The following is a 144,179-nucleotide window of genomic DNA, read 5'->3' as shown; positions in this document are numbered from 1 at the left end:
CTTTGCCTTAGAGAGAGTTCCGATGCTGATCCCTCAGCAACTCACTGTTGATATCTTGGGTCCTCGGGAGCCAAAGCTGGTACGATGGGTTGCGGTGATGGCCCGGCATCCTGACGAGGGCGCGGCAGTTGTTCGATTTTCTGATAGTTACTTTCACTGGTTAGAGGACCAGGTTTTCTTGATCCAGGACTTTCCGTATGCCGGAGTAGATTTTCGAGGTGATCCGGACATGGTTCTTCCACAGGGAGAACAATGGGATGACAGAGGTACTTTATTTTTCACAAGTTTTCAAATTATGTATTTTTTTTTGTTTTTTATATATATCGTCTCAAAACTGACAGTAAAATTTTCAAAATGCAGATGTTGGTCCACAGCGCCCAGCCAACCTCCGGCCTTTTGAGAGGAGACATCCAGTTGCACCGGTACCGGCCCCACAGGACGCGGCGGCTGCAGAGGTACTAGCTGAGTTGGAGCATGATCTAGAGCGTCTGACGGCGGATATGCCTGAGACTACTATGGATGATATTCCTATCAGACTTCAGCGCTATGTAGTCGCGGTCCCTGGACCGTTTAGGAGATTTTTGCGTAAGGTAGCCCGTGCAGTGGTGTCGTATAGGGAGCACCACCAGTGATTGGCTAGTCACTTTGTAGACACATGTGACATTTTTGACTTTTTGTACTCTATCATTTTTGCCGATCATAAGGTGTTTTTCAACCTATGATCGAAGACGATGTATATTTTTTGACACACTCCTATCTATATATATATCACTATTACCGGCTTATCTTGTTTAACATGTATGATGAAATGTTTTTAAATTTACTTGCATGATTATCGTAAATGTCTGTCCAACACTCGAGAAGCAATTGCATCTGCTAATGTATTTAAAGACCTTGGAATATGCTGATATTCAATGTAATCAAATTCACGTTCCAAGAGACGCACTCTCAAAAACAACCTTAATAACACAGGATTTCTAATGGCATAAACTCTATTAAGCTGTAATACAACAAGTTCAGAATCTAACCTCACTATCAAACGTCGAATTCCAAATGAAATAGATTCGGATAATAATTCAACCACTGCACTGTATTCTGCAATGTTGTTCGTTGTTTGACCGAGGCTTACCCCATGCATAGAAACTAACTCGTCAGAGGGTGAATAGATAACCCAAGCTGCGGAAGAGATATTCCGTGTACTACGACAAGCACCATCAGCAAATCCAATGTATGTTTGGAGAGGCGTCGACATCTGCAATATCAAGAGTAAAACCAAGATAAGCCAGAATAACGACGAAAAAACACACTCGCTAAGCTAAGCACACTGACTAACTAACAAACATACTAGCTAGAAAGAAAACCTAACCTAACTAAAAATTCTCCATACCCACCATTTAAGCATAATACCTCTTTAGGTAAAGTCCATTTCTGGGTTTACCCAAAGAGTCCCCATCAAAATCTACCAGCTCATAAGCCCCTTTTGCTAGCTTTCGCTTTACAATATAGGGTCCATGCCACATAGGAACGAATTTTCCAGCACCTAGCTTATCGTTAGCTTGATCATATAAAAGCACTAGGTCTCCCTCCGAAAAACTTCGAGGGGTCACATTTCTATCATACTGAGCTTTCATTCGCTTCGCGTGAGTCTCGATTGCCAATGCAGCGTCACGTCGAGTCTCATCTAATTTAGCTAAGTACAATAAACGTTTCTCCTCTTCGGAAGTAGCTGGGAGTAATTCGACAGCCATTTGAAGTGATGGGATTTCGCATTCAATGGGTAACACAGCTTCCAAGCCATAAACTAGCTGGAAAGGAGTGAACCCTGTTGAGGTTTTCACTGAGGTTCGGTATGCCCATAGCGCCGAAAATAACATGTTGTGCCAATTCGACCGATGAATACCAATGGTTCGTCGGATCATGATAACCAGAACTTTGTTGATAGACTCAACCAAACCGTTGGCTTGCGGATAATAAGGAGTAGAGCTATCGTGGCGCAAACCAAGCTGGCTTGTAAGCTCAGTCATCATGATGTTTCGAAAATGGCTCCCATGGTCAGTAATGATTGCTTGTGGGACACCAAACCTAGTTATAATATGATTGAATACGAAAACTGCAGCTGTTTTGCCGCTTGCGTCGAATGTAGGCATCGCCTCGGCCCATTTAGTGAAATAATCAACCGCGAGGATGATATACGCATGCCCCCCGGCCGAGTGAGGGTTACAAGTAATAAAGTCGATACCCCATTTGGCGAATGGACCAACGGCAATTATAGGGTGGAGAGGAGCAGGTGGTGCGCGCATCTTTCGATCAAACACTTGGCAGTTGTGGCACTTCCGGACTGCAATGATACAATCTTTAAACATAGATGGCCAGAAGTAACCAGCGCGCAACACCTTCTGAGCTGTGGCATACCCAGACATATGACCGCCACATGCTCCAGAGTGACAATCATTCAAAACCCTCTCAGCCTCTTCGTGAGTTAAACAACGTCGAAAAACTAAGTCTGCCCCCCGGCGATAAAGTGTATCTCCAATAATTTTGTATTGCTGGGATTGAAACCGAATTTTTCGACGTTCCGCCTTTGAAGCTTCAGGCCGAAAGGTTTGGGTTTGGAGATAGATGATTATATCCCCGTACCACGGATCTAAAGTACTGATAAGAAACAAAGATTCGTCCGCAATGGACTCCTCTGCCACAGTCTCTGTGTCAGTACGCGGGAAATCACACATCAATTCCGCAAAAACTAAGGATTTCTTAGACTTGGACTTCTCGAACTCCAAGTCGAACTCTTGCAGGATAACGATCCATTTAGAGTACTTGCCCCCTAGCAGTTGTTTTGTCAAAATGTAAATCATAGGGTTGCAATCCGAAATAACTGTAGTTTTACGGAGAAGAATGTAGTGACGAAAACGCTGGACAGCTTGAACGGCTGCCAGGGCCAATTTCTCCACATGCGAATATTTTAGCTCAGTGGGATTTAAGGTCCTACTGAGATAATATATCACATGCTCCGCTCCGAATTCATCTTCTTGAACTAACACCATTCCAATGGTGGAATGCGAAGCTGCGAGGTATAAGAAGTAGTCCTGGTTGTAGTTGGGAGGATGCAACAACGGTGCATGGGTCAACGCGTGTTTAAGTGCATCAAAAGATTGTTGGGCAATCTCGTCCCAAAAGAATTGAACGTTCTGTTTCAACAACCGTGTAAAACCTTTAGTGACCTCGGCGTAGTTTGGGATGAATCGGCGTAAAAAGTTCGCTTTCCCTTGCAAACTTTGGAGTTGGCGCAAACTCGAAGGAGGAGGCAATTTGATGATAGCCTCGACTTTCGAGGGATCGACGCGAATGCCGGCTTTTGAAACAACAAATCCCAGCAATCGACCTGTTTCTATACAGAAAACACACTTGTGGGGATTCAACCGAATTCGATAATGCCTACACCTCATAAAGATTGCTCGTAGGTGGACAAGGTGATCAGCTCGATGTAAAGAATGAGCAGGCAAATCATCGAGATACGGTTGCACAATGTGCTTGATGTCATGAAATGCGTAAGACATCGCCCGTTGAAAAGTGGCCCCGGCATTCTTAAGCCCAAAAGGTAATTTGCAATAAGCAAATGTCCCCCATGGACAAATGAATGCCGTTTTTGGTTGGTCGGCAGGTAGAATATTGATTTGATTATAGCCCGAAAAACCATCCATGAAGGAAAACATTTCACTTCCGGCACAATCATCAATAATTTGATCGATATAAGGCGTAGGATAGTTGTCTTTTGGACAAGCTCGATTGATATCCCTATAGTCGATACAGATTCTTATTGTTCCTTGTTTCTTATTGACCGGAACAATATTCGATACCCAATCCGTTAACGGGATCGGATAAATGAAACCTGCTTTCAACAGCTTTTCGACTTCTGCTTTAATCGCAGCCGCTTTTCGAGGGTGAATCTGACGCAACCGTTGCCGGACGGGTTTAGCATCCGGGTAGGTTTTTATTTCATGAACAACAATGGCAGGATCGATTCCCGGCATTTCCTCGTAAGACCAGGCAAACACATCGCGGAATTCTTGGAATAGGGCCTTGTAAGTTTGGATTTCATCTTCTGTACATGCGGCACCTATATGAATGTTCTCCTCAATTCCGGGCTTCACTGAAATATCAATGGGAATAGTACGAGAAATATTCCCTAAATTCAACTCTGAATCAGAATGTTTCGTTGGATCCTGAGCGTCTTTGACATATTCAGCGGTAAAGATAGATGAAAAATCATTTTCAAATGCATCATCCTTAGGTAAAAACGAAGATCTGTGATGGAGATCCTCCCATGGTAGATCGTCTACACTTAGGATTTCGCGAAGTTGTTCGTCAGATGACACGACTTCGGGAAACGCTATCCGTTCTAAGGTTGAGGTGAAAAGTGATTCTTCACTGACCACATTCATTTGGTCGATCTTGGTTGAATGAGAGTCGGTAAAAGACATGAGAGCTTCATAAGCAATTTCATATGGACTCAAGGGCATAGCATCACCGAATGAGTCTATCTCAGAGTCAGATGGGACAATCCAAGGATCATCATAAATAATGTTTTCTGATGTAATCATATGAATTGTTGCAAATGAAGGTTCTACGCTGAGTGGAGGGAGAGGAAAAGTTCCCAGTAAACCGGAATCTTTAACTAAACCTACACCAACGTCCCTATAAGGGATTGTCGTCTTACCGACATGCTGGATACTCTCTGAAGAGGCTGGGTCGGATGAAAAGTATGTCAGCTGATCAATAGTCACGATCTTACCGTTATGTGGAAACTTAATTACTCTGAAGACCGATGAAACGACCGCTGTCATAGCATATGACCAACTTCGACCCAAAAGAAGGTTGTAGTCTAGAGGGGCATCAACCACTTCCACATCCAGACTAACGGTTTTACCTTCTACCCCTATAGGCAATTCCTGTAGAATACCAAACGGACGGAACCCACGGCCATCAAAGGCCTTAAGGATGGTGGGGGATTGGTTCAACGAAGGAGAACCAAGGGATCTCCAACATTGAATCGACATAATACACGTAGAAGCTCCCTCATCAATCACAGTCCGATGAATAGGCCTGTTTTTTACTATCACTGGAATTTGGAAAGCCATTTGATGGGGGAGACGCGGTGTACTATTTTCTAGATCGAAGATCATTAGATTCGGGTCCTGAACATCAACAGCTCCTATAGCCGACAAAAGCAATTTTCGTTGTGCTGGGCATGATTGCAGCACTTCTAACGCCGACATTGCTGAGGGTGAAACAGCTAAGTCCTCAACAATGTTGTAATTCTGGGCCGCTCTCGCATGTGGATTGAAAGCAGACCTTCGAAGTACACCCTTGGCGGGCGGTTTAATTACTAAGTCCGGGTTAGGTTTCTCGATCTGTAGTGGATCGGAACCAGGAGCTGAGGTTGATGGGTTAGAGTGAGAAGATTCTGCTTCCTTACCATCAACAGGATTCTTACTACCATAATCTTGCGATCGAGTCGCAATCCTCACATGAGACATCATCAAAATGGGTTCTTCACTGGCATTCGAGGAAGAACCTATCATCTTATTCTCCTGCTCCGGAAATGGATTTTTTAACACAGCAGGAGTGGGAGAACCTTTGACTATTTTCACTACCTCGGCCCGATGAGGGCAATCTCTCGTAAAATGATCCTCTTCACAAATAAGACAAGGATATCGAGGTTTGCGCTTTTCGTCATTGGTTTCCGACTTTTCGGTTTTCTCCTTCGGAGCCTTGTCTGCTTTAGCCTTCTTCTTTCCTTTCTTCTTTCCACCGTTTTTTGATTTGGCCGTAGATGACTCTACAGCGTGAATATCGGCGGTAAGTTCAGGAGAAGACTCTCCTGTCGGGGAATCGGGCAAAGTGATAATAGGAGTAGTTGAAGCCTTGGAAGACTTCTTCTTGCTCTTTGTATTCACGATACCAATCATACCATCAGCGGCATGAGATCCCGAAGGAGCAGCAGCGATTTGATTCGACTTTGGAAGATCCGGAATCTTCTCGTGTAATGTACCCGACTGAGTGTAAACTAAGTCAAGGTATTGCGCCTGAGCAATGACTTGCTCCTCAGTAACTACTCCGGCCTTAGCTACATCTTCAGTAATCCTTGGTAATAATGATTTAACAAACCATTCAGCTAAGATTTGGTCCGGGATAAAAACTTTCACTAGCCTTCTTCGACGTCTCCACTCATGAATGTGATCAGAAATATACGTGGAGGTTGATTGTTTTAGTGAAGTTAATAACTCCGTGCCGTTATCGTATCTGACCGGCAACTGAAAGTGAGTTAAGAACGAGGTAGCTAACTGGCTAAAATTGTAAAAAGAGGCCCGTGGTAACTCAATGTACCACTTGGCCGCGAGACCAATGAGTGTACGCTGGAAAAGACGTAAGCGGATCGAATCATCCGAGATAGAATTTGAAGCACACCAGAGGTGGTAAGTCATCACGTGATTGGACGGATCCTCTCCAGACTTACCTTCGAACTTGGGTATATCGCTGGGCAACTTATTTGGCATTGGCGGCCAGAACGGAAGATATTGAATTGGATCGTTCGTTAGGCGCGTCAAGTCTGGTAAATCCAAAGTTGCGATAAACGGTAACTGCCGGTTAGGATCTCTAAAACTCTGGGTCACAATACCGGCCCCAGGAGGAGGATATCCAGGATAACTAGGAACAGGAGTCGCATTTGGGATATTATATCCTCCTGGAAAACCAGGATTAACCGGACCGTACTGGGGTTGCTGAGGTTGTTGATAAGTGTACCCAGGATACGGTTGATACTGGTAAACCGGTTGTTGGACAGCTTGCCCAGGTTGGTACTGTCCCTGGTACGGAGGTTGAACAAATTGAGGTTGAGTAGTGACAACCGTACTTATACCAGGCTGGCCTACAGGCATCTGGACCGTGGTTTGAATCGTAGATCCAGACAACGGTAAAGATGTCTGAGGAGTGGTTACAGAGACAGTAGAAACCGGAGCCGTCGATACTCCAGAAGTAAGTATGGTAGATGTGGCGGTAGTTGCAGCAGCCGTTTGAGATGGAGTACTAGGTGCAATTGGCGGCTGAGTAACTACCGAAGTTACAGAAGTTTGAACACTTGACTGGACAGGTTGCGGTTGCTGGGGTGGACCAGAAACTACGGGTTGTCCAGCTTGAGGTACCGAATGTATACTTGGCTGCAACACCTGTTGACCCTGTGACGGATCCCACACTAACATTCCAGGGTATTGACCCGTAACAGGTTGAGGATACTGAGATCCATAGCCGGATTGAGGATAGGATTGATAATTGTAAGGTGCAGTTCCCATACTTTGACCATATGATTGACCTTGAGGTGGTTGATAACCTTGACCTGAGTATTGACCTTGAGGTTGATAACCTTGAGGTAAATACGGGTACTGGGGTTGACCTTGACCTTGAGGTTGGTACCCTTGAGGTTGATACCCTTGGGGTTGCCATCCTTGAGGTTGCCATCCTTGAGGTTGATATTGATACTGAGGTTGACCTTGGGGTACATATTGAGGCTGGGGTTGACCTTGAGGTATGTATTGCCCCATAGGAGCGTACTGACCTTGAGGTTGCCCCCCAGACACGAATGAAGTACCTTGAGGTTGCCCCCCAGGCATTAACTGAGGCTGCCCCCCAGGCGGTAATTGGCCACCTTGAGGTTGGGAAACGGGAACTGAACCTGACATCATGTAAATGTCTCCTACACCCAATGGTACATTACCACTGTTTCCAACTAATAACCCATGATCAACGGGTTGAGGAGATGCCCCGCAAAGGTACCAGAAAGAGATTGATACCCAGTGGGAACAGAAGGACCGCCATGTAAAAAAGATTCAGGACTTTGTGTAAACACGGACGACTGACCAGACATATTTACAGGAGTATGAATACCTCCAGGTGGAAAAGGAGTACGAGGTGTAGAAAAACCTAGCCCAAAGTTGTCTAAATAATTGGTTAACGAAAGGTACCAAGTAGTACTTCTAGGAGGACTGTAAAAGATAGATTCACGCTCCCTTAGATCAAGGGTAAGTTGATCTTCAGGATTAGAGACGCCTATTTCTTCCTCTGGAACAAGTTCTTCAATAGCAATCAAACCAATAGGAAGATTTTCGGTGATAATTCTTTCTATTCTCGGTGAATCAGGAACACTAGAAGTCGGAGTAACAGGTTCAGATATTTCTGGTTCTTCGCCTGTATCACTAGCAGACGAAAAACTACCAACAAGCTCAGAAACTGTAACAGCTTCGGGATTATAACCTGTCTCTAAACTTTGGTAATCTGGATGGACCACCAAGGAAGATTCTCCTTCTTCAGGTGAACCTACTCTACTGCCACTAGGAGGAGTTACAAGGACCTTTAAACCTTCTAGATTACCTGGATCGTCTCGAGGAGGTGATACCCTAAGTCTACGGGATCTTCTCAACAATTCAGCCACAGAAACAACTTCAGGAGACTGGCCCCGAAGTCTACGGGACTGTCTCGGTAATTCCGCCACAGCTAAAAACTTTTAACTACTACACACGAAAACAAAATAAAATTTCAAATCAAACCACCTAAAGTCTCTAAAGAACCAAACAAATTTGAATCACACGCCTAAAGAATCTAGGGCGTCAAACCAAACACAAACAGTAGCCTTCCAGACCGAAAGCGCTAGTTGGTGATGAAACCCAACCTCGCTGGATTCAGTACAGAAGTGGCGGGTGGAACAGTTACCCCGGCAACCTGCTTAATGAATAGACTGGACCAAGTTCCTCCACTTTAACCGTCTCGAGTGAAGTGAACCCCCCAGAAAATCCAAGTGAGTCTAGCCGACGTCTGCTCCAGGTACAGTGGGATCTTCCCTCCACCGTCACCTCGGTAGAATCCTAAAGATAATGGTCACTAAGGTTACCAACCGCAACAAATGCACCTGGGGGAACAGTCTAAACTCCGACAGCACGCAAGGGCAGAGTAGCAAGCTCAATCCCCTTGCCGGCTCCTTGACAATAATCCAAGGTTTACCGACAAGTGACCCCTGGCTCCTCGACAATGGTTAATCCGAGGTTTACCGTTTGTAATACGTGCGTGTCTGGCGTCGTTCCCAACGAGGGGGGATTGATCCCCTCACTGGTTCGGACACGAGCTCGTGCTTCTCCTTTAAGAGGAGCTTTCCCAGAGTACAAGTGAGACAATTGGATTTATTCTATCACAAGATAAGCTACTTGTTTGGTTTTGTTGTCTTGGAGAGTTAATTACTCACCTACTCCAAGACACTAGCCTGATCTAAATTGGTGTTTCAGAGCCCTAGTAAATAAAAGTTACTACTTCGATTTTACTTTAAGTGTTACTTTTATGGTTTTTCTTTAAAGACAAAAGGTAGTGGAAGTGAAACCAATGGTGTGTAGACTCGTCTCAAACCACTAAAAAGATGCACCTAAGATGATTTATGCTACTTTGCTTTTTCAATGAAATTCTTAACTAAGAGAGTTGAGAGAATGCAAATTTTAGAGAAAACAACTTCCTTAGAAAAGACAATCAAAGAAACAATTCTCTTTTTCTTTTCAGGCATGCAAATATGACCACTCTTTACGTGCACGAAAAAAAACTCTTTTTCTTTCAAAATTTTCAAAGCTACTTGAAACAAAACTTTTCAAAGGAGATGTTTTTGTATTTTCTCTTTTTAATAAAGCATATAAACCTATCTTAACAAAAAACAATTTCAAAAGCTACAAAATCTATGAAAACTTGACTTACAAGTAAATCAAAAGAGAAATTACTCTAATCAAACCTAACAAGGCAAAAGCTCACAAAGATGATTCTAGGTTGTTTTACTTGATCAAAATCAAATCAAGGACCAGCCAATGCAGAATCAAAAGACTAGTCAAAACAAAACTCAAATCTTTTTGTTCTTTTTGTAAAATGGAATTCAAGACTTAAACAACAAGCACTTCGAAATTGGCCCAAGAGACAACTCAATGGTAAGTTGTTCTCACAGGTAGACTTTATGACAGGTCTGACTTCTTAGAATGTTGACAAAACCAGAGAGATCTTGACAACTTCTACCGCCAAAGTCACTACAAGACCTACTCAAAATCAAACCATAGGGCTTACACTTCGATGAAATCCACTAAAACACTCAATGCTATCGAAACAAGTTCAGGTGAAGATCTTTGACAAGGGACTAATGAATCTGGGCAGTAAAAACTAAGAAAAAACAAAATCTAAGAGCAAAAAATGCAAAAAATGGAATTTTCTCAAATTTTAGCAGGGGACGCAGGCAACCCGTTAGCACAGGTGCGGGCCCGCTCTGTGCACACAGCAAAAGTGCGTCTAGGGACGCACTGTGCAGCACTCAGAGGGTGCGTCCTACTGAAAAACTCAAGAAAAAACAAAATAAAACTAATCCTAAGCTAACCCACCCAAAGACAAAGTCACAGAGCCAAAACCAGAAAAATAAACCAATTTTCTCAAAGCAAAGTTCACACAAAGGAAAAGACTTTTCTCATCAATGGAATCCCCAGCGGAGTCGCCAATTTGTCACACGGAGTCAGTCAAAAGTGCGGGCACAACCGACCTTCCTAGAAGTCTAAGACATTCTAATGACAAACAAAACAAACCAGAGCTATCCTTCTCTAAACATGCATTATGATATGAGAAATCAAGTGTTTCGTTCTTACCTTTGTCCAAACGCTGTTGTAGAAGTCCAAGCTTTGTTGATCTGGATGAGCTCCTCCTTTTCTCCAAAACCTGCAATCACCAACAGTCAAACAATTAAATAGCACCTGATTATAACATAAAACAAAGCATATTCAACATATAGACCAAGGAGTACATGAAATAACTCACAAACAACAAGTTATTGAGAAGAATGGACAAATTTGCATTAAAGGTAATCAAAAGGAACCATTACAACCTGAGCCTTGGTGTTGTGCAAGCTCCTTCCAGGGTCCACAAGAGTCTTCCTTTACTTTGACAAAGCTCACCCACTTCCAAATAGAACAAGCAAAGATGGCAATCTCTCCTCACAAGCTTCTAAATGGGAGTCCTAATTCCTGCAGCATTTACCCTTAGAAATGTATAGCTTTCAACCTCCCTCCTTCTGGCCCAATGCCCGTATTTATAGTGCTCAAGAGGAAGTTAATCAGGTCCACCATCAATGGGATAGTCCCCTCTTTGGATGGGATAGCTCCCTTATTGATGGGATAAGTTCCTCTTTGGTAGGAGTGCATGAACCATCTGGAGGCGCTCAATACACGTCGAACAACCTTCTAGAATGCTCTAGAAATAACCACAAGTGACTTTTTAAAGATGAAACTTGCGCATTTTAACCTTTTCAGGGGGACGCACCTGCACCTTTACATACAGAGCGTCCAAAGACGCAGCTTTTGTGAACATTGGGTGCGTCCCCGCAGGTAAGGTTGAGAGAACCTGCGTCCCCAGAGATAAATACATTTAGAAAGACTTTCTCTCTTTTTTGGAGTTTGACATGGAGAGCAGAGGCATAAGACTTGCCTAAGAGGGTAGTATGACTGTTGATAGAGTCATCCTAACTGTAAATAGTCATGGTGACATTTTTTAGTGTAACAGTATTGGTTGGAGTTTTTATGGCAACTCTTGCTGCAATTTTATGAGCTTTGATGCTATGTTGTTGTAGTGCTCATGTTGAGCAAGTTTTCAGAGTCCAGTTTGAAAATAGATGAAAGGAGGCCCACATGGAGGTAGTGAAGGCATGGAGGCTTGTTGGCTTGAGGGGGTCTGACCCAGGTTAAATGTTAATTAGCCAAACAAATCCCTACACTACTGGCCCTTTTGGAATTAGCCTGCGGAGCGCGGACTGAAGTATCACCCGAAGTAATATGGGGGGATGCTGGAACCAAGTTTTCGCACCCTGAGATGGTCATGATGTCGGTTTAGTCCTATTATTTCTGCCTTCACGCAAGTCGCTTAGCTCTAGGGCTTACCAGACGAGCCCTCTATTCCACCCTTCAATACCTCTGTGAAAGGGTAGGATCGACCTTCGCACAACCCTAACCTGCAGCTCAGGTACTTTCGTGCTACTATGGTAGCGTACCGTGCAAATTCCCAAATTAGTCTAAGTGTTTTACTTATCTTATTAGATAATCACTGTTAGTACCGTGTAAACATATATCCTTAATTGTGTTTAGTTATCCAATGTAATTTCATTCATTCGCGCATCATATAAGTAAGATAAAGGAAATTCATACATAAAATGTCAAGATGCATTAACTAGAACAAAGGCACAGGAATTGTAGAATATTTCTCTTTATTGATATCTTCCAAGTGATTACAGACTCTATCCACCCCGCGCACACAGCTGCAGGGGTCCGCACACTTAGCTGTTGAGTTCTACCTTAGGCCTCTGCGCACTCAGCTGTAGAACCTCTACCTACGCTACGACTTGAAACTTAGAATTATTACCTCATAGATATGACTCTGTAAGACTTATCTCAACTCCATGACTCCAAAACTACTTAGAGCTTAGCTCTTTTTATACAATCCCATGGTCCACGGACCATGGGTAGATCTCTTAAAGCTGACTTTACTTTACAAAACTAAGGGCCGACTACCCTTTATGACACATGACACCTTCACGCTTCGCGACCACAAAATGTGGAGTCTTTATAATTTTATTACAAAATTTGACCAAAACATGGGCTTTTAGCCCCAAAACTGTCCTTGGGGGATCTCGTTCCCAACAGGCCCCCAACACAAACCTCATGACTCGCCCTTGAGTCACTCAGTAGGTGCAGAGATATTTGTGCAAAGCCCTTTCGGCTCAACGCGTATGACCACAACCTCAGTCGTGCACTGTGTCACTTGATTCACGTCTTCCACTGTCTGCTCCATCACTGCTCCTACGATGTCGGCCGGAAGCTTTTGCTACGTTGCTTGTAGAGTCACAAGCTTGCCTTCAATAGATCCTGTCATTATGTAAGCCTCCTCCAGCTAGGGCTTTAGTCTTGCCTTCAACATTGCTTCCTTGTGCAGCGCAGCGTCCACCTATTCCTTCAGTTGCTTGGCCTCTTGCAACTTGGATAGTCTCTATGTTAGCACGACGGTTCACACTCTGCCCTTAACCTCATCATAGCACTATTGTAACTCACGCGCTTCCATCTCTAGCCTCTATATATTGGGGTCCTCCTGTAAGCTTTTCAGGACCTAAAGAAACTGCTCAAACAACTGCGTGCAGTCTGGTACCGCACTATCCACCGCTTCCACTACTTCTCTGACAGTGGTCGCCTGTTGTTCCTTCACTTCTTGTGGATTTGAAGGCTGGGCCTTCAACAGTAACTTTGTAATTTGCAGGTTCAACTCCAACTGAACCTGCACCATCTCAGTCTGAGTGTCGCACACCCCTGTGGCCAGCTTACGGATGCGTACCTCGACTGGCTCCTCCTCCAGAATGGCCAACTCTGGGACCATTCGACATGCCTCCTCAACGACCTGCATAATCTGCTTGCTTTGATTGGTCACCTCAGTCTTAGCGGCGATGGAAACATTTCTCTGTAGGGACATCTTCTCATTGTTGATCCATTATTCACTGATCACCTGGAGGGCGCGGTGCTCTCGGTCCCTCAGTTCTGCAATTACTCCATCCTGCAAGAGGTGGAGTGCTTCACATGGGAGCGCTGCTAGGTTCAACCTTACTCCCTTTATGGCACTGACAATGGGCTTGTCAGCCTCATTATCTATGGTCAGTGCTCCATCTGGTAGCACTATCGCACTGGAAGCCTTCGTGCGCAGTATATCAACAACCTTTGAAGTGTTGATAGCCAAGCTGGTAGACACTGTGCCAGCCTACGATGTGCGGGTTTACAGCTCCTGCAACCCTGTCTGGATAGCCCCCAGGATAATCTATTGCTGCTATTCAAATTGTTGCAGGGCCTCCGCGATGACATCCCTGACTGTGTCACCGATATTATGTAAATCACCCTCTGTTAATGTTATGGGGTCTAACAAGGTCTTGGTCACCTTTAGTTTCTTCCTGGACCCTCCCTTCTCCAGCTCCCTTGGGTGCTTGATGTGGGTGGACGTCTCCTAAGGGTCCACGTTGTGATGTTCTATCTCCTCTTCTGTCTCAAGTGAGGGTGACCTCGCACCTTTGTCAGAGCCTCGCTCTATCCCACCTGTCTGCTGTGTAGCCTCGCGCTCCGCCTGGGCCTTATCAGCAGCCTCTTTCTTCCACTTCTCGACCAGCTGTGCCATCTTAAGCTTGGCCTCCTCCTTCTTCTTCTGCATGGTAGACTTGCTCTCGCCGACCACCAAGTCTATGGTAGTGCGCCACTCTTCTGACCATTGATCAAGCACCGCATCATTGGCATCATCTATTGCCAGATAAGGCAAGTCGTAGCATTTCTGTACAGGGTCCTTCTGTGCCTTGATGGATACTCAATGGAAGTCAGTTTTGAATTTGGAATAGCCTTGCAAGTTGGCATACAACTTTGAAAAAAATTGCAGCTTGCGATTGATAGCCATCCAGATGTTCATCTCCATCAAGAACCAAAAGATCTTGTTGTCCCTGACTCGTTGCGCATCTTTGGTCGTCCACAACGAAGCGTACTTTGCTGCTTCTGGGAGGTCTGGTGCAACTAAAGGGAACTGGTTGTCCTCTGGCAGCTCCCACACTACCAAAACAATTGAAAACAAGAGCCATGCATAGTGGAACGTCTTGTTGAGCTCTTGTGCTTTGCGATAGTTCACCCGGAACTCTCCGCGAAGGTAGTACGACCAATTGAACTAGACTCCTTCAGCGCACTATGCCGCGAGCACGATGATAGGTGCCAACACCTCATCAGCGTGACACTTCCTCATCACTTTCCTTGCAAGGATCTGCGTGGCTACCTTCACAGCAGGGTCGCAGATGCTGGATATAGCATACCCGTGCGACTTATTTACTAGTTTAAAATTTTCCTTCATGGATTCAACGAGAGCCTACTCACCACCATTTCTCCCAAAGATCATGAACGAATTCTCTCCTGTATATGGAAATCGTGTTATCTGGTGAATCAATCAGTCCGTGATGGGTATCGGCTCCTCTAGCCATAGACACCCCTCATGCACCAAGCACAACAACTGCTTGATGACCAAAACTTTTACCGGGGTGCGGTTGTAGTGCGACACCGGAGCAGGCTGAGCAACCTTTCCTTTTCTACTCCCTTGATCCACCTGTATTTGTATCAATAATGCGGCACATCAGCTACTCAGTTGTGAGGTGTGGGAACTTCTCGTGATCCACCAAGTCCCAGTCTTCAAGTTTTAGCAACGAAACTTGTGCCAAGCACGATCTGTCGAAAACAATTTTATCCAAAAGCAGAGGGGTTTGCAGGGGAGTCTTACTCTCATCGATGTCCTTTGGTATCTTGGTCTTAGTCTTGTGTGAAGGGACATACTTCGACAACCGAGTAATAGGGTCCACCCCCTATGCTTCAACCTCCTTGACTTCAACTCCGACATCCTCATCGTCCATCGGGATGTCTTCAATCCTCCTCTGGTTCTAAGTTTATGGCCTTGCCTTTCTCCTGTGTAGTGGGCTTTGGCGGGTTTCTCCTTGGTGATGCATGCATCGGTATGGTAGGATACTTACCCTTCTTGTCCTTCATGGGTTCCTTGGTTGGGGTCGGCTTTGGTCTTGGTGTTCTCGGTGAGTTAGGGACCTCTGCCAATACTTCAGCCACTTCCAGAGTAGCTACTTCTGCCTCTATTTCCATTTCCTGTGTCGACTCCTCTACTACTATCTTGGTATTTATAATTGCTGCGGGTGCCGACATAACGCTTTCTAACAGTGCTCATGACATCTCTTGCAAGTTTTCAAATGTGGGAGTCTCTTTGAAAGCCTCGAAGAATTCTCGGTTCATGGGCGCCTGAGAGCTCAACAACTCAATTCTCAAAATTCCAAGTGTTGTTCGCTGGACAACCATTTGAAATTTATAGGGCATTTTGAATTCAAATCTGGCAGTTCCCCCCAAATTCAGTTCATTAATGTCATATTGGCAGCAAATTTTCAAGGATCCGAGCCACAAATTTCGTCTTAAATATCGTTTGCCCGCTCCATTTGGCTACACTTCTGCCATCAAATCATGAACAATGAATTTAATGGTCACTTTACTTCCGACCTGCATGATTTATCCCTAGGTAGCGCAACTCCCTCCACACTGCCGCAGACCCTGTGACACTTCCTTGCTTTGTACAAACCTCAAATCGCACAGCTCCCAAACCCAAGCAGTGTAGTTTATAGTCCCGCACCTCCTTTCAGTTCCCTGGAGTGCTAAGAGTGTGCTACCTTCATCTAGTCACATGGCCGAACCGCCGGTGTATGGCTTCAAGCGATTGCCATTCACCTTTCCTGGGAAGGATTCTCCATTCAATTTGACCAACTGTACTGCTCCTCCATTAGTAATTTCCTTAATGACATAGGGTCCTAACCTGTGCATTCTGAATTTCCCTAGAAATTGATCAAACTTACTGTCATATAACAAAACCAGGTCATTTACCTTAAAGGTGCGCAACTTAATGTGTTGATCATGCCATGCCTTTTCGCGTTGATTTTGGACCTATTGGTGAAAACTAGCTAGAAATCTTTCTTCCTCAAGCTCATCCAACTGTGCAAGCCTTTCCACCAGGGTTTCGTGATCTGTCATACCTATGAGGGATGTTATACGTAGACTAGGCACAATATATTCCATAGGCATCACTGCTTCAACCCCATAGACAAGCCTAAAGGGGGTTTGTCGAGTCAACTTCTTGCAAGTCGTTCGAAAAGCCCATAGTACCGCAGGTATGCGTATGTCCTAATCACTTCGCTGAGCATTGAAAACCTTGGTTAACACATTCTCTAGCACTTTATTGAATGCTTCCACCATCCCGTTAGCCTGTGGGTGATAAGGCATGCTCTTCTGGTGATATACCTGAAATTCCTCCGTCAGCGCGCTAATCGTCTCATTCAGAAAGTGCATACTGCGATCACTCATCAAGATATTTGGACATCCAAATCGCGTCAGTACATACTCAAAGAGGAAATTTGCAGCAGTTGTGCCTGTGCAATCCTTCACAGGCTGTGCTTCCACCCAACCAGTCAAATAATATGTCGCGGTGATAATGTACCTCACTCCAATCTTTCCTTGGGGTTGGATGGTTCCCAAAAAATATATCGCCCATTTCTCAAAGGGTTGCAACGACATCTGTGGATTCAAAGGCATCTCATCCCTCCGTGATGGCCTTCCAGTCCTTTGACATACATCACATGTCTTGCAATATGCTTTTGAGTCCTAATGGAGGGTTGGCCACCACAACCCTACATGTAGAATCTTCTATGCAGTTTCCCTTCTTGCATAATGTCCTCCCGCGACACCCCCATGAGCGTCCGTGAGGATGCTTCTTCTTTCAAACTTGGGTACATATCATCGCAATATGTCATCAGACCCCATTTTGTATATATGTCTAGCAATGACATAGAAATATGTCGCGTGCACCATTAATTCCTTCTTCTGCTGGACAATGTATCCTTCTGGGGCAGTTCCTTTCGTTAGGAAGTGCATTATATCCTCAAAATGACCATCCGCGATGCACACTTCAAGTAGTTGCACGTCAGGCAATCCTTCCTCCAAATTAGTGGGATCTTCCCCTGTTTCGATGCATGACAGATGGTTTGGTCCCGTGTTCAGTTGTCCAGGCTTCGCATTAACTTCAAAATCATACTCTTGGAACAATAAGAGCCACCTGAAGATTCTCCCCCCCAACACAGGCTTATTGACCAAGTACTTCAGCGTGGAGTGATCTGTATACATTTTAAAATGGCCACCCAACAAGTAGTGCCTAAACTTCTGGAGCACATACACCATGGCTAACCCTTCATGCTCAGTGGTGGAATAGTTCTTCTTTGCCTTGGATAACTTTTTGCTTGCAAATGCGATAGGATGGTCCAAGTCTTCTCCGCTAGCCTGTGTTAGTACTGCTCCCAGCGCTATGCATGACGCGTCGACATGTACATGAAACTCCTTCCAATCTGGGAAGACTAGAATCGGCATGATGATCATATTTTTTTCAATATATCCAAGCTCTTCTTACATTTGTCGTTCCAGTAGAATGTGGCATCCTTTTTCAACAATTTCTCCATAGGCGCGGTGATTTGGGCATAGTCCTTGATAAACTTTCTGTAATATCCCGTGTGTCCTAAGGTAGTGCGTAGCTGCTTCACACTCCTTGGTGCTTCCTAGTTCAGTATCACCATGATCTTCATGGGATCTACCATCAGTCACTATCTGCAAACCACATGCCCCAACAGGGTCCAAAAAGGAACACAAAATAGACACTTCTTTAGGTTGAGTGTAATCTGGTATCTTCAACAAGTATCCAACATCAGGCACAAGCTTGTTACATGGTGTTTTACCAGCCCAAACACAATCTAGTCATCAAAGTATACCTCTAGGAACTTATGAATAAATTCCTTGAATGTCGCAATGACTACGTGTGAGAAGATCACATGCGCATTATTCAATCCAAATGGCATTACAGTGTACTGAAAGAAACCCCACTCAGTTGAAAAGGTTGTTTTGCTCCTATCCTCTGGTGTGATTTTGATCTGGTGGTACCCAGAGAACCCATCAATGAAGGAATATGCTTCCCGGTCACCTACATTGTCCAACACTTCATCAGTGAATAGAGTCGGGAAAGGATCATGTATGCAAGCATCATTCAACTTTCTGAGATCCATGCATATCCTTATTTCATCCTTCTACTTCTTCTCCTATACCACCATTAGGCTTACCCAGTCAAATTCTTCTACATGTTCAATGATTCCTGTTGCAATCATCTTATCTAGATCTACAGAGACCTTCTCCTTATACTTTGGATTGAGATGGTAAGGTCTTTGCTTAACCAGCTTTGCGTCTAGTTTTAATGTGATTTTCATAACAATGAGGTCCCTGATTATCCCCTTCAGATCTGTAAACTTGGTAGGGAATAAATATTGGTACTCGTAGAGAAATTTAGCGACCTTATCCACCGTTGCATCGTCTCAGTAATCTCCAGTCTTTTAAAATTTGGGTTCTGCCTCCGTACCAATGTTTACTTGTTTCATTTTCAGTGGTGCAGTTAAATCAGGGTTCTCAATCCGCGGTCCTTCAACCTCATAGTGACCCTTTGTTTCCAAAATGTTAATCTTTCATGGATCCCCATCTTCTTCTTCAATGGTCATGTTATAGCATTCCAACGCGTGACTCAGCTGAGTAGCCCACTCAGGCTGAATCAGGTCCAAAGGATCCTATGGTATCCTAAAGATTGCTTCTTTCACCTCTTGTAGTGCCTCATCAATATAGTCAAACCCATCCTCAAAACTGAATTTCATTATGAATCCTTCACGCAGGATATCCTATTCACCTATACCATGGTGAAGCTCTGTCTCTACGTACCAATTAATCGGTACAACATCCAGGGTGTGACAGAACAAGTGCACCCATTTAGGTTGAGGCTTTTCTCCATAACACTGAGGCCATTTTTCCAAGTGTGCACTCGAATCATCCTGCCCATCATACTTGTCTGTCATTCACATATTCGATTTCCCAAAGCATGTTCTCATCATTCTCCTACATTCGTGCCAATCATCAAATCTTCCCTTATGCGTACCCCACCATCTTGTGAGCATAGCGTGCAGTGCCTAGTCCAATGCCCAAAAGTGTTGCTTTTATAGTACCTCCCTTTAAAATGCATCCAGAAAGATATCTACCTCATTTATGCCATTATAAGTAGGCAAATTTCTTACCTCTGAGGACACACAGTGCAACGACTGAGTCATCATGTTGCAGTTCAACGTAGTTACTTCATGTAACCGATTCTGCTAGCACTCTAACTCTTCATCAGAGTCTAAGGTGCAGGAACTCTCGTGATCCCATGTAATTCGTCCATCCACAGTGGGATTCACCTAATCTTGGTCTCGCACTATTATCTTATAGATGCAGTCTAGATCGTCATCATTCTCATAATCGCGGACTGGTTCAGTATAGCGCAATCCTTCAACAAGATATAGGGGTACTATTACGCGTAGAAATTTCTTCTCAAATATCATCTTTTGTTTCTTTATATTGATAACCCCATTCATGTTAGTAGCCCAGTCAATTCCCAAGAGCGCAGGATAGGGGTTGCTGTCATCCACTATCTTTATTACTTCAAAGTTAGCCAGCGCGCTCGCACCATCAATATCCATAGTTACCCCCTGCAACTGCCCCATGGGGATGATCTTTTGCTGATTTTCCATTCTTAGTTGAATCGGAGACCATTGTAGCGCGGGTCTCCCCATCCATTCCCAAGTCTGCTTCGGTAGGATGTTTGCATCTGACCCCAGGTCCAAAATAACCTGATCCTTTTCATACACTCCCATCTATGCGGTCAGTCTCATCTTGCATCTCGTCCTTGTTTTATGATTACCAATCTTTCGTACTACGAGCGGCTCACCTGTAGCATTTAAAGTGCATCTATTTATGAGCTCTTATAACCCCTTCACAACCTTACTATTGCGCAATAACTTCATACATGTCTCTAGGAAGGTCGTGAGCATAGAAGGGTCCATTTCCTGCTCAGGATTATCCTTTCTCCCTGAGGTGGAGGCCTCAACGAAGCTCTTCTTAGCTTCCATGAATGCTTCCCATGCGCGCTCTAAATCGAACTCAACCTCCTTCACCAGAGCTTTGCGAACCCATGTACTATCTTGTGGCTATTTCCCCTTGTCATCTCCTATTGCGATTCCACTTCTGAGCACTATATTTACATTTGGATCCTCTTTGCATGACTTAGACCTCATCGTCTATAGGTTCTGAGTCAGCGGAGGTGGTAGAGCCCCTTTGTCACGTATCCTTGCTATCACCATAGGATAGTCTTCCGTTTCATGATCAAACAACATGAAATACTTGCATGACGAATGTGTTGGGTTAGTGTAATCGCGGGCATAGTGTCCTGGTCCTCCACAATTATAGCAGATCAACTGTCCCCGACCTCTGCCAGGTCCTCCTCCGCCTCGACCTCGTCCGCGCCCCTGAAATCCTATCCATGCCATCCTCGCGTCCTAGTCTGGGGGCCACATTTTTGCCTGAACCCTATAGGTGAGAGTTCTATCCATAATCAATTCATAACTCCTGCAATTATGCTTATCATGCCCTACCGAACTACAAAATTTGCAGAATAGTTGTTGCAGCGTCCGTACAAACTTCTGTAGCAAATGATAGTTATCTATGGCATGTTTTCCTGCTACCTAGCATATAACACACCACAATGCAGGCCCCGCGCTTGGTCCTGCTTGAGCTTCCGGCCTCAAAGGCATCAATCCTCCTCCTGTAATGTAGTTCACAAAAACTGGGAAATGGTCTTTGTCATGTCCCTGACTCTTGTATTTCAGGCACCATACCTCTCTGCGCACCTCGGGTCAAACCGTTCTATCCTGCTTCAAACTTTGCATCTCAAGGCACAAATTCTTCAACTGTGCATGGATCTTCTAAACCCCCAGTTTTGGATCTTGCATCGGTGTTTCATGCAGTCTCATGGCAATCTCCAAGGCCTCCACCCTAGTCGTTATCTTCTGTTGTGACAACGCAACCCTTAAGTGTGGTAGTAGCGAAGCCACAAACCACTCATGATGCTGCACATCTATCAAGTTCATATTAGCTTCACAGATCTTACATTTCAACCTTTTATCTAATTCCCACAGTGTCTCACCTGGTTGCATCGCGATTTCCTTGAAGCCCACAATCGACTGTGCGTCAGATTTTGGTCCGCTGAATTCTCTATTTAGTGATATCTAGATTTCTTCCACTCCGACATTCAGGTTATCATTAGAGTACTTGATATACCAGGTTAGCGCACGATCTTGCAGAGCACTAACCAATGTTGCCTTCTTTATGTGATCATTTGTAATGCCCTGAGCTTCCCATACAACTCTTACGATGAACCAAAATTTGTCCAGGTCCTCATTCCCTAAGCCTTTGAACAAAGGCAGCTTCACTGAATTTTCCATACTGAACTGCGGTGGAGGTGGAGGTGGTATGGGTGAAGTTGCAGGTGATGGTGGTGAAGTCGGAGGTGGTGTGGGTGGAGGTGGTATTCGTGGGAATCCTTGTCTTATTAAGTGAATATCACTTCGCAAAGAGACCTGTGCTATCCCTTCTTTGTCACATCGCAGAGGTGAGATCAACGGACTATATTCAGGGCCCTTTTTTCCTTCATTCCTGTAAATTTTTCCTATTCACGTAGCTCTGAAAATCAAGGTAGCTGCATAACCCGTTTTTCACACAATAGAATTTTAATCCAGGCATTCAAAGATTTCACGTACTTACCTCGTGGTCCTTTGAAAAAGTGTCGCTCTACCTTGCTGTAGCTCACTGAGGTGTCAATCGCAAATTCTGTCACAAATCCTCCTATGACGTGATCGAGTCAATGATCGACAACACGGGCGATATTGTATTCAGATGCTTCCAATTTATGTACTAGCTCCGTGGTTCAAAAAATAGGACCGTTAAGTTTCCACCTTCCTTGGCTATTTTCTAGCTACGCGATCCACTCACATAGCTCAACCGGAAAGGAGCAAAAAAATATTTCGTGGATCTCTGTATATAGGTATCTGTCCAACCACTGTTCCTTGGTCAGTCACAGGTTTCTGTTCTCCTGTGCCACGAATTCGTGGATCTTCCTATCCAACCAGTCTATGATCTCTTTCTTAGTTGGATTCCAGTGATACGACATCACACATCTCTTATGCAGATTCCGGTCCCGACAATGGAATCATTTGTTAGCTTGAGCGGGCCTGGCCCAAGTTTAGCATTAATTAGCCAAACAAATCCATACACTGCTAGTCCTTTCAGCATCAGCCTGCGGAGCACGGATTGAAGTTTCACCCGAAGAAGTATGGGGGGATGCTGGAACCAAGTTTCCGCACCCTGAGATGGTCATGCTGTCGGTATATTCCTCTTATTTCTGCCTTCATGTAGGTCGCTTAGCTCTAGTGCTTGCCAGATGAGCCCTCTATTCCGCCCTTCAATACCTCTGCAAAAGGGTATGATTGACCTTCGCGTAGCCCTAACCTGCGGTTCAGGTACTTTCATGCTGCTATGGTAGTGTACCATGCAGAATCCCAAATTAGTCTAAGTGTTTTACTTATCTTCTTAGATAATCAATGTTAGTACTGCGTAAACAAATATCCTTAATTGTGTTTAGTTATCCAATGTAATTTCATTCATTCGCGCATCATATAAGAAAGATAAAGGAAATTCATACATAAAATGGCAAGATGCATTAACCAGAACAAAGACACATGAATTGTAGAATATTTCTCTTTATTGATATCTTCCAAGTGATTACAGGCTCTATCTACCCTACGCACACAACTACAGGGGTTTGCATACTCAGTTGCAGACTTCTACCCTAGACCTTTGCGCACTTAGCTTCAGAGCCTCTACCTACGATATGACCTGAAACTTAGACTTCTTACCTCAGAGCTATGACTCTCTAAGACTTATCTCAACTCCATGACTCCAAAACTACTTAGATCTTAGCTCTTTTTATACAATCCCATGGTCCACGGACCATGGGTAGATCTATTACAACTGACTTTACTTTACAAAACTAAGGGAGGACTACCCTTTATGACACATGACACCTTCGTGCTCTGTGACCACAAAATGTAGTCTTTATAATTTTATTACAAAATTTGACCAAAACATGGGCTTTTAGCCCCAAAACTGTCCTTGGGGGATCCCGTTCCCAACACGGCTTTAAGTAGATTGGGACTTGGTGGATTCAATAGAAGGAAGAGTTTTCTCCATCTAATAGGAGTTGGATAGTCCCATTGGAGTGGAGCGAGGATCGAGTGATCGTGGTGGCCTTCAGCAGATGGTAGTCCAAATATCCGAGAGAGAAACAGGTTTCTGTCTGAAAGGACCATAATACTGTGAAAGAAGCAAGTCTTCAAGGCTCATTGGAGTGAGCTTATCCATGTATAATTTTTTCAGATATTAATAATAGAATTGAGTAGTGCAACAGTAACAGGGTGGTTTTTTCCCCAGGATGGGTTTTCCACTAGAAACACTTGTGTCATTGTGTTGATTGATTTTGTGGTTGCATGTTTATTTGTGTTGCACTAATCTCTGATTATATGTTTTAGTTTATGCATGCTAAAGATTAAATAATTGGAGAAAAAGTTTATAAGTGCCCTCACTATTGATTTACTCCCCCCTCTCAATAGTGAATATATTTCCAACAATTGGTACTATAGTAGGGCTCTTGGTTGCAGCTTGGTTGTTGGAGAGTAGATCAGGGGTTTGTTGGTGGAAATTGATTGTTTTTAGAATGGTTGTCCTTAGTGCTGCAAATTACAAGGTATAGCACAAAAATGTAAAATGTAAAATCTTATCTTGTGGATCTAACATTTGGGAAGTAGTGTGTGAAGGTTGTGGCAAAGATCCAATTCCGGATGAAGTTTTGCAGTAGGATGCACAAGCATAGTGTATAATGTATGAGAATCTTCATAATGATGATATGAAGAGACTAATGGGTTTGAAACATGCCAAAGATACGTGGGACATGCTAGAATCCATATTTGGAGATGGTACCAACAACAATTTTGAAAATGATAAGAAGAGAAACATGAATAAGAACAAGAAGAAGAACAAAAATAAGAAAAAAAATAAGCGCTTCCAGAAACAAGAATCTCATTCTTCTAGTGCACATGATTCAATAGATGATGAGAAGGAACTAGAAATTCATGCTCCTAAAGGTATAAATCTTGATGATTTTATGTTAAGTTATAATCTTGATGATTCTAATTTAGATCATGCTAAAGCACATAGTGAATATGAGAATGTTATTAAAAGTATTAGATTTACGATTTCTAGACTAACAATTGCATGCAAGGATTAAGCGAAACTTTTGCAGATTTTTGATGGCAAGGAGACCAAGATCAAGGAAGAGGTTGTGAGCTTGAAAGTTAAATTGGAAGAGTTTGAAAGAGTTGAGGAAGGAATGAGGAAACAATATCATGTAAATGTAGAAGAGGTTGACAAATTAGAATTTGAAATTGTTTCCTTGAGAAAGCAACCGAAGATGGAGAAGAATACCATGGCCTTGGATAATTTGCTTGAAATCCAAATATCACCATTGGATAAATCCGGTCTTGGATTTCAAAAGGGTGAATTTAGTTTGCATGTAGGTAAGAACATCAAATAAGAACCTAAGAAACTTGTTGCAAATAATACGAGCAACAAAAATGAGAACCAAGGAACCAAGAAGCAGATCCAACAATGAGTTAGCAAATAAAAGAACCAACAATAGAAAAATAAGCAGAACCAGTAGTAGAGTAGAAAAGATCAAGGAGAATCGACATTCACAAGATCCTTTGCTCTCAGATATGTTCGTGGAATATCCATTAGATTTCAAAGGAATAAAAGTCCTTTCATTCCTTTGACGCATGAGATACAATGCTACAACTGTCACAAGTTCGGGCATATTGCAACAAATTTTTGGAGCAAAACGTATAGACCATATCAGTAGAGTTTCCAACAATATCAGTAGCCAAGGAGAATGACCAACAGGTATACTTGTGATTTTTATCATGATTGTAACTCATGTCACTTGTTTGGCCATAATGAAATAGATTGCAGGTCTAACTGTTGGAGGAGGGACATATTTCAGGCATGGTTTAGATTTGGCATGAGCAGAAGAAGAGTTGATCCTCTTTGCTATGTGGAGTGCTATATTTGCCATATATTTGGCCATATGGAAAGAGATTGTTTGCTGCCCTGTTACTCAAGGAAAAATCGTCCAAATAAGAAAAAATAAAGAGGATCTAGCACAAAACCAGTAAAGGAAGAAAGGAAGCAACCCAAGACCATGTGGAAGAAGAAGGAGCTTTAGCTCTTCAACAAGTGAAGAGCATTATCTCCTATAGTCCATGGTTATTTCATGCATACTTATTAAGGACTGTAGATTATGAGAGGTGCATAAGCTTAGGGGGAGCGTATTATGGATTTTTCAACAACATATGATGAGTTCATTTCAACCTCATGCACATTTAGGTCCACAGGATCAACCTTTCTTATTGGAGGTGAAGTGTATTTTTATGTCTGATTTATTTTCTTCCAATTTATTTATCATTGGATCAACTATGTTGTTACTAATGGTTTTTGGAGCAACTGCATCTTGGAGTGTTTATGATGTGTTTGTTGATATGTCAGCCATATAGTTACTCTATGTGCCTTCTCTAGGTGTGATGAGGGATCATACATTCAGGCAGAGTATTTGTGTTTCCAAATGAATTTGGAATGTGTTGGCATTATTTTTTGGGAAGATTTTTGTTGCTGCTACCACACATTGCATGTTGGATGAGCTAGTATGGTTGCATGGTGAATTTGGTATTGATTTTGTTGCTAGATGATATTATGCCATCTGTATGTTGCTGTCATGGAGATTTGTTGGCCCATCTAGATTGTGCACTTTAGTGCTCATGTTTTTATCTATATGCATTATGCATGTTGCTGCTCATGTATTTTGCATGGATGAGAGATGATGATATATGTTGCTGCTCATATATGGAGTATACTTGCATTGTTTCTCACTGATTTGCTGCTTATGCCTCATTAATGATATATTTCTCACCTTTGATGAGGATAAATATTTGTTGTTGCTTATGATGTGTTGGGATGGGGTCCCCTAGGTTCGTTTGGGGTTAAGATAACCCAAATTTTGGTACAATTTTGTAAATAATGTAAAGTCTCCATGATTTGTGGATGCAAAGTGCATAGATGATTAGGAGTCAAAGGGGCTTAGCCCCTTGTTTTGAATAAGTTTTGAGTCGGTTTTTGAGATTCACCCATGGTTCACGGACCATGGAATTGTATGAAAAAAGTCTATAAATAGTGAGTCTTAGCGAAAGGAAGAAGTAACTAAGTAGAAATAAGATAAGGAAAATGATTGATTAAAGGAGCTAAGGCAGGAAGGCTATGCTTCCTATGCTTAGATAGAGAAAGAAAGGCTATGTACCTGTGCGCGAAGGTCTAGGTAGAGTCTGCAAACCCTTGCAACTATGTGCGCAAAGGTCTAGGTAGAGTCTGTAGAAATCTGCAACCATGTGCGCAGGGAATTTGAGTCTGTAATATATGAATTGAGATCAATAAAGACAAGTTTCTAAAGAATTATTGGGTATTTATGTTCATGTATATTTATGTTATATGCCGCTAATGGATGACTTTTTTTATGAAATATTGATTGAATGATACAAAATTCCCTTGAATAAGTCTTAATAATGTACACAATGCATGTTTAAATACTTTCGTGAAGACTTTGGAGATTCGTCTTATGTTTATTAATGACTTAAGTAGATTTGTGTGAAAACCAATTTAGGATTGTTTTCTGATGCGCGCAAGTAGGTAAATCGACTGTTAAAGGTACGCAAGGGCTGATCGTAGACCTTTGCGAAGGTCTAAAGGCTATTTTAACAAAGTTCCAATATCATGCTCTAAGAGTTTATCGATCTGCACAAATGCAGATCCAAGGCACTGGAAGACATCACACTAGTCTCTGGATGCAGAAACTTGGTTCTTGTATCCCCTTATACTGCTTCGAGTGAGACTGCAACCTGCGTTATGCGGGTTGTTCCCGAAAGGGCTAGTAGTGTAGGGTTTTGTTGGTTGGCGCAACTAACTCTGAACCTGGGTCAGGACTCCCCTAAGCCAAAAAATTGGTTTTGTTGTCGTGACCAAGATCTGCTTCAAAGAAACATGTGATGTCGCATCATTGGAACCTGACCAAGAAAGAAATTGAAAAGTGGTTGGATCAGAAGATTCACAAGTTCGTGGCACAAGAAAACAAGAATCCACACCTGTCGAAGGAAGAGTAGTTGAAAAAGTATCTGTATACAGAGATACATGATATCTTCTTCTGCACCTTCCCCATTGAACTATATGAGTGGTTGGATAAACTGACAAACAATCAAGGAAGGTGGAAGTGCGATAGTCTTATAGTGTGAACTCCAAAATTAGTGCGTCAACTAGAAGCCTCAGAAAACAAGATCGTGCGGGCTGTCAATCATTGGCTCGATCAAATTCTAGGAGGATTTGTCACATAATTTGTAGTTGATACCTCAGCCAGCTATAGTAAAGCGGAGTGAAGATTCTTCAAAGGACCGTGAGGTAAGTATTTAAGATCATTGAATACTTGGATTAAGATGTTGTTATGTGAAAAATGGGTGATGCAATTACCTTGATGTTCGGAGCTACGTGAAGTGGAAGATTCTTTAGAAATTGCAAAGGATCAGGACCAGAGTATAGTCCCTTGAATGGAACTCCTTCAAGTGACGATGAAAGGGTGGGGCGGACTATGCTGTGTAATGCTTTTCAGCTAATAACTCAGGGGATTCCTAGAACAAACCATCCATCCTCTCCACCGCCGCCTGCACCTCCACCGCATACACCTTCGCCCACACCTCCATCTCCACTGCCACCTTTCAACATGGCGAGCACAATGAAAATGCCAATCTTCAAGGGCATAGGAAGTGAAGACCTAGAGAAATTTTGGTTTTTTACGAATGTTGTATGTAAAACTCAATGAATCGCCGATGATAAAATAAAGAAATCGTAGTTGGTTACCGCTCTGTAGGATCGCACGCTAACTGGTACATTAAGTATTGTTATGATAATCCTCTTGCGACGTTAGTAGAGACTCAGACGTATTTCAACAAAGAGTTTAGTAAAGCTAAATCTGGATCAAACTCAGTAATTAGATTTAAAGAGATCATGATGAGGGTTGAAGAGATGCCCTGGGAATTTGATCAGAGGTTGAAGTGTCAGATCAGAAAGGCTAACATGCAGATCATAGATAGCCAACACTGCGAATGGTTTATTGTTGGCTTGTTGGGGCCTGACCCAAGTTCGGAAGAGTTTATTAGCCAAACAAATCCCACACTACCGGCCCTTTCGGCAAAATTCTATGGAGCGTGGACTGAAGTCTCACCCAAGGTAGCAGGGGAGGGTGCTAGAATCAGGTTTCTGCACCCTAGGGATGTCTAGATGAGGTTTGGATGGATCGCGAACCGATCTGTGCACTCGCGTTGCTCTGCATGGCATTGCGTAGATCCATTATAGTCGCTTCCTAGACTCTTATTATTATATGTGTTTATTATAGATCTGATCTACTTATTAATGTCTTTAAGCAAACATTTAACAATAATACCCAGTGCGCGCTATCATAATTCTTAAAGACAAACATAAACTCATATACAGATGCATAAACCAGAATACACAGATCCACAATATTTCAGAACCAACTTATCTTTATTAATATCTTCGTTTCAGTACAATCCACTTCCTTCCCTTCACACATAGCTACAGGGGTCCACGCACACAGCTGCAGAGCCACTACCTAACTCCTAACCTTCATGTCCCGTACTTATAGACTCAGAGCGAATATTAATTTCACAAACCCTTAACACATCAGATCTTCCAAAAAGTTGCTTCTACCCTTAGAGCCTCGCTCTATTTATACATTCCCATGGTTTGCGGACCATGGGTAGGCCGACTTACTTCTATTATTTTACATTATTTTCAGGCGGACAATCCTTTGACTCAACCTATTACATTTCGCGCTCCGCGCACTTTGCGGAACTTTTTACAATATCATTACCCTAACTTATGGGCTTTAAGCCCCAAAACTGTTACGTGGGGCCTCCACTACCCAACAAGAATATCGCTGGCGCGTTCTTCAGTCCAAAGGGCATCACAGTGTACTAAAAATAGCTCCATTCGGTTGCGAAAGTTTTTTTACTCCTATCCTCTGGCGCAATCTTGATCTGGTGGTACCTCGAGAAATCGTCCGTGAAGGAGTAGGCTTCCTGTCCAACAACATTTTCCAATACTTGGTCTGTAAATGGCATCAGGAATGGATCGTGAAAACATGCATCATTGAGCTTCCTAAGATCCACACAGATGAGAATTTATCCCTTTTGTTTTTTCTCATGTACAACCATAGGACTTACCAAGTCGGATTCCTCCACTGGTTCAATTATTCTTGCTTCATGAAATATCACCTGGTTCAATTTCACCTGGAAGCTTCATGATCTCCTTAAACCCAATCATCAACTGCGTCTCTGATTTTGGCCGGCTAAATTCTTTGTTCAATGCATCCTGAATCTCCGCTATTTCGGCATTTGGATGATTGCCAGAGTGCTTGATATACCAAGTCAGTGTGCGATCCTGCAATGCACTCACCAAGGTATCCTTTTTAATGTTATCATCCGTAACTCCGTGTGCTTCCCATACTGCCCTTACTACGAACCAAAACTGTTCTGGGTCTTCGCTTCCTACTCCTTTGAACACAGGCAACTTGATCATGCTCGCCATGTTAAACTTTTGGTTTACGCGCGGGTGTGCTAAGGCCAAGTCCGAACTCGTAATGCTTCTGATCCAACCAATCTTCAATCTCTTTCTTTGTAGGGTTCCAAAATTCTGACATCAGACATCCCTTAGGTAGATCCCGGTCCCAACAACGGAACCATTTGTTGGCTTGTTGGGGCTTGACCTAGGTTCGGAAGAGTTTATTAGCCAAACAAATCCCGCATTACCGGCCCTTTCAGCAACAGTCTGCGGAGCACGGACTGAAGTCTCACTCGAGGTAGCAAGGGAGGGTGCTGGAACCAGGTTTACGCACCCTAGGGATGTCTAGATGAGGTCTGGACGGGTCGTGAACCGATCTGTGCACTCGCGTTGCTCTGCGTGGCTTCGCATAGATCCATGGAGGTCGCTTCCTAGAATCTTTTTATTATATGTGTTTATTATAGATCTGATCTACTTCTTAAGGTCTTTAAGAAAACATTTAACAATAATACCCAGTGCATGCTATCATAGTTCTTAAAGACAAACATAAACTCATATACAGATGCATAAACCAGAATACACAGATCCACAATATTTCAGAACCAACTTATCTTTATTAATATCTTCATTTCAGTACAATCCACTTCCTGACCTACACACACAATTGCAGGGGTCCATGCACACAACTGTGGAGCCATTATCTAACTCCTAACCTTCATGTCCCATACTTACAGACTCAGAGTGAATATTACTTTCACAAACCCATAACACATTAGATCTTCCAAACAGCTACTTCTGCCCTTAGAGCCTCGCTCTATTTATACATTCCCATGGTCCGAAGACCATGGGTAGGCCGACTTACTTCTATTATTTTACATTATTTTCAGGTGGACAATTCTTTGACTCGACCTATTACATTTCACGCTCTGTGCACTTCGTGTAACTTCTTACACTATCATTACCCTAACTTATGGGCTTTAAGCCCCAAAACCATTACGCGGGGCCTCCGCTACCCAACATTTCTAGCGTCATTTTTGCCCCATTTGAGAATTGCTCTGTCACAATAGAAGATAGAAACACAAGCAAAAGCCTTGGAGATCGTGATGAGGCTGCATGCATCACCTATTCAAAATACGAACCTGGGAGTATAATAGATCCACTCACAGTTAGAGAGATTACACTTAGAAATACAAATTTTGAAGAATGACAAGAAGATTAAACCAGAAGTACTCATAGAACTATGGTGTTTGAAGTTCAAAGGCCATGGGCATGATAAGGATCAATGTCCCGTGTACGCGAATTATATTACAGGAGGGGGGTTGATTCCCTTGAAACCAAAAACCCCAGCAGGGCTGAGCATGGGGGTTGCGTTGTGGTGCACCATTTTCCAAGTTACTGGGCAACATGCAATGGTCAATTTCCATTTATTTTAGAAGTTTGTTTAGACACCCCAACAATTGTTCTGTAATTTATGCAAATCCATGGGCCACAATGAGTGCCACTGTCGAAGCTATGAGTTGATGATGGAAAGAACACCTACATATCGTATGCAAGCAGAAACTCTGTCTCTAGATCAAGGTGTCGGGGGAGTGCGCGGAGGTTATTAGGGGTGAGGATGGGGCCAAGGAGGAGGAGGACCTGGTAGGGGTTGCAGTCAGACTATCTGCTACAATTGTGGACAGCCAGGGCACTATGCACGAGAGTGCCAGAATCCTACACACCCATCATGTCAATACTGTAAACAATTTGACCATACTATAGAAGAATGCCTGGTGCTAATATATAAAATGTAGGAAAAGAAAACGCAGCCTCAACAACCTACACATAATTTACAGATGATGAGGGCTGAGCCCCGTGAAGAAGATAAAAGCGTTAATATTGTGCTAAGAAGTGGAATGAAGACTGACACTGATAAAGGTAAACAACCTGTAGAAGAATGATGGGTCCGCAAAGCACCAGAGAAAGAAACCTGCTTTAACCTGGACTACGCCAAGGAAGCTTTTATGGAAGCTAAGAAGAGCTTCACAGAGGCCTCCACCTCAGGAAACCAGGGCAAGATACAAGAACTCAATGCGCCTGTAGATGTTTATCCTTCTGTACTCACTACATTTTTGGAGACCTAAATGAAACTTCTGCATGATAGTAAGTCTGTGGAAGGCCTGCAGGAACTAATAAATAAAAGTGTCAGGAAGGAAAAGGCCCATGGTGAACACCACACGGTCAGAAAGATTAGCAAGCATAAGGAAAAAACAGGGTGAGAGATGAGGCTAACTGCACAGATAGGTGATTATGAAATGGATTAGGTCATCTTGGATCTGGGGTCTGATGAAAATGTTTTACCGAAATAGACATGGGAAAGGATGGGGAGACCTGCGCTACAGTGGTCTTCAATTTAGCGCAAGATGAAAAACCAACAGAAAACCATCCCCATGGGATGGTTATATGGAGTAACAGTTGATATAGAAGGTGCGAGAGCGGTGGATGACTTTGAAGTTATAGATATCTTCGACGACAGTAATACCTACCCTGCGCTCCTGGGAATTGACTGGGCTATTGATATGAATGGGGTCATTAATTTGAAGAAAAGAATAATGTCGTTTGAAAGAAAGTCACTTCGGGTTATAGTGCCACTGGATCCTACATAATGGATGCATTATATTAAGCCAGTCTATGAATATGAAGAAAGTGATGATGAATTGGATCAGATTTACAAGATAACAACGTGAGATCAGGACTGGATCAATCCAATGACAGATGGACAGATTGCATGGGACTGGGAGAGTTCCTACACCTCTGATTTAGATGAGGAGTTAGAGCATTGGCATAATCACTTACATGAAGTTTCTACATTGCGATGCAATATGATGACAAAGTCGTTGCGCTGTGTTTCATCAGAGGTAAGAAAATTACCTTATTATGATGGTTTAACTGACGTAGATTTGTTTTTGGAGGAATTTGAGCGTGAGGTCCCTAAGGACCACTGCTTCCAAGCATTAGAGTTGGCACTGTGTGCTACGCCTGCATGATGGTGGGGTACACATAAGGATAGTTTTGCTGGATGGCGAGATTAATGAAAAATGATGAAGCTACGGTTTGGGAATGCTAGACTAGAATGACTGAGAATTATAATGGAAGGGATGATCTGTGCGATCACCTAGCAAAGTGGAATAAAGCATGGGGAAGAAAACCATAGCTAGAGTTGGTACACGTATTTTTCCATACCTTGGATACCATCCCCATGAATTGGTATCTTGAAATGGAGCTCCTCCATGGCATTGTGGAATGGGATGTATTGAAGGAAGGGTTCTGATTGAATTTCAGTTTTGAGTGCGGGTTTGCAAGCATTGATGAAGAAATGTAGGAAATTAAAGCGGTTATCTTCAAAACACTGACGAAACCTATGGAATGGACCCAAACAGTGATCTAGATTTAAACAGGAATGCAACAAATTACAGAGATAACCATAAATATAGATATGCAGTGGAAATAATACTTCATTTCATTAATGTAAAATACTAAAATATGCTTACAAATAGAAATGGAAATAAACCAGCTAGGGCAATGGTAGCTTATCTCTGAAAAGAGATGTGCCTCTGAACTGTGTTACAATGAGGCTCAAATGCCTATTCATTGTTGAGAAATAATGAAAAATCCTAAACATCCAAAAATTTAACCCTAGGATATGAAACGCCAAACTGTGGGCCTTGTTTGGGTAAATTGGTACATCAACTTCCCGAGGTTGTAACTTTGGCATACGATTTTCGTTTGACACACAAAATAGCTCGTTAGAAATATCTATCCAAGGGCTATAACTTTGGGAAGATAAACATCGGTCGATGACCCATGTTGCTCCTGGTTTTCCCAAAAAACGTCGTTTAGGGCCGAAAAAACTGCTAAAAATAGTAAATTATGCTACAATTAAGGAAATTGAAAAACTGAAAGAGACAGTTGTGGGGTTCCAAGTGGGATAGGTGGGTGACCACCAACATCCAGTTGGATCAACCAGACTGGAGAACCCAACTACACCACGCACTAGAATTCTATAATGTGACTGCTGAAGAGGAAGAAGAAGACCCCAGGAACATCAATATTCTGGAAGCGGAAGGAAATCGCAAATTGGAGGGACCACAAATAGGAAAACCAAACATCTCTACACCTTTGAAAACAAAGCAAGCAAACACTGGCACTGAGGAAGAACCAAAGTTCATGAAAATTGGAGATTACTAAGACGACACTACAGTAGATAAAGTTGTTAAATTACTCCGCGAATACCAAGATCTCTTTCCAACTAAGTTTTCAGATCTAAAGGGCATAATAGATGATTTGGGCCTTCTGAAGATCACACTGAAACCGGACATGAAGCCTATTAAACAAAGGCCTTATCGCCTTAATCCTAAGTATAAGGAAAAGGTTCGCCATGAGTTGGATAAGGTGCTGGAGGTAGACATCATGGAACCTGTTGAAGAATCTGACTGGGTGAGCCCGATGGAGGTTCAAGAAAAGAAACAAAAAGGTGAAATAAGGATCTGCATAGATCTGAGGAAGCTTAATGATGTATGTGTCCATGATCCATTTCTGATGTTGTTCACAGACGAAGTGCTAGACAATGTTGGAGGACAGGAGGCCTATTCCTTTACTGACGGGTATTCAGGGTATCATCAAATCAAGATCGCGCTAGAGGATAGAAGAAAAATGACCTTCACAATATAGTGGGGGTATTTTCAGTACATTGTGATGCCATTTGGACTAAATAATGTGCCTATGATATTTTCCCGCGTAGTCGTTGCAACGTTCAAGGAGTTCATTCATAAGTTTATGGAGGTATACTTTGATGACTAGAAGGTGTTTGGATTAGTGAAGCACAATGTAGCAAGTCTGTGCCTGATGTTGGATACATGTCGTAGATACTAGATCATGCTGAATTTGAAAAAATGCATATTCGGTGTTCCTTTTGGGATCTTGTTGGGTCATGTTGTGTGCAAGTAAAGATTGATGGTGGACCTTGCAAATATTGCAGTAATTTTGAACTTGGAAGCCCCTAGGAATGTTAAACAACTGCACTCAACGCTGGGACATATGGGATACTATAGAAAATTTATTAAAGCCTATGCTTAAATTACTACGCCCATGGAGAAACTACTAGAGAAGGATGTGACATTCTGTTGGGACAAAGAATGTTAGAGAAACTTAGATGTGTTGAAAGAAAAGGTGGTCACTACGTCGATCTAAGTATTTCCTGATTGGAAAAAGAAGTTTCATGTACATGTGTATGTCTCTTGCATTGTGTTGAGTGCAGTGCTAACACAGGTCGATGAAGGAGAAATAGACCATCCTATAGCCTTCGCAAGTAGGAAGTTATCGAAGGCTGAGAAAAATTATTCAACGATTGAGCGTGAAGGGTTGGGCATGGTGTACGCGCTGCAAAAGTTCAGGCATTATCTGTTGGGGGGCATTTCAATATGTAGACAGATCATTGTGCCTTGAAATACTTGGTTAACAAGCCTATGTTGGGGGCGAATATCTGCAAATGGTTGCTATTATTTTAGGAGTATGACTTTGAAGTCATTGTGAATCCGAAGAGGTTAAATGCTGGACCTGACCATCTGTCGCGAATCGAAACAGGAGAAGAACCTAATAATTTGGAGGAGGGGTTTCCAGATGTGCGACTGTTTTTGGTGTGCATAGAGGATGACCATTTTGTAGACATTATTAACTTCTTGACTACGAGGATGACTCCAAAAGGATATACAAGTCAGCAGAGGAAGGAATTAGTTGTGTGCGTGACCATTTTTTCAGTTATTGTGGGATATTTGTATAAAATGGGTGCGGATGAAATATTTTGAAGATATGTGCTAGAATTTGAGTGGGACAACATTCTCGCTAAAGCTCATGGGGGAGTTGTGGGAGGCCATTATGCAGGCAAAGCAATTGTGCAGAAGATTTTGTGCGCAGGTCTATGGTGGCCAACACTGCACAAGGATTCCAAGGCATACTATAAGGTGTGCGATGCATGTCAAAGAACTGGCAGACCATCATGAAGGGATGAGTTACCACTACATCCTCAAGTATCTTTGTAGCCCTTTGAGAAGTGGGTGATTGATTTTGTTGGGCCAATTCAGCCCCCTAGAAAGAAAATAGGTGCACGCTATATTATCACTGTGACAGAATATCTAACCAAATGGGTGGAAGCACAACCGGTTAAGGATTGTACAGGGGATATGACAACAAAATTCTTGTTTGAGTATGTCTTAACTAGATTTGGATACCCGAAAGTGTTGATGAGTGATAGGGGTACGCACTTTCTGAATGAAATGATCAACCCATTGATTGAGGAATTCTAGGTCTACCATTAGAAGAGTACACCATATCACCCACAGGAAATCGGAACTGTTGAAGCCTTTAATAAAATTTTGGAGAACACGCTAACAAATATCTGCAACATTCATCAAAATGACTGGGATGTGCACGCACCTACAGTACTATGGGCTTATAGGACTACTTGTAAGAAGCTGACAGGCCAAACGTCGTTTATATTAGTATATGGGGTCGAAGCCGTAATGTCGATGGAATACGTTGTGCCTAGTCTGCGAATTGCAAATTTAACGGATGTGGTAGATCGCTAGGCCTTGGAGGAATGGCTCGTGCAACTGATGGAGATCGAAGAAGATTGATTTTTGGTAGGATTCCATCAACAAGTATAAATGGAACGTGAAAAATCATGGCATGATCTCCATATCAAGCTTCGCAAATTCAAGGTAAACAATATTTTCCTCTTATATGATAGTAAATTCACTAAATTTCTTGGTAAATTCTAGATGCATTAGTTAGGGCCATATATTGTCAAAGAAATTATAGATGTTGGTGTAGTTTAGCTTGCAAAGCTGAATGGGGAACCCTTTCTAGGAAGATTGAATGGGAGTAGATTGACGTTATATACAGGGGATTCTACGTAATGACTATATGGCAGCAAGATAGTCTTAGTGCTCTAGGTAGTTGCAAGGGAGTGCGAGCCTTTAAACTACATTGTCAGCGTGGGAGGACAAGGTAGCAAGCAGGCTGCGTGGAGAGTGATGAAGATGCAACCCGTGAAGCTGTGCTCAGGAAGCTGCACCAAAAGGGAAGGTACCATGCAGCCCAATAGTAAAATGACCATTGGAGTTATTGTTCATGACTTGACGGCCAGAAGACGGTTAAGTGGAGCGGGGTGGCATAAATTAAGGCAAAAATATTTGAAGATCTGTTGCCAAAATAGAATTTATTAGCAGAATTTGGGGGGAATGGTCAAATTTGAATTCAAAACCCCCTATAAATTACACGTGCCAGTCCAACAAAGAACACTTTGCACTCTAAGACATGTTGCTGAATTTTATTGTCTGTTTCCGATGAGCTGAGCGTTCTAGGAAGAATTCCTATCACGAGTAAAAGTTTTTCTGGTATCCCACGATTTATTTATCGAGAGAATGAATTTTGCTAACCCCGTTGAAGCCCTAAGTTCAGAAGCCGCTGTGTCCAATGCACTAAGGCCAGAAGTATCGAGTGTAGACACTACACCTATGGTGCCCACAACGCCAATGTCACCTAGGCTGAAACAGACTGTGACAAAAGACAAACAACCTGAAATGAAAGAGAAGCAACTAACAAGGAAGGAAAAATAGAAGAAGACGGTGCCAGTGCACATGTCACCCAGGAGGCCTACCAAAACATAGGCAAAGTAGAAGAAAGATAAGCAGCCAGAAAGAGTAGTGGACCTGGAGGTGGAAGAATTCGAGGGAATGGAGGAAATTGATGCTGAAGGGGTGGAATTCACGACGACGCTGCCAAAGTATATCCCTCCGCGGAAGGGAAAAGCAAAGATAACAAAGGACCTTGATACAGGGAAGTTTACAGTATCCATGCCCTTGTTGTCTAAGCAGGTCCCTTTTGAAGGTCCTCGGCTCACGCGGATCCTGTTGTTAAAGATGGAGGATTGGGACCTCGTGGACCACACTAAGTTTTCCCACTTGGAAATGGATAAATATATGTGAAAATTCTATTACAAAGAAATGAGTGTTACAACAATGGAGTTGATGGAATGGGTCTGTGGTGTTGAGCAATCAGATTTTCTCAATCTGTTATTGGTGCCACATTATCACCGCACCCCAATTAATACGATATGTGTGTGCCAACTACTCACACTGGTGCATAATGGGTGCTTATGGCTAGGATAACCTATCCCCATCATGGACATGTTGATTCACAGAATCACATAGCTGCCTTACAAAGGTGCGAACCCTACCAAGGAGTTTGGAGGGAAGACTGGGGAGAAAGAGCTTGCAGACAAGATGAAGAAGGATTACGATCTCCTCAAGAAGCTACGAGGGTATTCCAATCTCTCTATTACGGAACATACAATTCAATTTGTTGCCTAGATTTTACCAGGGAAGGTTATGAGAAAATGCCGCGTGGACGAAGTTCCAACGCTAGTAGTTTCACTCGCTGCACAGTGCGCTAAAGGCATACAATTTAATTGGGCTAGGTACCTTTGTCAAGAGTTCCTAGAAAACTGCCAAGAAGCCCAGGAGGAAACCAATCTGTTCCACTACACTTGGTTGTTGCTATAAATTGTGCTCATTGCATGGAGATTACCGGATGAAAGCCAATTTCCTCCACTCAAGGAAGGATTGCCAGAGGCAGCACAATTCACCTCCTTATGGTCTACCAATAATGCTGCGCGGATTGCAGAGACAAAGATATTTTGGACTCTTATGGAAATGGATATCCATATGGTACTCAGTCAACATCCAAGGTTGTCCCCAACCTTGTTCACCCAACAACCAACCTACATGACGTTTAAGGCTAACTTCCATAGAGTCTATATCCAAGCACGAAAGAATCGAGTGCAGAAATGGCACCAGTTGCCATATTTGGTGTCAAAAATGGATGTGCAGGAGGTCGTATGGTTATGACCTACAGAGTGGTGCACCCTATTAGAAGTAGATGTTGGAACAAGCACGAGCGCGTAAAGTTTTGATGCGCAGAAAAGAAAGGAGGCCGCTAAGAAAGTTGTTCATACCCTATCAAAATAGAAAAAGAAGGAAGTTGTAGAAAAGGATCTTATAGAGCAAGAACGCGCTGCTAAGGAGCATGCGGAACAAGAGCATCGTGAGTCACAGAAAGGTGATAAGTCACCTTCACCAGAGACAGAGTAGGACGATATTTTAGGACAAGGCGATAGAGGTGATGAAGGGCAGAGCACCCCCTTTATTTTCAAAATATGTGGCAGGGAGCAGAAGTGAGGAACACGAAAGAAGAAAAAATATGATAAAACACGGGTTGATCCCATGGTATTAAAAGAGGGAAATCTCGATGAGATCGACGATAAAATTTGGGACACCAAAACTAAAGTGTTGCAGAAGTTCGAGCAATAATACATGCAAACACTTGGGGGCATCCAAGGCGAGCGACGCACAAGCCAATCTGGCATGAGGAAAGAGTATAATTATGGAGATGGATTGGTCGCAGGACGCTAGAGTCGTCCCTTTACCTGAAGGGTTAGTCTGTTCAGAGACTGATGAAAAATGCATGGTGCTTCACACAATAAAAAACATGGGATTGAAACTTACCTCGTTGTTACTTGAGTCTTTACATGCATTACATCAGGGGGTCCTGGAAGAGCTCAAGATCAGAGAACAACGATCACTCACTCCCGTCAGTGAGTTCAAAGTCAATAATTAGTAACTAGTCATTGAGAAGACGTAGGCTCTGAAGGAAAAGGAGGAACTATAGGCACGTAGCTCAAGTGTGGAGTCAGCAGTAGCAGAGGCATGTAAGACAATGCTTGAACTTCACATCCTGGATGATGCATAGTTTGAAGCCAAAGTCAGAAAATTAGAGCAGAAGTTGGTCGAGTCACTTTTGAGTTCAACATGAAGATTGCAGAGCTACAATTAAAGTTGCAGCCCACAAATCCGCCTAAGGTCCGAGAGTAGCACAGAGTCACAATTAAGGAAGGCATGGCTACCTTGGATACAATAATCACTGACTGTGCAACACTATTTGATAAGGCTATGGAGATATTTACCAATCTGCAGGAGGATCCGAACCTGCAAATATTGAACACAATGGTAAGGGAGAGGCAATGCCAATATGATGAGGTCAAGGCAATTGTGTGCACCTTAGCACCAGTGCAACACCTTGCCAAGTTACAAGAAGGAAAGTAGCTACTGGCACAGGTAGAGGAAGCATAAAAGAAAGAGGCCTTGCTAAAGGCTAGGTTGCAGCCTTGGTTGGATGAGGCTTATTAGATCATGCTCTCCATTCAAGATAATCTTAAGGGATTGCAACAGATGCAGTGGATGATGAGGCTAGAAATAGAAGGACTAGCCATTGAAAAATTGGTCGAGGAGGTTCGAAAGGCAGCAACACAGAGCGTTGCTGAAGTTGCAGTGATCCAGGTGAAGTTGGGGGATCTTCACAGCAAGATCACGGTGCCAACAAAATGACTCGAGGGTCAGTCATGATATTTGTGTTGGGGGCCTATTGGGATGGGGTCCCCTGGGTTAGTTTGGGGTTAAGATAACCCACAATTTGGTACAATTTTGTAAATAATGTAAAGTCTTCGTGATTTTTGGATGCGGAGCGCGTAGATGATTAGGAGTCAAAGGGGCTTAGCCCCTTGTTTTGTATAAGTTTTGATCGGTTTTTGAGATTCACCCATGGTCATTGGACCATGGAATTGTATGAAAAATGTTTATAAATAGTGAGTCTGTAACAGTCCAAAGTAAATATAAAATTAATTTCTTAATTCAAATCAGAATCACCAAATAAGTACATACCTATATTATCTGTGATCAATGTCTGCCAGATGACAACAAGGTTTTGGGGGCGACTCTCCACCCAATCGTAGGCTTAATTGTGCAAGGATTTGCTACAACTGGCCACCCCCGAGCCCTCAATCAACGTACTACTGCCAATGACTCCTATGTCTTAGAACACCATTCTCCCAAGAGAATGAAAGATAGAATCTTGGAAAGGTGGAATGCAGGAATGCCTCTCATCTTCCTCACCATCTATTAAATAGAACAACATTGGAAGGGGAACCACATGCACACACTCCATGTGTCTACATGCAACTTTCTTTTGATTTTTAGCTTTTCTTGTTCTATTTCCTTCTTTTTGATAGTTTTCTTGTTTTATTTCTATTTATTCTTATTTAGAGTTTTAGTATGGTTATTACTATTTTTATTTTTATTATTTTTATTTATTTTCTTTGTATATATTTTGAATATCATTTATTATTTAACATTTATGATTTATTATTTATTATTAAGTGATTTATTTATTATTTCTATTATTAATTATTAATTATTAATTATTTTTATTATTTACTATTTATTATTCTTATTATTTATTATTTATTATTAAGGGGAGGGATATTACATACTCTCCCCCTTTAAGGAACTTCGTCCCGAAGTTATGTTGAATTATGTATTATGCATTATTTTTATTATTTATTGTTTATTATTTTATTTACTTCCTGTTTCCAACACCCTCTGCCGAACTAGTATAACCAGCAGGCATTGAAAGTCCCCAACACCCTGGGAAATCTCAAGGAATCTCTGTCCTTTTTCCCACTTTCGGCACCAGGAAAAGCCTGACCCGGTCTGTATCCTAGTCCAAGGTTGGCCCCAAGGCTCGCGCCTGACTCAAACCTCATCTGCCCCAAGGCAGGCATCCGGTCCGGTACTCAATGACCCCGGGCATCTCGCAAGGCTGGCCCACTCCCTCCACAACTACTAAGGTGCACAGCCCCAAGCATCGAATTCCTTTACATCCCTTCCAGACTTCGACATTCCAATCCAATAATAGGAACCTAGCCTAGAACATCAGGCACTTGGCCTCCTCAAGATGGTCCCATAGCTCTTCTAGAGCTATCCATCAAGAGCTATACACAAGACAAAGGAACCAATGGCATATGTAGTGTTGATTGAGTTTTGTCCCCAGCCCATATGGTGTTACTTATTCTCCCTCGTGCGTATGGGCTCGCACGAGATCATCAAATAAACTGGCCCTCTCAGCCCATTTGTGGAGTCCTGTGAAGCATCACATCTCCACATGCATCCAATGCATTAACCATACCATCATAGTATCATAGGAAATAATCCACATGCCAACTCTTGCATGTCATCATAAGAACGCTCATCTTTGTTAATTGCAACATTATGAATAATAAGGAATTGCATGCTCATGCATGTCATAGATTTGTACGGAACTATCGCATGCTTCAGTTATAGCATCAACATAATTATATTAAAGACATATCATGACTTCTCATAAATGAACCACATGTCAATAATCCTCATATTATAGCATCATAATTCCTATGCCACGTTATGCATATCATATCCATCATGAGTATTGAAGATTAAATACCTATCATCACTTACTAAATGAATATGTCAATAGATCTTGACATAACATCATAAGGCCTCTGCATATCGCTACTATCGTATGGATACCTTATCACTATAAGAACCATATGTACATCATTATCTTCCTACCATGATAGCATGAAACATCGTCAATATGTTTTCATCAAGTTGTCAATTACTTTTCAATAATCAGTTCGACTTCTTTCTACTAGGTAGTTGATTATTTACACCAATGGTATAATCATCTAAGTACATCGTTAAATTTCACATGAGCCTCATCATCTTGAGTCTTAATCTCTCGTCATATATTCTTCCTAGTGATAGCATCATTATTTAAATCATCTATCTCAAAATTAAAATCCTTTGATTTTACATCCATTTACCCTTTGGCTTACTGATTCCAATACCACTATGCAATTGCATATAAACATTTTTTCATCATGATTTAATTTTATATCATGCTTAATTTACTTGCACGGATTTGTTAATCCATGTTGACTTATTTAACAATCAGCACTTCATCCACAAAAATATTTTCTGATCTCGTCGAGTTCGTAAAGTTCGTATCTCAATACCACTTGATAGCTTTCTCATAAATTTAGTTTCATCAAGTTGGCAAAAGACTCTTTCTTATTAAATAGTATCATTATTTTAGATTTTGAAACAGTTGGAAACACTACTACCATCATTGTCCATGAGAAACTTAAATGTGGAAACGACCTCTTTTAACGTTATGGAAAGTCCTACTCATGAAACAATGAGTCAAATACAATCTCTATTAATTGACTTTCACTTCTTTTGTCACTATGTACACAATCCTTCTCAAGGTATCCGTCTAAAATTTCTAGCAACATTCCTTCCTATATCTTCCTCGTTTATTATCATTTGGTCATCATGTAACTTCACACCTTCACATTTTTAAAATATGTAGATCATCATTATGACCATTACCAATGGTGTTTCTAGCTCTACTCATTAATACCTTTAAAATAACTTTCTTCTTGATAGAACATCCCTTCATTTTCTCCTATCTGATATTCATAAATATATTTTTCTTTTTCTCCCTATCTTGATTTCCTACTATTCCATGTCTGTTGGCTTCAAAAATGGAAGTTTCTTCACTTCATTCTATTTTATTAAATTGACTTGAATTTCTCACCTCCAATCATTGTGGTTTTTCCTCCTCTCCTATAGCACTGATATACCTTGGAAATGTTGTTACTATTTCCAACTTGGGTAAGACCTGATAAATAAATTCATTAAGATAGCTACCAAGTGTAATCCACTTATCTTTTCCTGTTTTAAGACATCAACATAATAAAATCTCCTTATCATACGTCTTGTTATCCATAATTCATTCATATAGTTAGTCACCTATGAAAAACTTTACAATGTGGCCCTCCCATTGTTATAGATGTTGTTATGCACACAACTTATCTTCTCCATGCCTTACAGGTTCCTTAAAATAACCTTCATTATTACCCTGATTTTTCAAGTTCATTAGTTGATTGCCAATATTTTCTTCTTTATGTGCGTCATCCTTAGATAGACCTTATAGTGATACCTTTTGAGTACCAAGTCATGATTATACCAACTCTTCCATTATGTTCTAAAATCAGTTGTTTCTTCTTATTGATTTTCGGTAAAGTCAAAATAATCTGACTCGATGACAGCTGGACAATCGAGTTAACTCAGCGACAACTCGAGTTATTAAATAATAAAGAAAAATAGACTTCGTCGTTTATGACAAAGCTTGATAACCAAAACTGCTAAGTAGACTGATTGTATTAAATTTAACCATGAGTGAACTAGGCCATGGTGGGCACAGGAAACTATATTCGAAGTAAGAATTTAAAACAACATGAGCTTTCTCGAAATTTAACTTCCTTCGCAATCGCATCAATTGAGGGGTGGATAACATAAGGATAGAAAACTTGAAAATTAAATTATTTGACTATCTTTCGAAGGACCCAAAATTTGATAATCCATAACTCTGTTCCCTCTACGTGGAGGCACCCAAAAAAATTATTGACAGTACCAAAAGTTACCATTAAATAAATCTTATTGCATTTCATTCTTTCACGGAAGAGAATCGAGTATTGTAAACTCGTTTTCATTAAAATTCACATAATATATTAGGAGGAAACTCCCTAAGGTAAAAGGAATAATTTATGGGCTATCACGCAAGGGTTTTAATAATCAAGGAAAGAGGGGCTTTACAAGAATAGAGAAAATTTGGGGTTATGGACAACTACTACTTGCATGGATTTTTTTATTTTTTATTTTCTATTTAAATTAAGTTATTTCACTTCATTAAAAAAAATATGGATTTATTTAATTAAGGTAAAATAAAAAATTTCTCTTTTAAAACCCCACGTTCTGTACAATTACAAAGCTTTCCATGCCTCCATGGGCCCTACTTGAGAATCCCCAACAATTCCCAAGAAATTTGATTATAAATAATTGGGTGGTCTCTGGATTAAGAAAATTGGAATAAACAACCAGTAAAGATGCAAGGGACAACAAGAAGGAGCCCGGATATGAAAATATGTACATGATAAGATTACCTATGGAGATTACTCATAGGAATGACTTTAAAAATGAACACCATCAAAATATAACTATGCAGTAAATATGCACTGAATAAAAAATTTACGTGTATAGCGAGGGTTTGTAGAAAAAATATGCGGCCTCCTGGAAGTAACCATCCTGTAACTTCAAAACAAGTCAAGTTAAAAATTCCAACAAAATAATATTTTTTTTCTAAGATGCCCATAGGCCCTAAGGGTTGAGCCAAAGCTCTGATACCATATGTAACAGTCCAAATTAAATATAAAATTAATTTCCTAATTAAAATCGAAATCAACAAATAAGTACATACCTATATTATCTGTGATCAATGTCTGCCAGATGACAACAAGGTTTTGGGGATGACTCTCCACCCAACCGTAGGCTCAATTGTGCAAGGATTTGCTACAACTGGCCACCCCCGAGCCCTCAATCAACGTACTACTGCCAGTGACTCCTATGTCTTAGAACACCATTCTCCCAAGAGAATGAAAGATAGAATCTTGGAAAGATGGAATGCAGGAATGCCTCTCATCTTCCTCACCATCTATTAAATAGAACAACATTGGAAGGGGAACCACATGCACACACTCCATGTGTCTACATGCAACTTTCTTTTGATTTTTAGCTTTTCTTGTTTTATTTCCTTCTTTTTGATAGTTTTCTTGTTTTATTTCTATTTATTCTTATTTAGAGTTTTAGTATGGTTATTACTATTTTTATTTTTATTATTTTTATTTATTTTCTTTGTATATATTTTGAGTATCATTTATTATTTAACATTTATGATTTATTATTTTTATTATTTATTATTAAGTGATTTATTTATTATTATTTATTATTATATTATTATTTATTATTCTTATTATTTATTATTTATTATTAAGGGAGGGATATTACAGAGTCTTAGCGAAAGGAATAAGTAACTAAGTAGAACTAAGATAAGGAATTGGGTTGATTAAAGGAGCTAAGGCAGGAAGGTTTTGCTTCCTGCGCTTAGATAAATAAAGAAAGGCTCTGTAGGTGAGTGCGCAGAAGCCTACGTAGAGTTTACAACTGAGTGCACAGACCCTTGCAGCTGTGTGCACAGGGCAGTTGAGTCTGTAATCTGTGAATTGAGATCAATAAAGACAAGTTTCTGAAGAATTATTGAGTATTTATGTTCATGTCTATTTATGTTATATGTCACTGATGAATGACTTGTTTTATGAAATATTGATTGAATGCTACACGATTCTCTTGAATAAGTCTTAATAATGTATGCAATGCATGTTTAAATACTTTCGTGAAGACTCTAGTGATTCCTCTTATGTTTATTAATGACTTAAGTAGATCTACGTGAACACCAATTTAGGATTTCTTTCTGATGTGCATAAGTAGGTAAATCAACTGTTAAAGGTCTGCAAGGGCTAATCGTAGACCTTCATGAAGGTTTGAAGATTGTTTTAACAGAGTTGCAATAACGTGCCGTAAGAGTTTATTGATTTGCTCGAAGGCAGATCCAAGGCATTGGAAGACATCACACTAGTCTCTGGATGCAGAAACTTGGTTCTTACATCCCTCCATACTACTTTGGGTGAGACTGTAGCCTACGTTACACAGGTTGTTCCCGAAAGGGATAGTAGTGTAGGGTTTTTTTGGTTGGCGCAACTAACTCTAAACCTAGGTCAAGACCCCGTGAGCCAACATGATGGGTTGGTACAATGGATGTTGTTGCTTGGTTTTTCTCTCATAGGGAGATAGAATGTGATGATGTGGATGTATTTGTTGCTGCTTATGACATATTCCTATGTTGCTTCTATTAGTTTACTTTCTTGTCGGTACACATGAGGAGTATGGTGGTTGTATGGTGATTTTGCTGTAGGATATTTGTTGATGGGATAATGGCCCCATGCACTAGCACATTTTTTGGTTAGTGTTCCTATTTATTTTCTCATTTGAAGAGCTTATGTTAAAATTGTTGGCTTATAGGGGCCTAAACCAGGTCCAGAAGAGTTATTTATCCAAACAAATCCCATAGCTACCAGCCCTTTTAGCAATAGCCCGCGGAGCGCAGATTGAGGTCTCACCTGAGGTAGCAGGGGAGGGTGCTGGAACCAGGTTTCCACACCCTTGGGATGTCTAGATGTGATTTGGAGGGTTCGCGCACCGTTCTATAGCCTCGCGCGTCTCTGCTTTCCCACAGATCCGGACCAGGGCTATTTCTTGATACTAATTACTTGATGAGTTATTATAGATCAGATCTACTTATGGTAGTCTTTAAGCAAAAATTTAATCAAGATAACTAGTGTGTGCATTCAAAAGAGATACATATTTGCATTAACCTAGAACACAAGCGTACGCATATAGATTCAACAGAAATATTAACCATAAGTCAATCAGATCCACAATAGTTCAGCTTTGACACAATAATTTGGAATCACCTTATCTTTATTCAACTTCTTCCGTCAATACAACCAAATCTATCCTGCGCACTCAGCTGCAAGGGTTCGCGCACACAACTGCAGACTCTACCAGGCCTCTATGCACATAGTTGCAAAACCTCTATCTACTATCCAATACCCTCGACTTGGACTTACAGACACTCCAAAACTTTTTATCTTATGAACCCATTACCATTCAAATCATTCCTACACAAAAACTAGCTACTCCTAACCATAGAGCCTCACTCTATTTATACATTTCCCTAGTCCGCGGACCATGGGCGGGCCGACTCAACTTACATTCCTTTACATCATCTTTGGGTGGACAACCCTTTGACTTGACTTATTATAATTCGCACTCCACACATCCCACGGAGTCTTTACCCTATCTCTACCCAAAATTTCGGGCTTTGTGCCCCATGACCGTTACGCGGGGCTTCTGCTACCCAACAGTCCCCCAACACAATCATGGTGACTCATCCCGAGTCACACGGTGGGTGTAGTGATCTTAGCATGTAGATTGGTCAACAACTTCTGCACATCGCATGTTCCTTCAATAAATTCTGTTGCAAGCCTCTGTACCTATTCAAAGTGAGCCATTGATGCATCTGTATCACTTGCAGTTGCTTTCTCGATATCACATACTGCCTGCATATGCGCTAACTTGCCTCAATAGTTGTAGAGACACTAAAATCTTCATCGATCCAGGGCTGGATGTGTTCTTTAAGCACTGCCTCTTGTTTCCGCACCGTGTCAACTTGAGCCTTGAGAGCCTGGGCCTCCTTCATTTTAGCCAACTACTATGTGATAGTGACCATCTATGTAGCCCCTAGCTGTGTCATAGGCCTGCTGTAACTTGCACACTTTGATTTCCACTCATTGTATGGTTGGCTCCTCCTGGAGGGATGTGAGCATAACGAGAGACTATTCTAGTAGTCTCGAGCATTCATGGACAACGCTCCTCATCATTTCCAATCCAGCTTGAATTTTGTCGCGGGTCATTATCGATCTTCTGAAGGTTTGGGTGGCTGTGCATTGAGTCTGAGCTCTATAATTTGTAAAGTTAGTTCCCCCTGGGCTTTTGTAGCCTCCTCTTGGGCCGTACGAAATCCGACGGCCATGTGTTGAATCTTGGTAGCTGTTGGAAGGTCTCTGGGGATAGATAGCTCCACTATCATGTTGCACGCCTCTGCCACAACTTGTTCTACTTCCTGGTAGCATGTGGCCAAGTCATCGTGCTGGAGAGTGACTTGTTCTAACTTTGCCTTCTCCTCTGTCAAGGTGTGGAAGGTGCAACCTTCCCTGGCACAAAGCTCATTAGTTACCCCCTCTTGCAGTTGGTATACTATTTCCCTAGACAGGATGGCCAGATTTAATCCCCAACTACATTCTCCAGCTAGGACAATGCCTGATGGCAATGGCAAGGGGTTTAGTGTGTGCGTGCATACCATCTGCTCGGCGACGGCTGTATCTTCTGCTAGATGTAGGGTGACCCTTCCTGGGGTTCACACCTGTAATGCCTGCAACTTCTCTCAGATCTCCCCCAACATAGTTGTCTGCTCGGTGATTAGTTATATCAATGCACCGGTGGGAACATTGCTCGTTGGCTGGCTGCTGTCAATGAATTCTTTCTCCAGAGCCTTCGCTATTTTGTGCTTTTTTCATGCGACTGGTGATTCCTTACCATGTAGCTGCTTGATGTGGTCCTGCGTCTTTGTTTCCTGTTGCGGGTCCTCTTCCAAGTCCATTTCCTGATCTGCCTGGTTCTCTTCTGTTGTCAGGTTCTTGGTAGCCTCTTGCTGCGAAGCAGCCTATTGTTCTTGACGTGTCTTTTCTGCCAGTTGAGTGAGTCGTTGCTGGTGTTCCTTCCACTACTGTTGTGTTGCCATCTTGTCAAGAACGGCCTTGTCTGGGACGCGCCATTTTGGAGGCCATGCTACTAATACTGTGTAAATGGCATCATTTGTTGCAACGAACGAAAGTATGACCCATGATTGCTTTGGATCCTTTCGTGCCTGGATATACAAGTGATGCATGTCCGCTTTGAACTCGACTGTGCTTTGGAAATTGTTGTAGATCATGGGAGACATCCGCGGTCTTCGAGCAATCCATGTCTGTATATTCCCTTCCATGGAGGTCCAAAAAGCCCAAATTTCAGAAACCCTTGCTGTGTCCTTTGTAGCCCAGAGCGAAATATACCGCACTGCTTCGGGTAGGCTATCTTCAATGTTGGGAAATTGGCTCTCCTGTGGCAGTTCGCCTGTAACTAGAAGGATTGATAAGAGCAACCATGCATAATGAAATGTCTTACCTTTGTTTCGTGCTTCTTGACAATTGGTCAGAAATTCGTCGCATAAAAACTGTGCCCAATTGAACTGAACCCCTTCAGCGCACTGCCCTGCCAATGCAATGACAGGAGCTGGCACCTCATCTACGCAACACTTCCTCATGAGTTTACTAGCTAGTAGCTGAGTGGCAACTCGTACTATGCAGTCGTTGATGCTTGCTATGACATACCCACGCTTTCCTTTTTCCAGCTGGTATTTTGCCTTCATTGTTTTGGCGAGGCCTACCTCGCTACTTGTTCCTGCTATGTCTGTGGGGTCATTCCCTTTAAGCGGCAGGTGCGTAATTCGGTGGATTAAGTCGGCTGTGATTGGAATCGGCTCTTCCAACCAGAGATATCCATCATGTATGAGACAAAGCAGTTGTCGGATCACAAATATGGTGATGGTCGCACGGTGATAGTGAGGTATCCACCTTAGATTCAGTAATCCCACCTTCTCCACACCTAGTAACCACTTCTGTGGCAATAATTTGTCTTCAGCCAATTTGGGGAACTTGTCGTTGTCTGCAAGGTCCCAATATTCGAACTTGATGCTTGGAACGTGCCCCAGCGGCAACCCCTCAAACCTTATTTCATTTGGAAGAAGTGGGGTCTAGAGTGTAGTCTTTGTAGTGTCCAAGTCCTTCGATATATTGGTCATCCCAGTCCACGGAGAGAGATATGAAGGTAGTGACGGGAGTTGGAACACCACGTCTTCTTCCTCAGCCTATGCGTCAATATGATCAATCAGGGCTTGTAGATTGTCATCGTCCTCGCCAGGTTCGGTGGTGACTTCTTTGCCCTTGTCAAATGTCGACCTTTTGTTGAACCTTCGTGAGGCCTGGACTGTCCCTATTGTCTTCTTGTTCTTCCTGGGTCACGGTGTGCGTGGAGACTTTGGAACTTCGGGGACCTGAGTCATGTCCTTTGGCTCTTCCTGATTTAGTTGCAGTTCCTCTGCGAACCGTGCTCGGGTTCTGGCCATGGTACTCATGGGGTGCCTGGTAGCTGAGTGCTCACTGCTCTTAACTGGTTCAAAGTGCCAATATTGCAGTGTCGTCCATAGATTATGAGATTTGAAAAAATCCATTCCCTTCTTTTCCAGTTTATTAACAGTGTCTAGACGACAAATGTTTGTGTATCTAGGTCAGAACTTTTGCCTTAATGTCCCGTCGCCCGCTCCTCCTTGACGTAACCCGAATTTCTTGTCATGAATAGTGTTGCTAACGGTCATCTTTCGAATTTTCCCCGCGGTAATCCTTCAGGCGCAGCTGTGATATTGTGGACTGAATGACTTGGTAGAGAACCTTTTTTCTGCACCGGCTTCCCGCGGACTTTTTTATAGTCCCACGCCTTCTTTCAACTGCTTGGGGTGCTGAGACTGTATTTTCTACCGTTAGTCAGGTGTTCGCACCTTTGGTGCGATTCCACAACTTCCCTGCTAGCCCGGGCTACGAGAACCTCTCAAGTGTCTGGATAGTTTTTCTTTCGTTAGGCGTCGTTATGGGGGGTGTGTTCTTCCGTAAGTGTGGGTGCAACCATGATAGCAGGGTCACAGCTCGTTCCTGTGCTGTGGGATACCCGACCGAGCCTAATCTCCTTATGTGTAGACTGGCGCAACTTTCATGGGCACCGCGACATGCCATTCTGCTGAATTCATCCCCTCTTAGTGCACTTTTCTTCCTTGGTCATACCCATAGTTTATTGATGTCGTGGGGCCTGCGACTACCCTACCTTTTTTGCGCTCCCTTCTATCGTCTATTACAAGCCCATCGAACCCGTGGTATCCACAACTTCCCATTGGGTTGTTTTATTGGGTGGCCGTTGTTAGTGCTTCCCCTTGGTTCCCTGCTAACCTTGTCGCCGACTGCTGGCAAACTGGTTTGTTGTGGTGGCTTTGGGCTGCTAATAGTAATCTGGTTGGGTGTATGCACAACATACACTTGCAGCCTATGCTGGCGATGGATTCTTACCCCGTTTTGCTCGCCCATCCATGCGCATGCCTACCTCCGACATCTGCGCCATTTCCTTTGCATCTTTGGGACTACACCATCTGCGGATACTCCTGGTGGGTTTGGTCTCCACTTCATCGATTCGCACTGATCAACTGGTTCTTTTGCTTTCGTGGAAATCTTATCAGTTGGCTACTCCTTTGGCCCTATTATCACCATCATGTTACAATTTAGTGTGGTTACTTCATGCAGTCGGTTCTACCATCGTTCAACCTCTTCATCTGAGTCCGACGTGCAAGAACTATCATGGTCCCATGAGAGTCTACTATCCGCTGTTGGATTTACCCTGTCCTGATCTTGTGCTGTGATCTGGTAGATACAGTCCAATTCACCATCACTGTCTTCATCGCGCACTGGCTCAGTATAGTGCGCCCCTTCAGCTGGATCCAACAGAACCACTACGCAGAGAGATTTCTTTTCGAATATCATTTTTCATTTCTTGAGGTTGATGACTCCATTCATATCCGTTGCCCAATCTATCCCTAACAATGCAGGATATGGGTTACTGTCATCCATAATTTCTATGACCTCAAAATCAGTTTGTGTGCTAGCACCATCGATGTCTACTGTAACCCCATGCAGTCTTCCCATGGGCAGGATCTTTTGTTGGTTAGCCATTCATAATTGGATCGGGGACCATTGTAGTGTGGGCCTGCCCATGCGCTCCCAAGTCTGTTTTGGTAGGACATTCGCGTCGGACCCCAAATCCAAAACAACCTGGTCCATCTCATAGTCTCCAATTTGGATAGTCAATCGCATTTCCCACCCGGTGCGCAAAGCATGTCTGCCTAACTTCGAGACCATTTGCAGTTCATTTGCTCCCGCACATCTAGTTTTTAATTCTTGCAGTCCCTTCACCGCTTTAGCATCCCTGAGTAACTTCATGCATGTTTCCAAGAAGGTGGTTAACATAGAATTATCCTTCTCTGATCCCAATTGATCCTTACTGCCCGTGGTAGAAGCTTCCACGAAGTTCTTCTTAGCTTCCATAAAGGTTTCCAAGTCAAATTCTGGTTATTTTGAGGGGGCCTTATGGACCCATGTATCCTCCTTTGGCTTCTTCCCCTTATCTTCCCTCGTAGTAGTGCCACTTCTAAGCATCATTTCACATTAGGATCTTCCGCCCGTGGTTCAACCTTCATCATTTGGACATTCTAAGTAGGGTTAGCCGGAAGCACCCCATTTTCCCGCATCTGAGTAATTAGCGTGGGGAAATCGACTGTTTCATGATCAAATTGGTAACAGTATGGGCAACAGGCTTTGGTTGGGTTCGTGTAATCACGTACATAATGCCCCGGTCCCCCACAATTATAGCAAATTAATTGTCCTCGTCCCCGTCCAAGTCTGATTCCCCCGTAGCCCCGTCTGCGTCCTTGGTATCCTCCTCACACGAGTGGTGCAGCGGGATCCTACCTGTGCGCCTCCATCTACATCCTATAAGCAGGTGTTCGATCCATCAACATCTTGTAACTACGAAAATTTCTTTCATCGTGGTTCACCGTCCTACAGAAGTTGCAAAATAATTGTTGGGGGGGGCTTGTCTTAGGTTTGGCAATAGATGACAATTGTCTGTGGCATGCTTTCCTCCCACTTGACAGATTGCACACCAGAGTATGGGCACCGTGCTTGGCCTAGCTTGTAGCTCTAGTCACAACGGTATTAGTCCCCCTGCCACATAGTTCGCGAAGATCGAACAGTGGTCCTTATCGTGGCCCTGGCCCTTACATTTGATACACCACACCTCTTCCCGTACTTCTGTCTGAGGCACCTGCCCTTGTTTCAAACTTCACATTTCTAGACATAGGTTTTGTATTTGTGCTTGGATTTGCTGTACTCCCAACCCTGGATCCTGTATTGGGGTTTCGTGCAACCTCATTGCTGTTTCCAACGCTTCAACTTGGGTTGAGATCTTTTGTTGTGACAGAGCCATCCTCAGATATGGTGTTAATGACGTGACAAACCAAGCACAGTGCTGCACATCCGACAATGTCATGTTTGCCTCACGGATGGTGCTTTTCAACCTCTGATCCAGATCCCACAGGGTTTCACCAGGCAACATTGCGATTTCCTTGAACCCAATAATTGACTGTGCTTCTGACTTTGGTCAACCAAATTCCTTGTTTAGCACATCCTGGATTGCTGCTATTCCCTCATTTGGATGATCACTTGAGTATTTCATGTACCAGGTCAACGCACGGTCCTACAGCGTACTAACTAAGGTAGCCTTCTTGATGATATCGTCTGTGATGCCTTGAGCGTCCCATACAAGCCTTATCACAAACCAAAATCAGTCTGGTTCCTCATTTCCTACACCCTTAAATATCGGCAGCTGGACTGCGCTTGCCATCCAAACTTTTGGTGGTGGAGGAGGTGGGGGTGGTGTCGGTGTGGATGGGTTTGATGTAGGTGAAGCGGGTGGTGGCGTGGATGGAGGTGGTATCAGTGGGAAGCACTCCTTAATCAACCAAACTGCACTTCTCGGTGAGAACCTCGCAAGCTCCTCCTTGCTCTCCTATGAGATAGAAATCAGAGGACTATTCTCTACCCCTCCCATTCCTTGGTAACCTCTTCCACTCCGCATTACTCTAGACATCAATAGATGCGCATAATCTGTTTTTCACACAACAACATCTTAATCCAAGTATTCAATGATTTGATATACTTACCCCGTGGTCCTTGGAGAAATCACCTTTCCGCTTCACTATAACTCACGGTTGTATCTATCGCGAATTCAGTGATAAATCCTCGTATCAATCAATCCTACCAATGATCTACTACGCGTGCGATTTTATCTTTGGTGGATTCTAGCCTACGCACCAGTTCTGGAGTCCACACAATAGGATAATCTAACCTGCACCTTCCCACGTTGTCAGCTAACCTCACGAACCACTCGTACAGCTCTATCAGAAATGTCCTGAAGAAGATCTTGTGGATATCTGTGTATATATAGCGGTCCAGCCAATCTTCCTCCAATATCCACGGGTTTCTGTTTTCCTGAACCGCGAACTCATGGAGCTTCAGATCTAACCACTCTTCAAGCTATTTCTTTGTAGGGTTCCAGTGTTCCAACATCAGACACCCCTTAGGTAGATCCTGGTCCCGACAACAGAACCATTTGTTGGCTTATAGGGTCTTGACCCAGGTTCGGAAGAGTTATTTAGCCAAACAAATCCCGCAGCTACCAGCCCTTTCGGCAACAGCCCGCAGAGCGCGGACTGAGGTCTCACCCGAGGTAGTAGGGGAGGGTGCTAGAACCAGGTTTTCAAACCCTTGGGATGTCTAGATGTGATCTAGAGGGTTCACACACCGTTCTGTAGCCTCACACTTCTTTGCTTTCGCGTAGATTCGAACTAGGGCTATTTCTTGATACTAATTACTTGATGAGTTATTATAGATCAGATCTACTTATGGCAGTCTTTAAGTAAACATTTAATCAAAATAACCAGTGCGTGCATTCAAAAGAGATACAGATTTGCATTAACCTAGAACATAAGCATACACATATAGATTCAACAGAAATATTAACCATAAATCAATCAGATCAACAATAGTTCAACTTTGACACAGTAATTTGGAATCACCTTATCTTTATTCAACTTCTTTCGTCAATACAACCAGATCTATCCTATGCACTTAGCTGTAGGGGTCCATGCACACAGCTGCGGACTCTACCATGCCTCTGCGCACACAGCTGTAAAGCCTCTATCTACTACCCAATACCCTCGACTCGAACTTAGAGACGCTCCAAAACTTCATAGCTTATGAACCCATTACCATTTAGATCATTCCTACTCAAAAAATAGCTGCTCCTAACCATAGAGCCTCACTCTATTTATACATTTCCCTGGTCTGCGGACCATGGGCGGGCCGACTCAACTTACATTCCTTTACATCATATTTGGGTGGACAACCCTCTGACTTGAATTATTATAATTACGCGGGGCTTTTGCTACCCAACAATAGCTCATGGAGGCCTTGTGTTTGATGGATATACTATGTATCACATTGTGTTGCCACTTCCATACGAAGCATATGTTGATGCTTACTGTTTCCATGTACTCAGTTATTTCATGTTTTTGGAATGTATTGATGAGAGCGCGATTATGTGTGGATGTAAAAGCCATGAATTTTCATTATGTCATCTTTTGGGAACATTTCTCATGGAGAGACTCATGGTGTATAGTATGTATTGTCATTTACTATGTATGGGTCAATGGATGTCCAAGTCATGTATTATGGTGTATATCATTGATGTGTCCCCACACATTTGGGTTCATGATGTAAACTTGGGACCATAAAGTCATGGTTGGTGATGGGAGGTTTTAGAGGATTCATATGTCAAGTCCCGTGTATATGTCACAACCATGCATTTTCTCCATGAAGCATTATGTACTGTTATGAATTGTGTATCACGTCCAAAGTCAGTAGGAGTCATGGTTCATGAGTATTAGTGTTTTTCCTTTGACAAGGAGTCTCATTGAAACAAACATATGTGTTTCTTTAGTAGGTAGAGTGTTATCACCAAAAAAACTAACCATCTAGCCTAATTTACTAGATGGATCAAAGTACACCATGTAAAGCCAATTTTACCATAGTAAAATTGCTTTCACTAGCTGATGGTTTACAAGATAATTTTCTTGCATATGTCGGGAATTTAAGAAAGTCTAAAGATATGTATTTTTGAAAATGCAACAAGATGATGGAGCTTAGTGAAAAGAAGTCGCCTTCACTAAGTGGGCCCGGAGGCTATTTTTGGTGCAAAGTCTATTTTTAGACTATGTCTATTTTTAGACATATGGATCATGGTCTATGAGTTGCAGGATGCTATTTGTGGATGATTGGTCATGTTGGTAAAAATAGATGGACTTATATTTTTAGACATATGGGCGGAGTCTATTTTTAGACTGCCAGACTAAAAATAGAACAGTCGAATATTATTAGCTCTTAATAATATTTGGACTATAAACATTATCTTATCCTCTTGGAGCACTTCAGTTCTAGCTACGGATGTGGCACATGCAACTGTTAGAAGGAAATACGCTTTTCTTATGGGTCAGTTGAGCTATTGCATGATGGACTTCAGTTAGAACTCAAGTGATTGAGTTTGGTGGAGTTGATTAAGGAGTTGATGGGTTGTGTTTAGTTTGACTTGGTTGAACTAGTTGTATTTAGTCTAACTGCAGAATACACTAGTGATGAGTGATTTGAATTAATTATTAACTCATAAAGCAACTAAAGAATACATCAGTTAACTCAGTGCATGGACAGTTCAGTGGAGACAAGTGTTAGAGGTGAGTGAAAGGGCAAGACAACTGTCGGTTGTGACTATAGTTGTGCATGAGATTTGCACAATCAGTGGATTGAGTATTGCCAATGAGGATTGCATGGTTCAGCCAAGGGAAATACGAGTTTGGATCAGCCATTCTCATATATTCTCATGCAGGATTACGCAGTGGAGGTAGGCAAGCAGCGGATGAGATTTGAACCTGTGATTGATTCAAATCTGAGCTAGTTTGTGTGTAACAGGTGGAGATAGTACTGAGTACTTGTGAGGAGTATTGTACTATGTATTGTTTCATGTTCTGAATCAATATAATATATAGATAGTTGGGGGTTTTCAACTGTATGCTTTCCCTGTGATATACTGTGTTGATATGTGTGATTGATGCTTCAATGTGCGCATGCGATTGTTTCTGAATACTGTAAATTGATGATCAATAGTAGAGGAGGTTATGTATTATGCATGCATTCTGAAAATAGTGTATAATGAGGATAATCTCTGTGAATAAGTGTCATATTATTCAAAATTTCTACATGGTATCAGAGCAGAGATGATCATCAGATCTATTATTCAGAAAGTGATTACATTTTATTTCTTCAGGCAGAGTCTGTAATCGGGCAAGGTAGCCTCTGGATTCATCCTTCTTTTGGAAGGTGAGGTATCCGGTAAAAGCCCATATAGTAAATCTATGTACGAGAAATACTTTGTTCTCATGAATTTTAGATTAGAAGCGGTTGAGTTTTGAGCTGGTGGAATTCGAATTTGTGTCAAAGTTGAAATGTCTTTCAACATATTGCGATTGGAGTATTCTCTTGAAGGCAACTCGAACTATATTGCATGGAAAGATAGGATGGAGGTGGTGTTAGATGACAATGGGTTGAAGGAGTTCATAGAGGTTGAGGTCCCAAAGCCTACTGATACTGCTCAAGTTGAGGTTTGGCAAAATAAGACAGCAAAGTGTCGAAGGATTATGTTGGAGGGCATGAAGGATCACATTGTATCCAGCCTACATGGAAAGGCTTCTCCATACTTGATGTGGAAAGCGTTGACATATCTATTCCAAAGCAAGAGCAACCAGAGGAAGTTGGTGCTCAAGGATAAACTCAGAAACATTAAGTGTGAGAATGGAGACAGTATGCTCAAGTATCTCAGGAAGTTCACCCAATGCTGGGATGAGCTGGGAAGTGTGGGGGTGACTGTCGATGATGAGGACTTGGTGAGCTTGGCTCTCCTAGGTCTTCCGAAGAGTTGGCATTCCTATCAGGACTATGTCAATGGTCGGGAGAAATTGCCAGTATGGGAGAGACTTTGGTCGGATCTTGTGCAAGAGGAGATCAGACGGAGCACCAGAGACAGTTCTTCATCCATGCATGATGAGGAGAACTGTGCCTTAGCAAGTAAGGTGAAGAAGGGGAAGGAGAAGGTTTCTCTTTCTGAATCCAGTTCTTCCAATGATTGGAAGAAGGTTGACAAGTCGAAGGTGAGATTCTTTCGTTTTCATGAGTTGGGCCATTATGCTACTAATTTCCCAAAGAAGAAGTCCAAGAAGGGATCCGGGGAAGGATAGGAAGGTGAGGCACTTGCTTCACAGTTTGAGTTGGATTTCACACTCTTCGCATGCATGGTTTCATCCATGGTGGGAAGTGGTTGGTTTCTTGACAGTGGAGCTTCTTTCCACATGACCAGTGACAAGAGTTTGTTCAGTACTTTGGAGGAGAAAGATCTCCAGATACTCATAGCGATGGGTAATGATGAGAAGTATAGTGTCTCAGGTGTAGGCACGATTATTTTTTAGAGGGAGCATGGAGCTCGCCTTACCTTGACCAATGTCAAGTATGTACCAGGACTGAAGAGAAAATTGGTGTCGATCACGATGTTGGAAGACAGAGGTTGTGATGTAGTCTTAAGTAAGGGAAAGGTTTTCCTTAGACACATCATCACTAGACAGGTGAAGCAGATTGGTTCATGGGTCAAGAACTTGTATGCTCTTGAGGTTCAAGATGCATGCAAAGCCTTGAGCAGTGAGGCAACTGATGGAGACTTGGTGGTTGAGAGGGAGCGTATATTACCTCTCAACATGCAGAGCTAGAAGAAGTCTCAGACGATTGTGGAGGGGCCACGATTGGTGCAGCAGCTTAAGGAGGTTGTGGAGCAGCCACAACAAGGGAAGCTAAGAGGAGATCGAGTAGAGACATCTACTCATGCAGAGACCTCCAGTAGGGGGAAACTTCAAGCCAAGTGGGCTGAGGGATCACATGCAGCCATACCTCCAGGTAGGAGGTGGGGCGATGTAGAGTGATCGTCCCAAGGAGGAGGGCAGGATCCTTGAGGTACCAAAGCTCTTGGATGAGACCTTGCTACGGGAGCCCCGATGTGGAGTAGCAGGAATTGTCTGATTGGGTAGAGACAGATGTGGATGGAGTAGCAGAGAGAGTGACAGTGTAGGGAATCCAAGGACAGCGCATAGCTAGCAAGCTGCAGCAATGTGAGAGGCACAAGTGTTTTTCACAGTGCTAGGTGGCACAGAGAAGTGTGCAATGGTGCGAGATGCATGGATATGTTGCAGTAGCGCAGATGTCAGAGAGGGAGAACTTGTCAGTAGCAGGTAGAGCTTCAGCATTAGAGTATGTTCCTATCCCAACAAAGTGGTCAGTTGGGAGTGTTTTTGTTCCAATTGTTGTTGGAGCAAGTGGACTGGGCAAATGTGTTGCATGCAGAACATTCCATAGTTGCAGGATAGGGGTTGCAGATAATCCATATCTTGTTGAGAGGGAGTGTTGAAAATGCAACAAGATGATGGATCTTAGTGAAAAGAAGTCGCCTTCACTAAGTGGGCCCGAAGGCTATTTTTGGTGCAAAGTCTATTTTTAGACATATGGATCATGGTCTATGAATTGTAGGATGCTATTTGTGGATGATTGGTCATGTTGGTAAAAATAGATGGACTTCTATTTTTAGACATATGGGTGGAGTCTATTTTTAGACTGCCAGGCTAAAAATAGAACAGTCGAATATTATTAGCTCTTAATAATATTTGGACTATAAACATTATCTTATCCTCTTGGAGCACTTTAGTTCGAGCTATGGATGTGGCACATGCAACTGTCAGAAGGAAATACGCTTTTCTTATGGGTCAGTTGAGCTATTGCATGATGTACTTCAGTTAGAACCCAAGTGATTGAGTTTGGTGGAGTTGATTGAGGAGTTGATGGAGTTGTGTTCAGTTTGACTTGGTTGAACTAGTTGTATTTAGTCTAACTGCAGAATACACTAGTGATGAGTGATGTGAATTAATTATTAATTAATTCACTAATTATTAACTCATAAAGCAACTAAGGAATACATCAGTTAACTCAGTGCATGGACAATTCAGTGGAGACAAGTGTTAGAGGTGAGTGAAAGGGCAAGACAGTTGTCGGTTGTGACTATAGTTGTGCATGAGATTTGCACAATCAGTGGATTCAGTATTGCCAATGAGGATTGCATGGTTCAGCCAAGGGAAATACGAGTTTGGATCAGCCATTCTCATCTATTCTCATGCAGGATTGCGCAGTGGAGGCAGGCAAGTAGCGGAGGAGATTTGAACCTGTGATTGATTCATATCTGAGCTAGTTTGTGTGTAACAGGTGGAGATAATACCGATTACTTGTGAGGAGTATTGTACTATGTATTGTTACATGTTCTGAATCAATATAATATACATATAGTTGGGGGTTTTCAGCTGTATGCTTTCCCCGTGATATACTATGTTGATATGTGTGATTGATGCTTCAATGTGCGCATGCGATTGTTTCTGAATGCTGCAAAGTGATGATCAATAGTAGAGGAGGTTATGTATTATGCATGCATTCTGCAAATAATGTATAATCAGGATAATCTTTGTGAATAAGTGTCATATTATTCAAAATTTCTACATGTATGACAAGATAGCCAACATGTATGAAATCAACAACTTGAATGAGATCATCACCTTGAAATATAAACTCAAGGAAACTAAGATGAACAAAGGGGAAACTATTCAATCCTACATTATTCAAATCTCCTGCCTTAGAGATCAATTGTAGAGAGTTAGAGAAAATGTGCATGACAGGGAGCTAGTAGTTGTGACTCTTAGAGGTCTCCTTCCCATTTGGGAAACCTTCATTACTACAATCAGCAACAATAATGTCTTTCCGACATTTGACGAAATTTTTGGGAAGCTCAGTCAAGAAGAATCAAGGATGATAGCAAGAGGAAGGATTCAAAAGCATGAAGAGGGAGAGCCCACTGCATATATCACTCATGAAATAAGGAAGAAGGAAAAAGGAGGCCCATCATGGAATCCTCCTTCTCAAAACACAAAAGGAATAAATTACAAATCGTTATCTCATGTTGAATGCTTCAATTGTCATAAGAAAGGTCATTATGCTCATGATTGTCTTGAGAAGAACAAAATACATCATTACAACACTAGAAGCAACTATAATGACAAAATAAGAAAGACTATCAAAGGAAGAACTATGATATAAGATTCGAAAGAAGAAGAAGAGACTCCTCAAGTGACCATGAATAATTTTTTCCTTCTCAAAAGAAGTCAAAGGCTCTCAGTTATGAACGTAATGTTGTAAATAAATTTGAACGCATTCTTATTTTGCTCTTACTAGCTCTTCTCCATCGGATTCATGGGATAGTTGGTTTGTTGATAGTTGGGCCACTCATCATTTCTATGGTTGCAAGGAAGTACTCTCTAATATGGTAGAGAAGGAGACTAAGATAAAGGTCGTTCTTGGAGATAACTCCACACATCTCGTGAAAGGATTTAGGTCCATCAAATTTTAGTTGAATTCTAGAGAATTAGTTCTACGACATGATGTTATGTATGTACCAGGATTGATGAAGAATCTGGTATCTATATCTACATTGGAAGATAAAGGGACGAAGGTTTCCTTCATTAAAGGAAAAGTTTTGACTTGGCCTACTGACATACCTATGAAAGATGCATTCACATTAGGATCGAGATTTGAAGGACTCTATAGAGTCACTATAAGACCTCTTCTAGCGTTGGTTCATAATACCAATCATTTGATTGAATTATGGCACTATAGACTGGATCATCTTCACTATGATGCACTTTCTAAATTAAAGAAATTGGTCTCTAGTATTCCTAATGTTCAAGCTCATCTTGATGGAGTTTTTCCAGGTTTTGAAAGTGAAAAGAAAACAAGGGGACCATTTCCCTCTAGTAAGAACAAGACAAATGACATCCTCCATCTTATTCATTCTGATATATGTGGTATGATTCTTGTACATTATGTTGGTGGTAATATCTACTACATAACCTTTATTGATGACTTCTCAAGAAATACATGGATATACTATATTAAGCACAAGGATGAAGCCTTTGAAACATTCAAGGAATTCAAAGCCTTGATCAAAAATCAATCAGGAAAGAGAATCAAAGTCTTCAGGTTCTGACAATGGAGGCGAATACATGTCAAAAGAATTCATAACATTTTGCAAGAAAGATGGAATCAAGAAGGAAACAATTGTGTCATACACTCCTGAACATAATGGTCTAGCTAAAAGGAAGAACAGGTCTATATTAGAAGTTTCCCATGCTATGCTCCATGCTCAAAATGTGCCAAATTTCCTTTGGACCGAAGTGACATCTACTGCTGTATATGTTCAAAACAGGGTGCCTCATTAAGCATTAGAAAACAATACTTCTGAAGAAATATTCATAGGTATCAAGCTTGATATCAACCATCTTTGTGTATTTGGATTCCCTGTATATTTTCATGTGTCGAAGGACAAAAGGAACAAATTGGAAGCTACTGGTAGAAAAGTTACAATTGTGGGTTATTGTGAAAATTATAAAGCATATATAATTTATATTCTTGGTTAGAGGAAAGTTGAGATTAGTAGGTTCGTAACATTTGATGAAGATGCAGCTCTTGGAAAAGAAAAGGATCTTCCTCCACCTCCTCCTCCTAAAGAGGAGAATGATGACTGGGATATTTTGGATGGTATGTCTGTGCCTGGGTATGATATGATTGATGATCCCATAGAATCTATGGATTTGTTAGATTCTCCTCCAAGTGATCCTCCCTCTAAGAATATACCACTTTGGCTCTGCGATACTTTATAGGATACTGAAATAAATTTCCCCATTCATAGATCATTCAGGGAAAGAAAGAAACCATGCAGGTATCAGGGATATGTTGTTTCTATGAGTACGATGATTCAAACTGAACCATCCTCATTCGAAGAAGCTATACAAGAATAATTTTGGAAGGATGTTATGGCTGAAGAATATGAATCAATTATGAAAAATGATGTATGGGATGTTGTACATAGGACGAAAGGGAAATATGTTGTAACTTCAAAATGGATATTCAAAATCAAACATGTAATTGATGGCAACATTGATAAATATAAAGCATTTTTCCTAGCTTGAGGCTTCTCTCAGAAAGAGGGAGAATATTATGATGACATATTTGCTCCCATGGCTAGATATACAACCATCTATTTTATAGTTTCCCTTGCTGCGAGTTAGGGATGGAATAATCATCAGATGGATGTAAAAACTATATTTCGCATGGCATGTTACAGGAAGAGGTATATTTTGAACAACCACAAGGATTTTAAGTGGAATAAAGAAGAACACGTGTTTGTAGGTTGAAGAAGGCATTGTATGGTTTGAAGCAAGCTCTCCGAGCTTGGTATGCTTGCATTGACAATTACTTAGTGAAATTGGGATTCAAAAGAATAAATATCAATCCCAACCCCTACTTCAAGATAGTTCAAGGTATTCCATTGATTTTGGTTTTATATGATAGGTAGTGAGCCTCTGATGATTGAATGTAAGAGGAAGATAGCATCTTAATTTGAGATGAAAGACCTTGGTCTCATGCACTACTTTTTGGGCCTTGAGGTGTGGCAAAATCTTGGTGAGATTTTCCTTTCACAAGGAAACTACATTGTAAAGTTGCTGGAAATATTTGGAATGACTAAATGTAAATCCATGGTTACATCAATGGAAATGAACTTCAAGAAGTTATGTGGAGATGCTGCAGAACCAAACTTAGAAAATCATTCCCAGTATAGACAATTGATTGGGGCTCTAATGTTTCTATTGAACACCCGTCAAGACATATTCTATGGAGTAAACGCATTGAGTCAATTAATGACTGATCCACACCACTCACATTGGATAGCTACAAAACAAATATTGAGATACTTTCATGGGTTGATCACACTTAGCTTGAGATATTCTGCAACAAATTTCAAGCTTCATGGATATATTGATGTTGATAGGGCCGAAAATGTTATCAACGGGAAAATTACTTGTAGATGATGTTTTAGTCATGGATATACCATGATATTCTGGATGAGAAGGAAACAAAATTTTGTAGCATTAAGAATCGTTGAAGCAGAATACATTGTCACTAGCATGGATTATTGTGAAGCAGTTTCGTTGAGAAAGATATTTGGAGAGATATTTGAGCAAGTCCTAGATACTACAATGATATATTGTGATAAAAAGAGTGGAATTTATTTCGAAGGGAATCATGTGTTCCATGAAAATTCCAAGCATATTGAAATTCAATATCACTTTATTCGAGACATGGTGCAGAGAGGAGTTGTCAGGCTCCATCACATATCAACAAATGAACAGATTGCAGATATTCTCACAAAGGAATTACCAAAGAGAAAGTTATTGGTCTTCAGAGAGAAGCTTGGACTGATGGATGTAGCCCCTCCAAATGAGGGGCAATGCTGATCAAGGAAACTGAGCCAACTCTTCGTACCTTGTTTGTGCTCCTAGGGTGAGGAATCGAGATAGAGGGCTCCCGGGGTTGAGGGAAATCTGGATAAAAGGGTGTTACCCCTATTTGTTACCCATATGGTTGAGTGTTTTACTCCCCTATCTCATCTTTGCAGAGTATACCCCAGTTGGCATCATACCCACAAGTCAGGCTTGTTGGGTGATATTTTTTTGTATGATTAGTTTTTCTGTGCTAATAACAATTACAGATTTATAAACATGTGCTTGCTTCTTGATTTTTGTGCCAAGGTTTCCTTAGTTTTTGGTGCTTACAAACAGGTAAATTTCCTTAAGTTAAACAAGACATTCATGAGAAAAATAGATTAAAAAATGAATAATGAACAAAAAACATGTACAGTGTAGCAAACCATCAAAAATACACATTAACACAATGTTTTGATGAAGGAGTTCACCCCTTCTGGGCTACATCTCCTTGGTCAAGCTTCCATGGCTTCGGCCTCAATATTATCTCAATGTGGAAAAAATGATGTTTACAAAGCTCTATGGCTCCTGATACCTACACCAATGTGCTCAGAAGGTCCAAATTCTCCAAAAACACTTATTTATGATCTCAGTTTGGTCAAAAATTGATTAAGTTATGCTTCATTCATTTTTTCTTAGGAAACCTGGCTAAATCTAAAGACACTCCACTTAAGTTCGCCAAAACTGGTAGTTTTCACCTAATTTGGCACGCCGCCAAATTTGCAGCCAACTTAATAAATGGCTTAATTAAATTCTAAATGAAATTAATTAAATTAAAATGTAATTAAAGCGCTAAGCGACTATCCGTTGGCCCTTGGTCGTGTACTTGAGGTCACATGGGGTGGAGGCTAGCTCCCACCACCCCGTCGTCGAACTTTAACTATGCATTTATTATTGGTACTCAGCTATATGTTTCAAAAACTTCGCCAGTGGTCCAACAGTAGAGCGTAGACTTTGGGTGTGGGAGGTTAAAGGTTCAAAACTTGTTGTCGACCAACCCATATAGTTTTACCATACCATAATATATGTGCCATTTGAAATATTACGTTGACTTTGGATTAATACAGAATTATGGAATATGTGGATTTTTAAAATTTGATTTAATATGTGGAATTTAATAATTAATGTTTAATATTTAAATATATAATATATAATATATACATATTAAATATAATATATAGTTAAAAGCTATATAATATAAATAATGACTATATATAATATATAATAATATTTAAATAAAAACAAATTCAAATTCCACCTTGGAGCTAAGTAGGCAATTTCACCTTCTCTGAGCCAAACTGGTGAATTTGGAGGTGACACTTGTCATAGCCCCATTGGGTGAAAACTGAAGAAGATTCCCCTTGCTGACTAGACTGCTGACTATATTGCCATGTCATCATTCTGTCCCATTCTGCATTTTTTTAGTTTTTTAGGAAAATGAACAACATTCCTTTTCTCCTTCATCCGGACTCTATTTTTAGTGAAAAGAATTACGTTGCGATCATCTTGACGAGACGGATGCAGTCATACAGTTTTCGAGCCAATCTGAGAACTTTGATTTTTGAGCTAAATACTAGGCACCTGATCATTCCTCCCCACTAGAAGCCTTTTGGACCCCAAAAGATACTATTATCTGACAAGTAGATGAGGGTACAACTACCTCACCTTCCCAAGCTCAATCCAATTGTCTTTTGATGAATTTTTTTCCTTGAGCTCCTCTCTAAGGAAATCAACATTCACTTGCCTTAAGGACCCCGTTCTATACCTGTACTTGTCTTTGCCCTTTTCAAACTGATCTTGCACTGTTTGTTTGTTGGCTTGTTGGGGCCTGACCTAGGTTCAGAGTTAATTAGCCATACAAATCCCTGTACTACTGGCCCTTTCGACAACAGTCCACAAAGTGCAAACTGAGGTCTCACCCGAAGTAGTATGGGGGGGTGCTGGAACCAGGTTTCCACACCCTTGAGATGTCTGAGGGTTTGATTCAATCCAAATGTTCATCCCTCCGTGCAGGTTGCTTCACACACTTCCCTGGCTTCCGCATCCTGATATACTTGCCTTCGCATAGCCCTAAGGGCTGTGGGGCTTCCGAGCTGCTTGGAGATGCGCTCTGCACTATTTCCCTAAGTCACACCTGAGATCTTACCTATCTTCCTACACTAGTTAGTTATCTTCGTGTAAATAGAAGCCTCGTGTTATATTTATTTATACAACACACACATATAACTTCGCGTAGCAGATAAACAGTACACTTGTAATTTATACCCAGTAATACATTAAACAAGAAAAGATACACATAAATATGGTAAACTTCTCTTTATTAATTCTTCCAATGGTTACAAAGTCGACCTGCCCTACGTACTCAGCTGCAGGGGTCTTCGCACTCAGCTGTGGACTACTAGGCCTCTACGCACTCATCTCTAGAGCCTTCTCCTACTCTATGACCCAAAGACAATCTTTACACTTCGACTCAACCTCTTAGATTCATCTTGCTTCTACTATTTTTCTTAGCTATATGCTGTCTTCTACACTTAGAGCCTCACTCTATTTATACAATCCCATGGTTCGCGGACCATGGGTGGATCTTTCAAGCCAACATTACATTACAAAACCAAGGGGAGACAACCCTGTGACTCTATTATGACTTTGCACTCCGCACCCACAAATCGTAGAGTCTTAACAATGGACTTGATCAAAACTTAGGGTTTAAGCCCCAAAACATGCCTTGGGGGGATTCCATGCCCAACAGGCCCCCAACACAAACATCATGACTCACCCTCGAGTCACTCTGTTGACACAGAGATCTTTGTGCAGAGTCCCTCCAACTTTGTCTGAACTGTTGCAAGTTCATAAACGCACTAAGCGTATGCCTGCTAGATTTCCTGTATGCGTTACTTCAAGATCGCGGTGTCAGAACTACTTCCCTGCATCTGTTCCTGCATCCCCTGCATTTGTGCAAGCAAAAATTCAATCGTTGCCATGATGGTGAAGGCCTTGTCGATCCAAGGCTAAACACAAGCTTTCAGGATTGCTTCTTTGTGTTGTGCTGCATCCACCTATTCTTTTAGTGCTTTGGCCTGTTGCATCAGCGCGAGCCTCTGGGTGAGGGCCACCGTCTGTGCAGTTCCTTTGACACTGTCATTCTATTGCTGGAGTTCATGCACCTATGTCTCTAAGAAATGGATGTTGGGGTCCTCCTGCAGATTCGTGAGGACCTCAAATGACTCCTCCAACATTCTGGTGCAGTCCCTCACTGCACTGCTGATCTCTTCTAGTCTTGCTGTAATAGTGCTAGTGTGTTGTTCTCTTACTTTCGGAGGGGTGGACGGCTGTGCCTTCAACCGTAGCTCTGCGATCTGAAGGTTCAGCTCCAACTGAAACTTAGTCATTTCTTCTTGTGCCTCGCACACTCCTGCTGCTAGCATGTGGATGTGCGCCTCTGCCGATGTGTCTGCTGGGCTGGCCAGCTCAGGGACGCTTTAACAAGCTTCATCCAGTACCTGTACCAGCTTCTGATTCTATGACACCACTTCATCATGCTTCAAGCTCAACTGCTCCATGTTGATCTTCTGTTCGCTTAGTACTTGCAACACGCGGCTCTCCCTAGCCCGTAGTTCTGCAGTATTCACATCCTGCAGAACGTATAACGTCTCCTGTGGGAGTGCAGCCATGTTGATCCCGATACCCTTCAGTGTGCTGATCGTAGGCCTATCAAACTCATTTTTTGTCAGTAGTGCCCCTTCTGGAAGCACTATTGTATTTGTCGTCCAAGCGTGTAGCATTTTGTCTGTTGCAGTTGTCCCTACTATGAGGCTGGTTGAAAGGGTACTAGTCTAAGGAGTGTGCACCTGCAACTCCTATAGCTGTGCTCTGAGGGCCCCCAACACAATCTGGTTCTCTTGTGCAAAATTTTGGAGGGCCTCGGAGGTGACATCGCGCACTATCTCACCAATGTAGTGCAGATCACCCTCAGTAAGGGTGATTGGGTCAATAGACAACTTTGATGCCTTGATCTTCTTGCTCGACCCCGTCAAATCGCTTGGACGTTGGTACCTCAGCTATTTGGATGCATTTGTGGGTCCACACCCCCTCCTCTTCCTCTGCTTCCTGCCCATGCGAAGGTGAATTTTGGCCCTCACGTTCCTTCTCTGCTGCCTCTCATGCTGCTGCAACCTTTTTCTATTCTACTGATGTCTGTGCAGCATCCCGCGCCTCCTGTGCTTTTGCTGCCACTACTTCCTTCCTTCTCTTCTCTGCCAACTGCGCCAAGCATAATTTTGCCTCCTCTTTCTTCCTTTGTGCCAAAAACTTCTCCATTTCTGCGATGTTTGGGGTGCACCACTCTGGCAGCCATGTCTCCGGTACATCAAAAATTACATCGTTCGTGTCTATAAAAGGTAGCTCACTCCATTTCTTAGTTGGGTCCTTGCACACCCTGATGTATATGCTATGGAGGTTCATTTTAAACTTTGAAAAACTTTGTAGGCTTTTGTAGATAGTGGGTGATAATCGTGGCTTGTGTTTAATCCCCATTCTGAGGTTCATTTCCATGAACACCCAGAATATCTTGCTGTCACGGATCCGGTTTGCATCCTTTGTAGCCCAGAGAGAAGAATACTTTGTGGCCTCTGGCAGATCCCTATCAATTTTGGGGAACTGACTACCCTCCGACAATTCCCATGCCACTATCACTATGGACAGCAGAAGCCATGCATAGTGGAACGTTTTTCCTTGTTCCGGACCCTCACAATAGTTTCCAGGAACTCCTTGCAGAGGAACTCAGACAAGTTAAATTGGACCCCCTCAGCAAGTGTTATCATCGACGTGGGTACCTCATCCATGCGACACTTGCGCATAACCTTACTTGCCAGTATTTTGGTCGCCAATCTTACTGCTTTGTTGTTGATGTTGGATATGGCGTAGCCCCTCTTCTTCTTCTTCTCTAGTTTTTATTTCTTCTTCATGGCCTTTGCGATGGCTAGGTCACTGCTTTTCCCTTCCAAGATATCTATGGGGTCCTCTCTTTTACATGGAAGTTTGGGAATGTCGTGAATCATGTGGTCCGTGATGGGGATGGGCTCCTCCAGCCACAAACACCCACCATGCACCAGGCAGAGCAACTGCCTCATGACGAAAATTGTTATTGAGGCGTGGTGGAAATGCGACACCCTTAGCAGGTTTAGTAGCCCTTCCTTTTCCACTTTGCGCAACCACTTTCGTGGCTCTAATTCAGTAACCCCCACCACAGTGTTCTGTTTAGGCTTCATGAGCTGCGCGGTCTCTAGGTGAGGGAACTTCTCATGGTCAACGAGATCCCAATATTCAAATTTCAAGCTAGGCACCCGTCCCAGGTGCGTGCCCTCAAAAATGATGTCATCTGGGAGGAGAGGGGTTTGGAGAGAGCTCTTGCTCTCGTCAAGATCCTTGGGCACTATAGTCTTCCCCTTCCATGGGAGGATATATCCAGGTAGCTTTGTTGGAGGGTGCACAGGCTCAGTTTCTTCCTCCATGCCTTCGTCCTCGTCTTCTTCGATGATAAGGTCCTCCAGGTCTTACTCCTCCTCGTCGGTTTCTATTTAACGACTTTCCCTTTCTCCTCCATAGTTATCTTGGTGCAAAACAGGTTTCGCGGGGACACACATATGGGAACCATTTACTATTTGTCTTTCTTCGACCTCGGTGTGCGCGATGATTTAGGGATTTTTGCCACAATCCCGGTGCCTTCAAGGGCATGCCCCACGGTCAGGGCCTATGCGGCCTCTTCGGCGGTCATCTCTGTAATTTCCATAACTTCCTTAGATGTTTCCATCGTGTCTAACCAAAAATCTATCACTCGTGTACTTAGGGGCTCAATCAACATTTTGCATAGGTTAAATAGGGCTCTGCTCAGGCTACGCAGGGTATACAACAGTTTAGTTCGTAATTGACCAAGTGTTGTTTGCTAGGTAGCCCTTTGTAATTTATATCACCTTTTGAATTTGAATTCGACCGTTACCCCCAAATCCGGTTCATTAATTCTCTCTTGGCGATAGGTTTTCCCAAATCTTCCCCAAAAATCACGTCTTAAATGCCTGTCGCCCACTCCATTTAGTCTCAAGTTGAGCATCACATCGTGAATAGTGACTTTAACGGTCACTTTCTGGCCAAGCAGCGTGGCAGCGCAGCCCCGCTTGTGTGGTCGCGGACCTTGTGACTCTTTATGTCTGCGCGCAACTCCAACATCACGCAGCTCCCGGGAAGAGTAGTTTATAGTCCCATGCCTCCTTTCGACTACTAGGAGTGCTAAGACTGTACTTCCCATGGCTAGTTATGTGGCCGCGCCACCAGTATAGGGTTTCATCTGGTCATCCATCACTTTTCCTGGAAAATACCCACCTTTTATTGTTACTGGTGGCGTCGCACACTTTATCATCTACAGTGCAACATAATGGTTGATTCGTTTAGTAATATGCAGTCCATGCCAAGGCATTAGACTGATCAATTCATGGGGATAGTCCCAAACTTGTCAGTGTGATCGTGCACACCCAGTTTTATCACCCTAGTCTTCTTATCGAGAAAATCTTCCTTTATCTCGTCCTCCATCTTCTTGACTTCCACTACCACCAGAGAGATTTTTTTTCTTAATTGTACCCTTTCTTTCTCAAGTTCTTGGAGCCTAAAATTACCCTGTTGGATTTCTTCCTCAGGTCCCAAGCGTTCTGCTTCATTCGGCTGTGTGATCCCTTCTTTCAAGGCTCTGCAAATCGTCGTATCGGTCGGTGCTTCCATGTGTGGACTAGGCATTTCATGCTCTATGGGGATTACAATGTTCGCTTCATACTCCAGCCTCAGAGGTGCCTGCGCTATCAGTTTCTTGCATGTGGTCCTATAAGCCCATAGAACCGCTAGTACGTGTAGGTCCCAATCAGTCCTTTGTGCATTGTGGACCTTGTTCAATGCTTCACATACTTCGTTAAAGGCTTATGCGTGGATAACCTTCTACGCACTTGGTCTTTCCATACTCTGTGGTTCCAACCAGAGGGGTTGTTCGTGAGATTGCCTCGCTCGCGCCTGCTTACTGACTGTGTCTCATAACGCGAAGATTGTATGCATCCGTGTAGGTTTCATACCATATGCATGTATCCATCTGGATAGGTGGGCATGCAGACAGTTTCGTTCGGAAATCTTGTATGTTAATCACATCTTAGGCTTCCCAAACCACATGCACATCATCCTCCTATATTCACACTAGTCTTCGAAACTTCTTTGGTGCGTACCCCACCACCTCGCGGGTGTAGCGCACAATACCCATTTCAAAGCTTCAAAACGTTTCTGTTGACACTTCTCTTTCAAATCTATTTAGGAAGTCATCCACCTCAGTTAACCCATCATACGTAGGAAGCTCCCTTACCTCCATTGATATGGAACGCATCAATCTCATCATCATGTTACAGTTCAGCGTGGTTACCTTGTGTAATCGGTTTTGGCATCATTCTATCTCTTCATCAGAATCCGATGTGGAGGAGATTTCACGCTCCCATGAGATTTGTCCATCCACGATTGGATTCACCCAGTCTTGTTCTCGTGCGGTTATCTTGTAGATGAAATATAGATCGTCATCGTTGTCATAGTCGCGCACTGGCTCTGTGTAGCACGATCCTTCTACAGGGTCCAAAGGTACAACTATGCGCAGAGACTTTTTCTCAAAAGTCATCTTACGCTTCTTCAGATTGATCACCCCATTCATGTCAATGGCTAAATTTATTCCTAATAGCGCAGGGTAGGGATTTCTGTCATCAACAATCTTTATTACTTCAAAATCTACTAGTGCGCTTGCTCCTTCGATACCTACTGTGATTCCCTACAATCTCCCCATAGGTAGGATCTTTTGCTGGTTTTCCATCTGCAGTTGGATAGGAGACCATTGCAACGTAGGCCTTCCCATGTGCTCCCATGTCTGCTTTGGTAGGATGTTCGCGTCCAATCCTAGATCCAGAATCACTTTGTCCATCTCATATTCTCCAATCTACGTGGTCAATCTCATCTCCCTTCCCATTCGCGTCGTATGCTTTCCGAGCTTCCAGATTACACATGGTTCTCCTGGCACGGTCCCACCACATCTATTTATGAGTTCCTGTAGCCCCTTTACAGCCTTGCTGTCAGCAACAACTTCATGTGTGTTTCTAGGAATGTTGTGAGCATAGATGGGTCTATTTCTGGCTCCGGTTTGTCTTTACTTCCTGAAGTGGAGGCATCAACGAAGCTCTTCTTGGCTTCCATGAAGGTTTCCTTAGTGCACTCCAAATCAAACTCTGGTTCCTTCATTTGAGAATGTTAGGTCCCTATAATATTATTGATTACCCCATTACTATTGTTGTTGTATCCCTTATTAATATTGTTGTTCCCCTATTGTCCCCATATTGTTATTACTATGCCCCATAGAATCCCTCTATTGTTATTTTTGTGCCTTTATATTATTATTGTTAGGTCGGCTGGGTTATATTGTGACTCTTTAGACTCCTATATATAGAAAGGAGGTTTTGTCATTTGAATCATCAAATAATCATTTGTTTTTGTAATGTAAAGGAGGTTGCCCACTCGAAGAGGCTGAATTCTAAGGCGTTGAACTATCTTTTTTATCTTTTTGTGAGCTAGTTTCATAACATTTGGTATCAGAGCTTTGGATTATAGGGTTTTGCTGCTCCAAATAGGTGATTGTGGCATTTTCGCTTTAACTTTTTTTCTGCGGCATTTCAAAAGAAAACAAAACCCATTTGAGAAGAAATCGCACTGAACCTCGAGTCTGAATTTTAGAGCTTTTCACACTATATTTGTGGAGATATGATCTGAGGAAGTTGGTCTTTTTGCAGACTCCTGAATTACATTCCAAACAGGTGACTTGGGGAAAATCGTCATAACTTTCTCTCTATGCATTGGATTGAAGTTTCGTAAGAAGGTACAGAAATAGGATGGACTGTATTTTCTTGTATGTATTTTTCAGAGCCAAAGGTCGAAACAAGGACACGTGGCATGTCGTACAAGTTCACTCTACTGAACTAGTATATAATGAGGTCACTGTGGGAGATTTGGCATAACTCTTCCTTCAAGAATTCAATTTGGATCAGACTGGTGGCATTGGAAAGAGGACATAGAGGGCTACTACAGGTCGCAATTTTAGAACTGGATGATCCGAAATTACAAAGATACATCAGAGGCAATATCAAGCTCCTACAAAGTGAAAAAAGGTGTGTAGATTTTTTTTTATTTTTTCTTAAGCTTGGTTTGAAAAATTATTTTGAATAATTCAAAGGGCATAGTAGAGCATTATTATCGGTAATTGATGCCCCAAGGAAAGAAAATGCAAACACCTAGTAAGCAAACTGAAAGCACTAGCATGACTCATGAAGAAGAGGAATAAATGCTACATGATATATCAAAATTACAAGACCAAGTGCAACAAATGTCACTCTCGCAAAAGCTAACAGAAGCTAAGATAAATTGCGTGGAATATAAGATAAATGGCATGGAATCTAAGATAAATGGCGTGGAAGCTAAGATGAATGGCATGGAAACTAAGATGGATGATTTGAAGATAGATTTGAAGACAGATTTGAAAACAGACATGGAAGATTTGAAGACTGATTTGAAGACAGACATGGCAGATTTGAAGACAGATTTGACAAATTTTCTACAAGAAATACTTACTAATGGTGAAAGGGTAGTAAACGAAACTCATGATGCAAACAAAATAAATGTTAATCATGATTTCATGGACTCTAATGTTGGATCGAAGACCCACCATATTCCAAAAATTGATATGAGGAAGTTTGATGGCAAGGATCTCGCAACATGGATATTACAGATGGAGCAATTTTTCGATCTCAATAATGTGCAAAACACACAAAAGGTACGCATTGCAACTTTATATTTGGAACCAAATTAGTTTGTATGGTATCAATGGATTTGCTCTCGTAAACAAATTATCACTTGGGAAATTTTTACGGAAGAATTGATAGCGCATTATGAGGATACAAAAAGCAACACTTTTTTTAGCCAATTGATAAGTCTCAAACAAAAGGGTTCAATAATGGAGCACATTGAGGAGTTCCAAAAATTTAACATAAGGGTAAAAAATATTCCAGAGGAGCATAGGATTGATGTGTTCATAGGGACTTTAAAAGATAATATCCAACATGATGTTCGCCTTTGGGAACCTGATTCATTAGAGAAGGCATTCAGGTTAGCAAGAAAAATGGAAAGAAAAATTATGGCAACCAGGAAGCATACCACTAACAACTATAAAGATGGAAGTGTTGTTGCCCCTAGTCTTCCACAACCTATAAGGTTGAAACCACAACAATTGGAAGAAAAAAGAGCAGAAGGGCTTTGTTACAGTTGTGATAGCAAATACACTAAAGGTCATAAGTGTGCTGAGAAAAAATTATTCTACATAGATTGTGAAGAGGAAGAAGAAAAGGAGCAAGAAAGGTCAAAAGAAGAGGATATACTCCAGGAACAAAGCCTAGAAGAAATGAATCCAACCATATCTTGTAATGCATTGGCGGGAATTACCACTCCTCAAACCATCAAGATAGAAGGACAAATCAAGAAGAAAAAGGTAATAGTGTTGATTGATTCAGGAAGTACCCACAATTTTATTCATTGTAAGGTAGCAGAAGATTTGAATTGCTTCCTATATCCAGCACCAGAGTGTCAAGTGATGGTTGCAAATGGAGGAACAATAAATTTCTCTGGAAAGTGCCATAATATCAAGCTATCCATGGGAGAATATGTATTGACTAGCCCAATGCTTTCCATTCCAATGGGAGGTGTTGATGTTGTACTAAGAGTCTAATGGCTACAATCCTTGGGTACAATATCTTATAATTTTGAAGAAATTTTCATGAAATTTTCTGCGGAAGGAAAGGAAGTTGAATTAAAGGGTATTGCAGGGAAACCAAGAAAGATAATCAGCTCTAACGGTATGACAAAGCTTCTAAAAAAGGAACAAAGAGGTGTAATTGCACAATTATGTTCGCTAGATGTTTCCACATAGAAATCATCTATTTCTCCAAATCTCCAAAAAGTCTTGGACAATCATTCCAAGGTATTTAAGACTCCCACCTATTCGTGATCATGATCATGCTATTCATCTGATTCCAGGAAGTTTTCCTCCAAACATCAGGTCGTACAGATATCCCTATGCCCAAAAGAGTGAAATTGAACATATGGTTGCAAAAATGCTAGAGGCTGGTATAATTCAACCTAGCCAAAGTTCTTTCTCTGCTCCAATAGTATTGGTGCACAAGAAGGATGGATCATGGCGCATGTGTACGGATTATAGGGAGCTCAACAAGCTCACTATTAAAGATAAGTTTCCCATTCCTGTCATTGATGAATTACCAGATGAATTGCATGGATCAATTTACTTCACCAAGTTGGATCTTCATTCAAGATATCATCAAATCAAAATGAAGACTGAAGACATTCAGAAAACAACATTTAGAACTCATGAGGGTCATTATGAATTTTTGGTCATGCCTTTTGGCCTTACCAATGCACGTTCTACATTTCAAGGTTTGATGAATTCCATTTTCAAACCCTTCCTTAGAAAATTTGTGTTAGTATTTTTTGATGATATACTAATCTACAACAAGTCTTGGAAGGATCATGTTGAAAATGTTGACAGGGTGCTACAACTATTGGAGGAGAAACAATTATATGCAAAAAGATCCAAATGTTTCTTTGGAGTACAAGAGGTGGAATATCTGGGTCATATTGTATCTCATGAAGGAGTTAAGGTAGACCCTAGCAAAATTAAAGCCATTAAGGAATGGAAAATACCCACATCCATAAAGCATCTATGAGGATTTCTCGGGTTGACAGGGTATTATCGCAAGTTTGTTAAGAATTATGGGAGAATGGAAGCACCTCTAAAAAAATTATTGAAGAAAGATACATTTTCATGGACTCCAGAAGCAATAAAGGCCTTCAAACATCTTAAAGAGGCAATGTGCCAAGCACCGGTCTTAGCTACATCAGACTTCACAAAAGCCTTTATTGTGGAATGTGATGCTTCAGGAAATGGAATTGGTGTTTTTTTAATGCAAGATGAAAGACCCATTGCTTTTGAAAGTCGTCCAATCAAGGGAAAGTTTTTACACAAAGCTATTTATGAGAAGGAAATGTTGGAAATACTACATGCACTTAAGAAATGGCGACCCTACCTAATGGGAAGACACTTCAAGGTAAAAACAGATCATGATAGCCTTAAATACTTTTTAGAACAAAGATTATCCTCTGAAGAGAAACAAAAGTGGGTCACAAAGATGTTGGGTTATGACTTTGAAATCATCTACAAAAAAGGGAAGAAAAATGTGGTGGCAGATGCACTCTCAAGAAAGGATGAGGATCTGGAAGCATTGTTGTGCGCCATTTATATTATCCAACCAGATTGGATAAACGAAGCAAGGGAGGAATGGAAGAATGATTAAGAAGTGTGGGCACTTATTCAAAAGTTACAACAATATTCCAATACATCTGATACATTTAGCTAGCAAAATGATTCGTTATGGTACAAAGATCGCTTATACCTTTGTAAGAATTCCCAACTCAAACAAAATATTCTTATGGAATTGCACACTTCTCCCTTAGGAGGGCACTCAAGATTTTTAAAAACTTACCACAGGGTTAAGAAGGAATTTTTTTGGGATGGCCTTAAATTAGATATTCAAAAGTTTGTGGCAGAATGTTTGGTTTGCCAACAAAATAAAGTTGAAACAATTAAGACCCGGGTCTATTACAACCTTTATCCATTCCAAGCCAACATTGGGAGGAGGTTTCAATGGATTTTATCACAGGTTTACCCAAGTCTGAGGGAAAGAGTGTCATCATGGTGGTAGTTGATAGACTTACCAAGTATGCACACTTTTGTGCATTATCACATCCATTTAAAGCCAGTACAGTTTCTACTACATTTATGGAAACAACTCAAAAGCTACATGGAAACCCAAAGATTATTGTAAGTGACAGAGATCCCATTTTCACTGGAAATTTTTGGACAGAATTATTTTCTTGTCTAGGTACTCAGTTAGCTCATAGCTCATCTTATCATCCTCAATCTGATGGGAAAACTGAGATAGTAAACAAATGTTTGGAAGGATATCTTCGTTGCTTTGTATATGATAAACAGACACAATGGGTCAAATGGTTGCCTCTGGCTGAATGGTGGTATAACACTTCCTTCCATACAGCAACAAAAATGACCCCATTTATGGCACTTTATGGATATCAGTCACCATCCATCACCTCATATTTAAGAGAAAATTCTAAGGTTCAAGCAGTGGAACATCACATCGAGTGTCAACAACAAGTCCTCCAACTCTTTAAGGATAACCTCGTGTTGGCACAAAATAGAATGAAACAACAGGCAGATCAACATCGCAGCGAAAGAAGTTTTGATGTAGGTGATTGGGTATTCCTACGGTTACAACCATATAAGCAAATTTCCCTCAAGCAAGCTAAGAAGGATAATAAATTATCACCAAAGTATTATGGTTCGTACAAGGTGTTGCAAAATATTGGTACTATGGCATACAAATTGGAGCTTCCTGCAGCTTCTCAAGTGCACCCAGTTTTCCATGTTTCATGCTTAAAGAAGGTTATAGGCGACAAGCTCCCAGTTCAAACAATATTGACAGAACTTGACGAGGAAGGAAAATTTATATTGGAACTAGAAGCAGTCACAGAAACAAGAACTCGACAGCTACGAAATCAATCAATTTTGGAGTATCTCATCAAGTGGAAGAACTTATCCGCTGAAGATTCCACTTGGGAGGATGAGAATTTTATACAGAAGCATCCAGAACTACTCAAGCTTTGAGGACAACACTATTTTTAAGGACAGGGGCATTTTAGGTCCCTATAGTACTATTGATTACCCCATTACTATTTTAGTTATATCCCTTATTAATATTGTTGTGCCCCTATTGTCCCCATATTGTTATTACTGTGCCCCATAGAATCCCTCTATTGTTATTTTTGTGCCTTTATATTATTATTGTTAGGTCAACTGGGTTATATTGTGACTCTTTAGACTCCTATATATAGAAAGGAGGTTTTTTCATTTGAATCATCAAAGAATCATTCATTTGTGTAATGTAAAGGAGGTTTCCCCCTGAAAGAGGCTGAATTCTAAGGCATTGATCTATCTTTTTTTATCTTTTTGTGAGCTGGTTTCATAATAGAGCGTTGTGAACCCACGCACTTTCTTCAGGTTGCTTGCCTTTGTCATCCCCTGTCGTATTTCCACTTTGGAGCACAATATTTATATTAGGGTCTTCCTCGCATGGCTCAGACCTCATTATTTGAAGGTTTTGAGTCGGGGGATGTTGGAGTGCTCCTTTATCGCGCAACCTTGTTATCAGGGTGGGACAATCCTCCGTCTCATGATCAAATAATGTATAATACAAGCATGATGGCCGCGTTGGATTTGTATAATCGTGGGCATAATGTCCTGGCCCTCCGCAATTGTAACATATCAGCTGTCTGCGACCTCTTCCTGGTCCTCCTCCACCTTGGCCTCGTCCGCGCCCCTGAAATCTGGTTCGCGCCATCCCTGTGTTCTGGTCAAGGGCCCACGTTTCAGCCTGAACTCTATAGGTAGGAGTCCGATCCATCATCAGCTCATAACTTCTACAGGTGCACTCATCATGTCCCACTAATCTATAGAAATTATAGAACAACTGTTGTGAATTCTACGTGTACTTTTGTGATATATGGTAGTTATTTGTAGCATGATTTCCTCCTATTTGACAAATCACGCACCATAATGCAGGTGTCGCACTTAGTCCTGCTTGTTCCTCTTGTCTCAGTGGCATTGGTCCCCCTCCCATGAGGTAATTCATGAACACGGGGCAACGATCCTTGTCATGTCCCTGGCCTTTGCACTTTACACACCATACCTCATCATGCACTTCTGGGCGAGTTGTCCTGTCTTGTTTCAAACTCTGCATCTCAAGGCACAAGTTTTTCAACTTCGCGTAAATTTGTTGAACTCCTAGGTTGGGATCCTGTATTGAGGTCTCATGCAATCTCATCGCGACCTCCAATTCCTCGGCTTGAGTTGTTAGCCTCTGTTGTGACAACGCGTTCTATAGATGCAATGTTAACAATGCTACAAACCATTCACAGTGTTGTCCATCTGTCAACGTTATGTTGGCTTCGTGAATTGTGCACTTTAGTCTCTGATCCAATCTCCCAAGGGGTCTTTGATCCATTCTTTGTTTAACACAGTTTGAATATCTACGATCCCCGCATTCGGATTTTGATTGGAAGGATTAATGTACCAAGTCAGCGTGCGATCCTACAGAGTGTTGACCAACATCGCTTTCTTTATATTGTCATCCATGACTCCCTGTGCTTCCCATACAACTTTTATCACGAACCAAAACTGGTCCGGATCTTCATTCCCTACTTCGTTGAACATTGGAAACTTTATCACACTCGCCATATTGATTCGCAGTGGTGGTGGAGTTGGTATGGGTGAAGATGGGGTGAAGATGGTGAAATTGGCGGTGGTGTGGGTGGGGGTGGTATGTGAAGAATTATCTACCTTATCAAATTGATCGCACTTCTTGGGGAGACCTTCGTGAGCTCTTCCTCACCCCCTCGTGGAGGTGAAATCAAGGGGAGAATTTCTAGTTCTGTACTACGTTCGTTTATATAGATTCTCCCACTTCACATAGCCCCAAACATCAATTTATTCACATAACCCGTTTTTCACACAATGTAATTTTAATCCAAGTGTTTAAAGATTTAACGTACTTACCTCGTGGCCCTTTGAGGAAGCGTCATTTTGCCTTGCTATAGCTGACTGAAGTATCTACCACGAACTCGGTGATGAATCCTCCTATAATTCAATCGAGCCAGTGATCAACAGATCACACGATCTTATCCGCTAAAGCTTCTTATCTACGCACCAATTTTGGATTCCACATAATAGTTTTATCGAGCTTGCACCTTCCTTGGCTATCTGCTAGCTTCACGATCCACTTGTATAGTTCGGTAGGGAAAGATGCAAATAAAATTTTGTGGATCTCTGTGTATAAGTAGCAGTCTCACCACTCCTTGATATTCGCAGGTTCCTATTCTTATGTGCCGCAAACTCATGAATCTTCCTATCCAACCAATCTTCAATTCCTTTCTTTGTCAGATTCTAGTGATACGACATCAGACATCTCTATGCGGATCCCAGTCCCGACAACAAAACCATTTGTTGGCTTGTTAGGGCTTGACCCAGGTTCGGAGTTAATTAGACAAACAAATCCCTATACTACTGGCCCTTTCAGCAACAGTCCGCAGAGCGCGGATTGAGGTCTCACCCGAAGTAGTATGGGGGGGGTGCTAGAACCAAGTTTCCGCACCCTTGAGATGTCTGAGGGTTTGATTCGGTCCAACTGCTCATCCCTGCGCACAGTTCCCTGGCTTCCGCGTCCTGATATACTTGCCTTCGTGCAGCCCTAGGGGCTGTGGGGCTTCCACGCTACTTGGAGCAGCGCTCTACACTACTTCCCTAAGTCACACCTGATATCTTACCTATCTTCCTACACCAATTAGTTATCTTTGCGTAAATAGAAGCCTTGTGTTATATTTATTTATACAGCACACACATATAAGTTCGCGCAACAAATAAACAATACAATTGCAATTTATACCCAATAATACATTAAACAGGAAAATATACATAGAAATATGGTAAAATTCTCTTTATTAATTCTTTCAATGGTTACAAACTTGACCTGCCCTACGCACTCAGCTGCAGGGGTCCGCGCACTCAGCTGCAGACTACTAGGCCTCTACGCACTCAACTGCAGAGCCTTCTCCTACTCTACGACCCAAAGACACTATTTAGACTTTGACTCAATCTCTTAGACTCATCCGGCTTCTACTCTTTTTCTTAGCTACATGTTGTCTTCTACACTTAGAGCCTTGCTCTATTTATATAATCCCATGGTCTACAGACCATGGGTGGATCTTTCAAGCTGACATTACATTACAAATCCAAGGGTGGAAAACCCTGTGACTCTATTATGACTTCGCGCTCCATGCCCACAAATCATAGAGTCTTTACAATGGACTTGGTTAAAACTTAGGCTTTAAGCCCCAAAAAATGCCTTGGGGGGATTCCATGCCCAACATTGTTGCACCATTTTCAGTCATTCATAGAAACTCATGGTTTTGTCTATGTTGCCATCAAAAGAAACATCCTTCTTATCAACATGACATAACAAAATATAATGCAAATGGATGACAAATTTCATTACTTTGTTTTCTTGACTCAAGCCTGATTGTACATCTTGAAAGTATGAAATTTTTTTATCATAACTATCATGTAAAACATAATGACGCATAAGTACAACCAATAGGCCTAAAGGCATAACAATGAACTTGTTGCTTATACCTCTTTTGTACCTCCGAACCAAGTGAAAATTTTGACAAGTATCCATCCAATGAAGGTGCATGGATTGCTGCAACTTAATCTTTACACCATGGAAATCTTTCGAATGAAATAATATGGTGAAGTTGCTTGCATAAACCTGAAACCCAAATGAACCTTTCAAGTTTGAAATAGTATAAAAAAGAATTGAACTGATCTTTTGGTTTGAAGCAGCACATGCCTCTCGTTGTTTGACTTCTCACTGGAAGACTTTGCACACACATGACAATGCATGCCAAGGAACTTCAAAAGAAGAAATGTCAACAAAAACTCTCCTCCAACATCTTGGGCCTTGTTGGGCCTAAGAATTATCCTTAAAATACATCCACTTTCACTCCATTCACACATTTTCTCACCTCTATTCCACCACCATGTCATCACTTTAGCTTTCCTTTCATCATTATATGGGTTATCCTTGTGTTTTCCAAAACATTATTAATTCTTAGTATTTTTAAATGAATTTGTGGTTAAACTTTAGAAAATAATATCCATATACCTAACAATTAGAATGTGTTTGTTGACATGTGTAGGTACAAAGGAAGCTTCCAAGGCATCTTTATGTGTCACTCTATGTTCAAATTCGAATTTGAGGAGATCATGGACCTCATGGAGAAGATCATGGACCTCATGGAGGACATCATGGAGGATAGGTTTATGTGTCATCATTGGTTGAGAAATAGGTGGAACAAAGGAGGGAATAGTGGGTCTACATTTATGAGTTTGTTATCATAGCTTTTGTATAAATAGGAGTGTTATTTCCTTCATTTGTAATCTGCATTTTGTAATCTTAATTTTTAGAATTTTAGAACCTAGTCCTTCATTTGTAATCTTAGTATCTTATAGGTTGGTAATGAGAAGTTAGATTTGGAGAATCATTGTAATGGTTGTAATTGCAATTTGCAATTGATGATGAATAAAACAGAGCTTCTTTGATCCTCTGCATTTGACTTCTCTTTTGGTGTGCTTGTGAATCCTTGGAAGGATCCCCATTGCCTAGCAAGTACACTTTTATTTTGGTAGGATTTTATTTTATGTTTGTTTGTGAATTTCATTAGATTAAATTATTAGGTTCATATGTTTGAAATATTAACAAATGACCTTTCGTAAGAAAATATTAATGTTTCCTTCAATGAATCTGATTTGTTATTTAGTGTTTGATTTCATTAGTTTAAGTTTTTGATTTATATGCTTGAGATATAAATGAATAGTCTCTTGTAAGAGAGCTTTAATATTTCATGCAATCAATCAAAATTAGGTTTTGTTGATTAAGATGATTAGAAATATTAATGAGTAGTCTCCTGTAAGGGAGCTTTAGTATTTCTTACACTTATGACAATGTCTTTTTAATTTTTAGATTTCATTTTGTTAAATGACTAAATAGATGTTGGAGATCCCAATGAAAAACCTCCTGTAAGGGAGCTTTGGCATTTCTTCACCTAACGTAGTCTAGTTTGTCTCTAAGTCCATATATATTGGATGATCCTCGAAGTTTACTTACTTGGATTGATAGTAAATGAAACTCTAATTTGCATCGCATTTTAGACCAAACATTTTTGCGCCATTGCTGGGGAGGATGATTTGGAGATAGACTTAGGAAGTTAATTTTATTGCAATTTCTTTTTATGGACTAACTTGTGAAACCTGGTGACAGCAGGATCTTCATAAAGGAGTTCAAGTTCAAGTTTTTATTTTTTTATTTTTTCGTACTTAGTTAGTTTCAAATTCAGTTTTTAAACCCTCCATTTCTTACTAATCCATCTACGGATGAGGAAATTGAAGATGTTGAACAGGTACTTCTTGGAGAGCAAGGACAATATAGAGGAATGGTTTCAAAAGAACCTTGTGCCAACTCCAAGAATAAGACAGGTTACTCACATGTTTACAAATCATAAGGTAAAAATTTTAAATCTTGATGTGAGAATTTTCGAATTTTTAGTCCATAGGTGGCTTCACTGGAAGCATTCTTTTACCTAGGAAATAAAAAAAATCTTTCATGTTAAAGGTAGAATAGATTAGACAAATAAAACGAGATCTTGTAAAGTTTTCTTTTAGCCTTGTTTTTTATAAAAAATAAAAATAAAAAATCATCCACATTTCTCATGAATAAATTTAAGTAAGAGCCACTTCATCCACGCTAATCTACTAAAAGAAAAACGCTTTCAAAAAAAATCACACTAAAAACAATTCTTATTTTTTAGAAATAAATTTAGCATTATACAAAAATTTTGGTATTTAAAATCCAATTCCAAAACTTTATAACTGTAATTTAGATTTTCAAAAATTTACTCTAACCTAGATTTCCATAATGATTCCCTAATTTCTAAGAAAAAAAAAACCTCATTAGACTAACATTTTTACATATATTGAAATTACCTTGCATTAATAAGCGGTAAGGGTAAATTGTTAGCATATATATTACGATTGCTTTTTGTGACCATTATTAAAGTGTTGTAAAATGCATATGAATCAATAAACTAATTTTGGTTAAGTCAAAATCATTATGAACTTTTGTTTGATGCAAATTCGAGAAGAATGATGGCCCTCACGTAAATCTTTGGCACACTCTACATCTGCCACACCGATTTTCTGAGTTCCATCTTTGGATCATTGAAGAAGAAAGAGGTTCACAAACGCTTGAATCTTCCCTCTAAAAAAACAAAAGTTATACTATTTAATTAGTAAAAAAAAAGTTACACTATTTAATTAGTTTGTGGACAGAAGGTTGTAGGCATTTCCATGAATCAAAAGCCATGCCATCTCACATGACTCGTCACTGTTCTAGACACATTTCAATCACCCAATATCGTGTTGCATTTAAACCCACCACGTAGTTGGCTCGACTTTGAAATTCCACTCTATTGTCACACCTTTACATCCCTTCGTTGCTTGAGTAAAGCCATCCTTTCATAATGAAACGTTTATTAAAAGTTTAAAGACGTTCCCACTTGTTCATACATAGAGAGATCGTTGATTTCTTAATCGAGCAGTGGAGAAATAAAGGAGATCATTGCACTATAGTAATGTTGATGAAGGTCAAATCCAAAGTGCTGGACCAATCAGAGATATCATCTTTAGCATGAGAAGGATTTGTGGACAAAAGGGTTCATGTGAATTAAACCAATGAGTAATTACCATAAATATAATTAACAGGATTTTCCTTCTCCGCTTTGTAGCAACGTCTTCACTAGAAAGTGCAATGACATCGTGACAACTACCTCGTCTAGAAGGGACAAAAGTGATGGCACAAATCCATCTAACCTACAACAACAATATTCCAATTTAAGCAATTTGATGATTGCATGTAGATTTTGTGGTAGGAATTGAGAAATTTAATGAATTGATGATTACATGCAGATTGTGGCACGATTTCAGCAATTTGATGATTTGATGATTGGCGGCAGCATGAACGCAAGAAATCATGATTCAACCATTTACCACCAGCAACAACAACAGATAGGATTACCTCAGCAGCCAGACCTGCAGGCCTTTGCGAGCAATAACGATTCAACCATTCACTATGAATTTTCTGGATGATGTATTTTTCTGTACATTGTAAATTTCTTTAGCCTTTCTCCCCTACCATGAAAATTCAATGAATAATCTTTTGTGATGACGATAATAAAAAAATGGTAATGTGATCCACCTGCACAAATGGAACACTTGTTTGCGGTGAGAATGGTGGAGGAGTTGCAGAGAAATTCAATGAGGAAAGCGATATTGATATTTGTGTTGAGCAATCTCCAGCAAATCATCAAGAATTGTAAAGATGACTTGATCAAAAACTGAATTCATACATGACAGGCATCCAATTTTAAAATAAGTTGCAAAGATCTCAAAAGTTCATCTGCAAGATTTTCCTTGTAAGGAAGCAAACGTTGACAGATGCGTAGGAGTCCAAAGACAACTTTTTCTACAATGGCACATGGCATAACTGTAGATATGCTCATAAACACCCTGGCACAAGAGCATAATTCTATTCTGGCTGTTTAGAGTAATTGCAATTAATAATTCAAGGCAGAAAACAACAGTGTTTTCATATTCAGGTGAACTACTACCCTTTTGTGGTCTACCTGCTGCCCAAATGAGGACCCTATGGCCTTGAGTACGTCTACGACAATTATTTCCAACTCCTTGAGGCAAACGAAAATGTTGAATTTTGAATTCAAACTAAAGACATGGAAACAACATATCATCTCAATCCTTTCCACTCTTCTTTTGTGTCCATGTGGAAACCAATATATTTACATGTACTCTGTGGCTGTTGTGCATGAATGATGGCGTTCTATTTGTCTATATTCACCCACGTGGATGTGTATGCTTGGTGTACAAGATGGAAGCAACCAATAAAATGACAAGATCGTTTGAAGCTATCAATTAGAGAAGATATCGATTCAAACAGGAGGTTGACACAGCAAAAGGAATCTCCAGAAAGAATGCCAGGTAAGTGATCTGCGTTTATTATTTTGCCCAGAATAATGAAACTAGTTTCTCCATAAAACTAATGAGAACTGCAAGTTGCTTGTATGGCTTGGACAATGGTGTCAGCGACAATAAGAGTGTTAATTCTCGTGGCACACCCAAGTTTTTGTAGTCTTCAATATCTCTAATACCACGTTTTGCAGGACAGTCCTTGCATGAATTAAAAACCATTTTTTCACATGCAGTTTTCCAAATAAGGCTCCATAGAACCCCACATATCTCCCTATCGATTACAAATTGGTGCAAAAAAATTATGGGTTTTATAACTGCCCCTGTTCTGAGAAAAACCCATGTTTTATTTTTTAGAAATTCGTTTTTATTTGGCTAGAAATCGAGTTTTAAAATGATGTGTCAAAATTTCTATGCGTTTCTGGCAAACTGCTATGATGAAAAACGTTTTCTATCTTGGAAAGGTGGTGACTAGGACTGTAAAATTCTCCTCACAAACATATGAATAGGATAGAAACTTTAAGGTTCTATTTGTAGAGCAAAGAAGGATCTTGGATCTCTGCCTTTTTACAAGATTATCTGTGTTCTCATACCTCTGAATAAGAGTTGTACCTACACCTTTTACCACCATTGCTTGGATTCTGTATATTCAGTGCAGATAGCTTAGAAATTTGTGGCATTAAGGTCTAAAGGTTGTGACAATAAAAACATATTATCTTATGAGCTGGGAATTCCTCTTTGAAAGACCTTTTCCTTTTGCACAAAACATTCCAACTTGGACTGACTATGTTCACTGGGACTCTACTTGAACAAGTTATTTGTGTTGTTTTTGCAGAGATCTTTCAAGCAAATCAGTGAAAGGACTTATTCCACCATCTATTGGTGAATTAGGCATGCTGAGATTCTTGACAACACAAATCTACAATGGCAAGCTTTTACATGCACATTGCATGGGTCATCGGACACAAACAAGAAGTTGAATTATTTATTATGGTTATTGTTTTTATTAAAAATAGACTGTATTAACATCATGAATTAGACTAAAATTATGCTTTTGATATTCCTTAATCTGTTTCATTTTGGCATTCAATTTTTGCATAAGAATCACGAAGGGAATGGCCATCTCTTCTTGAACAAACTTATGTTCTTTATGCCAAGTTTTTTTTAGCAGGTTTCGGATGATAAACTGATCATTAAGGAGATTAAATTATGACGACAATTGGTCTTCAAAAGACTAGTTTCATGAAAAAATATAAAGAACAAGACCATGATCATAAGAATGACATTTCCAGAAAATTACAAGTTCTTTTAACTTCCTGTAAGGGTTTAATGGTTTGATATGTTGCATGACAGATTAGAAAATTTGAAGACTTGGGGGTTGTTCCTAAATGTACAAAGATGGTGAAATACCTATCCACACTTGAATACGACGTCAATAGGTGGCTGATCAACGCTGGTCAAACTCAGCTATTTCAGCAGAAATTTCAGAACTATTATTTGTTAATCTTGAGATTTTTCGACCACTTTTGAAAAATTGTAAATCCCACCACTTGTCAAAGCATGCATAATTCACTTTTTCCCAGCAAGAGTCATTATCCATTTCTCACAATCCACATACACTTCATTACATTTTCATCAATGTTAACCCACCAATAAAACCAATGATGCTCATCTACAAGATTTTTGTTCCACTTTACATATTCATTGTCACTTTCCTTTTTCCTACACTTGCAAATAAAACCTTGCTTCCATACACCATTGAGTCCATAGTCCTTGAGTCTAAATATTTTTCTAAAAACACCTTGAATCTTGCATGCCTTAAGGGAAAACTATCATGCCGATAAACAAAGGGAATATATCAATGTCCCTTGTTCATTGGATCTTCTAAGTATTCAAAAACAACAAATTCATTCATACTTAGAAAGGTGTGTTCGGGGCATCTTGACTCTCATCCACATCAAAGATGGGATCTCTCGTGTTGACTAGTAGCATCCATCAAATGACCACTAAGTCAACAATTTCTTGTTATGTTTCGACATTGAAACATTTATTCACATGACAAGAAATGTGCCAATGAGAAAATTCCATTTTTTTTATCAAGTAAGAGTAGGACCTTCTATTAAACTTAGTCAAATATACATAATTTACAAGGAGCCACAACCGCTCTGCAAGAGTTCAGCAGTCAACCGGGTAGGCCAAACCAAACCAATCTCGCAAAACTAAGAGAACCTAAATCGGAAAACTGGGGAGAACCACCAAACAAAGCACAAGGAGCATAGTAAACCTTGGAGGGCAAGTCCAAAACCTGCCATGGAACCACAAGAGGTCCCACCACAAGTCAAACTGAAAACTGACAAACTGACAAACTAACAAACAGACAAACGGACCCGAAGGAAGTTAAAGCATAACACTCTAAATATTTTTCGGGTCTGACCAACGCGCATACACAATCACCACCGTTGATCCACTGATTAAGATCCAATGGTCATCATGGATATCGGAAGGCCGAGAAACACGAGAGTTAACCACCCGATGAGGGTAGTTTTCTCTCTCCTTATTCTGCAACGTGTCGCTCAAAGAGTGGAATCAGAGCCAAACTCAGAAAAACCAGAAACCGTTCAGACCCCACCTGATATACCGCTTGTGGTATTGGACCGGTTAACTCACATAATAACCCACCTGACCTTTCTTCACGTGTTGTCCCTTAATTCCTTCCAGCGGGTAGTACTTGAGCCAATCTCGTTCACCTGGATTCTCTGTCAACCACCACCTAAGCCAAATGATGAGGGCTACCCTGCCCTGTGGAACAGTCCGAGTCAAACCATTCTTCATTCAATCAAAGGGAATCCTGACCTTGGAAAATCACCGAACCATGGCGGGTTGGACTGTATGGAGTCCTCCAACCTCCCGCTGGTCTTCAAGGTTCCTCTGATCCTCCCTATTATTCCATCATTCCATATTCTGGGTAGTGTTACATAGATAGTCCTTTCGCAATTTACCTGGGGGGAGCGAATCCCAAGCATACCTAGAATCCTTGTTCTTGTTTGTGACTCCTTCATTCGCCAACTGATCTGCTAACATATTAGCATTCCTTTTCACATGAGAAAATCTGATATTTTTGAGGGTTCGCAAGTGAGAATAGATGCGGTAAAAAACCCGCAAGAGCTTCCAGTGATTCGACACTTTATCTAGAGAGGTGCCATTACTAATATTCTTAGCCACTCTAATAATTAATTCTGAATCCGCTTCAATTATAACATTGTGTGAACTTGAATTCACTAGGATTTCCAAGCATTGCTCTAATGCCATGAGCTCAGCCATGTTTTTTGTAGCCTTTCCCAAGTGGCCATGGAAGATCATCTGTATTTGTCCCTGATCGTCTTTTATGGCACCCCCAAAGCTCGTTAATCCTTGGTTTCCCTTAGCTGCTCCATCGATATTGATTTTTAAGAAACCATAAGGAGGAGGCTTCTAGATGGTAGCACACGTGTTTAGAAGGTTCATTGTCTTCATCATTCCCAAAGGATTAATAGATTGGAGCCCCAAGTGCAGTAAAATTCTCTCCTCGGAGGATCTTGAGGAAGGGTCCTCAGCAAGCAAGCCTCTAACTATGTCTTTGAGCTGCCTTAGAATTTTCTCAATTATGTGTTGGGGCCTGTGAGTTTTTTTTTTGAAGATTCAACTATTGCGTACTTTCCACACATGCCAGATGACAAAACCTGGAACCAAAATCCAGGCTTTATTAACTATCTCATTCCCTGAGAAGTTCTTCCTCCAGTTCTTTAGAGTGTTGGATATGCTGAGACTGTCCCTATCAGTTTGTCTAAAGATAGCAGCCACCCAGTCCCACACCTTTGAAGTGAAAGGACAGAGGTTGAGAAGGTGTTCAATCGTCTCCTCATGCGTGCCACAAAGGTAACACCTGGAAGGACCAATGAAGCCTTTCTTGAGGAGATTCTCCCAAGTTAAGATCTTCCTTTGATGCACTAGCCAGATGAAAAGCTTTATTTTCATCCAATGCAGACTTTGCCAGAGTTTCTTCCAGATCTGATCAGGATTCACAAAGTTAAATCCCGTGACTTCCCGTTTGGCCTCTTTGAGGTTAAAGTTGCCTTCAGTGTTTTTTGCCCATCTTAAAAAGATCCGTTGAGGAAGGGACAAGAGTCCTTCTATGCTCGAGCTCCTGGGTGAGGGCTTCTGCCTTGGTTTTCAGCTGGTTTTCATCATTGTATCCTAGATCCTTCCACTCCCTCCATTTTCCATTGTTCCTTCCATGATCCCAGAAGTCTTTTACCAGAACCATACCTTTGTTGTCTGTGTCATTTTTGAGATCTACAAATTCATCCCTATAAAGGTTGGGTTCCTGTTGCCAGTTATCCTCCCAAAATCAAGCAAGATCCCCTGCCCAAATTTTCCAAAAACAATGGTGTTGAATAATGTTTTTATTATCCCAGGCAAGGTTCCAAATATGGGAGCCCCTGATTTTCCCTGACATTCTAATATGATCCTTTTCCTGCCAGTGCTTGGCATATTTTTGTTTCCAAAGCATAGCCTAGGGGGAATTCGGTCCCTTAATCCATCTCCACCAAATCTTGGCTCTCGAGACTTTGCTGAGGGTCTCAGGATCATGAAGCCCCAAACCACCATGGCTCTTGGACTTGCAAAGTTTTTCCTAGGCTATTAAAGCCCACTTCTTTTTCTCTTCCCCTCTGCCCCATAGAAAGTCCCTTTGAATGCTTCTTATTAGCTGCTTAATACCTTGAGGAGCAGGAAGAGCTGAAAACATAAAAATGGGAATGGTCTGCATGACCACCTATGTGAGCACAAGGCGTGCTACCAGATTTAGTGATCTGCATGTCCATTTTTTGATCTTGTCCTGAATTTTATTTAAAATGGGTTCCCACACTTTCTTGCTTAGTGGTTTGTCAGTAAGGGGAATGCCAAGATATTTGGAAGGTAGATGTTCTCTTTCAAATCCAGGAATTCTGGTAATATTTCTCTGAATAGCAATATTAGTATTAAAGAAAAAAACTTTGGACTTGTTAAGGCTTACCTCAGTGCTTGTTGCCATAGCAAAGTCATTTAAGATAGTTTTGATTGCTCTGGCCTCCCTGATGGTAGGTATTCCTTGCAACATAGTATCATCAACAAATTTTTGATGAGTGTTTGCCTCTCCATCTGCAGTAAGTTTGATACCTTGAATTCTACCTTCAACATTTGCCATCTTAATTGCTCTACCTAGCCCTTCCATCATGAGGATGAAGAGGAACGGTGAAAGCGAATCTCCTTGTCTGAGCCCTCTGGAGGGAGTGAAGATCCTTGAAGGAGCTCCATTAAGCAGTATGGAAAAAATGGTTGAGGTAACTAATGCCATGACCCATCTTATCCAGTTCTGATCAAAACCATAGGCTTTTAGAATTGCTCTTATGTAAGCCCAGCTCAATTTGTCATAGGCTTTCGCAAGGTCCAACTGAATGATCATGCCAGCTTGTTTGTTGCTTTTGAGAGAGTGTACCACCTCATGAGCTTGGATGATATTGTTGAGGATTTTCCTTCCCTCCACATAGCCTGTTTGTTCCTCCGAAATGAGAGAGCATAGAAGTGGTTTGAGTCTATTGGCTATTACTTTAGAGATAATTTTATACACCACATTACATAAGGTTATGGGCCAAAAACCATCCGGAGTCATGGAATTTTCCTGCTTTGGGATCAGAGCTATGAAGGATGCATTTAAAGCCTTTAGTACATTTTTGGATCTTATTGAGTCTTCCACCACCTCGAGGATATCATGTTTGACAGTTTCCCAACAGGCCTTGAAGAAGTCTACATTGAATCCATCTGGGCCTGGTGCTTTTCCAATCTACATTTCATTAATCACTTCACTGACCTAGCTGAGGGATATATTGAGTGAAATGTTCAATGAACCTAGATCTATCCTCCAGAGGCTCCTTTGCAATGCTACAGAAGTGCTGAACAAGGATCGATTCCATATCACTGTGAGAAACTAGCTCAATGCCTTGAGAATCTTTGATCTTTGTGATTCTGTTGTGTGCCTTGTGAGCTATGGTGGTTTTGTGGAAGAATTTTGTGTTTCTTTCTCCCTCTTTAATCCATTGTATTCTTAATTTCTGCCTCCAGAAAAATTCTTCTTGTAAGCATCGATTCTCCCATTCTTCCTGCAGAGAGTCGGTTAATTTTTTCCTCTCTTTGGTGAAGCCATCTGTGATGATGATCTGATTGATTTCCTGGAGCTTTAGTTCAATTTCTCTTTTGGCTTTGAATATATCTCCAAATTCATTTTTGTTCCAAACTTTAAGACGAGATTTTATATGTTTAAGTTTTTGCTGGAGCATATACATTTTTGAACCCTGAATATTCAACTCCTCTCTCCACCATGTCTCAACGTTATTAGTGAAATTAGGATGTGAGAGCCAGGCATTTTCAAACCTAAAAGGTCTATTTCTCGGAGTGCCCATAAAGGTGGCTTCTAGCTGTACAGGCCAATGATCTGATCCTCCAAAGGGCAGAATGGAGGTTGTCATGGCAGGTCCTGAGAGAAAGAGGTCCTCTGAAATCATGAATCTATCAAGTTTGGAAGCAACTTGATGGGCCCCTCCCCTTTTGTTGTTCCAAGTGAAGGTTCCATTTATTGTTTCAGTATCCACCAGCCTCATGTTCCTAATGAAGTTCTGGAAGGCCATGGAGTCTCTGCCTAGCTGTCTAGTGCCTCCCTTTTTTTCCGAAAGAGATCTTATCATATTGAAATCTCCTGCAACGATCCAGGGCAGAGTGGGATGTCTCTGTCTAAGTTCCTCTAGGGAAGTGAGAAGCTTGAGCTTATTTGCTAGATTTTGAGGTCAATAAACATTTTTGATCATGTATATCTCCTTGTCCCCAAAGGTTGACAAATCAGGGAAAGGTAGTTCTTGGATTCTTCAGCATCCAGAATTCCCAATTTTTGTGGGTCCCACAAAGTGAGAATCCTCCCTGCCAAATGATCCGCCTTGACCTCTAAATACTCATAATTGAATAACCACTTATTATGAATATCTCTTATCTTTTCCATCGAACATTTTGTCTCCTGAATAAAAACCATGTCTGGTTTTTCTTCTTTCATTCTGTTACTAAGATTTCTTTGTTTCCTTCTATTACCTATTCCTCTAATGTCACAGGTTGTGAAATTCATTAAGAGAGATTAGTAAAGGAATAACTGGTAAGATCTTTCATCTTACCTGAGTTGATCAACAGTTTTCCACATTTGTTCAGCAGTTCATTCTGCCTCTTTCTTCCTCTTTTCCTGCCTGAGTTCTTTGGAGATTGTGCCTGAGGATTCTCCATCATCTTGACCCCACTTAGCTCCTGGCTTTCATGATTTCTTTTGACTCCCGCTCCCTTCACTTGTGACCTCCAAAGAAAGAGTTGTTGTACTCTATCATAGTCCTCTTTTGGCAGGGAGTCCACCCCTATTTTTTTACCTTGTTCCAGAAATTTCTCTAGATCTAGATTCTTCTTGTCCAGAATATCCTGTAATTCATGGTCCTCTATTCCTGCTTCACTTGGAGTCATCTCCTGGTCCCTACTGATCTCCATCAGGCTTGGTAGATCATCCTTTTGCTGGTTTTCTACTGTGATATCCTCCATGTCAGCTACCCTATCCTGTTCTTTTGTTACATTCTCCATGTCCTAGACTGTCTCCTTGTTCCCCTCTTCTTCCTCCAGGATCTTGAAGCTATTTTGTCTTGTGTGTTTGTCCTCATTTTCCTTCTTGTGTGGACGCTTTCCTCCTTTTCCTTTACTCCCAACTTTGGTGAAACCCTCATGGTCTCTCTCAACAATGGTTTTTTTATTATCTTCCCTGTTGATAGTAGGGCAGTCTCTATATAGATGCCCATGTTCATGGCATTTGCAGCATCTGAATGGTATGTGCTCATAGTCCACTATCTGCACCCATTCTTCATCATATACTTCTAAAATGATCGCTTCCGGCAGGGCTCCAGATAGATCCATTTCCACACATATTCGGGCAAAGGAGGTATATCTCCATTTTAGAGTTGCCTCTGAGATTTTTAGAAAATGTCCCAGTTTTTTGCCTATGGTTTTCAAAGTTTCTGGCAACCAATAATCCAGAGGAAAGGAATATAGTCTGATCCAAACTAGTACTAAAGTGAATGTTTCACGTTCCGGGACAAAGTTCATCATCCATGGCCATATGTAGAGTCTTGCCGCAGCAGAAATAGGGCCCCCCTTCAAACACTCTATCTTTGTCTTCTAGGCTTGCGAACACTACTATGAAAAAACCCTTAGAACCCAGATGTAAATGTATTTCACCCTTTGGCTTCCAATGGCTCCTTATCTAGACATGTAAAGCCCTTTCCATCGGCCATAGCCCCATGAACTTTCATATAATTGCATGCTCTATCGTATGATCTCTATGAGCTTGTATAGCTGGGTCGCTTAATACAACTCGAGGAATAATGCCTGACTTGTCTTGCAAACTCCCATGGTCTTTTTCGAAGCCGATTTTCACTACTGCCTCCAATCTCCATTTCTTTTCTCGTTTCCTGTTGATCCCCTTCCTGATCCCGCTCTCCTCTTCTTCCAGATGTCCCCTGACTTCTGGTTTCTGAGATCTTGTTCAGTGGTTTTTTGAAATGATTCTTTCCCACGCTCTGACTTCCTCCTGTGACTGCCTCGCTATAGGAGGGAGCAGCACTCCCCCCTGCACTCCCCACCATGGTACCCTAAATCTGAAACCCTGTCTTCAACTCCAACCCTAGCTTCTCTGCTCAGACCTAATTTCCATAAATGTCCAATGAGAAAATTCCGTTGAAGACTTGAAGACCAATCATTTTGTAGCAGACGAAGCAGAATTGCATTCATTACTTTTTAGTTTTTTGATGTAAATGACTTGAGGACAAGTCAATAAATAAGGCTAGGGGGGAAGTGTAAATTCTAAATTTTGTATACCTTCCAAGCCTTATACATTTTCAGCCGCATTCAGCAGTAGATTCTGAACATTCAATAGAAGATCCAGCAACAGATTTAGCAGCAGATGCAACAACAATAAAAGATTCACTTTTTCGACTTCATCCACCATTTTCACAACCAAGTGAAGAAGACTATGATCAAAATTTTGCAGCCACACATGCACAACTCTCATCCATTTTTGAAAGGGTAAGTTGAGGTATGATATTTTCTAACTTTTAACCATTTAATTCCTTGAAAGCTAGAATGATAATTTTTGGAAAAAACTTCCTTTCCTCATTTCATAAAATTGCCAAAACCATCAGTTTGGGGGGGGGATACATTTACATTCATACTTTGTCACATTCATATTTTTCCATATTCATATATCACATTCTAAAATGCACATACCTTCAAAATATATTCACTATTATATGAGCATATAAATGGCTTTGTAAAAAGTACTTAAAAGCTAATTGGATGCAACACAATCATGGTTGTTACACAAGAACCAACCATGATGCATTCCAACAAAATACTTTGCAATAAAAATCAAATTATCATGACTCAAAGATCATACATTAAATTGAATGCAACAAACAAAATATGGTTGACACACAAGAACCAACCAAGTTGCAATTCATCAAAAACACTTTCCAAAATTCAAGTAAATGATATCATGCAAAGTTTAAGTCAAAGCTCAAGTATCAAAAATTAATGTAATAGATTGCATGAGGACATGCAATACCTTCAGTTTGGGGGTATGTTGGGCCTAAGAATTATCTTTAAAATACATCCACTTTCAGTCCATTCACGCATTTTCTCACCTCTATTCCACCACCATGGCATCACATTAGCTTCACTTTCATCATTATATGGGTTATCCTTGTGTTTTCCGAAACATTATTAATTCTTAGTATTTTTAAGTGAATTTGTGGTTAAAATTTAGAAAATAATATCCATATACTTATACCTAACAATTAGAATGAGTTTGTTGACATGTGTAGGTACAAAGGAAGCTTCTAAGGCATCTTTATGTGGCACTCTATGCTCAAATTCGAATTTGAGGAGATCATGGACCTCATGGAGAAGATCATGGGCCTCATGGAGGAAATCATGGAGGATAGGGTTATGTGTCACCATTGGTTGAGAAATATGTGGAAAAAAGGAGAGAATAGTGGGTCTACATTTATGAGTTTGTTATCATAGCTTTTGTATAAATAGGAGTGTTATCTCCTTCATTTGTAATCTTCATTTTGTAATCTTAATTTTTACAGTTTTAGAACCTAGTTCTTCATTTGTAATCTTAGTATCTTATAGGTTGGTAATGAGAAGTTAGATTTGGAGAATCATTGTAATGGTTGTAATTGCAATTTTCAATTGATGTTGAATAAAATGGAGCTTCTTTGATCCTCTACATTTGACTTCTCCTTTGGTGTGCTTTTCAACCCTTGGAAGGATCCCCATTGCCTAGCAAGTACACTTTTATTTTGGTAGGATTTTATTTTATGTTTGTTTGTGAATTTCATTAGATTAAATTATTAGGTTCATATGTTTGAAATATTAACGAATGACCTTTCGTAAGAAAGTATTAATGTTTCCTTCAATGAATCTCATTTGTTATTTAATGTTTGATTTCATTAGTTTAATTTTATGATTTATATGCTCGAGATATAAATGAATAATATCTTGTAAGAGAGCTTTAATATTTCATGCAATCAATGAGAATTAGGTTTTGTTGATTAAGATGATTAGAAATATTAATGAGCAGTCTCCTGTAAGGGAGCTTTAATATTTCTTACACTTATCACAATGTCTTTTAATTTTTAGATTTCATTTTGTTAAATGACTAAATAGATGTTGGAGATCCTAATGAAAAACCTCCTGTAATGGAGTTTTGGAATTTCTTCACCTAGCTTAGTCTAGTTTGTCTCTAAGTCCATATATATTGGATGATCCTCAAAGTTTACTTACCGAGATTGATAGTAAATTAAACTCTAATTTGCATCGCATTTTATGCAAAAAAGGGGTTGACCAATCAATAATAGCATCCAACTTGGAGAGTTTTTCCTTCAACTTACCTCCTCCAATATCATGGCCCAAATGCATCAAATAAGTGAAACCCAACCTATACTTTGACATCTTCAAAACATTAAATATGTTTCCTTCATAGATGACATTTGCATAAGAAAACTTTCTAAACATCTTTATGTCACCCAAGTGGACAATTTCTTCAAGAAAGGACTTGTTTTTGACACAATTAAAATACATGTATGTAATGGAAGTTCTACAAAGAACATACAATATTAAAATCCATACAAACCATTATTGTTTGGTGTTATGTATATTCTTGCATTGACCTCTTTTTACAACTTTGCTTTGGCGAAAACTACTCCTTTTTTCCTCTTTCTTGAAATAATTACCATTCCTCTTTGGCACCATAACCATCGATGCACAACATGGTATAAGGGATGATTGAATGAGCCCATTGTTCAACAAAATTTTGCATTGCATTGGTATCTCTACACTTTGCAATTTTGTCAACCCTTGCATGCTAACATCACAAAGAGAAACCTCTTGCTGCAAAGATATTTCATGTGAATTTTCTTTCTCCTTGAAGGATGATTCTTTCACAACCTGAAATGCTTCATCACTCTAATGAACTGAACCAACAAAATCATAATTGAAACTTGCATTACATGCAACAACATTTTTATAAACAATACCATCATTTTGCTTGAACATGAGAAGTACTAAACTTTTACTTGAATTCACTAGTCTTTTTCCCTGTCCTACATTAACCAAAGAAATGCTTAGATTTTTGGGATGGGCTCTCATTATAATCCACATCATCCTTAAACAAGTGATACTTTTTTTCATGGTGGTAAAATACTGCTTTCCGGTCATACAAATATGGACTACCCAACACCACACCTGAAATATCAAGCGGTACCACATCTAACTCTACTTCGTCAACAAAATTTGTAGTGATTGAAAACTTAACCAAACATTTTCTTCTAACCTATAAACTAGTGTCTCTTGTTATCCATCCCAAAGGATATGGTTTATGGTGAGATATAGTTTCAAGATTCAATCTGTTGACTAAGCCTTCAGATATTAGATTCGCTTGTGACCCACTATCGAAGAGTGTGTCAATCTTGGTGTGTTTATATATGACCCTAACATGAAATAACTCAATTCGTCTCTTTTCATCTGGAGTAGTAGTAGCGTTATATTTTTGTGAACTAATGCTTGCAATATCTTGTTTTTCTTTGATTCCCATGATAGTGATTTTGTTTTCATCACCTAATTCAAAACCTAAATCTTCTTGAGTGATAGAAGTGGTTTTCTATTTTCCTTTATCGTTAAACTTATTTGGTCTCATTTCTAGATGCAATTTCCAGCAATTATCCTCATTATGTCCCTCTTTTGAACAATGTTTACAGATAACTTTATCCCCTTATTTATTCCCATTTGAATTCTTCTTTCCCTTCCATTTTCCTCCTTTCTCTTTCTCCTTACCCTTAGGTGGCTTTTTATTACTATCCTCTTCATAAGTGTTCTTTTATCTAGATTCAAGATGCATGGCTTGCACACATACTTCATCTAAATTAGTTGGATTGAACATAATTATAGTGTGTTTAAGATAGGAATGTAAACCCCCAATATATTTCAACGATGTATCTTGAGAATTCAAATTCACTCCTAATAACAAAGCCCTTTTCCTAAACTCTTGTGTATACTCTTGGACTGTTTGGCGTTTACGATGCCTAAAATTCTGCCAACTCATAATGGATTTTTGCATATAGGCTAAAGGATAAAACTGTCTTTTAATTGCAGAAACAAATTCAACATCTTACCATGGATTCTCATTTCCTCTTGAGTCTTTTCTTCCCACCAAACTAGTGCAACTCCTTCTAGCCTTAGTGAAGCCAACTGGATCTTTATGTCATCTTCTTGAAGGTTCTAAATTCTGCAATATACCTCCAACTGTCAAATCCAATTGTCCAACTTTTCTTCATTCACTTCTCCACTATACATGGAAAGTTCGAATTTTGTGTCCAATTTTAGTAATGGAGTTTTTCCTTTTGGGGTTTTGGAATGAGTATAGGAAGTTGCAGTGGTGGTAGTGGAAGATGATGTTGTGTGATATGGTGAAGATGATGAGGAGGATGATGAGGACGGTGGAGGTGGAGGTGGATTTCCACCATTCCCTTTGGAATCTTTATTCTCATATTTTTTTTCCTCTGAGCTTCCTTCTCCATGTGGAGGTTTAGAACTCTCTCCAACCATTCTAGTGTTCCTCTCTTCATAGAGGACTTTAACCATCTCAATCAAAGTGTAGAAATATTTCTTGAATTCTTCCTCTTCTAAAGAGGGACCTTCAGGCTCTCTTTCTCCAGACATAATGGCTATGGATTCAGGCTCAGAAATTTGTATTGATTGTACCTCTTCAATCTCAATTGAAGGAAAAACTTGAGGAGCTTCAAGTACAGCTGGATTTGGAACTTTGGTTGGTGGAGATTGTGGCCTTGTGTCTCTCCTTCTTTTGTGTATTACCTCAGGATTTGCAACCAATAACTTCCTTTCTCCTCTATGCAACTTTAACCTTGTAAGCATCGCAATTTTGTAACCATTAAAATCCTAATTTCACAAACTCAAGAAATCAAGCAATTCAACATGTTCTTTGATAATAACTTGATTTATTTTTGTATGATTAGTTTGTTTGTTATAATAACATTTATATATGCATAAAAATGTGCTTTCTTCTTTATTTTTGTGTTGAGGTTTCCTTAGTTGTTGGTGCTTACAAACAGGTAAATTTCCTTAAGTTAAACAAGACATTCATGAGAAAAATGGCTTCAAAAATGAATAATTAACAACAAACATGTAAAGTGTAGAAAACCATCAAAGAGACACATTAACATAGTGTTTTGATGAAGGAGTTCACCCCTCTTGGGCTACATCTCCTTGGTCCATCTTCCATGGCTTGGGTCTACATATTAGCTCAATGTGGAAAAAATGATGTTTATGAAGTATGGCTCCTAATGCTTGCACAAATGTGTTCAAAAGGTCCAAATTAGCCAAAACCGCTTCTTTCTGATCTCAATTTGGTTGAAAATTGAGTAATTTATGCTTCATTCATTTTTTCTTAGGAAACCCCACTAAATCTGGAGAGACTCTAGTTAAGTTTGCCAAAACTGGCAGTTTCCGCCTAATTTGGTGTGCCACAAAATCCACCGCCAAATTAACCAATGGTTATTTTAAATGCTAAATGGTATTAATTAAATTAAAACACAATTAGCGCGCTAACCGCCTATCCACTAGCTCTTGGTTGCGTACTTGAGGTCGCATGGGGTGGGGGTTGGCCCACAGGGCTGGCTCCCACCACCCCACCGTCGAACTTTAACTATGCATTTAATTATTGGTACGCGGCTATGCATTTCAAAACCTCCATTGGTGGTCCAATGGTAGAGCATAGACTTCGGGTGGGGGAGGTTACGGGTTCAAAACCCACCTCCGCCCAACCCATATACTTTTCCAAACCATATACCTTTACCATACCATAATATAAGCACCATTTGAAATATTACGTTGATTTTGGATTAATACAAAGTTTGGAAATTGGCGAATCTGGAGGTAACACTTGTCATAGCCCCATTGGCAGAAATCTGAAGAAGATTCCCCTTGCTGATTTGAATGTCATGTCATCATTCTATCGCATTCTGCAATTTTTTTAGTTGTTTAGGAAAATGAACAACAAGCCTTTTCTCCTTCATCTGGACTCCCTTTTTAATGAAACAAATTACGTTTTGATTGTCTTGACGAGACGAACGTAGTCATACAATTTTCTAGCCAATTTGAGAACTTCTATTTTTGAGCTAAATACTAAGCACCTTATCATTGGGAATACCGCTCCTCATCCGGCCAACGAGTTCAGAGCATACTTGGGGGTGTACAACCCAATTCTATTATGATGTAGGTGTTATACCAAATGACTAATAAGATTCATTGATTGGAATATCAGTAGGAAATATGATTCTGGGTTGAGGGTAAAGCTCCCAGATGAGACTCTAGGGTCGAGCGATTACTCCCCTATATGATGAGTTATCCTATTGCTAGATATGGTTGGAAGTTATTGCTCCTTGATTCTTCTTCTAGATCCAATAAATTTTCGACCGGTAGAGTTGAGCAGAGATAGACAAAGCATTAGAACAACTTGACAGGTTGATCAACTGACAGATATTGGCAGGTGGAATTCTTCCTAGTTGAGAGGGAGTGTTAATTTTTGCAACTAGGGTCAAATTCCACATTGGATAACTCAGATGAACAATATGATGCTTGCATTAAATTCATGTTTTCAAGAGGACAAAAATCGACCTAAAGATCACCTAATTTGGTTAAGCGGAAGTTAAGTTTTGAATTATTTTATTCATACATACATTATGGAATGGGTTAGCCCTAACCACATGGGTAACTGCTTGGGTCAATATTAACCCCAAGTTGACCCTCAGGAAAGCCTATAAAATGAATCGAACTCAAGTTCATTTCAAAACATCATATTTTTATTCTTCAATTTTGTCTTGGATCACACAAGTACGTTAGAAGGAGTTTTCACAGGGTTCCAAAATCTCAGGCGAAAGGTTCGCTCTGAGTTTGAGTTTTTTTGGATCTTGGTTGCTGGCACAGATCAGGGTATTCTAGACCTTAGTCATAGGTACAATGTGAGAAAGAGAGTGGCTAAGGCTCTCTGGTCATTGGGAGACAATATTTTGAGAGCGAATATGGGTTCAGAAGTAGATCGAAAGGTTCAGGTCCCTAGACGCTTACACATAGTAGTCCTTAGAGCGTCCAAGACCTCTTGATCACTTGCAAAGTAACTATAAGGGAGATACCCTGGGTATTTGGTGTATTTCACATCAGCCACAAACATAAAGGCTTACTGAGAGCGACTGTGAAGTCACAGTCGCACGCATACAATATCCGAGACAGCGATTCAAGAGTTTCAGTCACATGTAGACAGTGTTAATGAGGGTGACCAGAGTTCAGATCTAGGGTTTGACATCTTGGCTTCAGTTGACTTCAATGATTTAGGATATCTGGGTTTCTATTTGCTGTTACACAGATTTGTAGATATGATTTGTTATTATCCACTCCAATTATATGTATTGGGCTCATTGTACTCTCTGTTAAAATATTTTTATGATGATCTACTAAACAAGAAGATTTGAAAGGGTTTCCCCCTTGTGGGGTTTTTCCCTAGTCTTGGACCAATCTATTTCCTCTTATGGTTGTGTTGTTGTCTTCTTTGTCACTACATATATTTTTCTTTCTTCATTTACATTTATGATTGATTATACTACTAGTAATTGGATGTATTGTCAATGAAAAGATAAATTGGGCTAGAGTAACTTATACATCATAGAATAATCCGTATATTTAACATTTATCACTTTTATTCTTAAACATTTGGAAACTAAATCGGAGAAAGTTTAATTCACAACTTTTTAAAGAGCACATTTTACCATATTTGAAAGACCCCAATAAAGTTTTGTCGATAAGGGATGTTAAACAAAATCCAATGTTTGCAAATATTCGTGATGGACCTCAGCTCCAATATAAAGGTTCCGATAAGGAATACTTATCATTTTAGTCATGTTTTTGGTAAAATGAAACTAAAATTATCTTATTTTATTGGAACTTAAAGGATTTTATCCTAAATTAAAAAGGGTCCCCCATATTTTATTAGTTCTACTACTAACCATAATTGGGGGGTTGTTGAGTAGTACAACATAGCCATATTTTCATTTTCACCAAAAGCTAATAGTTTATTTGAAGCTGTGTTCTTGTATCTTTGTGTTCCATTGTTATCAAACTAGCAATTATCTCATCATTTCTTGTGCAAATTGCTTAACAGAAAATATGTTATCTAATTTACGCAATTGTTATTGAATGATAGTCATAAAGACCATTTTTTCAAAATACAACATGAATTGGCATTAAATACGACTCCACTCTATTTGTTCAAAAACATTGTTAGAAATGATGTGAAAGGCAATCAACAGTTGCGCTCTGGATCAACAACTTTTGTTGATCCATTGAATGATGAATTTGCAAGAGTGCATCTATTATCTTTTGTCAAGTTAAGAACACAGGTATCTTTCGTAATACCTTATTTGTTCAAGTAACAATAGTTTTACTTTGATATACAAAATCTTGCATTTTGGTGAAACATATTTGAACCTAACAATTCAATTTAAAAAAAAAATATGGAAGGAGTGCTAAAATCCAAAAATGTTTTCTCTCCTCCTTTTCAGCGAATTTGCAATAAATGAAAACAACTAGTTCATCCAAACACAACTAAATTCACAACCTATAAAGATAACACATCATTTAATTATGAGCACAATGTTGAATGCACACTGGAAATAGATGACTGCAAAATTGATTTGATGTTGCAAATGTCATAGGTAAAAGAACATTGCCCAGTTATTGTTGAGACAAGCTTCCAACAATACATGCAAAGCATATCATCTACAATTTTCAATCTAAGAAAAATTTGTATTTGAGGTCTTTTCACTTTTACAGTTAAAAACACTATTGCTGAGATAAAAGAGTTGCGATCAGAAAAAATAAAATTCTTCCTATGTGCATCAATTTTATACATTTTTACAATTAATATATTCTTCCTCTTTCCATTTTTACCTCATGCATTTCACCAACTCATAATTCACAAATCCTTGCACCAACACTAATGTATAGTTTTGCTTTTATTGCAGGTTCCAAAATTCCAAAATACAAAAACATCTTGTTCACTGCCTTGTTGATATTTGCTAAATTATCTAAATCAAGAACATATTTTTAATTTTTAACTAGTTCTTACTCTCTTTTTCCTATAAATTTTGAATCAAACATTTTTTCCTCTTGCAAATGAAAACATATACCCGGATGCACATTATGTTGTATAATAATTTAGTTACATAGATTTTTTTTCCAAACTATGGCATCATTTTGTTAATAGGATCATAACATATCAGTTCCACAGTAACACAATGTAAATCCAAATACTAATTATGCCATATTATATATATTCCCATCTTTTTCTCTCCACTGTTGGAATATTAACTTGTATTCTCATTTGTTGTGAATTCTGGAGTTGTATTTTGTTAGGGAAAAACAAAAGTGTTGCATGTGTATCAATCTCTTGTTTTTTTATATGCTCAATGAAATGTTTTGTGTTAAAAAAAGCCACTACAAGAGAATTGAGATATTTGTGTTCTCCTTTCTTTTCCCATATATCAAATCCTCCTTATTTTCCTATTTGCATAACTGTTTTTCATGTTGTGTTCATTTGATGATTAGCTTTCTTGTTTTCCTTTTATAAGCTATATAGTGTTGCATTGCAGTTATATACAATTGCAAATTTATCGCCTAATGAATTAACAAAGCTTGTATCTCATCTATGTTTTCTATTTTTTTTTTCTCCTCTTATAATGCATTTTAACTCACAAAAAAATTGCAAATTTAACTATAATCTAAGGAGATTTTGGTTTTATTGATGTTAGATGCTTCAACTATGGTGCTCAATAATTTTTTGTTTGTTTTTCCCCTGGCATAAATGGTGACGAATGTGCGTAGTTTCTACAACCACTTTTTCTTTCCAAAATTTATGCCAAACTAGTGCATCATTTTGTTAATAGGATCATAATATCTCAGTTGCACAACAACATAGTGTAACTCCAAGAAACAAAATATACCATATTATATATATGCCCATCTTTTTCTTTCCACTATTGTAATATTAACTTGAATTCTCATTTGATGTAAATTCTAAAGTAATATTGTGTTAACGAACAAAAGAAAAACAAAAAAATGTTTGCATGTGTCTCAATTGCTTAATTTTTGTATATTTTCAATGAAATGTTCTATGTCAAAATATGTCTCTATAGGAGAATTGAGACCTCTGTGTTTTTTTTTTTTTTTTTGCATATATCAAATCCTCCAGAAAATTTATTTTCCTATTTGCACATGTGTTTTTCATGTTGTGTGCCTTTGTTGATTATCTTTCTTGTACACATGTTTTCCTTTTCTAAGATATATAGTGTTCCATTGCAGTTATATATATGTGAAAATTTATGATCTAATGAATTAACAAAACTTACATCATTTTTCTTTTCTAATTTTTTTGTTTCCTCTTATAATGCATATAAACTCTCAAAAAATTGCAAATTTAACTACAATTTAAAGAAATTGTGGTTATTCTAATTGTAAGTTCTTAAAATATGGCACCCAATCATTTTTTGGCTATTTTTCCAAATCCATGAATGGTAATGAGCGTGCATAGTTTCTGCAACCACTTGTTCTTTATTTGCAAGCTATTTCGTTTCTTATTAATCATAGGATATGCTAATAGTTTTGAATCTTTGGCCTGTGATAATGAATCTTTAGTGAATGGTGAAGGATATATGTACTATTTGTAGTAAATTATCCATTTTTATAAGACAATGTCATTGTTATGAATAATAAATATAGTAGTTTTTTTGAACTTTGACCTATTATGATAAAAAATTCATAAACCTATATAATCACTTTTACTTAGACATTATGACAGATTTTACTCTCTCACTAGGATAGCATTTTTCCTAACAACATTCTCTTAGGTATTTTATGTATTTATTATTTAACATATGAAATTTACTACTCCAGATATATTGTAAAAAGGACATTCAGAAATTTGTAAAATGATCTTTGAATCATTGGTGACATGGATGCTTATTTTTGATCTCTCATGTCACTTTAGGCTCTATGCTTTGGTTGTAATAATATCCAATCAATATCATTGATACAAATATCAGTAAACTTCTATTTTTGGACTCACCTACTTCAAAAATATTACAAACCTCTTGAATGGTTGAGCCAAGTGATTTTATCGCTTCATCTATTAAGCATAGTCGAAATATGTGCAATGTTAATTCAATTTTATTTATCCCTAAATTTGAGGGAGAAACTACTATTTCTATGTATGCAAGAATAAGAAAACTTATGTCAAATGAGCATGTCAAAACAAATTTATTGAGTGTAACAGAGAATGTGTCAAGAGTTGCTCCTCATCCACTTGTTCTTCCCTCTCCAACATTATCAATGAATCAATGAATTGATCTTAATGGTGATGTAAAACATGTACACTACACTTCAAATGTTAGAGTGTTTGAGCGAACATAAAAACATAAATTTATGAATAAATAGGTATGTGTTTTTGAGGCACCTCTTACCTATTCTTTAATATTCTTAGGAAGCTTTATCAAATTCACTTTGAGTTAACTGATCTCACATTTGATGTGTTTAGCATGCTAGTGTTATGCACCTATATAATCACAATCCAGTTGGTAATGCATTCGTTGTTGAAGTTGAAACTAGTCACCATGCATTGCAAGCTTTAATATTTCATTGTCAATATGATAATTAATTTGATCATAAGTTATTTTTCCTATAATTTTGTGATTTTTATTCCAAGTGTCTCTTTTATCATGTGTTTTTGAAAATAACCCATTCTCCTGGATTTCTCATAGGTTGTGTATTACATTGTGGTTATACTTACAAAATGTTACAAGTTGTCACACCCAATCATTGAATCCAAAAACTACAAATACAGGGATGATGTGAAGGCCATTTCTAGGTTAACCTACAACTCATGAATAACATGCTTTACTCTTGTCCTTTTTGAACTTTTTTGCTTTACATTCATACTAAGGTATTTCTTTCACAAGAGAAATTATGATATATTGGTTTTTGCACTAGGTGACTACAAGGACTTCCTATGTGCTTGGGATCAATATTCAAATCTTTATGGGTGTCTAATTGGTTACACAACTATAACAAATATCAATACAATGTAAGCATCAATTGTAACCTAGCAGCACCGTGCATCTGCTCAAATAGTTTTAGGGTATGTTTTGATTAGGCTAGAGATTATTTTGATATGTACTAAGTCTAACTATTTTCCTTGTAATAGAGAAATAAAAAGGGTATTGCTTTCATGAACAAGGGAAAAATGCTCGTTGTCAGATATCAAGAAATCTATATATGATTATCTTTGGTGTGTTAAAGCTTATATTGTCTCAATTGCCAAGCTTGGAGGAAATTTAATGGCTTTCAACCATTGCAACCACCATGCCTTTTGAATATTCTTCTATTGGGCTAGGTCATAGCATACCAAAAATTATAGGTTTGCCTTCTTTTTCATATCTTCCTTTGTATTTTCTCATCTAATTTAACTACAACTATAGGGATGGTATTTTCTTATTCAACTATGAATCAGAATTACGTTCACTAACATGAATTCCATCTAAGGATCCTTGAAAAATAGAAAGTTGTGTATGCAACTCTAACCATAGTACTTATTGCTAAACTTTTTCCATCTGTTATCACTGCAAAAAAAAAAATTAAAAAAATTGTGGACAACTGGTTTGGTTCCAAAGTTTTATGATTAGTCTTGGTCAAAGTCATTTTTATTGTTTTGTTTAAGGAGTCTAGAACATAGAGTGGAGTCTTGTTCCCATTATCAAATAAGGTCAACAATCTTGTTTTACCTATCATTAATCCCACATTGATTCAAAGGTGTCATGTGTCAAGGCTGTTTCAAAATTGACATGTGCTACGAAATCACCTAGGAGTTTTCATAGCGCAAAACTCAGAAAATACATTGTGTGCGCTACGAAATCAGGGATTCATAGTTAGGAGATTTCGTAGCGCAAAACCCAGAATTTGCACTGGCTACACTACGAAATCAGGGATTCATGCCATATCTTGTCTAGCTATTTAATCCATCAAAATCCATTAATGTTTCATCACCATGTGTCAGTCCATGAACCTTGCTTATCACATGTAGCCATTCATTCTCATCATTAGATTTGTTAGGGGTCTTGTACGCACTCTTTTCAAATTTCAAAAAGGGTAAGGTAAGGTGAGTTGGTCTTAGTCTTTTCCATTTTCCCCCATGCATAAGAAGACAATTGGCAAGCTTAGAGACGGCATTCACCAGAATCCTTTGAAAGCTCAAATGAGGCAGTTCTCCATTTCAAGATCAAGCGAGGCAGTTTCTAAACTAAGACAGTGTGGGTTCTTTCAAGTCTCCTTGCAGGTGTCTCACAGAAATGTGTGAAGAAAGGAAAAATCATAGATCAAGCCGGTGTCTTAGAGCTGAGCCTGAAGGCTTAGATTTTGTCACGAGGACTAGAGAGGTTGAACATGCATTCAAACAGGTGGGCTGCTAGAGATTCTGTGAAAAACTTCAGGGGGGTCACATTCAAGTAACTAAGGACTTTGCCTTCAATTTCACCAGTTTGTATTCAAGGGTTGGAATGCTAGAAATACCGGTTTCTCCTGAGGTTATATCTACAATCACAAAGATTCCTATAGGCCAGGAGAGATGGTTTAAGAAATTCAAATTTGAAATGGCACCTTGCCAGTAATTTCTGAAGCCAGAATTCATAGGCTCAGACTTAACCAAATCAGTGCCTAGAAGCTATGTAAAGGATTCATATGCCAACTTTCTTTCATGCATCCAAAGATATTTTACCTGTGAAGGGAGATACCATAAGGTGTACTCTTACCATTTTAAGCTTCTATTACATTTCACTGGAAAAATATCTCTAGACTTACCTTTTTATCTGTTTCGTAGCTTATGCAAAATGTCTGATAAGGTTGAATTGAAGAAAGAAGCTTGTGAAACCTCATTGTTCCATCATGGTTTGATCAAGTTAATTGTGTTACATGAGCTTTAGAATATACGAAGAGAATGGTCTGCTTTCTTGTTTATGACAGGCTTTAGAACTGAAACAAGACATAGCCCTAAGGCTAAGGAAATATCTTCACTAGTAGTAAGCCATCAGGAGGAAGCAAGATCAAATAGGTTTGTGAAATTGAAAGCCAGAAAGCAGGTGAAGGAGCCTATGACACCACTAATGGTTCAAGATACCCCTCAACAATCACAGAAGAAGAAATTTTAGATCAAGGGAGCGGTACAAGAGTAGTTTGTTGATAAAATTGTCCAAAGAAGAGTAACCAGAGGTCAATTAGCCAAGGAAAAGGGGAAAATAGTGACTGCTGATGAAAGTCCAGCGTCAAAGGGAAATTTTAATGATCTCCTCCAGGCTATCAACATAGAAGAGACTCCTCTGGTCCAAGCAGATTTACTTGAAGCAGATAAGAACAAAACAAAAAGAGTTAAATCTTCTAAAAAGCTTCAATTTGATGACCAGGTCTCAGAGTTTGTCTTCAAGCCAAGAAGACCTATGACTAGACATTTAAGAAGGTTACAAGAGGCAGAGCCAGAAGCAAGTGAGATAGGGGAGGTAGCAGAATTCCTTAAAGAGCCTGTGGTTCCATCAGTACAATAATCACTAGTGCACAAAGATGACAAAGGCAAGGTAGTTATCACTCAAGAAGAAGAATGTAGCTTTGAGGAGGTCAAAAAGAAATTGGTGTCTGCCAATCTTGAGATTTCCCAACTCAAGAAAAGGGCAAGAAGACATGCAGTTGAAAAGACAAATTTCAAAAGAGTAAAAGCCAGTTGGGAAGATGGAAAAGTTCCAAGATATGAAATAGTGAGCAATCATGCTCAATATTTCACTTGGACCATCCCTGCAATAAAAGAGGCAAGATATGTCAGAAGGATCAATGGAAAATTAAGAACTAAAATCTGAATGATGAAAAGACAGATTGAATATTTGAAGATTCAATTGAATGAACCAGAAGAACAACCTCAACATAAATTAACCTGACAGTAAGTGAAGAAATTTTGACATAATTTTGATGCAAAATTTACTTTTTGAAGATTATTTTTGGATGGAAAATTTTAGTTTTTTTTGGCTCATTAGCATATGGAGAAGCCATTAAAAATCCCAAGAATGACAAAAACTATGTTTTTGACTCACACAGTAGTTTCGTAGCGCGCTACAAAACTGTTGAAATTGCCAGTTTTGTTTTTGTGGATCAATCTTGAAATGAAATGGGGGACCATTATGAAAGTATGTTGTTGCAGAGACACAAAAAGGCCACTTTAGAAGTTTTGAACCTTAAGCAAAGGCAAATTCAAGAGATGAGAAACATATAGAAACTCCAAACCCTGCGCTACGAAAATAGCAGTCATTTCGTAGCTCAAACAGTTTGTCAGGCTTCAGGCAGCATTCAAGAGGTTTTTGTCTTAACATGAGTCTATGAGTAGGATCTGAGGATTAATTCAATGCATCAAATGTGATTAAAGGAGACAATAGGGTTACCATACTTTGAAGAACCTTCTTGGAGACCAAAGCAGAAATACAGGGGCAGTTTCCTAATATCCAGGAACAGGCAAAGGACAAGCAATCAAAGGCCAGCATGGAGTTTAAAGTCATCACTCAAGCCAAAGATGAAGAGGGACAACTATCAAAGAATGATTTTATTTCATAGTTAAGTTTGTTTCTAGCATAATAAGGAGTTACACTCTTAGTTGTACTAGGTCTCTAGGACTGCTAGTTAACAACTAGTGGTAATTAATAGTTTGTTTAAGGATCAATAGGTGTCAGGTCAAGTGAAATTCGAATTCCCCTCATGTTGGAGGAAGGAATCCAAGATTGTAATGAATTCTATATATGACAAGAGATGTAATGCACCAAGGGTTGGAATTTTTTGAGAAAAACACTCATATTGTGTCATTATAGAAGACTATGTTTTGATGTAATACAAAGTTTGGCTTTACTACTCAAGATTCAGAAGAGAGTTCAATGCTTGATTGTCTTATGATTGTCCTTATTTCCTCATTTTCAGTGGTATGAATGTATGTTACTTAGAACTCATTGACAATGCTCTAACTTCCTTCATGCATTTGTAGACTGTGTTTCCTACATGTTCTTATGTGTTACTGATATATTGAACTCTTGATGCCTTGACTTCCATGTTAATCTAATATTACTGTGATACTAAAACATATGTTGACTCCATAAGCCCAATGGATGTTTATTGATTGTGTTCAACCATTATACCTTTTCACTTGTTTTTTTCCATAGAGTTAGCCATCTAATCCTTAATTGAAATCTTTAACCTAGTGAGAGAGCCCTCTCAGGTTGAGGAGGCCAAACCTCAGCCAAAAGTTTGGTTTGAAATAGTTACTCAAATCCTTCCTGATCAATAGCCTATCATGGTCTGGTTTTGTGATAACATTTTGGTGCGTCTTCCAGGAGCCTGAAGATTACTCATTCCCGAAAATCAAGAAGCTGAACTTCTGAAGGTAGTAGGAGCTCAAACAACTTTCAAGGCTACAATCTACCTTGGTGACTCCATACATTTTCAAAGTTTTAAAGGTGGCTTCGAGAGGGAGATATAAATGGAGCAATCCTGACGCAAATCCACCTACTCTTGTGGATAATCCCAATACTATTTCAAAAAGAAAAAAAAAGATTTACTAAAACACCAGGTACTCCATCTTATTCAAAATCTTTGCTCTCTGAATTCTCAAGAAGTCCTGAAGACAAAATAGTTGATGATAAAATTCATGAGGTGTTGTTTAGATCAGAAAATGAAGAGGAACTCATTGGTATTATCTTGGATTTGCAAAAGAGAGGAGTTGATACCTCAGCCTTAGTATCACATGAAGATAAAGAGGAATTTTGGGAAGTAGTTACTTCTGAGCTACTGTTAGAAAGGGAAGTCTTAGATAAACTGAAAGAACTTGATCCGTTTGAAGTCTTGCTAAGATCTAAAGCTGGTTTACCTCTTCAAAATTGGAGTACATTTGTCCCTATTTTGCAAATCCCAAGTAGTCCTCTTCGTATCAATTCCTCATCCTCTGTTTCTGCTATTACTACTGGCTTTCAGAAACCAAGCAGTCCTCCTCATATCAGTTCTTCATCCTCTGTCCCTTTTATCCTTACAACTGTTATTCCTTCTTTAATCGTGGTTGTACCTGCTAGGTATGCCCCACTTGCACTCCCTGCTGTTTTGCATGACCTTCCTAGCAAATATGCTGCAAGAATTCCAACATGGGGTGGTGATGAAGAAATTACAGTCGAAGAACATGTAGACAAATTTAATGATTTTACTGACATAAAGGAAGTTGATGATGAGGATGTGAAGGTAATATTATTTGCATAGACCTTTATTGGTGAAGTTAGAAAATGGTTTAAGGCCCTCATAGTAGGAAGCATTCATAATTGGGTAGAATTTGAAGATAGATTTCTAAGGAAATGGGGAAATAGAACCAATCCAGTTCAAGCACTTACTGAGTACAACAATATTAGAAGGGCACCTGATGAAACCATTCAAAATTTCCCAAAGAGGTTCAAAAAAATGTTTAACTCAATCCCAGCTCGCTTGAAACCAACAAAAGCCTTAGCACAAATGAGATATGTTGAAGCATTTGATTTTGATTTTTCACTTTTGCTAAGAGAGAGAGAGTTTGCTACACTTGCTGATATGTAGAATGATGAAATAAAGATAGAAGTAAACATGGTAGCTACCAAAAAATAAAGAATGGGAAAAGCTAAATTGAAAGAAGAAGAGAAACCTTCCTCTTCAACTCCTGAAGATAAGATAGATTCAAGGATGAAGACCATGGAGAAGTTGATGGATAGGTTAGCTCTTGGAAACACCTCTGCTCCTCCTGTGCAACAAGAGCCTCAATTTAGAAACCCTCAATTCATGAGACCTAAAAACCAACAAATACCAAGAGAAGATAGGAATCAATAGCTTGATCCTCCAGTGAGACCTCCTTTTCAGCAGAATTTGGTTGATGAAGAAGATGAGCCTGAGATTCCTGAAGAATCTGTCCATTGTATTGATGAAGAAATGTCAGGAATTTTCTTGACTAAAGAAGAACATGATGAGTCCAGTTTGACCAAGTGTTTCCAGGAAAACTAGTGTCTTTTCGATCTGCTAGTCCCACTAGGATTGGCAACTATCCTAGAAACAAACAATCAAAGCAATTTGTGATTTCCTTTATGTATGATAGATAAGAGAGGAGCAAAGAGACCAACTTGGATCTTCTGCTTGACTCCTTGCTTGATTTCTCTCTCCCTTGATAGAGTTTGCACCTCTTCTCCTACTTATCCCACTCAATGAATACCTGTAGAGACAAAGTAACAAAACACCATCAAAGCATCTCGATCTATTATATCATAAACAATGCAGAATCAGAAATACATTGATCATACAATGGCATTCACAAACAACAACATTCACAAATACACGATTGTATGGAGGAAAACTCAAAGAACTTTATTAATAGTAGAAGGGAGAATTACAACCCAGCTGTCTGATCCAGCATCATCCTCCCAACATCAAAGCCCTCTTCACCTCATGAAAAGCAAGATCACCCAACAATACAATGCTCTTTCTCAAAGACAAACTATTAGCACTTCCTTACAAATTACAAAATTCCAACCTCCAGATCTCTCAGATGAGGGATCCATTTATATATGTTTGCAAGGGTGTGAGTCATCTCTGGGTTTTTGATTAGGGTCGTTCCACTTGTTGTTATTGGTTCCACTTGGAGATTTCTTGGATCTCTTACTCATCCTTGGGCGAATTCAGAGAGGCAAGTGTCATAGGAGAAGTTTCTGGAAGATTCCATGAGCATCCACTTAGCAAACTGTCTCGAACATTTTTCCATCCTCACTCATTGCACCCTACAGAAGGCCTCTTCAGTATGAATTACACCTGGCTAGTGTAGAAGTCATTATGCATCACACCTTGACAATGGGGCAGTCAATATGGTCCAATTTTGGCTAGTTCTGAGTGATTTTTCAGGTGGAACTTTTGGGGAATGATGTAATCAGTTGACTATGATCCTTTAGGGTATGAAACAACACTTTTAGGAGTTAAAGAGCCCTTGGTTTTTCAACATATAATATTGGGGTTTCAGTGCCCAAATATGTCTATAACAGTTGCCCCCTAAAGCATAAAGCATGAAGTTGTAAATCTTTTGATGTCGGGTGAAATGCTTTATCATGAGGATCTGAGGTATTCGAACTGGAAGGTGACTTGTATAAGATACAATACAATACATCATAATCATATTATTTTCATTATCTAGCTGAGGCAGACATTCCCATGCTCAACTTTATAAATTCATTTTCATGTACATAGGATAGATAATTGTCTGCTGTCGCAGACTAGTTCTTCATATGAAGAGTCATCTTCCCTGCCTTAGATGACTATCTGTGCAACTTTCATGTACATTTGATGTCTTTATATCCTTGAATATATCGCAGCCCGAATGGATGAAACTAGATTCAGGGTCTTCAAAACTCGTTCAATCTTCACCTGATGTACAAGTCGATCCATGTGAAAAAATGTCCTGAAGTCGAACATGGACATACATCGCCTGATTACCAACCAATAATGTAAGCTGTTAACAAGTGCGAGAGGAATCATTGATAATGATAATGACCCTCAAGGTACTACAGTGCAATTCACGTGGCGTGAATATATGATCCGATGTCAAACACCACACAAAATCTTTCGGTCAAAGGCCATTGATGTAAACCTGTCGCCGGAAATGAGAAACTTTCCATTGAGGCATGCAAGCTTCAAAGTACTAAAAGGGTTGTTTCTAAGTCAACTTCTTGGATAATGAGCTGATGTTGACAAGAAGTGACCCGTCATATGAGGGCCTTAATGTATCCCACATCTAAGACACGAAACTAAGCAAATGATTTTCTGGAGGTGAAAACGATCTGATGATACAAGGTTCAGGAATGGAAATCATGAAAAATGGAGGTTGAAGGTATTGCAGTGGATGAGACATTGACTGGATGGTGAATTCTCTGAATGACTTCTCTTGAACATATTGGCGACATTGAGATGGACTGGTAGCGTTAACCCCAAAGATGGATGGTATGGAGGACCAATGGTGATATGAGTAGTGAACAAAATAACCCAACCCGACTCAATCATGGTGATGGAGTGAAAATGTCATGTTCAAGAGCGACCTGCTACCATAAAATTCTTCAATTTTTCTTCCCCTTTTCCCCAGTCATTACTGACCAGTACCTCTTTATTTTCTTCAAGATTGAGGAGGATAACATATGCTTGTTCTATAATGTTCTCTTCAGGCAAACCTGTCGCTATGTTTTAGCGAGTCTAGCGACAGTGAAACTCGTTCTTGTCTGGGTGGACAAGTTGGTTGCTATTGTTTTAACGAGTTTAACGACAAAGACAACTCGATCCTTTTCATGTTTAGAGAGTTTGAAAAGGGACGAAAAGAGAACTCCAGTAGTTCTTTTTCGTAGCATAATCCCTTAAGTTCGAAAAATATTAAAATAATACAAAAGGGATGAATTTTTTATCACTTTAGCAAGCCGAAGAGGCCAATTTCTTGACAATATTTTCATATTTAGTGAATTTAGAAAGGGTTTAAAGTGGACTCGTTTTTTGAGGAAAGAGTGGTATCCGGGGTAGCAACTGGTTCCGGGTAATCTTGGAACTTCTCAAAACATGGTGATGTGAAGAGGGTGGCTAACAAGACCACTCATCGCAGCTGTTCCTCAAAATGGTAAACAATCAAGTGGAAGCGTATGATCGGCCAAACGGATGGAGGTGATGGAGGGAACACAACCAAGGTTCAAAAGGTTGATATAATTGCGATCACAAGGGTTATTTACCGAAGGTGTGTTAATTTTTTAACGATCTTGAACTCTGGGGGAACATATGTTCCGGGGTAGGTTTATTTTTTAACAAGCTTGAACCATACGATAACATTGCTCATTTGAGTGCGGGTTCATTTTTTAGCGACGAACTTGAACCTTGCGGAAAGTATGCTCGTTGTAGTCAAAGATGTCCTTCATTGGTAGGATCAGTTTTAGTGAGCTTGAACTCTACGATAACATATGGTCAGTTTCCTTTTTATGTAAATTAGGAACAACCAAACTACAAAGCTAAAAAAAATATTAAAGCTAAGGAACCGCTGAGTTTATGTAAGATGGTTTTATCAACTTGTTTAGACAAAACCTTTCCTTTGCTTCTCCCGTAGAATAGACAAAGGTGAATGGTGTGTCAAACTAATCACCTAACCTAAGAAGTTGAAATACTCGAAAGCTAAAAAAGCTAAAAAATGAAATTGGTCGTTTTTCACTTGCATAAAAAGGTTTGCATGCCCCCAGGCATCGAGAAAAGGAGAGTCTCCAGTAACCATATGGGAATCACTGTGGTTAAGTAGGATTTTTTTTGTCAACGGTTAGACAAAAACACTTCCTTGGCTTTGTCCGCTAATTTGACAAAGGTGAGTGGTGTGTCAGACCAATCACTTAACTTACGGGGAAATTCATATGGTAGGATGGTTTCGCCCACAGAATAGACAAAACACTTCCTTGGCTTCCTTCACAGCATAGACAAAAGTGAATGGCTTTTCAGACCAATCACATAACCTACAGGGAATCCTATTTTTTAAGCTGGGTTTTTCTACCAAATGGACAAGGGTGCATGCCCCCTGAGCTTCGTTACATTCACCAGACTACTTTCGATAATTAGGTGGATGGAATGAAGGTTGAAGAGACACTTTCGACTCAAAAAGACCATTTAGGGATGATGACTGACTTGGCACTGTGTTTGAACCTGGAAATGAAAGCTGGTCAATAGGTTGGACAATTTTTCCTTCATGCGGGAAACACATCACTCGAAAGAGTGTGGAAAAAATAGCTTCCATGTTATAAACATAGTCACGCCCAAGGAGTAGATTGTAATCTAACAGCCCTTGGACCACCATCATGTTCAAGTGAACGGTTTTCCTTCTCAAAGTTATCGGCAACTTAGGAAGGATCCCTAACGGTCGACTGGTTCCTTTGTTAAAGCTTAATAAATTTTGTTTACCAGGCATAAGCGATGGTGAACCAAGCGCTTTCCAAGTAGTTGAGGAAAGGATACTCACTAAAGCTCCTTCATCTATGATAGTGCTAGACACGATCATTTTGTAAACTTGTACTATGATTCGGAATGGTACATTATAAGGAAGGCGAGATCTTGCTAGTCAATTCCAATCAAAGGAAGCAATTACACTGCTTGGAGGGAGTACCGAATAAACGGGTGAAATAACCCCTTGAGCAATGGGAACTGGGGGATTCTCTTCCTATTGTGAAGGAACGGGCGGATTTCCCCCAAGTTCATCGGGCTCTGAAATGACAAAAAAAAATTGAACAGTATCGTTCTCACTCTCTTTGGGAATGATATCATTTGAAGGTGGATCTTCTGAAGGCAAGACTAGTTCGACTACCATCTCGACCTGTTGAATTTGGTCCGATGTGGACTCAGAAGGTTCACTTTCAACGATAGGTGTTTCGACCAATGGTTCAGTTAAGTCAGTTGGATTTTCAACTAGTAAAGGACTTGAGTTGAGTTTCTTGTATCCAGACAGAGGTCGCTGCGGTGAAGCAGGACTGTTATGCAAAACTATTTTGGCCTCATCCAAAAAAGGACAACGGGGAAGATGATGGTCCCCTTCACATAATCCACATGGAGTTATGACCTTTCCTTTCTGTCTAAGAGTTTCATTTTCACTAGTTGATGGTGTTCTGTCAACATGATCACTAGAGGTTGATGACACCAGACGGTGCGAACAGGGAGATCATTCTCTCAAGATCCGCAGAATGCAAGGACAATCTCGATGAAAATGGTTTCCTCCGCAAATTAGACAAGGATATTTTGGAGATTTAGTGTGCGGATTTTCACCAGATGATTCATGGTTGCCCCCTTGCTTAACTGACTTCTTCTTTTTCTTCTCCTTTCCTTTCTTCTTCTTCTCAGGCACTTGGTTACTAGCATCACTATTTTCACCAAGCGAAGATGAAGAAGGGGAGGGAGAAACAAATGAAGAGGAAGGTGAAGGGTCAACTTTAGTATCAATTGGATGTTGATTTGATTACTGAGGAATCACGTTATTTTGAACCACAGAGGTTGAGAACAGCCACACTGGTAGGCCAATAGTCAAACCTGGTAGAGAAAATGTGGCCATATGAGGTGCACCAATATTTCCCCAAGATGTAAAAGGGCTAGGAATCCCCTCAAGAGGGATTCCATGATTGGTAGACTCCATTAACTCAACTTAAGATCAACGAAGGAACATGGATGTTATTTCGAATTTAAATAAATTTTAATGACGGTTTGACACAAATTTGCTTTTTCAATTTTTAAGAGTCGATAAAAAGCTAAATATGACTCTAGTCCCCTTTGATTTTTAATGAGCCTGAAGTGAAAAGTGCTCAGATGGACCTTTTCTTTTAAGGAGTCGGAAAGGAACGAAAGTGACTATTCTGGAGATATAGACAGAGGGATTACCAAACCAATCACAAAACTGCAAAATACACCTTGGTGATAAATTAAAGAGAAATTGGAGTAGCATGATCCAGATTATCCACAGTATTATGTTTTTTATGTCGACATTTCGAACCCCAAAGGGGGTCCATCCTCAGGACCAAATTTTGATAGAATATGAATGACAGTTATTTTGAGAGAAGAATCTTCCGACCAGAGTATAAATACAAAACCTAGAATATTTTTATATATATAAGCCGACCTATGAATTTTTATTTTTATTTTTTATTTATTTATTTTATTTTATTTTAATTTTAATTACTTTTGTTTATTAATAATTCTAATTTTAATTTAATTATTTGTTTTGATTAATTGTTAATTTAATCATTAATACTTTATAACTAATTAAATTAATGAGACAAGTTTATATAATCTATTTTATTTTATTCCATTAATTATAATTTTATTATTCCATTATTACTTTTAAACCTAATAATCTGAATAGGGTGGTAGACACAACTTCCTATGGATAAAGGATATAAGCCTATTGTGGTCTCCCAATATATACTCGACGGTACAGGGAGCACAAGTCCGTGCTATCACTTGTCGTATCAAAGAGGAGGAATCACCCAACCTTCGATGAAAACGATAGTTACTAGATTTTATGACGCCGGAACACATCTCTAGCCTAGACCTCTAGATGTGTTGCGTTAGGTTCCAAAGCATTGTTAAGTTCATTGAAATTTATTTTAGAGTTGATCTTGCTTAGAAGTTTTCCTTTCAAGGTTCATCGGGTGATGTATATGTAAAATTCCCAATTATGCAATCTAAAATGATAAACAATCATTGTTTATTTTTTAGCAATGAAAATCCTAGCTACTAAAGAAAGAAGATTATGATTCTTTCAAACAGAGAGAAAACAACACACACTAAATGCACTTTTCCTAAATCATTTTTCGCACATAGTCTAAATGCAAATTCAAATGCATGTATTTTTTTGTTCCCTTAATGTGAGAAATGCCAAAAAGGAAAACTGAGTATAGATCTGAAATATTTTATTTAAAGCAACATTTCGACAATTTCTTTTCAAAATAGAAAGGAAGACTTAAACGAAACTTTTCAATTTCGAATAGAAAATGCTTTCAACACTTCAAATACCAAAAAATCAAATCAAATACATGACAAAAAGTTCAATTGACTATCTAGAGGAGGAAGACTTTACGACACTCTTCTCTTTGACACAAAACGACAGTTACGACACTTTTTGCACCAAAACGATAGATCGATTTAAGCAACTTTTGTCAAAGGATTGCAAATGATGGACAAATACATAAAAACATTTACTAATCCTAATCAATGGAGGCTGGTCTATGTAAAGCAAGGAGGCTTCAACAATGAGATACTGTTCATAAGCAGCAAAACAATTGAACAGAGTTGAAAACAAGGACAAAAAAACCCAAATTTCAAGGAGAGAAATAGGACTACTCAATCATCGCACCTGTGCTTCACAGAAATAGGGATGCATGTCACCTACTACACTCAGGAAGTGCGATGCATACTGGCTTCCAATGACAGACAGTGCAATGGGCTAGGGAGTGCAACTGAGGTGGGTTTTGGCTCAAATTTGCAGTTGAATTCAATGAGTTAAGCTGAGCTATTATGGACAGTAAAGAACAAAGTACAGGGGTATGATCTTGGGAGGTTATTGAGCTACCAACAAGGCATCTAGAATTCTTGCAAGTCAAATGTTTAAATCATAAACTAAACCAGAGATTAACTGAAGCAACATTCATCTACTTTGCAATTGCAGAGCAAGAGCAGTTCGAAGGATATCTGGCTAAATTCAGGCTCCGTCTATAGTTTATATAACAAACAATCAACAACAAACAAACAAACTATTCGGTCCCTAGTGGAGTCGCCATTTTGTTTCCAGGAAAACTAGTGTCTTTTCGATCTGCTAGTCCCACTAGGATTGGTAGCTATCCTAGCAACAAATAGTCAAAGCAATTTGTGATTTCCTTTATGTGTGATAGATAAGAGAGGAGCAAAGAGACCAACCTGGATCTTCCTCTTGACTCCTTGCTTGATTTATCTTTCCCTTGATAGAGTTTGCACCTCTTCTCCTACTTATCCCGCTCAATGAATACTTGTAGAGACAAAGTAACAAACCACCATCAAATCATCTTGATCTATTATATCATAAACAATGCAGAATCAGAAATACATTGATAATACAATGGCATTCACAAACAACAACATTCACAAATACACGATTGTATGGAGGAAAACTCAAAGAACTTTATTAATAGTAGAAGGGAGAATTACAACCCAGTTGTCTAATCCAGCATCATCCTCCCAACATCAAAGCCCTCTTCACCTCATGAAAATCAAGATCACCCAACAATACAATGCTCTTTCTCAAAGACAAACTATCAACACTTCCTTACAAATTACAAAATTCCAGCCTCCAGATCTCTCAGATGAGGGATCCATTTATAAATGTCTGCAAGGGTGTGAGTCATCTCTGGGTTTTTGATTAGTGTCATTCCACTTGTTGTTCTTGGTTCCACTTGGAGATTTCTTGGATCTCTTACTCATCCTTGGGTGAATTCAGAGAGGCAAGTGTCATAGGAGAAGTTTTTGGAAGATTCCATGAGCATCCACTTAGCAAACTGTCTCGGACATTTGTCCATCCTCGCTCATCACACCCTACAGAAGGCCTCTTCAGTATGCATTGCACCTGGCTAGTGTAGAAGTCAGTATGCATCACACCTTGACAGTGGGGCAGTCAGTATGGTCCAATTTTGGCTAGTTCTGAGTGATTTTTCAGGTGGAACTTTTGGGGAATGATGTAATCAGTTGACTATGATCCTTTAGGGTATGAAACAACACTTTTATGGGTTAAATAGCCCTTGGTTTATTGACATATAATATTGGGGTTTCAGTGCCCAAATATGTCTACAACACCAAGCAAGGAGAGGATCCTTCAGATTATTTAAAAGGGTATCAACATGCTATCTTTGAAATGCAAAAACAATGCAATCTTAGAAACAAAAATGTACCAATTATTGCAAACAAAACACAACCCAAGAAGGATGTTTCAAAGGTTGTTGAAGCCAAAAAGGATACCCCAAAGGTTGTTGAAGGTAAAAATGATTCTCCACTTGGTAAAAATGACATTCAACCTCCATCTCCTATCAAGGAAATTTAAAAAACTGTTTCTATTTTCAACCTTGAGAATGAAATTGCAAAAATAAAAATATCAGTCCCTTTTAGTGAGATTATCAAGGTAGATAAATACAGAAGCAAGATTGTAGAGATGTTAAATTCACAACCAGGAGCTACTGATATCTTGAATGTGTAAGAAGATAATCCTACTATTTACTTGGGTCCAAGGCTAGAAGATGATCAGAATGAAGAGTTTCCTCCTTTCTATGTAAGCATTAGTATTCATGATATAATGTTATGTTGGATTCGGGGGCTTCTCATAATCTCATGCCCATAGTAATTATGGAGAGGTTAGGATTATAGGTAACAAGACCATATAAAGATTTATTCTCTTTTGATTCAAAAAGAGTCCAATGTATTGGTTTAATTAAAGATGTTGTTGTTGGTCTAACACAAATCCTAGCGAAGATAATTGTGATGGACATTGTTGTGGCTAACATTCTGCCAAAGTTTGGGATGTTGTTATCCAGGTCATGGTAGCAAAAATCAAAGGCACAATGCAGATGGACCTTACCTATGCCACCATCCCTATTTTTGGTGAGAAAAGGAGATTGTATCGGGAGACCATAATGGCTTATATGGTAAGCAGCAAAGACAAACCTCAAAATTTTCCTATTTATTCATTTGATACTGAACTTGGATCTGCCATTCTTTTTAATGAGTCAGTTGATAGTGGACCAGAAGAGATGAAAACAGAAAATCAACAAGAAGATGAGAAAGAGATGAAGAGATGGTGGTCTTTGTACTTTGATGGATCAACAGGAAAAGAAGGGGCAGGAGCTAGAATTTGGATCACAAGTCCAAGTGATGAAAGTAAGTTTTATTCTTACAAATTGAACTTTGATTGCACAAATAATATGGCTGAATACAAATCTCTGATTTTGGGCCTAGAAGCCTTGATGAAAATGAAAGCTCAAAATATTTCTATTTTTGGAGATTCTGAATTGGTTATTAGACAAGTGGAGGGTGTCTATCAAACAAAGGATGTAAGAATGAGAGCATACAAAAAGCTAGTTTTAGATATGTTGGAAAATTTTTAGGCATATTCTTTCACTATCAAAACTAGAGCCCAAAATTCCATTGCTGATTCTCTTGTTGTTTTGGCAAGTTTTTTTGTCATTCCTATTCATTCTTCTAAAAAATATGAGGTTGAAGTTCGTCATAGACCAGCTATACCAGATAATATCACAAATTGGAAAGTTTTTGAAGATGATAAACAAGTAAATAATTTAATTGAATTGAAAGAAAAATTTGAAAGCACTCAAGTGGATCAACAAAAAATGTTTGTTGAGTCAAAATAAAATTTTGAAGTCTTACAATTGAAAAACAATTCAATACCAAAGGGTCTAATCCCTCTTGAGAAGTTGTTTGATCAGAATGATGTGTTCAAATCCCCAAAGATACAAGCTGATGAGGAGGAAGTAGAAAGCTGCAATTTAGGTACTTCAGTTGTACCTAAAATGATCAAAATTTCAAAGTTTCTTTCAGCTGATATGAAAGCCAAATATCTTGAGATGATGAAAAGGTTTGTTGATGTTTTTGCTTGGAGTTATGCTGATTTAAAACAGTATGATCCCTCCATTATTCAGCATACTATTCCTATTAAAGAAAATGAGAAACCTTTCAAACAAAAGTTGAGAAGAATTAATACACTTCTTATGCCATTGATTGAAAATGAAATTAAGAAACTCTTTGATGCTAAAATCATTGTCCCAATCAAATTCTCAAATTGGCTTGCAAATTTGGTTCTAGTTAGAAAGAAAAGTGGGGAAATCAGAATTTGTATTGATTTCAGAAATTTGAATAAGGCTTCATTAAAAGACAACTATCCTCTTCCCAAGATGGATTCAATTCTACAAAATATTGTTGGTTCACAAAGAATGTCTATGCTTGATGGTTTCTCAGGGTATAATCAGATTCTTGTGCATCTGAATGATCAGGAGAAGACAACCTTCACAACACCATGGGGCACATTCATGTATGCAAAGATTCCTTTAGGTCTCATGAATGCGGGAGCCACTTTTCAAAGAGCAATGGATATTTGTTTTGTTGAAGAAAAGGATAAATCAGTGGTTTTTTATCTTGATGACATCACAGTTTTTTCAAAGAAAGAAGAATATCATTTGAAGCACCTTGAGAAAATTCTGCTGAAAGGTAGAAGGTTTGGTATCTCTCTTAATCCTACTAAAAGTATCTTTGATTTAACATCAGGCAAGCTACTTGGTCATATTATTTCTAGAGAAGCAATTAGGATTGATCCTAATAGAGTTACAAATGGTTTTTGATGTGATTTTCACCGAAAATTCTATCATAAAAAAAGAGTTAATGCAATTCAAAAGGTATATTTGCCAAGAAGTAGGAAAGAGATCCAATCTTTTCCTGGAAAGGTGAATTTTGTTAGGCACTTCATTCCTAATTTTATTGAGATTGTCAAGGACATAACAAGAATGTTAAAGAAAGGAGTGGACAGCTGAAGCAAAGAAATCTTTTGAAGAAATCAAGAAGGCACTTACACAAGCACTGGTACTCATCAGTCCAGATTTTTCCAAGGAATTTCTTATTTTTACATTTGCTTCCGAGAATACAATTGTTGGAGTCCTGCTACAAAAAGGAAAACAAGGTACTGAACAGCCTATTTCTTTCTTTAGTAGGACATTAGAAAATGCTGAACTGAAGTACAATATTCTAGAAAAGCAAGCTTATGCCTTGGTGAAAGCTATAAAAGATTTCAAAATCTATGTTCTACATTCTCATATTGTGGCATATGTTCCAAGTGTTGTAATAAAAGATATTCTAACACAAGCAGATCCAGATGGTAAAAGGGGAAAGTGGATAGCCAAATTGCTAGAGTATGATATAGACATTAAACTGACCAAATTAGTGAAGGGTCAAGGCTTGGCAAAGCTAATGACTCAGTCATATTTGGACTCTCTTGACATAAATCTAAATGCAGAAATCTCAAAAATTTCTGAAAATGAGGAAGAATTGGTCCAAATCAATGAGAAATTCTTGGTTTCAGAATGGTATAAGGATGTGGCTTTTGTTCTACAGCATAATAAAGCTCCCGCCAATCTAACAAAGTCCAAAGCAAGGTTTGTTAAGCTAAAATCCTTAAGATATTTTGTATATGACCAAAATCTGTTTTGGAAAGATGCAGGAGGGATTTTGTTGAATTGTCTCCTTAAAGAAGAAGCTGATAAATTTATTGAGGAATTTCATAAAGGATATTATGGAGGACACCATTATTGGAAAGCTACTACAAATAAGATCTTAAGATCTCGATATTTTTTGGCCAACTATGTTTAGATATATTTACAAAAGGGTGGCTTCATGTCATGAATGTCAAATCTTTGAAGGAAAAAGAAAGCTTATGCCTTTGCCATTGGTTCCTATATATGTGGAGGCACCTTTCTAGCAATGGCGATTTGATTTTATTGGAGAAATTCATCCTCCTTCATTAGGGCAGCATCGTTGGATTCTCATAGCAACGGATTACTTCACCAAATGGATAGAAGTGATTCCAACCAGGCAAGCTAATGATTCAGTAATTATCTCTTTTCTAGAAAATAACATTTTGTCTAGATTTGGTTGCCCAATGAATATTATAACAGATAATGCTCAAGATTTTAAGTCCAAGAAAATGATTAACTTTTGTCATCAATATCACATTACCCTTGGACACTCTACTGCTTACTATCTGCAAGGAAATGGCCTTGTTGAATCATCAAACAAGAGCATTGTAAGGATCATCAAAAATGTGCTGCAGGAAAATAAGAAGGCTTGACATTTAAAATTGAAGTATGCCTTGTGTGCTGATACGATTTGTAAAAAGAGATCAATTGGGACTTCTCCATATGAATTAGTTTATGGTGCTGAAGCTATATTTCCAACATCACTGGGAGTATTGGTAATGAAAATAATTCAAGGAATTGAAGAAGAACCAAATGCCATTCAGAGGAGAATCAATCAGCTGATAGCCTTGCAGGAGAAGAGGAGTGAAGTCTATGACAGTCATCAACATGGTCAGAACAGAATTAATAGTACATTTGATAAAAAGATCAAAGAAGATAGTTTCCAGATGCAAGACAAAGTGTTGAAATGGGAGGCCAGAATTGAATAAAAAGGCAAGCATGGTAAGTTTGCGAATTTGTGGAAAGGTCCTTATCAGATTGTTGCTTTTCATGGAAACAACACTTACATTCTGCAGGAAATTGATGGAGGATCATATGCTGGAGGACCTGTTAATGGTAGGTTCCTAAAGCATTATTGTTGCTGAAGTATTACCAATTTCTCATAACATTGTATATATGCATTTTTATCAGTTTTTGCTAATAATGACAAGCTGAACAGAAGGCTTAAGCCCAAGGTGAAGGCCTAAGAAGATGAAAGGGGATGCTTGTCAATTAAATTTCTGTTTATCATAAGTGGATAAAGCACTGGAACTGCAGGTTCTTAGTGTACCACAAGGGCACACTATCCCAAGTGGAGCCACTGTTATCACTGTAAAAAAAAAAAAAAAAAAAAAAAAAAAAAAATTGGACAACTGCTTTGGTTCCAAAGTTTTATGATTAGTCCTGGTCACAGTCATTTTTATTGTTTTGTTTAACATAGAGTGGAGTCTTGTTCCCATTGTCAAATAAGGTCAACAATATTGTTTTACATATCATTAATCCCACATTGATTCAAAGGTGTCATGTGTCAAGGCTATTTCAAAATTGACATGCGTTGCAAAATCACCTAGGAGTTTTCGTAGTGCAAAACTCAGAAAATACACTGTGTGCACTACGAAATCAGGGATTCGTAGTTAGGAGATTTTGTAGCGTAAAACCTAGAATTTTCATTGGCTGCGTACGAAATTAGGGATTCATGCTAGATCTTGTCTAGTTGTCTAATCCATCAAAATCCATTAATGTTTCATCACCATGTTTCAGTCCATGAACCTTGCTTATCACATGCAGCTATTCATTCTTATCATTAGATTCGTTAGGGGTCTTGTACACACTCTTTTAAAATTTCAAAAAGGGTAAGGTAAGGTGAGTTGGTATTAGTCTTTTTTGTGTTCCTCCATGCATAATAAGAAAATTGGCAAGCTCAGGGACGGAAATCACCAGAATTCTTTGAAAGCTCAAGCGAGGTAGTTCTCCATTTCAAGCTCAAGCAAGGAAGTTTCCAAACTAAGATAGTGCGGGTTATTTCAAGTCTCCTTGCAGGTGTCTCACAGAAATGTCTAAAGAAAGGAAAAAACATAGATTATGCCGGTGTCTTAGAGCTGAGCCTGAAGGCTTAGTTTTCTCACGAGGAATAGATAGGTTGAACATGCATTCAAACATGTTGGCTGCTCGATACTCTGTGAAAAACTTCAGGGGGGTCACATTCAATTAACTAAGGAATTTGCCTTCAATTTCATCGGTTTGAATTCAAGGGTTGGAGTGCTAGAAATACCAGTTTCTCTTGAGGTTATATCTACAGTCACAAAGATTCCTATAGGTCATGAGAGATGGTTTAAGAACTTCAAATTTGAAATGGCACCTTGCTAGGAATTTCTGAAGCCAGAATTCATAAGCTCAGAGTTAGCCAAATCAGTGCCTAGAAGCTATGTAAAGGATTTATATGCCAACTTGCTTTCATGCATCCAAAGATATTTTACCTGTGAAGGGAGATACCATAAGGTGTAAACTTACCATTTTAAGCTTCTATTACATTTCACTGGAAAAATATCTCTAGACTTACCTTTTTATCTATTTCGTAGCTTAGGAAAAATGTTTGATAAGGTTCAATTGAAGAAAGAAGCTTGTGAAACCTCGTCGTTCCATCATTTTTTGATCAAGTTAATTTTTTTACATGAGCTTTAGAAGATAGGAAGGGAATGATCTGCTTTCTTGTTTATGACAGGCTTTAGAACTGAAATAGGACTTATCCCTAAGGCTAAGGAAATATCTTCACCAACAGTAAGCCATCAGGAGTAAACAAGATCAAGTAGGTTTGTGAAATTGAAATCCAGAAAGTAGGTGAAGGAGCCTATGACACCGCTAAAGGTTCAAGATACCCCTCAACAATCATAGAAGAAGAAAGTTCAGATCAAGGAAGTGGTACAAGAGCAGTCTGTTAATAAAACTATCCAAAGAAGAGTAACCAGAGGTCAATTAACCAAGAAAAGGGGAAAACAGTGATTGCTAATGAAAGTCCAACGTCAAAGGGAAATTTGAATGATCTCCTCTAGGCTATCGACATAGAAGAGACTCCTCTGGTCCAAGCAGATTTACTTGAAGCAGATAAGAACAAAACAAAAAGAGTTAAATCTTTTAAAAAGCTTCAATTTGATGACCAGGTCTCAGAGTTTGTCTTCAAGCCAAGAAGACTTGTGACTAGACATTTAAGAAGGTTACAAGAGGCAGAGCCAGAAGCAAGTGAGACAGGGGAGGTAGTAGAATTCCTTGAAGAGCCTGTGGTTCCATCAATACAATCAACACTAGTGCACAAAGATGACAGAGGCAAGGCAGTTATCACTCAAGAAGAAGAATGTAGCTTTGAGGAGGTCAAAAAGAAATTGGTGTCTGCCAATCTTGAGATTGCCCAACTCAAGAAAAGGGCAAGAAGACATGCAGTTGAAAAGGAAAATTTCAAAAGAGTAAAAGCCAGTTGGGAAGATGGAAAAGTTCCAAGATATGAAATAGTGAGTAGTCATGCTCAATATTTCACTTGGACTGTCCCTGCAATAAAAGAGGCAAGATATGTCAGAAGGATCAATGGAAAATTAAGAACTAAAATCTGAATGATGAAAAGACAGATTGAAGATTTGAAGATTCAACTGAATGAACCAGAAGAACAACCTTAGCATAAATGAACCTGACAGTAAGTGAAGAAATTTTGACACAATTTTGATGCAAAACTTACTTTTTGAAGATTGAAGATTATTTTTGGATGGACAATGTCAGTTTTGTTTGGCTCATTAGCATATGGAGAAGCCATTAAAAATCCCAAGAATGACAAAAACTATGTTTTTGACTCACATAATAGTTTCGTCACGTGCTACGAAACTGCTAAAGGTGATATATAATGCACAGTAGTTTTGTAGCGCTCTATGAAACTGTTGAAACTGCCAGTTTTGTTTTTATGGATCAATCTTGAAATGAAATGGGGGACCATTATGAAAGTATGTTGCTGCAGAGACACAAAAAGGCCACTTTAGAAGTTTTGAACCTTAAGCAAAGGCAAATTCAAGAGATGAGAAACATATAGAAACTCCAAACCCTGTGCTACGAAAATAACAATCATTTCGTAGCTCAGACAGTTTGTCAGGCTTCAAGCAACATTCAAGAGGTTTTTGTCTTAACACGAGTCTATGAGCAGGATCTGAGGATTAATTCAATGCATCACATGTGATTAAAGGAGACAATAGGGTTAGCAGACTTCGAAGAACCTTCTTGGAGACCAAAGCAGAAATACAGGGGTAGTTTCCTAATATCCAGGAACAGTCAAAGGACAAGCAATCAAAGGCCAGCATGGAGTTTAAAGTCATCACTCAAGCCAAAGATGAAGAGGGACAACTGTCAAAGAACGAGTTTATTTCATAGTTAAGTTTGTTGCCAACATAATAAGGAGTTACACTCCTAGTTGTATTAGGTCTCTAGGACTGCTAGTTAACAACTAGTTGTAATTAATAGTTTGTTTAAGGATCAATAGGTGTCAGGTCAAGTGAAATTCGAATTCCCCTCATGCTGGAGGAAGGAATCCAAGATTGTAATGAACTCTATATATGACAAGAGATGTAATGCACCAAGGGTTGGAATTTTTTGAGAAAAACACTCATATTGTGTCATTGTAGAAGACTATGTTCTAATGTAATACAGAGTTTGACTTTACTACTCAGGAGTCAGAAGAGAGTTCAATGCTTGATTGTCTTATGATTGTCCTCATTTCCTCATTTACAGTGATATGAATGTATGTTACTTAGAACTCATTGACAATGCTCTAACTTCCTTCATGCATTTGTAGACTGTGTTTCCTACATGTTCTTATGTGTTACCGATATATTGAACTCTTGATGCCCTGACTTCCATGTTAAGCTAATATTACTGTGATATTGAAACATATGTTGACTCCATAAGCCCAATGGATTTTTATTGATTGTGTTCAACCATTTATACCTTTTCACTTGTTTTTTTCCATAGAGTTAGCCATCTAATCCTTAATTGAAATATTTAACCCAGTGAGAGAGCCCTCTCAGGTTCAGGAGGCTAAGCCTCAGCTAAAAGTTTGGTTTGAAATAGTTACTCAAAGTCTTCCTGATCAACAACCTATCAGGGTCTGGTTTTGTGATAACACCATCAAAGAAGACAAGGTATATCTTCCTCTAATTGGGAATCATTTCATTTTCCTACTCATTTTCCACAATTATGATTGAAATAGAGCTAAGTGTTAGTGATGCTATTTCCTTTCTTGTACCTAGTAAATGTTCATAAATTTTCTCTTGCTAACTTTTCAATTATGCATGGTGTAGGATACCCTGAAATCTATCCCATCAGAGAACAAAACAAAGGAAAACGTGATGGCTATGATATTTTTGGCGATCTTAGTTATACTCTTCTCTGTTCAAAGATTCATAATCCAAAAATTTGGTTACTCATTTTCCCTTGCTATTTTTATATGGTTCTTATTTATTTCCTTTATTGGAATCTAGGACATCGCCATGCATGATACAAACTTCTTCAAATATTTCTATCCCAAAAATATCCTTGATTACTTCAGAAGAAAATCAAAAATAGCCTTGGCTTTTACTTGGAGGAATAATTTTATGCATAACATGTATGTAGTATGCATCCAACTTCCCGAAGAATTTATTTAGATATTATCAAGACCAGTCTTGATTGGTAACGTTAACTATGTCACATGCAAACAATTATTTATAAATTAACAAAATCAATCTTCACTGATGTTGAGCCCAAAAAATGGATAATTATTTGGGCTCATTCAACCTCCTAATTCGACTTAATCCACCATTCTCATTAGTTCATTGCATGTTTTTGATTATATTTATGCTAATAGAGTGAATTGGGTTAGTCATTATGCCAACAAGTCTAATGTGTGCTTTGTGTAGCCTTTTTTGTCAACTTGGAGACAAAATTGAAGGTTTTAATTAGCACTTGGCAGCCAAATTCGTGGGAGAACAATGGAGAGGATTTGTAGGAAGGTGTCCCCTTCATTTATGGGCCCTTACCTTGAATTCTCCTCCATCAGCTCAGAGTTCAAAGGCCACCAAATCAATTATCACAAGGGCAGCCAAGCAAGTCAAGTAGGACTGCTGTTAACTGCAAGTTTTGGGCAGCCGAGTCCCTAAAGTTTAGGAGGACTGTTGGGGTCCTCAATTTGTATAAATAAGAAGGCTTAGGGCCTCATTTTGGTTATCCAGTAGTTAGTCACTTTATAGTCATTTTGTATTCATTTTGTAGTCATTTTGTAGTTCGATTTTTAGGCAATAGATTAGCTTTGCTTTCAGCACATTTCCAAGTTCTCCTTGTGGACAGTGTTTGGAATGTAACATTTCTTGCTCAATAAAGATGAATCCAGCTTTGCACCAGCTCTAAATCTCTCTTAGGAGGCTGTAGCTCTTGGGGTTGGGCCCATCTCAAGTGCCCAGTACCTCCTTTATTTACTTTCATGTGTCTTTGTTGCATTCTTAGAATAAAATCTGCTATCTAGATTTAAATCTTGTTTTGTTATTTAGGTTGTTTTTGATGAGTAAAATAACTTTTCATGCTCAGATTTAGTTGATCGGTTGCTAACAGAAAAAGCTTCAAGAAAAGGGCCAACAAACATCTGTGGTTTCACCTCTCCCTCAGTGGGATCAGGAGCTATGACTAGGATGACTTTGCTGCCCACAAAAACACTGATTTTTCTTTGCCATGCAATCACTAGTGTTTGATCTTCATGTGTAGAAGTTGGTTACAAGTTCAGACTTTCATTTGCTTAGTTTCATGAGTTAAAATACATGGTTTCATTGCAGGTCACACTTCTGTTCATTCTCTTTACTGACAACTAGCAAATTAGGTCAACGTAACTAGGTCTTTGAATTTACAAGTCTTTGTTGGTTCAGATTGGAAAAACGACTTGCAGAGCACCTATACCACTCCTTCATCTGCTTATTCTCCATCAACACCATCCACTCCACCCTCTACTTAGAATCCTTACCTCACGTTTGCCACATTTGCTCACATAACCCTAGTTTTTGTACATCATTGTTTAAGCCTTCTTTGAGCCAACTTAGCTATCTACACCTTCTCACCACTCCATCCACCAGTCCCTGGGCCACTTCAAACCCTTATCCTACCTCCATATCCATTCGTGCATCTTCCCTCACTCGCCCATCCTCCAAAATCCAATTTTAAACCATCCTGTAGAAATTTCTGAACATCCTGTAGAAATTCTTGAAACATCCTGTAGAACCCCTGCAAACTTCCTGTAGAAGCTCACGAATGAGGTTTCTTGATAGCCAAACTCTGTGGAACTCTCTGGAAGGGTGTTAGGGACCCCTTAGGCCCTCTCTAAACCTTCCCGACCTCTTCCAAGCATTTCCTCTCGCCAATCCACCTCTGCACAGTCACAAACAGTTAAAAGCACATGCATGATAATTCTAATAACTTATTCAAAAATACAAAAAGATGTTTTCTTTAGATAGTGATAACTTAGACACATGCATTTTACCTTCCTAGAAGTCAATGGCATCTCTTTCAGTAGCTTTCATCCTCTTTTTCGCATCAGTAGGGCTAGCTAGTAAAATTAGGGTTTGCTAGGGTTTGCATTTCCTTTCCGCTTTCCAATTTCTTTCTGCAAGTAAATTAGCCCCTTTGAGTTAGCTTTCATTCATCAGTTAAAAAGCTTCTTCTAAGAGCTCATAGAATTTGGCTTAATCTCCTAGCGAAATTGTGCCAGATGATCAAGTGACAGCTACGGCAAGAGATAATACTTGTGCATACAACACCGTTGCTTCCAAGTTTGTTACGAACTACCGGGTTGATAAAATTAAAGAAGGGAGTTCCAGGAGTTGCAGCATTATTGTTGCAATACTAGGGCCCACCAACTGTTATCTTCAAGTAAGTAGCATGAAAAAATTTATTTATACATTAACAAACCGAGTCTTTATTTCTAATTTTAAGTAGGAAATACACAAGAAATGAATCTATGATTGCAGATCTGGGTCATTTTTCATTCTCATATGTACTTAAGACATTAGCATAAATTAATTGAGAGCGAGAGGGATAGAATGGATATTTGGATTTCTTTTTTTAATTAAAATTTAATTAATTCCATTTACAGGGAGAACTTAGTTTAGATCCTTTTCCATTTGTTTGCATTTCTAAACATCTAATTAGCTCGAGCATGCTATGTCGACAAAATTTTGAAACATCAAAAACTGAAATTTTGTATCTTGCAAGTGTTGTGTATTGGCCAATGTTTGTGATTGTTATTATTGTTGTGGTTATTGCAAACCAAACTATGATTTCTGCCACTTTTTATCATAAAGCAATCCATGGCCCTGGATTGTTTTCCCTGTGTTGTAGTTATCCACACTTTATCTAAATATGGATGTCAGACCTACATAGGAGAAATCAACTTCATCCTCATGATTGCATGTGTTCTGGTCACCACTTCCTTCAAAGATACAACCAAAATGGGAAATGCATATGGTATGTAATAAATTAATATCAACACCTCAAGCATCAAAGAATTATCCTAAAGATTGTAGTCAATATTACTGAGTAATTTAATCTTTAAACACTTTGTAAATAGGATGACTCATGTTGTGGAATTTTGTGATATGAAACATTTAATTTAAAAATCATGGAATAATTTTCATTCTTGTTGTTAGGTTTACAAGAACCCTCTTTTTTTGTACATAGCAAAATAAAGAAAAAAAAAGTCCCTAAATATGTTTTTTTGAAGGCTTAAATCGGAGGTCGGATCTATAAAGGTTTTGTAAATAAAATTATAACCTCCCGACTACCCGATCTTTCGACCACCCAACTAGTAAGTCGGGCAACTACGATTTATTTTATAAATAATTTGCCCGACTGCCCGACCTCCTGATTGTATGTTCATCCCAATAAATTTTTATTTATATTGATTTGAGTATCGTTCACTTTTTTTATATAGATTTTCAATCTTTTCTATTTCACATTCAATTGATTGTTTGTTAAATCAATAATAAATTTCCACATGCTTTCTCGATTCATGAAAAGAAAAATAGTTCGTCTACTTACAAGAATTATGAACACATTTAATTGTAATTTTCTCATATTTCTAAACAAAATTTTAAGATTTTACAGTGTTTTTCCTACGTGTTGTTTTCTTGAGTCTGGTTCGGAGAAAGATTAAATTAAGGGAATATAGTACTAGTTTCAGAAAATTATATGTAAGTAGGATGTTATTTTACAAATTCATGAATTCAATTTCAAATTTTAAATAAGGAAAGCTTATATAGGATTGGTTACTGTTCAAAGATCATAAAATGGGAAAAAAATAAAAATCTCTAGCAGCAAGGTAACAAATAGAGAAAATTAGGTAAAATATTAAGGAGATGGATGATCCACTACCAAAGAAAGTTAGCTTCAACCCATAGATAATTTATTGTTGGTGGCCTAGTTCTCAAATGGGATAAAAGCCATGAAGAGAAATGTAAGCATTCTGAGTTTTAAAATCTTTGGATTGGTCCTGTTGTCACTCACTGCAAAATTTGTTTTCAATTGTCAAAATGGTGCAAAAGAGTAGAAATGCTGAAGCCATCTCCAAAACCATAGAAGCTATCAAAGCTAAATCGTACCCTCTCCATTGGATAGTTCTCAAAATATTCTTTCCAACGGTATATGGAACTCCTCAAATGGACCTTGGAATCAGAAGATATTGCATGTTAAAGTTGAGGGTTTTTTCACCATTAAAATAAGGGAGAAGAGCAGATCGAAGGTCTCGTAGCATATCACAAATCGCAAATCGGAAAATCAAGAAGCGATGAGGCAATCATAGGATTGGGGTGAAATCAATGGTCAACAATCACTGATATCGCAAATCTGTGATTGAGAGTTTCAAAGTACAATTCAAATAACAAAATCATTTCGTCGATTAGCAATTAGCAATCAGGCATATCATCGGGGTGGATCGGCGATCAGCGATCCTGCATATCGGTGATCTCAAATATCAGGGTACTAACAGCAGAGCGATTGACGATATTGCAAATCAAAGAAAGAAAGTCTCAGTATATCGTAGGTCCCATACATCGGAGGTCATAGACACGTCATAAATCAGTGAATCGACACGCCAGTGGGGTGACAACTCTAAAATATTGCGATATCGCGAGTTGCGATATGTTAGTTTTAAAGCATCAGGAGGGCTGAAAGAATTTAACAAAGGAAATCAACACAAAACCAGGGGTAGGTGGGCCTTTTTCTCTCTCCTCTGGGAGGCCATGTGGCAGAATATTATTGGATCCGGTAAAGACACAGTGGCGCTGACATTAGCATGACGTGGCAGTATGGAGGACACATGGCATGTCGATCTGGAATTTTCAAAGGTCTAAAGAGGACATATTCGAGTGACATGTGTCGCCACTCAGGAGGTGCCACATGGCAATGATGATGTCACATCAGCAATTGAAAATCGGAGGTTGAGGCTTATCAGCACTTTCTGACGCAATGCACACATGTGAAAGTGCGATAAAGGGGCTCTAATACAGGGTTTGGCCCAGAGTCACATAAAAAGCTAAAATAACTAGCGTCTAAGCATGGAGGGTGATTGACGATCAACGGTTGTGGTGTGCATCAAAAAGGAATTGTTGATTGGGAACCTATGATTGGGGGGCTCCGATAAGGGGGGTTGGCTTGCGATCACATAAAGAGCCGAGAAACCAAGGGTCGAGCGCTAAAGGACTATCGCAGTCAGAGATTACAAGAATGTCCTCCAATGTAAAAGTCTCAACTGGAGACCCTAATTTTTCTTCGCTGATAAATGATCTCCGATATAGGGGCTATCCTGCAGTCACATAAAGAGCCAAAGGAACCAAGGGCTAAGCGCGGAAGGTGGTCGGCAATCAGTGATTGGCGAAACCTGATATCGCCTCACTCCAAGTTAAATCCCCAATTTGAAAATGAGACTGAGGAGCTCTAATATAAAGTTTGAGCCCCGAGTCATGGCCCCCAATGATATGAGAAGAAATACAGAAAGGGGATAAACCATAGGGGGGCCAAAGGAGATCGAGACTCGTTGTTTTGTAATGCTTTTAAGAGTAAAAGTCCCAATGCAATGATGTTCCGATAGCATGGTACAGTGCTTTAAAGGTGTATGGGTCGATAACTGAGACATTGAATAGAGGTATGGAGCAGGCACGAATCGATATGGGCTAATCTTGTAAAGGCACCTGCAATAAGAAACATAGGACAATGATGGCCTCAAAAATAAATTTGACTGTTGTGCTTGCATGTCTTCGGTGAGTAAATGGGGGTATGGGGACTCAGGAAGACTTAATGCCTTAGCATGGAGCTCCACTCAGTCATAAATATAAAGGACTATCAGGTCGATCTCCACTTCTACTCTGTAATAGGCAACCACAGTCGACCGCTATCAGCTCCAAAGAGTGGTGAAATCAGGCAGTTAAGATGAAAGCGACGGAAATTGATCGAGCAGCTAGAGGGACACATTGTGGCAGAGGTGTGGCTTGTTCACGGGCCTTTACAAGAACAACAGAAGGACAATTTCCTCCATCATCATTCAATTTCCCTTATTTCTTTTTTATTGTAATTTATGTTTATTCTATAATTTTTATGTATTTTCAAGAAAGGAATCAAATCCTTTAGAATCATTTTGGGCAGCAGAGCTATCACAGGCCAAGGCAACTAGGCAATCGGACTGTTAGCCCTTGGCTGAGATATTTTGTAAATGTGGATTAAAAGCCCCCCTTGTCTGTATAAATAAGGGGGATAAACACTTAATACGGGTTCCTGAATTCTACACCCGCAATGGTCCAAATTCTATGGTTCCATTTTGGTTCTAACTGCTTTTTCATAAGGGACTCGTAGGATGTATTGCTAATGAAAATGGACTGGTGAATGGAACTCATTTTGAAGATTATTGAAACTCTTTGGTGATTCCAATATTGGAAATGTGTAATATGTTTTCCCCTCTGTAAATCTCATTTCATATGTGTTTTTCTTTCTCTGAAATAGTGTAATGAAGTTGTTAAAGTTTTCTCTCTGATTCATGGATTTATCTAGGCTACTAAATAGAAAAAAGTACCTGTTTATAAGACAGAGTTACTTTTGTTAGTCTATAACCTACAGTACCTGTGTACTAGATATATTTACTTGTGTTATTCAATTAACCTGCAGTACCTGTATGAGCACATATTTACTCATGTTGTTTGGTGATAAAGGTACCCATGAGGTAAATGGCATGAAACCTTGACTAGCGTTCCACTCTTCCTGCTCTTTCATCTCCTCCCTCTTCCATATTTCTATTGGAACATCGTGGCTTAGGATTTTTCATTTCAATCATCCCTACGCACCGATTTCCCTCCTCCCTTTCCTCCTCTTCAATTTATTGCAATGTCAATATTAAGTTTCCTATTGTTGTGTGTTGGCTACCAAAACCAGATGTTTCTCTTTGAGGTTGGCCTGATTTACCCCTTGAACATTTGGATCCATGTATCGGCTTGAGTCTACCTTGATGAAGGGCTATTAAACGAAGCCCCCTTTGATTTTATTTTTAAAATTTCATGACAATTGGAGTGCAACAAAAAACCCCCATTGATAATCTTCCATGCACTCCTGTCTTTAAGATGTCCTAGGCACTGGTCTACAATCAACTCAGAGGTTGTCTTTAGGAAGCTTTCTATGTCTCTTGAACCACTTGTGCTACGGGTGCTAGAAAAAGCGACAAAATCTTTCTGGCATTATTTCCGAGGAATGGATTAGAATATTTTTCCCTGGGTATGACAAATTTTGACATTCCCTCTATTAGGTGAGCAAGGGAAGTGTGGGTTCAATATCTCTCACTTTGGTGACTCCATTGTTTCAATTTTATGGTAAACATCTTGGCAACTCCACTATCCATATCTCTATTTGATCATCCTAGCTTTCAAGCAACCTCATACTCACTCTGATGCTAAAGTAGCCGAAAAATTTCCCTACCTTTGAAACTGAGATCACTCACCTAGGGGGTTTTCAAAATGGCCATTCCTACATTCCTGGCCAACCAATTTTCCCCACTGGATTTTTCTTCTATTGCTGGTTATCCCAATCATGTCCCTTCGTTTCATGAATGGAATACCTATTTGCCTAGATTTAGTGGAAACACAGATAGAAGGTCGGACCAACACCTTAAGGATTTTCATAAATACATGGAATAGCAAGGTATTATTTTTGAAGATGCGCAAATGAAATTGTTCATGTACTCTTTAGAAGACGATTTAGAATTTGGTACAGAACAATACCTCGTGGCAACATATATTCCTTAAAGAGTTTTCATATGGCATTCAATCATTATTTCAAAAGATTATATCCATTAGATGCTCTATTTTAAAATTGTTGTACATATTTCAATGATGAAGATATTCCTAAGGTCAATGACCCTACTGAAGACGTTTGTGGAGACTCGCTCCAAGAAAACATCTACTCACATCAAGAAGCATCACCCAATGATCAAGAAAGAGAAGAAGGAAACATAATTGAGCTACAAATAAGTCCTCAGAGATCTTACTCGACTGAATTTGATGTTTCTCCTTCCTATGATGTATATGACTTTGATGGAGAGTCAAGTGATGTAGAGCTAGAACAATCCCAGTCATGGGAAGTTGCACAAGAAGAGGAGGCCCACTAGGAGGTCAACAAAGAGGCTCCGATCCACGACATACATCTTTCAACTGGAGAACAAGTTGAAGAACCTCCTCCAATTTATGATTCATATTATTCAGAGGAGGATGAGACGGTCATGGAGGTTCAAAGGGAGTTATTTACCAGCAAGTGGGGAGAAGGCTTCCAACAACAAATTTTTCAAGAAGAGCGTGAAGTTGAAGGACCAAGTAGTGTCTGTGATTACTTATTGCAAAAAGGTTCTTGCCAAAAATTATAAGTAGACCCTCCAGTCTATGACTCTTACAGTTTAGAAACTGAAGATTCTATTGCATATTTCCAGGAGGGTTGGCCCATTGACAAATGGGTAGCAAAATATTAGCAACTATCTTTTCTTGAAAAAACTAAGGGTGAGGAGTTGAACAGTATTTGTGGCTACCTTGACCAATAAGATATTGGTCAGGAGACTATTCATGAAAATAAGGCAGCTGCAAAAATTCCTTGTCAGTCCTATGAACCTGTAGCTGATTACATGACCATATTCTTAGGTTAGTAGCTTATTTCTAGAGTATCCATCAAGTTCTTTGTCTGAAGATTTTTCATGGTGCATGCTTATTTTTATTTTTAAATTTCAGCAGCACGGAGGCGTTAGGTTTAGCACCCAAATGTTGGTCTGGCACCACTGGAGGGTTGAACTCACTTAGGTGAATTGAGCCTATACATAAGTAGGAGTTTTACATAAATAAGCTCACTAGCTAAGCATTTAATTTCCAGTTGTTAGAATTTGTATTTCAGTATTTTAGTTTTATAAGGAAAGAAATCCCAGCAAATAAAGTCCCATGGATATTTTCTAGTTATATAGCTAACTCCATGCCCAAGGGTTAAGGCTATTGGTCTGTATGTTCTCAACACCTTTCCAACAAGGAACTGTCCCTAGTTGGACCTAATGTTGTCACTCACTACAAAATTTGTTTTCAGCTGTCAAAAGGGTGCAAAAGAGCAAAAAATATTTAGCCATATCCAAAACCATAGAAGCTCTCAAATATAAATATGAACCTCTCCATTGGATAGTGCTCGAAATAAGCTTTCCAATGGTATATGGAACTCCTCAAATGGACCTCAGAATCAGAAGATATGGCCTGTTAAAGTTGAGGGTTTTGTCACCATTGAAATAAGGGGGAAGAGTAGATCAGAGGTCTAGGAGCATATCACAAATCGGAAATCGGCGGAATAGGAAGTGATGAGGCAATCAGAGGTTACGGGTGAAATTAGCGGTCAACAATCGCTGATATCATAAATCGGAGATTAGGAGTTTCAAAGTACAGTGAAAATAGAAGAAGCATTTCATCGATTAGCGATTAGTGATCAGGCATATCGGCAGGGTGGATCAGCAATCATCGATCTCAAATATCAGGGGAGTAGTAGTGGAGCGATCAATGATATTGCAAATCAAAGAATGTAAGTCCCGACATATCGTAGGTCCCACACATAAGAGGTCATAGCCATGTTGCAAATCAGTGAATCGGCATGCCAACAGGGTGACAACTCTAAAATATTGCGATAACACGAGTTGCGATATGTAAGTGTTAAGGCACCGGGAGGGCCAAAAGCATTTAACAAAGGAGATCAATGCAAAACCAGGGGAAGGTGCTCCCTTTTCTCTCTCCTCTAGGAGACCACGTGGCAGAATATTATTGGATCTGGTAAGGACATGGTGGCACTGATGTCAACATGATGTGGTAGTACAGAGGACACATGCCATGCAAATCTGGCATTTTCAAAGGTCCAAAGAGGGCATATCTAGGTGACATGTGTCACCACTCAAAGGGTGCCATGTGAGAGTGATGATGTCACATCGGCAATCACAAATCTAAGGTTGAGGCTTATTGACACTTTTTGACATATTGAACACACACGAAAGTGCGATAAAGGGGCTCTGATACATGGTTTGGCCCACAGTCACATAAAAAGCTAAAAGAACTAGGGGCTAAGCATGGAGGGAGATCAATGATCGATGATCGGTGGCTGTGGTATGCATAAAAAAGGAATAGTTGATTGTGAACCTTTGATTGGGGGGATCTGATAAGGGGGGTTGGTCGGAATCACATAAAGAGCCGAGGAACCAAGGGTCGAGTGCTAAAGGACTATCACAATATGAGATTGCAAGCATGTCATGGCTCTAATGTAAAAGTCCCGATTGGAGACCCTGATTACGATCTGCTGATAAAGGGGCTCTGATACAAGGGCTAGCCTGAAATCACATAAAGAGCCAAAGGAACTAAGGGCTAAGCACGGAAGATGGTCGGAAATCAGCAATCAGTGAAACATGATATCGCCTCACTCCAAGTTAAATACTCGGTTTGAAAATGTCAAATAAAGAGATCTAATACAAAGGTTGAGACCAAGGTCATGGCCCCCGGTCATATGAGAAGAAATGCAAAAAGGGGCTAAACCATAGGGGAGCCAAAGGAGATCGAGATTTTCTATTTTGTAACACTTTTGAGAATAAAAGTCTCGATGCAATGATGTTTTGATAGTGTGGTACAGAGCTTTAAAGGCGTATGCGTCGACAACTGAGACATTGAATAAAGGTACAGAGCAGGTGCAAATCAACATGGGCTAATATTGTAGAGGCCTTGGAAACAAGAAACCTAGGACAATGATGGCCTCAAAAATAAATTTGATTGTTGCACTTGCACATCTTCGGTGAGTAAATGGGGGTATGTGGACTCAGGAAGACTTAATGCCTTAGTGTGGATCTCCACTCAGTCATAAATGTAAAGGAATGTCCGGTAAATCTCCACTTCTACTCTGTAATAGGCAACCACAGTTGATCGCTATCAGCTCCAGAGAGTGGTGAAGTTATGAAGTTAAGATGAAAGCGACAGGAATTGACCGAGTAGCTAGAGGGACACATTGTGGCAGAGATGTGGTCTGATCAGGGGCCTTCACATGAATAATAGAAGGAAATTTTCCTCCATCATCATTCTATTTCCCCTATTTCTATTTTACTGTAATTTCTATTTATCCTATAATTTTTATGTATTTTCAAGAAAGGAATCGAATCCTTTAGAATCATTTTGGGCAGCAGAGCTATCACGTGCCCAGGAAGCTAGTCAATTGGACAGTTGGAGCTTGGATGAGATATTTTTTGAAAGTGGATTCAAATCCCCCCCATTCTCTATATAAATAAGGGGGAGAAACACTTAATGCGAGTTCCAGAATTCTGCACCCGCAGTGGTCCAAATTCTATGGTTCCATTTTGATCCTAATCATTTTTTCACAAGGGACTTGTAGGATGTATTGTTGAATGAAAATGGACTGGTGAATGGGACTCATTTTAAAGATTAATGAAACTCTTTGGTGATTCCAATCATGGCAATGCGCGATATGTTTTCCACTCTGTCAATCTCATTTCATATATGTTTTTCTTTCTCTGAATAGTGTGGTGAAGCTGCAGGTTTCACCCTTGTTCATGATTTTGTTTTTGTTAATAAAGTAGAAACAATACCCGTGTTAGATACAGATTTACTTAAGTACCTGTAATGTGCACATATTTACTTATTATTTTGGTGACAAATATGCCCATGAGATATATGGCACGAAACCTTGACTAGTGCTCCAGCCTTTCTGCTCCTTCACCTCCTCCCTCTTCCACATGTCTGTTGGAACATCGTGGCTTAGGATTCTGCATTGAAATTATCCCTATGCACCGAATCCCCTCCTCCTTTTCCCCCTCTTCACTTTACTACAACGTTAATATAAAGCTTCCTATTGTTGTGTGTCGACCACCAGAACCAGACATTTCTCTCTGAGGTTGGCCCGATCTACCCCCAAAACATTTGGATCCATGTATTGACTTGAGTATACCTTGATGAAGGGCTATTGAACCAAGCCCCCTTTTATTCTCTTCTTAAAACTTCGTGACAATTGGAGTGTTGCAGAAACCCCTCATTGATAATCTTCCATGCACTCCTCTCTTTAAGATGTCCTAGGCACTGGTCTACAATCGACCAAAAGGTTGTCTCTAGGAAGCTTTCTATGTCTCCCAAAGCACTTGTGCTACGAGTGCGAGAAAAAGCAACAACAAATACTTTTCAAATATTCTCAAATCTTGGTCTATCAACTTATATTATTTAAAAATTAGAAGGCTACGTAGAAAATTTGCCAGTAAATGGCTAAATTTTGAAAATATATTTTTCATAAATGAAAATATCCCAAGAACATATTTAAAATATTCCATTTTAACAAGGATGTTGGTATCCTTTAAAAATCATTTTTATTTTATTTTATTTTCTTATTTTGTTTTCAAATTTTTACACACATTCTCTCTTTAAATTTATTTCTGTAGTTGTAGAGTTACAACTATGATTACATACTTCAAGAAGCAAATTTTTACCATATATTATCTTATATTTTAAAATAAACTAAAATTAATAGACAAAGTATTCTTAAAATATCACAAATCCAAAAAAATCTGATGTTATTTTAACTCTTGCTTAAATTTTCGATATTATGGAAAATGATAGATTGGCTATTTTATGTTATAAAAGTTCTATCATATTCAAATAATATAAAGAAATAAACCAAATTCTCTAAAAAAAAATGAATAATATAATACATAATTTGAGTTTATTTTAATACATCAAAGTATTTGCTATCAAAGCAAGTCTCTTAAAAAACCTCTCTTCTGTCACTTCACTATATATGATAAATGTCAAAATCAATCATAAGCTAAAAAGTGAGAACATGGAGTTTTACATTGAAAGGAAA

This window comes from Pinus tabuliformis, chromosome 4_2 (genome assembly GCF_031772625.1).
Source record: "Pinus tabuliformis cultivar Carrire ecotype Pingquan chromosome 4_2, CPIR1, whole genome shotgun sequence".
Lineage (NCBI taxonomy): Eukaryota > Viridiplantae > Streptophyta > Pinopsida > Pinales > Pinaceae > Pinus > Pinus tabuliformis.
The sequence above is the reverse complement of the archived record's forward strand: the minus strand, read 5'-3'. Positions refer to the sequence as shown.